This window comes from Mytilus trossulus, chromosome 8, assembly GCF_036588685.1.
Source record: "Mytilus trossulus isolate FHL-02 chromosome 8, PNRI_Mtr1.1.1.hap1, whole genome shotgun sequence".
In the NCBI taxonomy this organism is placed as follows: Eukaryota; Metazoa; Mollusca; class Bivalvia; order Mytilida; family Mytilidae; genus Mytilus; species Mytilus trossulus.
The window spans coordinates 15,359,624-15,487,446 of NC_086380.1; the positions used below are offsets into that span (position 1 = coordinate 15,359,624).

The window sequence follows — 127,823 nt, forward strand, 5'->3', positions numbered from 1 at the left end:
ACAAATGCCAACTTTGTACATCAATGTTCTAAAACGCACAAAGAATAAAAACCAAGATACCCAATGATCCAAAACGAACACATTTTTCAATATAAAATACACTTCATTTAGCTACTACCACTTGTAAAAGTCTTCATTTGATAAGTTCTGTGTTTACTCAACCTTTGGCTCTGATCTAGTGAAATAGAAGAAATCCCCCTCAAGTTTAAAGTTATACACCGGATAGGCTGATATTTCAGGAATATTCAAATTATGTTGTTTATAAGGGTTATTTCCTATGAATTATACATAAAACTAGAGGCTCCGAAGAGGCTGTGTCGCTCACCTCGGTCTATGTGCATATTAAACAAAGGACACAGATGGATTCATGACAAAATTGTGTTTTGGTGATGGTGATGTGTTTGTATATTGAAGCATATAAGTTCAAAGGGGTGTAACTCCTAGAAAAATAATTGAATCATAATATCCTGTTGATACACACATCTGCATAGTATGGCCTTATTATCTAAAGAGGTTTCATGAAATTCTGTTGTGTGGTGTTAAAAGAGTTGTAATGAAAAGATCAGGACTGCCAGACAGACGGATCAAAAACATTATACCCTCTGCAACTTCATTGATAAAAATTCAAACCTGATCTGTTTTTTGTGAAAATAAGCATTGTGTATGAGTTTCATAACATTTGGTTGAGGCAAACTATAGTAAGAGAACGGAAAAGAAAATTCCATAAATTTTTCTATTTGTAAAGAGGAATAACTCAAGAACGATAAAAGTGACACTGCCAAATTTCAAACTCTACCTGTATTGCGTGGTAATAAATACTGTGTATAAGTTTCATAACATTTGGTAGAGGCAAACTAAAGTTAGAGAACAGAAACAAAAAAATCAGCATTTTTTTTCATTTGTAAAGGACCATAAATCTAAAACTTCAAGTGATGCCACCAAAATTTAAAACAAATTGTGTTTTGTTGTAATAAGCATTGTGTACCAGATTCATAATATTTGGTTGAGGCAAACTAAAGTTTGAGAACAGAAACAAAATTCTGCATTTTTTTTCACTTTATAAGGGCATAACTCTAGAACAGTAAAAGTGACACCACCAAAGTTCAAATTTGTTCTGTGTTGGGTGGTAATAAGCATTGTGTATAAGTTTCATACATTTGGTTGAGGCACAGAAACCTAATTTGAGACATACAGATGTATGTACAGGGGGACAAGGGTAAAACTTAATGCCGCCTTTGCTACGACTAAGATATAAAATCTTAAACTTCTGATATTGTGCAAACATTTGGTTTCTGGAATAATCTCAACCATGTTATGTATGCTTGAATTTCAACTTTTGCTCATTTGTTAAACTGTATACTTGCTTAAATGTTTTGTCATTTGATCTCTTGAGGAGAGATGCCTCTTGGGCATTCAAAACTCTTGTTGTGGGAGTTGCCTTCAGAGTTGCATAAAAACAAAGAAAAATAAATCTTTAAATAGTATATTTATCTCTCTGTAAAAACATATTTCTTATAGATAAATAAGCTACAAATAAATATTGTTGTCTTTTATGCGAATCAGACATAAGAATATTCAAATAAGTTACATTTAAATATGACTTGTGTATGAATTGGATTATGGTACCATTTTGAGCAAAATGAAATTTAAAAGGCTCAGAATAAATGATAACTTATAATTTCTATGAAAAAACAAAGTACAATGTATAATCTTTTAAAATAGGTTAAACTAGTTGAAAAGTATTGGTCACACAAGATTAAGCTACTTGTTCAGCAATTGGTTTAAGTCTGTATTCCTTAAATCAAATTCTATTCAGTGCTGCACTTTCAATTTTAAAACAATTTTCAAAATAGTGAATATAATTCTTGTTGATGACTATTCTAATTGATTTTGAGTCCTCAGTCCATTGACAAAGCCTTGCCCTTTTCTAAGCATATTTAAAATACCAATTATAATAGTACAGAATTAAATAACAAAACAAACAAATAATCAGCTGTAACTGAAAGAAATAAGCTATAAATAATTGGTATAAAAGTAAAAGATATCACAGAAAATTAAAGACAAAAAGCCTTACGTCAAACCAAACAAAATATATATATTTTTTAAACTTGTTTGTTACATATTTATTTATAACTCAGCAGTTGAATTAAGACCCTTTCCAATCACTAGTCCAAACAAGGGTTTTTATAAAGAAATAGATTAACTGAAATTAAATAGCCGTTTACCCTATTTAGGGAGCTAGTAACCTTCCATAAGGATATTATCATAGGGAACATTTTCCCCCTGCAAGGTATATTTTATTTTATACGAACATACTACTTAAATTATTTTTCCTCAGAAACAAATCAATTCTTTTTAAAGTTAAAAATATAGGTAAAGACGGAACATGATTGTTATTATTAAAGCAAGATGCTTGCTATAGGTTTTTACATTGAGGTATTATACAATATATATATATAATATTTGATTGGGACTAATAGTTACAAGTAGCAGATATATCAATCCTTTTGAAGATTTTAAAAGAATTATAAGCTGCTAAAAATAAAATTATATTATTCGCATTGATTTCAATCAATGTTCATTTTTTCTATTTTTTTTCATTGTAATCAAACTAAGTTTTGTTGTATGCAAGAGGTATGAAGATAATATTCTTTATTCTGATATTATCTTTATTTGGTAAATTTTGATACACCACATGTTCAATTATTATTACACTTTAGCGCAGTGCAAGCTTTGAAAAAAAGCTTGGTATATCTGTAAAAATTTAGCTGCTTCATAATAAAATATAAATAAATAACACATAACAAAATCAATATTTTCATTACAAGGGAAGCCCAAATTATAACTTTCATACTAGAATTCCTAGTGATTTGACTGTATTTATACATCAATACTATCTGTTTTTCTCTGTTATCGTAGATACAGAATGTTCTCTGCGTGTAAAATGAACAATGCTTCTACTCTATCCCTGAATCAAAAATTTTAAATGCAATGAGGTGATTTTTATTGTTTTCATGTGTGATATGAACATATATAAAATTAACATTAACAAAAACACTGGCCAAATGGAAAAAAAGAAACAACGAACTTTAAGCAAAATTGCATAGAACAAAAATAACAAGAAAGCTTTAACAATCAATTAAAATAAACAATGTAAACATTTAGAGTACAAAATTTTTGGTTTATTATTTCACATGCTGTGTAGTGGCTCTTTTCACAAATAATCTTACTGAACTAGTATATAATTGTTTAGGGGCCAGCTGAAGGACGCCTCCGGGTGCGGGAATTTCTCGCTACATTGAAGACCTGTTGGTGACCTTCTGCTGTTGTGTTTTTTATTTTGGTCGGGTTGTTGTCTCTTTGACACATTCCCCATTTCCATTCTCAATTTTATTACAACTAAAATTGAAAGTATAGTCGCCGTCAGTTAAAATTCGTAGCGGTTATCGGTTAAAATAATCTAAACTATCAATCGCGTTCACTCGAAATATAGGTTTTATCATTCCATTCATAAATCGCAAAAAGAAAAACCACTACTGTCCTACCTTTTAAGTGATCACACTGTAATAATCCTGACCTTCACATTTTCCAGAATGTTTTACATTGTAATTCCGCCATCTTCGTTTCTATGAGGATCATTTGTTTACATGTGAAATTCGTCACTTGCGCAGTTTCCTGAAATGTTCTTTTCATTGATGTGATGCAAATGTTATGAAATTGAACTCCACGGAAACACTTCCGGAAAAAACAATGGCGGATTACACCATTCAAAATAGTCTTGGAAAATGTGAAGGTCAGGATTAACACAGTGCAATCACTTAAAAGGTAGGTTAGTAGTTGGTTTTTTTTTCGCGATTTATGAATGGAATGAGAAAAACTATATCTCGAGTGAACGTGGTTGATAGTTTAGATTATTTTTACCGATAACCGCTACGAATTTCAGCTGACGGCGACTATAAGTTATACAGAATTGTTCATGATTTACAACTACAAGTAATTTCTATGGTAAGATTTTTTGTGAAATTAGTCGCTGGTACATTACACTTCACATAATACTTAATGAATTGATTAATATTGGTCAATTATTTCCATGATTCAAAAAAGATGAAAAAAGTCTTTATTTTATAATTCTGTTTTGATGAATACTGCCATCAGATTAACAAAATAACCCCTAGAAATCAAAATGAGTGTTTGGTGTACATGTCATTAGTTGTTAAAATCTATTGCAGAAGGTGCTTATCACATCACAATTTAAAATCATTTTTCATTTTCATATACGTTTAGGACCTACATCCCTAAATTCAGTTAATTTTGTAATTTATAAGGTTTTATTTACATTTTTTTTTAATCAAACAAACATGATCACTTAATGTATAACATTTGCTAAAATTTTCTAAGATATAATAATTTGCACTATTCATGAGTAACCAATCATATAAACACATGTAATTTCTTTGAGAATAAAGCTAAGGTATGCATAATACACAGTGTCTATACAAAACAGGTGAAAAATGATGATGGAAGTTTTAAACGACCTTGACTGGTTAAACAGCCCTTGCAAGGTCGGTATGAAAAATTTAATCCCATTGGTATGAATCCATAATCTAAAAATAGATACATCTACAATCGATGTCGTATCCCCAACTACATATACATGCATATGGAAAGATCCCTAATAACAATAATGTGTCTGTATGTCCATTTTAACCTCTTGACCTCTACCTCCGTAATCACATATGTCTTGGTCTATCTAAATTTATTTTAATAACAATGTTAAGAGGAGCACCATTTGTGGCAGGAGAATTCCAAGTAAGACGGACAAAAAATTCCCTTCAATCATCTAGACACGGTCATCTTCTTTGTTCTGTCAGCTAGGCCGGTCCACTTGGATATACTTTATTTTGCACATTGCCCATTGTTTTGATTAATAACGAAAGTCCATTTGTGTCAAGCAAAACCTGAAAAAAAAAAAAAAAAACTTTTAAAATTCTGCTTTATTTTTCAAATTATACATGTATTACTAAATACCAAAACATTTCGTATTGTAGTAACTTATGTATCTTGTCATGGTAGGTTTATTTATTGTAACTTTTTCATGAGTGGGGAGTTCTTTTTATGCCTGTGTGACTACAGCCTCAGACATATACTAAGAGGGATGAGGCTATCTGTATCAAACATTCCGTACATTCAGATGAAGATCATTGACTAAATGTGTAGGAAAAATTGACTGTCTTTATAATATTTGTAAATTCATAATTTTCTGTAATGTCTTTATTATTGTGAAACTTTAACATATCTGTTTTGATAGCATTAGGCAGCATAATAATAATAATCAGGAAAAATACAATAGGTCTTTCCACAGAAGAGGGAAGAGACCTAATAAAACTATGATTTTGATTTTAAAAGAAATAAAATGTACAGCTGCTCAGATTACGTATAGAAAAATCAAAAAAAACAAAAGAAAAAGTTGTATCTAAATTTCTAATTTAGAAGTGGTTTAAAGCATTCACTACCATGTACTGAAGAAAGACTTGCACCAATTTACATTACCTCAAATAAACAAGCAATTGACAGTGGTAAAATGTTAGTGTAACTTGAAAAGCAGCAATTAGTTATGGAAATCAAGATTAGTCATGAATAAAAACTTATTATGATCTCAATAGTTCTATATTTTACATAAGTCTCAGATTTATAAGATTTTCAGACCTGGAATTGCAAAATACTTTTCCAACATTTTCTAGGTTTACGGTAGTAAGTCGTTGTTGTTAAAGATGCATATGATGAATATATTTTAATGAAGAAAAAAAAAACCTAGTATATCACTGAGAGGTTAAGACAACCCTAAGACTCCAGCAAATTCTAAGGAAACAAAATTAAGGTTATTAAAAGTGATGAGGACAAGTAAAATTGTCAATTATGTTTTGAGATGTAGAATTGCAACAACATTTTCTCATTAAAAATTAACCAATAGCTGAAAAAAAACACCATAAAAAACCTACAATTAGTGCATCAACATTACTAAAAAATTTAAACCAAACCAGGATAAAAACAATAATATATATATTTAAAATGCATAACAACCCCAGTATATAATGTGCATGCATCAATGTTCTAACCATAAATATCAACTAAAGGAAACCTATACAATTTGCCCATAAAAAATACCTGGAATTTATCAAACATATATCCCAAATACTGAAATATTACAAGATAGTATATTATCAATCAAGTACCCAAACACTGAAATATCATCATAAGAGTAAGAAAATCAAAATTTAAATATTTGTCTGTATTCATGTCAAAATGCAGCATTTAAAATATGAATGTTTTAATGCAAACTAAACCAGACTATGCAATTTTAGCATTTTATGCATTTAAATAATTCTAAGCATTGTTATGCAAATAAATAATACTATGCATTTTTATGCAAATATAATAATTCTATGATTTTATATGCAAATAACATAGTTCTAAGCATTTGTATGCAAATAAAAATATGGCTATGCATTTTTATGCAAAAAACATAATTCAAGCACTCAATGCAATCAAAATTTCTAAGCATTTTTATATAAATAAAATCATAACTATGACAAGGCTATAAGCATTCAAAATAAAAATTCTAAGGCAAGAATATTATACAAGTTTTGTTCCTTGTTAATGCTATGTTGGTTCTATAAAACTAAAATCAGGATTCAAACAAAAACAGAAATCACACAGAGGTTAGATGAATTGCTAACTGTTGTAAATAGAAAGCTTTAGATATCATTGTAAAACTTACTTAACATCACTCAACTGTGATAACAAAAATACAAATTATACGGATGTAAAAGTAATTAAATTCTACATGATTAAATTGGAAATCACCTAATGTCTAACTCCCCATGCAAAGTTAGCCTAAGAATGATCTGGCATTTCTTAAAATTAACTATGCAAAAAACGTTCAAATAAAAAAGAAAAGCACAACATTTAAAATTCAAAAATTGAATAAATTTGTGTTCACTAATAAAATAATCTGAAATAAAAATTTTATTCAAATTTTAAAAGAATTTGGTTTCAAGCCTAGAGAAAGTAGCTTATATATAAGTTATTCATGTTCTATGGTTCAGTGGTAAAATAAACCTTTATCAATTTTTTTAATATAATATCATCCTGAAACAAATTCTAGTCAACTCTAAAACTGTATACTATAGTAAACAATCAAATTTATAGAAATTACTTAATGAGTGGTACTTTGTTTATGAATGACATACTATAACTATGTTTTTGTCATGTGACTTACTAGATTCTTCTAAATTAGATAAGCGAGGACTAGTGACTTCATGTGAACTTGTGGACGATAATGACGTTGTTCGTGGTGATTGATAGGATTTCTGTGGAGTTAAGTGGAGATCGGTCAAATCTAATCCATCATCTGAGTCAGCATCACTGAAAATTAACAGTACATTTTAACTTATAAAATAAATTGACTATTGTGGAGTAAGTCTTAACTACACTTACTGCTTTTTACTACAGTGAAACCTGACTAAACCTTATCCTGTATAAATCGAAAACCTGTGTAATCCAACAATGTTCGTAAGCACCATCATATCAAATTAAACCTGATAAAATCGAACATTGGCCAAAACCAAACAGGAGTCCCGAAGAGGTTTCGGTTTAAACAGGTTTCACTGTATAAGAATTTGTACCACTGAAACTGAGCTACTGTGGATTTATTCATTTTCCTGGATATCAATTTGCATGATTTGTAATTTCGAGAATATTTTATCTCCATATTGTCAAATTTAAAATAGAAGATCTGGTATGATAGCCAATAAGACATCCCTCAACCAGAGACCAAATGACACAGTAAGGAACAGCTATAGGTGACCACTCCACCTTCAACTATGAGCCCATACCTCATAGTCAGTTTTAAAGGCTTCAAAATCACAACTGTAAAACAATTCAAACTAGAAGTCTGCGTACAAATGGAAAATTTGCACTTTGTTGAATAATAAAACTTGTTACTAGTATTTCTTTTGACCAAAAAATCCACAAAAATTGGTATCACAAGAAATTCAATGAATCCATAGAATATCTAAAGTCAAACCTGCCTATACCACCACTTTCTTATTTTTATCAATCCCCTTTAAATCTAATATGCTGTGTTAAGAGGGTGAAAAGGTCTGCATGATTGCATCAACTTTTTGTAGGGTCTGAAAATTCCTCAAGATTAAATTTCTGTTCTTGTTTTGTTCGATACATCTTGTCCTGAACTATGAAATATTTAATACTGGATGTTAAGCAAACAACAAGCAATTAATTTTTTTCCATCACAATAACTTGCGAAAAAGAATCTTCAATTAGACTAACTCTGCATTCTAATTCTTAAGTAAGGTCAAGTTCTGAATAATAAAGATTAATTGAAAGTTGGTCTTTCATGTCACTTTCTATAGCTATGAAATGGAGACCAATTTTAATTGGTTGAGAATGTTGAAGTACCATGTGAGAACCATGATCTTCCTCTAGATAAAAAAGCTTAATGATAAACTGAATCAGTTTTCCTTTTGTACAACTACACCAGAAAGGTTGGACATTAGTCAAACAGATATACATCATACTTTCAAAACAGAATCAGACAAATATCATGCAGCCAGAAACAATTCCACATTCAGAACACAAAATGCACAGTCACATAAAATACATCCACAATGTGTAATATTTGCATTATCAAACATACTTTGTGAGGAATTCATAATGCTAGGACAAGTGGGTGAAATGGGATTAGGAAAAAACACAACTCCATTCCACAATGGCCAATAGAATTTCAACAGGGAAAATTCAACAATCATAATGCAGATTTTAAAATTCTGAGCTCAATTTTTGAGTCTATATGTGCAATAACTATTTAAGGAAAGACTGTAATATACTTTCTATCTATGATGAAATAACATAAAGAATTTGGTGCACACTGAATAACCCGCTACTTTAAAATGTGCACCACATTTTTAATGTTTTTTCGAATAGACAGAAAAAATATTACAGTCATTTCTTATAATTTAATTCTTAATATTATTTAAAACCGGAGTAAATCATGAAAAAAAGTTAATGATGTCACAGTCACATGACAAAATTTTGTCTATGAGCTGATAAACAAAACAACGTCAGCTGTTAAATTCAAAATTAAATTATTCATCAATAAATTAATATAGCAAGATTTTAAATCTTTTTATCTGCTTTTGGAATATTTGGGGCAAGATGTATTTTTTGCCATGTTGCCTTGTTTTATATGACAATTAGGGAAGGTAATCCACATCCTACATACCTGTCAGATAATAGACTATCGTCACTATCTATATCTTCTTGTAATGCTGCCTGGAGATCAGAAATACGTTTAAACGCTAACTTGAGGTCTGAATGATTTTGTTGGTAATCTGTTTCTAATTCTACTATTTTATTTTCCTGAAATGGCAAAAATATAACAGATGATTATACTTAATAAGTTCATTCTGATAATTGTTAGTCATCTTAGTGAAAATAAATGCAGAATTTGCCCATGGGACACAGAAGAGGCCCCCACTTGCATATAGCATTATAAAGGGACATAACTCAAGGAAGGTAAAAGTGCTGCTACCCAAATTCTAACTTACTTAGTTTTGTGGAAATAAGCATTGTGCTTCAGTTTCATAGTACTTTGTCTAGACAAAGGCAATGTAAGACAAAAATTAAGCAACTTTTTTCATTTGTAAAGGGCCATAACTCTCGGTAAAAGTAACACACCAAACTTTACATTTGATCTGTGTTTTGTGGTAATAAGCAATGTGTATAAGATTCCTAACATTGGTTCAAGCAATCTAAAGTTTGAGATTGGAAGCTATCTTAGATTCTTACTGACATACATATGTACCTTTGAAGGACAGACAATGGTAAAACTTAATGCTCCTTTGATTTGGCAGGAGCTTAAAAAGATTGTTATTTTTGTTTTTAAAAAAAGATAAATATTGATCAAGCTCATATTTCAAGCCATTGTACAACAAATCCTTTCAACTAACTGCACAAGAGATCAAAAGGAAATCAATTTGTTTGGCAGGTCATCATTTGTGGGAGAATGCACTATTTTGTACATTGACTGCATTTCTTTTGATTTTTGTAATCAGAATTTTTATGACTAAGTACTATACTAATTCAGTATTTGTATGACTATATTTTTAACTGTAATTGATTAATTTCTTACTAATTCTGTATTTTTATGACTAAGTACTTACTTATTCTGTATTTTCATGACGAAGTACTTACTAATTCTGTATTGCTATGACTAAGTACTTACTAATTCTGTATTTTTATGACTAAATACTTACAAATTCTGTATTTTTATGACTAAGTACTTACTAATTCTGTATTTTTATGACTAAATACTTACTAATTCTGTATTTTTATGACTAAGGACTTACTGATTCTGTATTTTTATGACTAAATACTTACTAATTCTGTATTTTTATGACTAAGTACTTACTAATTCTGTATTTTTATGACTACATTCTAATTCTTTCTTTTGTACATCTGAGAATTCCTCTCTCAGTTCACGTAACTGTCTCTGTGAACGTTTAAGATTTTCTTCAGCTTGAGTTTTAGAAAATTTCATAGAATCCCTTTCTTCACTTAATTTGTCTACTTGTTCTTTTATTCTGTTAAGGGTTACCTGCAATAATCAATGTAAACATTCAAATCTAATTTCTAACTTAATAAAGCTATTTTAAAACAAAATCAAATGTTTGCATTTTAGAAATAAATTCCAGAAAATTCCTTATATGGGAGACTTGTATGTATTAAGATCTAAATAAAACTTATTGTTTTGGGGAAGGTTAACTTTCTGGTAGTAAGACCTGTCACGGCCAGGCTGGGAAACTGGATAGGAAATGCTCACATTAAATCTGTACCGAAACAGTGTGTTAAAAGTCTTCCTTTTTACACCATAACCCATGGTGGAGCTCCTACTAAAGGAGGGAGATACAGAACATACATACATACAGCCAACTCTACCTGACAAGATTTTTCTAAAAATAACATACAGAGATAATGATGAGAGTCTTATCTTTTTTTGGAGAGGTTGTTGATTATATAAAAATTCATCAAAACAAATACGATAATTGGAAGTTCTTGTTACTTTATATTTTTTTGCCATTTCAGAGGGGATATCTTCAGCTCTCTTATAGATATCAAGCTTTTCACCTTCAATATGAAACTTTTATCATAAAATAAAATATTCTTGAGACAAAAACTTTTGAACTGATCCAAACTGAAACGACAGTAGATACACAAAATTACTTATGCATTATTTGTATTATCTGTCCAAAAGAACATTGCACCAAATTCTATCTGAAATGAGTAACTAATGTAAGAAAGGGACCTCAAACCCACTCAGCAATAGATAAAGAATGGCTACTAAGTTCATACAACTTACCTCTATACGATGTTTAGAGGTTGTTTCTAATTCAAGTTTATTTTCTAACTCCCTAATTCTACCCTCTAATCGTAATTTCACTGTCTTTTCAATATAATTTTCTTCTAAGTCTTTTAATCTGGTTTGTAAAAGATCAACCTGCAATGATATATACATAATTATAGTCACAGAAAAACATGTAAAATTATAAGCTGAGATGGATAAAAAATTCTATAATATACGGATAAAAGTATATCTCACCAACAAGGAACAGTTAAAATTTAATTGGAATGAACCTTCTTTTTTGTTTATTTTGTAGGCTTTTTCTTTCAAAATAAAAGTGATTGTGAACTTCAAATTCAAAATTGCATTGTATAAATCAAACTAGATGCCCCAAGGAGCAGTAATCACTCACCTTGTAATGAAGATATTGAAAATATCTGATGAGTTTGTTTTCAATTGATTCATTATTTCTTAGGAGAAAATCATTGAAAATCTTAGTTTATTAGACCAATTTCAGTAATTATACCTGCCGAACTTTATTAGATACATTTCTGTATAATTCGTTTTTGTTTCAATTATCCTTTCTTAAAAAGAAAAGCAACATGAAACATCCCATTCTTAAACTGCACTATTACCAAAGTAGCTACGCTTGTAAAGTATCTTCACAAGAACATATCTGCCAAGGATGGTTTTGATTGGTTCTGTCATTCTTTAGAAATAAAGGCCATGTATTTTGATATAATTGCACCAAATTGACGAAATTTATAAGATCATGCATAGAACATCTATACCAAGGTAGGTTTCACTCTGTTCATCAGTTTTTAAAAAGGTGATCACAATATGGAAAATTAACAGATGGATGATTGATTTCAAAAAGAGCTTACATGGACTCTGGAGATAAAAAGGATATATGCAAGCAATATTTGAACTGGTTTATCTCCCTTTGTCTAAAATGTTTAATAAAATGGCCATCCTTATATCAGGGGCGGATCCAGCCATTTTAAAAAGGGTGGGGTGTGTGTTCCCAACCCAGGATAAAGGGGGGGGTTCCAACTATATGTCCCCATTCAAAGGCATTGATCGTCCAAAAAAAAAAAGGGGGTTCCAACCACCGGAACCCCCCCCTCTGGATCCGCCACTGCCTTTATATATAATCTACCTCTGATCTGTATTTATCTTTCTCATTTGTAAGTTCCTCTATCTGTTTAAGATTATCTGCCATGGTAATCTGGTCTACAGATTGCTGAAAATATACATCAATACAATGTGAAGTGTGTTATCTAGTTTTGTAATCTTTTCTTCCCTCTATAGAGATATCATATTTTGTCAGTTAAAGCATCATACAAGTGACAAAGGTTAACACATAAAAAAAAGTGACGTTCATTGATTACAAGATTGACAAGACCAATATCAACAGGTCTTAACCTGCATCGCTGAGTACAATTTTTTGAAATTTCAAAATTTTGATAAAAACAAGAAGTTGAGCAGTTACTAGACCTTCCCCTGCAGTTGGCAAAGTAGATGAATCATCTTGTTTAAAGATAGAATTCTGTAAACAGATACTTTGTTTCATCTTTTTTGCAATTTTGCATTGATTTAATTTCACAATTTTCAAGTTTGTTTGATGTAGTTAAACATAGAAAGATCCAAGTTTTACATATTTGTGACCAGTTATATTCACTTTATTTATCTACTTGCAAAAGTATTTAAAATAAACCCCTCACAAAAATAGGTCTGTTTACAGAAGCAAAGAAAGATAACAGATTAAGTGTGACTTGCTTAAAATGTCTAGTAGCAAACAAAGATGGAATGGTAATTAATATTACAGCCGATTTCATTGAGTGTGTAGCCAAAGGTAATTTCTTTGGTTAGCTTGCTTATTAGCTGAACCGTGTAGTCATCATTAGCTCTGGTATACTACCCTCCTTACGAAATAGCCTAGTCCAACAAATAGATTAATAGGTTATCTGTCTGACTAGTCTACTTTTAAAGTAAGATAGTTTACCTAACCTAACAATGACTTTACGTTTCAGCTAACAAGCAAGCTAACCAAAGATATTACCTTTGGCTACACACTCAATGAAATCGGCTGTAAAATGACTGATACATACCTGTTGTACTACAGCTTTATATTTCCTCATCACATCATTTAAGTCTTCTTCGTTCTCCTCTACTAGACTCTGTAGTTCTGCCTTCTCTCTCATTAATCCTAAACTCTTACTCTCAGCCTGAAAATAAATAAAAATAAAATATTTTAATTGAAAGTTTTCTATGCAAAATTGAGAAAAGAAATGGGGAATGTGTCAAAGTGACAACAACCCGACCTTAGAGCAGACAACAGCCGAAGGCCACCAATGGATCTTCAATGTAGTGAGAAACACCCGTGACTATTTATAACTTTCCCAAATTACCTTGAGAATTAAAAGTTATTCCTTTATAGTCTGCCTAGGACACGGGCATGATGTCTAACTTACACATATTCCTGTATATTTATATTTACAATTTAGTATCCTTTGTAATAAGAAATACAACAAGAGTGCACACGCTGAAATGTCTCGCCTTCTATACTAATCATTGATATTATGTTGATAGTCCTAAGTATTTAAAAGCTCTATTACAACTGTCACATAAACTTAACATTAATCAAGATAACTAAACAAAGACCAATGAACCTTGAAAATGAGGTCAAGGTCAGATGAACCATGCCAGGCAGACATGTACAGCTAACAATGCTTCTATACAACATATATAGTTGACCTATCACTTATAGTTGAAGAAAAACAAACCAAAACACAATTCTTAACACTGTGCAATGAACCGTGAAAATGAGGTCACGGTCAAATAAAACCTGCGCGACTGACATAAAGATCATAAAATATTTCCATACACCAAATATAGTTGACCTATGGCATATAGTAATAGATAAAAAGACCAAAACTCAAAAACTTAACTTTGACCACTGAACCATGAAAATGAGGTCAAGGTCACATGACATCTGCCCGCTAGACATGTACACCTTACAATCATTCCATACAACAAATATAGTAGACCTGTTGCATTTAGTATGAGAAAAACACACCAAAACACAAAAACTTAACTATAACCACTGAACCATGAAAATGAGGTCAAGGTCAGATGACACCTGCCAGTTGGACATGTACACCTTACTGTCCTTCCATACACCGAATATACAAGCCCTATTGCTTATAGTATCTGAGATATGGACTTGACCACCAAAACTTAACCTTGTTCACTGATCCATGAAATGAGGTCGAGGTCAAGTGAAAACTGTCTGACAGACATGAGGACCTTGCAAGGTACGCACATATCAAATATAGTTATCCAATTACTTATAATAAGAGAGAATTCAACATTACAAAAAATCTGAACTTTTTTTTCAAGTGGTCACTGAACCATGAAAATGAGGTCAAGGACATTGGACATGTGACTGATGGAAACTTGGTAACATGAAGCATCTATATACAAAGTATGAAGCATCCAAGTCTTCCACCTTCTAAAATATAAAGCTTTTAAGAAGTGAGCTAACGCAGCCGCCGCCGCTGGATCACTATCCCTATGTCGAGCTTTCTGCAACAAAAGTTACAGGCTCGACAAAAAAATGAAACAAAATGGGAAATTAAGGGTAGCAAATCCACAGCTCTTTCACAATATGAAGTATTCACATCTAGAAATAACTAAAACAACAAGAGTGTTGAGTTATTAGAACCCGTTCTCATTTAAAATCAGAAGCAAAACCTATAATTTTTTATAAGCATAAATCCTTTTCCTTTGGTGACCTTGTATCTAAATATTTCACCATTATACCTATAAATCAGCCTTCCTCCCCTTTGAAAAAAGAAAAGAAAAGAAGAGTCTATATTATAATATAACAATATAGAGCAGTTGTGAGTAAATTACCTCTGTTTTAGCTTTAGAGATGTCGTCCAGTTGTTGTTGAAGGTCTTCTATCTCTAGTTCCATTGATTTCTTGGCTTTAACAGCAGCAGAACAAGCAAATTCTTTGTCATCTAACTGTAAAACAATTAATAATATGTACACAGTTTCAGATACTGGTTAGTATTACCTTGATGGGTTTGACTACTCATACATCCAGCTAAAGCAAGAAAAATAGTATTTTGAAGCTAAAATTATTATACTATTTTACATCACAATGACTTAAAAATTTATATATCATTTCAATTCATAAATAGTTAGACATTCTATTAAATTTCCTGTAAATTTCACTTTCTTATTCAAATTTGATGGCATAGGGATTATATTAAGACTTAAAAGCTTCTCTTTCTAAATCACTACTAGATTCAAAGAAATAAATGTTAAAAACGTACAGTATTTCTAAGTTGTCGTATTGTAGCTTTCATTCCTTCTGCTCCTGTTTGTTTCTGTATCACTATCTCAGCATCCTTTAGTAAAGCTTTGGTTTTCCTTAGATCTCTTCTTATTCTCTTTTCACTTTCTGTATCAAATATATAATACAAATACTTATTGTAGTGACCAATAGTGACTTGTTTAAGCAATACAAGTTTCATTTGATAAAGATCTACATGATAAAACTGAACTTTCAAATTTCACAAGTTCTCAAATCTAAAGTTGAATTCATTTTAGATAGATGATGATGAGGATGGATGGTTGTTTAATGTTCAGTGGAAAATAAAATATTCCATTTCTTAAAAGCGTTATTTGAAAGAGTTTCTTTCTGATTAAATGAATCATATCTTTTTTAAAAATTCAAGTCATCAATAAATTTCAAATGTTACAATGGTTCTTATTTTCTACATCTTGGCAATCGTGTGATCCATCTAAATTATGTTACAGAATTACATCCCTTTACCTGTATGTTAGAGTTACATCCCCTTACCTCTATCTCTATTGTTGGTTACTGCTCCTAGCTCCTGGATTTGTCTCTCTAGTTCTTTCTTCTCTTGCATTAATTTCTTCTTTTCATCATATTCCTCTTCCAATTGACTTTCGTAATGTTTTACCTACAATTAAATACAGTTAATCATAAATTTGACCTCTTAGAGATGTAAAAAACATCAAATTTTCCATTTGTAAGATGTGCTTATCTGAGAAATTTGACATGGAAAACAAGTAAACTTTAGATTTGAGTTCAAAATTCAAACAGTTGACTAACAACACATATAAAGTGACTTTAAAATTGTTTACCAAAGAAAAGTTCTGTAAAGAACATTACTTTCCTGGATTACTTAAAAGTGGAAATGTTGAATGGTATAATTACCTTTTTCTGAGTAGAATATCTCATTTCTTCCATCTCTTCCTCTTTCTCCTCTAATTCCTTCTGATGTTGTTGTCTTGTTCTTTCGTAATTCATTTCTAGTCGAATCTTAGTCTAGATATAAAATAAAATGCATCCATTAAATTGAGAATGAAAATGGAGATTGTGTCAAAGAGACAACAACCTGACCATAGAGCAGACAACAGCTGATGACCACCAATGGTCTTCAATGCAGCAAGAACTTGTGCACACAGCTGATTAATGTGGATTCATTATTATTCATGGGATATCAATTTTCGTGGATTGTATGAATATATATTTTGAACCAAAATTCTGTTTCACAAATTAAAAGTTTCTATAACCTTACATGCAGAATTTGACAAAACCTCAAAATCAAACATCAAAGAAAATGCAAGTTTTACTGATTCCTCAAAAATCGGTATCCATGAAAAATAAATGAATCCACAGTATACCCAACAGACTAATTAGAAACCTATTTGTTCAGCTTTGTATTTAGTCTTCCTATATGCGGGAACCTATAAATAAAGTTACATATGACCACTGTTTAGCCAACTGGTTATAGTCTAATGCAACAATTAAATACAGAAGCTGATGTCTGCTGTTAAGTTGTTTCTCTGTTATTATAATGACCTTATATGGTTTCTTTTTTTTTATGACCTAATATGGTAACTTGAATTTTCCTTGAATGTATAAATATAACAAGTTGTTAATAGCAGAAGCATATGATGGGACGAAAACAATGTAAACTGTCTACCAATCGAATGCTATTTCCTGTGATAAAGTTGTATATGGCCAACTTTCACGAACCACTTCAGCTCATGATTCACTGAAATCTCATAAAATGCAGCAACATGTGTCCACACTTGGCACACAGCCAAATCAATGTGACTTTAAATTCAGCAAATACCAAGTTTATCAACAAAATATAATTAACCATAGCCTATGATATTGGTAGACGTAATAATATTCTTTGGTTAATAAATCTGTATCCATCTCGACTATTTTTTAAAGTATTATAGTAAAATTTTGTATAATGCAACTTATTGCTTATTTTTGCCGGAATTTTAATTTAACCTTCCTGTATACTTTTTCATTTCACACTACTCAACATGAGTCTTTCTTCGCCGAGTAAAAGATGAGAGTATAACTTCATAAGCCAGCATCATTAAAGATACATAGGTGATAAACAGTTTATCTGTGTTTTTTTCAAACTCAAGAATATTTCTCAGCATCATCATGTCATTTTTATGTCACCCATAATTAAAAGTGTAACCAAGAATCACCATCTTGTTTTAAAACCATAGATAATCTATAAATTTATTACTGTCGATTCATTTATTTTCATGGGTACCAATTTTCTCGGATTACAGAAAACTTACATGTTTGCTGATATTTTATTTCATGGTTTTGCTGAAGTCTGAATAAAAGACCATAGAAAATTTGTTATTCGGTGATCGTTTACTGTCGTGATTCACCTGTACCCACAAAATCGAAGAAAATTGGAAGTTTAAATAAGCAGAAATGACGGTTTCAAAGAAAGTATGTGAAATCTGTCCATACTCTGAAAACTCCTTTCGCCAGCTAACTTAATTTTGTGTCGTGTATAAATTGTAGAATGCTAAATAAAGGAGTAGGTTCCGGTAAGGACTAATTTTTGCCTCAAATTTCAGTTTCATTTGACGAAATATTTTGACCACTTTTTAAACACTCAAGTGTCTATTTCACTTGATTCAATTAGTTTTTGTGAAAGATTTTAACTGATTTAGTCATTAAAACAATCTGATTCAAGCTGAAATATGAAAAATTTCTCAAATATGCCAAAAAACGTCACTTTTCAGATGGTTTTTGTCAAAAATGAAAGTGGCCGCATCCATGTTCATCCACAATCTTGATATATGTTATGTATTATCATAAAATACAAGTTACATTTCAATATTAAGGATGAACACGAATGCGGCCACTTTCGTTTGACACGGAAACCGTCTAAAATTTAACTAAAATGATAGAATTTTGATGATTTCAGTAAATTAGCATGACTTAATGGTGCTACAACCCGATATATGTGCATTGTATTGTCAAAAACAGCCCATATATATGTAGCAGAAGTACTCAACTGTCCAATAAATAATTAAAAGTTTACATTTTAACAATTTTGTAAAACTGTTATATTCTGGGGCAAAAAATGGGTCTTACCGGACCTACTCCTTTCTGGCCTTGCTGACATAAAATCTGGAGTATGATTGTCAAACTCAGACTCAATTATCAACCAAGCAATACAGTGGATTTGTCGTTTCAAGCACATGTATCTAGTTAATTTTTATGACCAATGACCCTAGTCAGCGTTCTACTAATTTGTATTATCTAGAAATATCCACCTGTTCTAACTGTTGTATCTGTCCTGCTTGTTCATCCAATTCTTCTTCCTGGTCTTTGCACTTGGCATCCAAATCGTTCTTGGCTTTCTTAAGGGACATAACTTCATTACCACCTGACATAGAGCCTGCTAGTGTGACGTCAATCATCTCTCTATCTAATCGGTCAGCCTTTTCTGTTATAGATTCTAAATCTCCTTTCAATCTCTGTAAACAAATATTAAATTAAGAGTTGTAAATAGCAAGATTTTAAAAAGGCTTGTAGTTTTAACATTAGATGTACAAAATGCAAATAATGAAAGTCCATATCCCTAATCCTATGACTGTTCAACATCAAGACAAAAATGGCTGTATTATCCCTTTCCTCCATGGACATTTTTTTTTTACACACTTGATTTGCAAAGGATTTTTTAATTAAAAAAAAATCATCAGGTTAAAAGTATCAATGCATTGGAAAAACGAATATTTCATCAATAAAATTCCAGTCAAGATATTCTCATGAATATCCTTTTCATATTGGATTCAAATTTTGTTAAGTCTGATGCAGACATTTTGAGGTCATAGCGTTTCAACTGAGGTACTACACAGGCGTCATTATGGAGTAAAGGGGGTGGCGTCAAAAGGCATCATTATGGAGGAAAGGGTTAAGATGACCATATTTGGTGGTTCAAGAAATAGCCAGTCATCTTCCCTTTCAACACAATAGACCTTGTATATTAAAAACAAATAGCCCTCATGAAAATTGAGCCTATGAATCTAAACATCTTACAACTAAAACTTGTTACAAGATACTGTTTGAATAGCTTTCACATTTTTAAAAGGCATATCCATTCTTGTTATTGATATGCACATTACAATAGCTGAATTTCATAACTACTAAACATACTGTGAGCTCTTGATCTAATGTAAAGTTCTTTGACATGAATTCATCTTTCTCCCTTTGTAATCTTTCTCTCATACTTTTTTCACTCTTCACTTCCTCCTGAATCTTGGACAATTCAGAGTCAAACCTAAAATACAAAACCAGTATTAAAATTTAACAGGAAACATGCATGTAAGTTTATTTCTATTCATTATCAAATAGACAGTTTTTATATATGTTTGCGATTGTTTTTGTTGTAGTTCAGTGTTTTTTGTTGTTCTGTTGTTTTCCTCTAACAGCTGATGTGTTTACTTTGGTTTTGGTTTGTGACCAGGATTTGTTTCAGTTACATCATCCATTTATGACCATTGAACAGTGGTATACTACTATCACCTTTATTTATCTCATCACAACTGATTTTACATATACTGCACATATAAAGTTTTTTTAATGTTTAAATCAAATCTTCCCTTTTATAAATATATCAACAAATTGAGAAAACAGTACAAATAATTCACAGAAAAGGTCATGGCTACAGAGGACAATAGGTTACACAATTATCTGTGAAAATAAAGTTTGTTACAGTACTATTGTTTAATGACTTGCTATTTTCAGACTTATTTTTTCAACCTTTTTTATAGCAAGATTTAATCCTTCAAGGTTCAGGCATACCATTTTCTACTGTGTGAATCAAACCACAAAATCTTCACTTTCCCCCTTTTATCCCACAGATCAATCTTGAGTTTGTTTTTTTTATGAATGAGTTGCACAGGCTGACCTGTAGTTTGTAGTCAATCAGTTTAAATAACATCATTGAACATTGTATTTTTACTGTAATGTTTTAACATAAGCATTCAATAGTGACATAGGAATTGTGCAGAAAAATGCATATGAAAATCATTTATATATTTCCTGTTTGAATGGATTTACACACTATAGTCCTTTTTGTTGCCCTTTATAGCTTGTTCAATATGTGCCATTGGCTCTGTGTTGAAGACTGTACTTTGACCTATATTTGTTTACTTTAATTTAATTGTGACTTAAGAGGCTTGGGTATATAAAAATTTCAGAAAAAAAATAAACATTTGTTTTTCATTTCAAATTTTATTTGTTACATTTTGTAGTTGTTAGTTTATTATATGGTAGACACAAACTATTCAAAACAATCAATTTGTGTTGGCCCCAGATGAGTTTTAAAATGTTAACATCATTGAAAAAGTTCCAAATTGAAATATCTTTTTTAACTCATCGGTGAGCTATATTTTTTAATATAATTTCCATATAAGCTGTACTTAAACTAAGTTATTGTAAAATTTAATGGATTTCTGTAATAAATTTCTTTTTTTATTTTGATATTTCCTTTATTTCGCCTATTACTTCAACAGAAAAAAAACACATTTACAAAAATGTTTGCTTCTTTCGCAGCCAGATAGTGAGCGCAAATGAACGGTGACCCCTCTTTAATATTTTATTTTTCTATTAACTATAAGGTTAAGTTCATTTATAGAAAAATATAGAGAAATCCTATATAAATGATTTAGAACCGCGAACCCCCTTAAATGAAGAGTTGTCTCATTGGCACTCCTACTACATCTTCTTATATCTATAAACAACCCTAATATCTGACCTCCTCTGTTTCCTCTCCAGTTCATTGTTCCTTGTCATCTGTTCCTCAAGATGTAGTTTTGTATCCTGCATCTCTGCTGCCAGTCGTGAGGCCTTCTTTTTAGAGGCAGCCAACAATCTCCTCTGATCTTCTCCATCTTCAATAGCATCATGGAGCTGTTAAAAAATAATTTTAGAGACTGAGTATAAAGTGATATAAATAACATATTGTCTACCATATAACTTAAACATACTAAACATGATGAGCAGTCACTTTTTTCTCTTCATACTACCCAACAAAATCACATTTAACAGCTTGTTTTAAAAAAACAAACTTTATTTTTCAGTTGTAATAAAACTTTAAAACATATTCTTTAATTCGCTATTTATAAAAAAAACTGTTCTCAACAGTTAAATAAAATTTGGTAAACAACATATTGTTAAATATGTCTTATATAATATCCCTTCAATGAATATTGTATCAGCATTTTGCATTTAATCACTCTAAGAGAGATTCACATTTCTCTGTAATTTTCATCTCTTCATATTCTATACGAAGTTTAATAAAATTTGATGAAGATTACAGTACAGCAAGAGAAAAGTGGATTCAAGGTATCCATAAATATATCAGAGTTACAGACAGTAATAAAACTAATTGCTTCAAAACTAAATGCATGTCATACTATTAGAGAAAATATATTTAAGAACTTCATAAATTCTTCTTACTTGACTTAAAAGTTTAGGTCTTGACATCTCATTTACATCCAACATTTCATCTAAATGCTTCAAAAAACACTTATAAAAAACTTTCTGATATTTCAAAACCATCAGTATCCAAAAATTTCCATGTTTAATTAAAAAGGGCACCTAGTCACCTTGAACTCATTTATTCACAGTAATATAAACAAAGTTTTTACCATCTTCAAATCATCTCCTCATATTTAACATTGCTGTATACAACTCCACATCTGACACAAACCAAATGGTCAGAAGATGAACTGAACAGGCTAATCAAATGCACCTTTCTAATTTAGAAGCTAAACAATTTATTGCTTCTTAATGATACATTTTATGCACTTGCTTTACAGAAATCTTATACCAAGATAATAAATGCAAAAATTCAAAAGTTTCGAGAATTTATAACAGATATAAATCCTTTAGCTGTTTGGAAATCTATATATCAATATTTAAATTCAGTTTTTGCCATTCTCTTTCAAAATTAGCTTTTTCTCTTACCACAATCTAGTGCTTTTAAAATTTCTTTAATAACTCTTACTCTTTTTAAAGTAAGGAGGGGCACTGTATGGGGTAATAGTATGCAGTACTACTCCCTCCAATATTTTTAAATACAGTAAATTGAGAAATTATCATTTTTATTTGATAATGCTATTGATCAGTTGAACTATATGGACACACATGCCAGATTAATTATTGCTATTTCATGATCAACCACTTCTGCATACAAATAATAACATCAAAATTTGAAATTCAAAATTTGCACAATTATAAAACGATTGCAAACATTAATATAAATATATACAAATGTAGTAGAACCAGTAAGTTTGAAATTATAAAGGAGTAGATTCAGTAAGACCCTTTTTGGCCCCAAAATTTAGCAGTTTTACAAAATTGTTAAAATGTAAACTTTTAGTTATTTATTGAAAAGTAGAATGCCTCTGCTACATAAATATGGGCTGTTTTTGACAACACGATGCACATATATCGGGTACTAGCATCATTAAGTCGTGCTAAATTACTGAAATCTCAACAATTCTATCATTTTAGTTAAATTTTAGACGGTTTTCGTTTAATACGAAAGTGGCCGCATTCGTGTTCATCCTTAATATTGAAATGTAAGTTGTATTTAATGATAATACATAACATATATAAAGGTTTAGGATGAACACGGATGCGGCCATTTTCATTTTTGACAAAAAACGTCTGAAAAGTGACAATTTTCGGCATATTTGGTAGATTTTTCATACTTGAGCTTGAATCGGATCGTTTTTAATGACTAAATCAGTTAAAATCTTTGTCAAAAACTACTTGATTTAAATAAAATAGACACTTAAGTGTTTAAAAAGTGGTCAAAATCTATCGTCAGATGAACCTGAAATATGAGGCCAAAATCAGTCCTTACCGGACCTACTCCTTAAACTGACTATGCAGTATTTTTCTCAATATTGAAGTCAGTACTGTGACGCAATTATCACTTTTATGTGTCATTTGAAATCTGGGGGCAAGTTGTCTCCTTGGCAATCAGACCACATCTCCTGATTTTCATGCTTACCATTATCTGAGATTCTGACCACAGATTTTGCAACACTTCATCCATTGACATTATACAACAATCCTTTCTAGTATCAGACATATCCTTATGTATATTCAACCTTTAAATTTTCTCCCTCTCTATATTTTTTCTCCATTTAATTGGATACACCCCTTTTAAACCTTTTATCGTACTGATGTCAGAGATGATCTCATTATTTCGTCAAACAATTAATTACAAAGCTGTGTTTTTCCTGCCAGAGGTAGATTAACACTTTGCTAATTATTTTTGATGATTTTTACATACTTCTAATGTATTTGAACTCAACTTACGTGCCAAAAACATTTCAAATTTTTAACATGAGGTTTTAACTAAAAAATATGAATGAGGTCAAATGATCTTTCTACAGTAAATTAATTACATTTTCCTTTTGTAAAGTCATGAAACTTATTCATGCTGTTAAAATTCTATTTATATTGCAATTAACACATATATCCAGAATCCCTAAAAGCTTATAACCATTTACTCAGTGAAATATTATATATTGATGTCAATAAAGATTGCTCCTTACTTAAAAAATTTAAAACAATAACTTACAAATAATGCCTTCCGTCCCCCTAACTATTTACATTTCATGGAAAATTGTCCATGAAAAAAGGGGGGTCTTAGCGGAGATAAGAGGAAGGGAGAAGTTTTATTGTTTTTATTATAAATAGTTCTTTTCTTATAGAACATCATAATAAATAGGGGTCACTCTGGTTTCTAGAAGGCACAGGAAAGTACTCACAAAACTTTTTTCCCCCCATGTTTTGTTTTATCTTTTTTCTCTCTGCCACTACTGCCAATGATATTGTATATACAATAATAAGTTTCTCTGTTTCTACTCAAGATAAATCAATTCATTAAAGGTGAATATTGAAAGAATTGTATTATGTATATTCATTATAAACATAATAAACGGAGGGCCAGGTGCTCTGACATCGTTTGATCACTTTTATTTACGGGAGCCAGAACTGTCCTTGAGATTACGCAATCATTTTTTTCTTCTTCAATTTTTGTATTATCTTAAATTATCTGGATAACTTTCGTTTAACAGCAGCTGACATGCAGCAAATAAATAAAATGGATATCCTAAGAGCTTAAATAATAAGTTATACTTCTAAACACTGATGAAACCTTCCAATTATCTTTCTGTATTGAAATATTTTTGAACATATTTTTGTACTTTCATTTTGTACTTTCATTTTTCACTCAATGTCATTCATGTCTAAGATTAGATTATGATCCCTTTCGTAAATGTCCTCTATATACAAGTATGCAGAAAAATAGTTGACAAAAAATTATCTGAATTAACTGGACGTTATCTTTTCTTCTGAGATTCAAAATTTAAAATACAAATCCAATAATTTAACATCAATGATAAATCCAACCTAATGTTTAATTGATCAGGAGTAGAATTCACAAAAAAACTTATGACTAAGATTAGTCTTAAGTCATAAATCTTAGTCGTAAGTTTTTTTTGTGAAATCAACTCCAGATGTTTCGGAATCAAGGCTAATATTTCTACATCAATAATCAATTGAAACAGAAGACAATAATATCATACTATCATTCTTAAATTTTAACAATGCTGTTATTTAAAATAAATCAGTTTGTATATTGAGCATAGATGTTTCTGAATTAGATATCAAATGTAAATGTGAGGACCAGGGTCAAACCTTATGGAGCTATATATATATAGTCAATAGACATTTTAAAAGTCATACTCCTAAGCTTACCTTGTAGGCAGGCCTCCCCTCCCCCTTTTTTTATTTCTGGATCTACAATTTGCACTTACACCGTTTGTACATATCAGGAGAAATGTCTTTTCATAAATTTTATATTAAGTCAAAATAATTTAAATAAAGATCTCTTAGTTTTCAACAGCACAGATCAGGCATGGTTGCCTTTTTTCAGGACGTCACAATAGGAAAATTCAGAAGAAAACAAACCCTTTAGACGTCACAATCAAATTTCAACTAATCATTTGCCGGGAACAGATTTTTCTCACACCGGTCAGGAAATGTGAAAATAGCACAAAAAATTAGAGAAATAAAGATATATTAGTTTTCAACAGCCCAGGTGAAGGGATTGTTGAATCAGTTCCTATGAGATATTAGCCTAAATGCATCATTTTTATAACAAACACAGATTTAACCCTCAAGCCAAAGATTTTTTTTATGATAGATAGGTATAAACATTCACCAAACATCTGCCCTTCATGTTAACACAGACTTTAACATGTGTTTTAATTATCTCCTAATCACTATAACATACGTCCATCAAACTCACTTTTAAAAATCTCTTGTGAAAATAATATTTCCTCTATTATGAAACATCAGATATGCATCACAAATTAAGTCAACAATGTTCCTCTTTCACAATTCCTTGGTCCTTAAAAATTGGATTTTTCTTTGAACTATTTGATAAACTTTTTTGTAAAATGTATAATGAGAAATGGACCACCAAGTATTATCAATGTTTTTTTTCTCTCCCTCAATATAATGCAATAATAACATGTTTAATTAATTAAATATATATTAAACAAACAGAATATCATTATCACTTTGGAAATTCATGAGTATTTACAATAATTCTATTTCTATTTAAAAATATTTCTTTTAATCACATGCAATTGTTGAAATTTACAATAACAAAAAAAAAAGAGTAAGCAAAATTATTTAACCTCAAGATTTGCAATTAATATTTCACAGAAATAAGTGCTACAAAATGTATAAGCATGATTAGAATCTTATTATAAACTTTCTAGCTTCTAAGTAAATGCATCAGCCCTTTTCATCCTGATCAAAAGTGAAATAATCATATGATTTCCAGCACTTTCTAATTTAACAATTAGAAAAAAAACCAAACAAGTATCTACACGAAATTTAAATATTTTTTACCTTAGATGGTTTGATTATAATTTGTTCCGTCTTCATTTTAAGGTCAGTTAAAGTATAATCACAAGAATCCAACATCATCTTAGGTGTGTAATTAACCTATACTGAGGCCCTCGAAAGGGGAGTAGTGTAACTGAAGGATGTATTCATTACATCACAGGAGAAAAACACACAGAAAACATGCAGAGAAGCTAACCATTTTTAAGTCATATACTTCACTCTGAAAGTTAAACTATTTTTAGATTTTCAAAAAGTTTTCTTTATCTTGACTTATTGACCAAACACCTTATTTCTTGTAACAAATCGTTACATAACATATAATTAAGCTGTCCAATGGTATAAATAATTACCTAGTATCATCACCCCTGGCTAATTAATTACCTATCATACAGGTATATTACAGGTATGATACACGAATTATCACTGTTTTATGTAATATTACAAACAGCAGAAAATTTTATGTCAAGAAAAACAGCTGATCATGGTTAACTACATAATTTTAGTCTTATCTTATACTCAAACAGATATAATAGAAAAAGGTTAACAAATATTTGCTTTCGGTTTTTAAATAGCTTATAATCAATATTGCATTCAAATTCAATAAAAAGATCTGTAAAAATCATTTTTCAAAAGTTGTTCGCATTATACAAAACTGAAAATAAAAATGATTTAAACACCCTCTAATTATATTACACAATTTCTTCTAGCCAGCCAATATCTACTGCAAGTAAACTGGAAATTCCCATAAAATACAGTTTTTCAAGGTTTACAATGCTTTACAAAATAAATTGATTTTAAAACTTATCCAATATATTCATGGATATAAATTTCAAATTATTTCTTAATTATTTACATTTCCAAGGGACACAACTCCCCCATACTATTTCAACCATCATTACTTTCCAACTCACTGAGATAACTCTTATGCATGTCTTTTACATATCAAATGATTATAATATCTAATTTCTTTATCATTTACATGGAAGAGGGAATAATTCAAATTATCAGCAAATAAAATTGAGAATGGAAATGGGGAATTTGTCAAAGAGACAACAACTTGACCATAGAGCAGACATAAAATTTACTGATAACATAGAGATGTATCTAACCTCTTTTAATTATACTTTAAACACATGTAAACTATTATGCAAAACTATTTAGTCCAGTACCATATGATCAACAAGGATATGGAATGTGTTAAGGTTGCTGGTGGGTACAAAAATTTTAGCAAAAAATTAAACCTTTATTTTTTCATTACAAATTTAATTTATTACACTATTAGTTGTTACTTTATGATATGGTACAAAAAACAACCCAGAAAATTGATTTGGTTTGGCCCCAGATGACTTTAAAAATTGAAAAAGCTCCAAATTGTCTCCCTTTGGTGCAAAAATGCCATTTTTTGGCCTTAAATTTAAAATATCTTTTAAAACTCATCAGTGACCTATATTTTTTATTATTGTTTTCAAATAAGCTGTACATAAACTAAATAGTTGTAAAATTTAAGCGATTTCTTATATTAGGTTATTTTTTTATTTCAATATTTCCTCTTTTTCTCCTATAAGTTTCCTCAACAGAAAAAAAGGACATTAACAAAAATGTATGCTTCTTCCAGTGGCAGATTTTAGCTTAAATGAACGGTGACCCCATTTTTTTATTTCATTTTTCATTTAAGTATATGATTTAGTTCATTTATGAAAAAATATAGCGAAATCCTATATTAGGAAAAAAAAATCATTTATACCCAGGAGCCCCCTTAATGCTGATATGACAACAGACCAATTATTAATGACTGACCATAAGTAGTTCAAAACCTGTAGACCATATATAACATAAAGGGTGGATTTTGTCTAGGCAAAACAAAAATGGAACAAATCAAAATTAAAGAACACAGCATTGACTTAATTGTAAAAATCCAAATTAGTCAGTATAAATCTGCTTTACAATATGTTATAGAACAAGACTGACTTAAACAACACCATATCAACTAAAGGCTTTCTGGTGTAATGATTTGTTTAAAATTGCAATTCAGTTGCCTTTTTGCGATTCTTATTTGGAACTACATATGAGAAGAAATGATCAACAGTCATGCCACTTTAAATGAAGTGCATATGTACAGACTGATTAATTGATTGTTGGTTGATTAATGTCCAGTTACAAATATTTCATGCATGTTCAGGAACAACAAACAAAGATTAGATAATTATTCTAAAATTTACAGACTATCACTATTTGTGGGGCTGCTTGTTTCAATTGTCTGCTCATCAAGATGTTCATTGAAGTTAACAACTTGTAAGAAGGTCAGGAGGTCAAACCAATGAACATGACACGGGAAATAATATACATTTATTTATGAGTTGCACAAGTACACATACATGTAGATGTGTGATTTATGATCTATAACACACGTTCCTAGTCATATAACTATGTCAATCTTTTACATCTGTTACAAGAGAAGACTAAAATTGGAAACTAAAACATGTATTGTAAATGTTGCATGTGGTCTTCACATAAAAACTTACGACTAAGATTCATCATAAGTATACTGAATTGTTCATGACTTTTTTTTTGTGAAACCAGATTGGAAGACTTTGTAACAATTGTTGAAATTTAGATTACCATATAGAGATGCTTCCAAATCTTTTATAAAAGTAATTGAGATAATAAACTTTCTAAACAAAGCTGGTTTTACCCTTTTAAAGGAATTGAATTACTCTTAATGTTCATTCTAATGCAACAAGGTTTGTAACGTTCATTTTGATTGGATAACGTCACTTTCTTACATGGCATCAATTGACAATTGATGCCATGTAAGATTTGATGGTCGCAAATACCTGTTTACTGTCTCCGCTAATGCGTCAACAGTAAACATAATTTGCAACCATCAAATCCCCAATTGATGCCGTCAGAGCTTAAAATACAATACAGTTATCTCCTAAATTGTAAGCAAAAGTTTCAAGGCTTTATTTTAACTTTTTCTGTTTATGGAACTTATTAAGTGGTAACAGCTTTTGAAAAGTTTTATGGTCATTAGAAGTCATTCAAAGTTGGACTCCAACATTAACTGACTAGGATTAGCAGTTTTCCCACTGTTGGTTGTGTTTCTCAAAGAATATTCCTGCTTCCTCAATAAAACTTGCCGTAATGAAAGAACCAAAATTGCTGAAAGTGGTGTTACAATCAATCAATCAATCTAACATAAACAATGAGATGTGACAATGGTAATACATCTGCATACCAATTATCATTGACGTACCACAAGTGGATCTCCATTAACTGACCTTATCACAAACTAATACATGTAAAGTAAGCAAACCATTCATAGTCAATAGACCATGACTGAGGGGGCGGAGCCAAATAATCTCCATGGCAATGAGATGTGGCAATGGTAATACATCTGCATACCAATTATCATTGACATACCACCAGTGGTTCCCCATTAAACTGAGCTAATCACAAACTAATACATTGTTGACGCCGTTGCCGACGCCGGAAACAGCATACCTATGTCTCGCTTTTTGACTTCGTCAAGGCGAGACAAAAATCTACTCATAAGCATCCTGACATTGCATTGGGCATACCTTTATAAAATGTTCTACAAAGATACCAGCTAATTTTCCAATTCAGATATGCTGCGATTCTAGCAAGCAACTGTTTTTTTTAACAATATTTGGCTTGATAAATTGCACTATTTTGCTACATCTACAATATGGTATCCTCTATGTAGACACATTACACTGAGGTTTGAGAATACTCCAAAGTATTGGTAAACCGGAAGTGGCTACAAAGCCTATACAAAATTTGCTTACTCTGCACAACTCAATATTATCAACCTACAGACCAAATATCAAATCATTCCCTTTGAAACAAGCCAAGAAAACTTCAGAGAAAATTTCCCAATATAACAAGTGTTGTAAAATGACAAACTATCAACTAAAAAGAAGTGGCTACACATCAGGTGTTAAAATTGCTTACTCGCCACAACTCAACATTATCAAGCTGTACACTAAAGATAGAAGCATTACTTTTAATAAAACAAGTAGAGCAGCTACTAGACCTGCTTGTGCCTTTGGCACTGCATGTAAACATTGGAACCCCATTTGTTCTATGTTCATATTCAAATACCTAATTAAACCACTTTTGTCATTTGCTTTGTAGCCAGTTTATTTTACATTTCTTTTCAAATTTTACAGTAAAACTCATCTTCAAACAATAACTTCTCTGTATAAAATATGACATAACTGATAGAAACATAACCTACCCTTTTCTCTACAGCTTTTTTAGAGTGTTGTTCTGTTTCTAACTCCTCCTCATGTTGTTTCTGGAGACGTTTCTTGGTTATATCAAGTTCTCTTACAACTCTCTCATATCTTTCCTTGTATACAGAATCATTTCCTAAAAATGAACAACAGTCAATTTAATCTATTTTATATATATATATATCTTTTACTTTCATGTTTTCTTTCTAAAAACAGTTCTCAGTCCCAATTCCATTAATGATGACAGTTATACTGCACCAGATGCAAATTTCAACAAGAATTGTCTCTTCAATCATATTTAAGGAATGACTGTAATATTTTTTCTGTCTATGAAGAAATAACATAAAAAATTTGGTGCACACTGAATAACGCATGTAGGGGGTTATTTAACAGTGTGCACCACATTTTTTATGTTATTTCGAATAGACAGAAAAAATATTACAGTCATTTCTTATAATTTAATTCTAAATTCCATTTTAAACTGTAGAAAACCATGAAAAAACGTTGATGATGTCACGATCACATGACTGAATTATGTCTATGGGCTTATAACAAAATAACGTCAGCCAATCTTGAGACGTGTTACATCCAAAATTAAATTATATTTGAATGAATAACAGCTAAAATTGAAGAGAGTTTTACCATTTACAATGCTAACAAAGAACAAGCAAGAATTTAAATGTGTTGCAAAAGTCAAATTCACACAGATTTTTATTCTATTCTCATTACTTTCATGAATTTAGCTTCTTAACATCACTCAAATTTCAAAATCATATCACCCAAAAAGGCATCAAGAGTAAAGAAATAAGACAAGCAGTTAAACCATTGCCAATATTGGCTGTGTATGCAGATGTTTAAATTTTAAACCACTTCTTATCAGACTGAGGATGTTAAATATAATGTCTCATGTTGAGAGAGAACCAGGCTTTATGCATGTTGAAATACCTTGCTAAAACTTTAAGTGGTCCCTTGGCCACTGAATGTTAAGCAATTCAAGTAACAATCAATCAAAAGAATGAGAAGCCAAATTTGTCTACATAGGCAATGACCTATGACTGACAGTAGGCTTACATTCTGCATACCAAAGATTCAATATGTTTAAAATGGCACCAAGCATTTAGGGTTCATGTGTAAAATGCCTACAAATTTTAATTTAAAATGTATCAACCTACCATCTGCATCCTCATCATTAAAATCTAAAGCTTCAGCCTGCCACAGATGTACCTGTGTTAACTCCATCTCAATCTTCTCAGCTTGTCTCTTCAACGCATTATATTTTCCCTTAAATTTATAAAAATATTTATATATGCTAAGGGCTATTCCAGAAAAAAATGTATGGGGGGGTTGGAAGGCACATTATATTAATAATACATGGGTGATGGGATCAGAGCAACTTTTCACACCATAATGCACTATAATTCTCAATTACAATTGTCTGGGTGGCGGGTGCTGACAAAAACTGCCTTCCAACCCCCCCATACATTTTTTTCTGGAATAGCCCTAAGCAAAATCAACATTATCATTTCTATCTTCTAAGCTTGTCTCTTCAATGCATTATATTTTCCTTAAAATTTATGAAATATTCATGGGTCAAAATAAGATATAAGCAAAAGTCTACTGTTTATTAATAAACAAAATATATAACATTATTATGGGAAAATAAAAATCCACTCATTAATTGTTAAATTGTAAACTGAATGTAGCTTACGCTTTACTGACAGAACTAGAATAGTGACAGTTTGTACTGATAAAGGTAGAAGATTAATATGACAATAACTCTGAAAATCTAACACAAACAAAGACATTTTTTTTTTATTATAAAAATTTGTAAATTGGTTGATTTTAAATATCCACAACTGTAATATCCAATATTATCTCATCTCTCTCTTCTACTGTGCCAACTTTTATTGTCGATGTTATCATCAATATTGTAGAGCTGTACTGATATTCAAAATGTTTTTTTTATTTCTATAAAAAGTTTTAATTTAAATAAGATTAAAATAAAATAAACTATGTCAGAGAACATTTGATTTATTGTTAAAAGCCTAGCCTATCAATAAAACGTTGTGATTGGTTTAAAACATGATAAACAATAGAAATTCAACCAAAGACGTAAAGTTATTTTCATTTTGGTGTAAGAACAATGAGATTACCCATAGTCCTTTAGATTCTGAAAAGGCGAATTACTACGATGGATACAACAGTAAAGCATTGTCAGAAGTCTTGGATTGTTTTTTACTTGTGATAACCCAAAGAACATACTAAATAAGATATCTCTTTAAAGAGTAATTTGACATTAGTACCCGTATAGCGGGTTATTTTCGCAGGGTGTAAACTTGCGCTTATTTTAGCAGAAAGAACAAAATCGCCAAAATAAATTCCTCCGATTAAAAAAACACTCATGCAAAGGTATAAGTAAGAGTTATGAATGCGCCAAAATAATTACCACCAAAATATTTCGTATACCTTATTTCATTGAAAATCGCCAAATTTTACATCCGCGAAAATAACCTGTTATACAGTACTTTACCTGTAAATCTTTGTGTTCTTTACTAAGCTGCATTCTCTCAGCTGTTTCTGATTCCAACATTTCTGAAGCATGTGTAGCTGTTGAATGCTCTTCTATCAGGTCAGCCTGGACTTCTGACATCTATATAATAATAATAATTACCACATTTATTTCATAATAAACATTCATGTAAAATATTTAACACAGAGCTATTCTTAAATTTCCTTTACAAAAAAGACCCAAATAATTCAAGATTGGCAAACTGATAGAATTATTTCAGATAACTTAGATTTTTGATAAGTTTATTTTTTTAACCATAATTCAAGATTTGTCTTTAAAACTTTCACATCGGAAAAATTGTCAGTACCAAATGCTAACATGCAGATGTAATTTATTTTTGTTGTTCAGTTGCTGTTACATTAAAGTTTTATCTACATCTCCTTTTACAATGAAATGATTAACAGTGAAAATGTATATGCATACTGAAATTCTCCTATCAATTTAAAAACATGTTTCTGATCGTTTTCAAATCATTATGGGAATTTTCAATTTGACTTATTAAAATTTTATGTCTTTTATAATATGCATATTTACTTACTCTGCTATCTGTCTTTTCATACAGTTGTTTGTATTCATTTCTTTCTCTTTCAATCTTTTCTAATTTGCTCTTCAAATGTTCTACTTCAATCTGTAATCAACATTGTGAAAGTATGCAAAATAAATGAAGTAATTCTGTTACCTTTTAAAGACATAAGTTAAACAAATTAACTGCAACCAAATTATATATATTAAATGCTTAATATGGACCAATATAAAATAGTAATTCGCTTTATCTCTCTTTTCTCAAGTTATTTCCAGTTTTCCAAAATCACTGGGTCTCAAATTAAACAAAAAAGTGATGTTCTTCAAATTATCGAAAATTACCCTTGTGTCCAGTAACAGGGGTATAAGCTTCATTTTCAAATTTTTATAAAAGCTGGAATATTGAAATAAATTTTAGCTATAAAAAGTAAATTATGTTTAATTTTGTAAGTACTGCTGCTTGTTTTTTTGGCTGTAAAGTCAACTGTTTGAGAATTATAGTCTTTTTGGCATCCAGTCAGATATACAGACGTTTTCTTACTTGACTATTGTTTTCCATAAAACTTTGGTATTCCTTAATTATGTTTAAGTATATATTAAATTTTGAAAATTTGAAATATGATTACTTAGTTATCTCCCCTTTATTTTCTATTAACCTTATCTCCCCTTTATTTTCTATTAACCTTATCTCCCCTTTATTTTCTATCAACCTTACCTCCCCTTTATTTTCTATAAACCTTACCTCCCAGTCCAATACAAATATGAACATAAAACTTTCTTTGATTCAGTTCACATAAAATAATATAAACATAAGCAAATCCAAAAGCAAATCCAAAAGCTACCGCCTTCTCCTATGAATAAATTTTAAAAGAATGGCTTACCTCCCTTTCTTGGAGTTGTTCCTCTGTTCTATGAACATTTAACATTGGTTGTACTTATGGCTTACCTCCCTTTCTTGAAGTTGTTCCTCTGTTCTATGAACATTTAACATTGGTTGTACTTATGGCTTACCTCCCTTTCTTGGAGTTTTTCCTCTGTTCTATGAACATTTAACATTGGTTGTACTTATGGCTTACCTCCCTTTCTTGGAGTTGTTCCTCTGTTCTATGAACATTTAACATTGGTTGTACTTTGGTAAATAATCTCCACCATGACCAATCTCTTATCAACATAAATTTCTTTACATTCTTCTGTATACAGCTGATCGCTATATGTTTAACCTTTAATATAATTTAGAATATCAATAAAATAATATCACAATATCTGAGAAAAAATGTCTCCCTTGATAATAGGAGTTTTTAACAACCTTGACTGGCTATATAGCCCTTGCATGATCTCCCTAAAAGAGTTTTCTTAGCTATTATCTGAAGAAACAGATCATCAATCAATTTTTAAAACATGTTTATCAAACATTATGATTGGTAAAAAGTTGATAACTAGTGGACTGAAGTTCTTTTTATATCAATGAAGGAGCGGTGAAACAGCCAATTGTACTTTAGATTTAGAAAAAAGAATATAGGTAAGACATTTGAAAGTATAGCTCCTTACAACTTTACAATGTAGAACTAATGTAGCATGATTATTATAATTTAAAAGTCATATTATAATTTTATATTGTCATATATTCGAAAACATGTCTTCATTGTAATTCAGTCATGAAAATTCTTCTTTTTAAACTAACAATTACACATCTGAAACCCCCATTTTTAAAACCCAACAATGTTGAAACCTACCCGTAATTCTTTTAGCTTCTTCCTGCCTAAGGTTCCTCGACAACAAGCTTGGAATGCTACAATTGTTCCCGTAATTTTTTCATCTCTAGCTGCTTCTAACTGGCTCAGAGCACCAGCTCGGAAAAATACCTAAAATCGAAAACTTCTGTCATGAAAATACATCTGTTCAACTTGTATCATAAAATTATAATTTTTTTATAATCTTGTCCAAACCATATTCCTAGCAGTGGTACTATATATCAATCGGTAAGAGTACTAAGCGTTCACTGTGGGGACATCTTTTCCAAAAATAATTTCAATATCCAATTTTATACATGTATTGCAGGATAAATAAATTAAATTTACTCTACTGCATATCAGTACAAATATACTTTTAACAGTGCATACAATAACTAAATGATTACTTAATACCACATTTTTACTTCTTACATATTTACTTTCTGCTTATTATCAATGAAAGATAAAGGAAACACTTTAACTGTAAACTAGTTTTTCCCTACCTGTCTGACAAGATATAAAATCAATACAAATCTTATATGTCTGTTATGTTTTACTGTATATTAATAATTAATCTTGATAACAGGAAAAGGCTGCAAATTTTTATTGTACATGTACATTATTAACCACTAATCTAATTAAATTGCCCAGAAGTAAATTTATTGGATGTGGTAAAAATATATTGACTCCGGTCCAAAACCTGATTTATATTTATTTTTAATTTTTTTCTAGTTTTTTTTTCATTCACCTAAAAATTCAAAAGTGCAACAAAGAAATGGTTCATTAATTAATTAGGTACAAAATTTGAAAGAAACTTTACAGAATACAAAATGGAATTTATCAGAAATAATTTCAAATTTTTTAAAACTTTTTTAACAATTTGTAAGAAAAGCTTAATAAGAAATGTATACAAAGTAAAACAGATTTTTGATCCACGGAGTCAAAACAAGTGAAACTGTGAGTTATTTCTCACTGATGACCCCCCCCCCACCAAAAAAAAAAATGTTTCGTTAAACAGGAAGCACTTTTAAACGTGATAAGTCTTAAAGCACATCAAGTGGTATAACTGACTCATATAAACTCGAAAACCAAATTTCAGAAATCCTTGTATTGTAGTTCCTAAAAATATTTGTGATGAAACTTTTTAACTTGGCTATCATGTGTAAAATGATGTAAGTACTTGGTAAAAAGGTATTTGTTGAGTGATGAATCTGAAATCACATTACAAGGTATAGCTGACTTATATAAACCCTGAAACCAAATTTCAGAACTCCTTGTACTGTAAATACGGAGAAAAATATGATGAAAATTTCAACATAGCTATCATGTGTAAAATGATACACATGATTGGGTTAACAGGAAGTTGTCGAGTGATGAATGTGAAAACACATCACATGGTAAAACTGACTTATATAAATCCTGAAACCAAATTTCAGAAATCCTTGTAATGTGGTTCCTGAGAAAAATGCGACGCAAATATTCATGGAACATACAGAATGACGGATTGATGGACTGACAGAGAGAGGTAAAACAGTATACCCCCACTTTTATAAAAGGAGGTAAAATTATGTGGTGTCTATCATGTATAGTTACTGAGAAACAACTCTAATCAAATGGAGTATAGATTTAACAAGATATTAAGCTGTTTTTTAAAGTCATATGAAACGTGTGACTGGTGAAAATTAATGTCTATCCAATTTTTGAACCATTGCATGTATACATCACAAACGTAGTCTTCTGTGCACGATTTTTTCATTTTTTACGCAAACATATCTTATTATCGTCAATTTTTTGTTCTCTGTCTGTTATGAGGTGAAAATATGGCAGCTACTTAATCGTTGTATTTTGAAGCTGTAGTTTACAGATTGTCACCTTATAGTAAATAATCAACAAAGGAGCATGGGTAATGAGCACATATTTTACATGTACAATCAGTAAAAAGTTTATTTTAATGACAGATCCATGTGTATTGCAATCACAGGATTTTTATGAGAAAGGTCACCCTAAGGTAACTTTGTATACGGAATATGTCGGTGAATTGCTTCCTGGAATTTTCTTCAAAAAAAGTATGCATACATAAGTTTTATTATAAAAACTATCCATTTACTTATAAAAAACACATGCATAATTTATTTTAGATTTGAGGTTTCATATGACTTTAACGGACCAATTCCCAGTTTCTGAGTGACCAAAATGTGACACTTTCTCACCTACAATTCTGTTTACCTTTAAAAAGGTATAACATATTTTCTCATGAATATTAAAAACAAGTTTTTAGTTTAAGCCTAATCTAGTTCCTGGTCATCTTGTATACATAATAGATCAATTATCTCACTAGGCTAAGTCAAACATTTGAGATGCCTTGGATAGGAATCGACCTTGTGCAAGTGTTCATAAATATATACCTATATAAGACTTTGTTTAATTTTGGAACATTCATATACCAAATACAATGAAATAAAAGATGATGTTTGTTCCTGTTTGAAGCATTCAATTAATAATTCAACTTGCAAACAGTCCCAGACTTTCCCTTGACATTTTTTTTTCAAAACCTAAATAGGTTATCAGGTTGATTTCTATCTGACGAAACACATCTTAAATCTACTTACAAATTATTCAATTACTGTAAACTAACTTAATTTCACAAGCAATTTATTTTTCGCAATTTTTGCAAGTATAAAATTATGTGAATATTAATCATCGCGAAAATGTAAAACTTAGATCTTTTCTTAATAAACTACATCATATAATTTTGAAAATCACAAAACTAAGTAGCTGTGATGTGGATTAAACAGGATAAAATGTGAAATAAAGTATCCGCCAAAATAAGTTGGTTTACGGTATATTGTCTAACCAGTTACCATGGTTACTAACCTGACTTAGTCCCACTCTGTAATTAAGTTTATCTAGATCCAGATTATCCAGTATATGTAATATTGCTTGTTTTTCTGGTAAATCTTTGGCTGGTTTATTATTTGGTGAAAGTAATCCTTCAAATCTCTGTCGAAACTCTCCAAAACCCATATTATCAGGAAAGCCTAAGAAATAAAAGAACCAAGCTTTCATATCCATTGTCAAAAAATAAATTATGATTTATGATTTATGACAGTACATTTAAAACTGTGTTTTGCCCATTACTATTTTAGTAAATGTGACCTTAGACAACAGAAATATTCCTCTTCAATAAAATCATACATGTACTCTTAATATACATGACGACATGGCTAAGTAAAATTGCTAATTTCCTGCATTATTGATCATCCTGAAACCACTTTTCAAATTTTCATTTTTTTTTCTCTGAAAACATGATCTTGACCTAAGACACAATGACCTAAAATTCAAATGATCATATTCTCTCATAACATGGTATGATGTATCTATGTATAGATGCGATCCAATTTGTAGTTCTTGGTTTGCATCATTAACTTTTTTTTCTCAAAAATTCTGTCTATATATAGAAACTTTGAATATAACCATAAAAAAAGTTCCCTCAATACCAATAAAATTATATTATTATCTTAAGGTTCCACTTAAAAATTAAAAAAAATATCTATATAGCATTCAGAAAATTAGTTAATACAAAATAACAAACAAACCTGGCACAAAATTCTTCAAACAATTTATCAAAGAAGATTTATTTAATAATGTTCCAATTACAAATATTGTTTCATTCTTAAAAGAAGTTGGAATATATTATAAAATATAAAATGTTATTATATTTAAAATGATTTTAATTTCAATCACGTTATCTTACTGTTCATTTTTATTTGTAAATAATAAATTTGCTATAATCTAGAATTTTAGTTTATTAAAGGACCTTTTGTCTGATTTTAAGAATATGCTTTAAATTGTAAAAAAATATTTGAATTAGCTCTCACAGCAATATAGCCATGTTGTGCTAATGCAGCGTAAAGCAACCAACAATCAATCAAACCAAAGAATGTCTTTTAGGAAATAAGTTATCTCCCTTTGTACAGAAATATGGTTTAACATAGTACTAAAACATAATGGATGAAACACATCTTCTGATTGGCTGACTTTATTTTGTTATCACCATATAGACAATTTAGTCATGTGATTGTGACGTCATCAACGTTTTTTCATGGTTTCCTACAGTTTAAAATGGAATTTAGAATTAAATTATAGGAAATGACTGTAATATTTTTTCTGTCTATTCGAAATAACATAAAAAATGTGGTGCACACTGTTAAATAACCCACTACGTGCGTTATTCAGTGTGCACCAATTTTTTTATGATATTTCTTAGTAGACAGAAAAAATATTACAGTCATTCCTTAAATAGATGGATTTTTTTATAGACCATAACTCTGGACTAAATCATCAGATCAAAACAAAATTTAAACTTGATCTATAACTTGTCATTATAAAACTATATACCAGATATTAAATCAATATCTTTTAGAATGAAGTAAAAAAGTGTGGAAAACTGATTTTCCAGATTGGCAGATGGACAGACAGATGGATGGAGTACAAACCTAAAGTCCCCTTCAACTTCGTCAGTGGGGGACTAATAACCTCTTACTAAATGTGACCTACTACATGTATATCAACTGTCTTATTGATGAATATTTGGATAAACATCTTCATAGTTAAAAACCTTTCTATCATCATGGTTTCAAGTATCAAATATTTGATTCAAAGTGTTACTTACCTTGTCGAAATATCCTGACTGAGTCTAAGAGTTCACTGCCCCTAATTTGAGATCTGACAAGTGTCACATTCATAAGTACTTCTTCTGTTGCTCCAGGTTTATCCTGAGGTACAGACGGGGTTTTCAATTCCCAGAGTCCTGCATTATGCTGAGGAAGTATACAATGTACAAAATGACATTTAGTTTTCCGCACAGTCTCAATTATTGAGTCTACTTGGAATTTAACTTGTAAACACATGGAACGTTTTTTAAGTCCTGCCGTTCCTGACATAAATGTGCGTCTCATACTACCAACTCGTCGTAATGAAGCTGATCCTTCCATTCCTACTATAGATCCACTCACCATCCCAGCCACTGGAGCTTTTACACTGTTAAATAACTCATTTATATTTTGCCTGAAATAGATCATAACAATATTAAAAAGATAACACAATTACTCAATTAACTATAGATAACCATCGAGATACTAACAGATGTCACACCTGTTTTTATAACATGCTTATTTTTTGTACATAAATTAGGAGGTTACTTTTGCATTAGAATTGTTTTACATTTGTCATTTCTGGGCCTTTTATAGTTTACAATGCGGTATGGGCTTTTCTCATTGTTGAGGGCGATAGGGTGACCTATAGTTGTTAATTTCTGTGTCATTTGGTCTCTTGTGGAGAGTTGTGTCATTGGAAATAGTTCCACATCTTCTTATCTATATCCATGTATCTATTTTTTTCTTGTCTTCTTCTTCAAAGTTGTTTTGTTTATAAAGCAGCTCGGTTTCTTTATTCTTAGGGAGTCTTTCGGCTATTACTTTAAAGTGTAAGAGTTTTCTCAATGTTCAGTATCTTTCAGAGGTGTTTAAGAAGTCAAGCCAATTTTTTTTCCTATTTTCATTACAAAACTGATTAAAAAAGGCCTTTGATTTATACTGACCGTTTAGAGTCCTGTAGGACTTGAGTGGCTACTTTCATATTTGGGTTATCTCTACAGCCCCTCAGCCAACCACTGGCATTATACTGTACAGGGTTGGTTCCTTGGAAATGGTTCAGAATAAAGGTGTTCCCTAATGTTGATGCTTTCCTCAGTAAACTGTCTCCTATAATGGTAAAATTGTAAATATTGATATAGGTAATAATTATATTATGATGCTAGCAAGAGTTACCTCTCTTTAAAAAATAATTTGGATCAAACACAAAAAGAATTTAAACATTTCCCTTGTACGGTAGTTTAAATTACTAGATTTCATTAAGTTCTTCCGTTTTCAACATTCATTCTAATGATAGTACATGTATCTTTAACCTGAGGTACTTAAATACATATTAAATGTAAAATGCATGCTTTATCAGACTTGTGGAAAACATATTATTTACTTCAAAATTAGACCATTGGTTTTCCCGTTTGAATGGTTTTACACAAGTAATTTTGGGGCCCTTTACAGCTTGTTGTTTGGTGTGAGCCAAGGCTCCGTGTTGAAGGCTGTACATTGACCTATAATGGTTTACTTTTATAAATTGTTATTTAGATGGAGAGTTGTCTCATTGGCACTCACACCTCCTTCCTATATCTATAAAATCCTCTATCTTTATCAAGTAATATCAACAAGAGTACAATAGAAAATCATATTCCCCCGTTATTCTTACTTCTAACTTTCTGTTCTCCATGATGTGTAAAGAATCTGTCCATAAATGAGTCCTCTGTTGCCCCTGGAAACATACTCTCTTCGTCAAGTATCCATAGCAACCCTTTTCTCTCACTGTCCTTCATCTCTTGTGATGTGTTCTTTATCTATTGAATAATAAATCAATAAAACTTTTATTTGGTCTCAAATTCAATTATGATCTATAATACGGGCTTTTTCATTAGAACATATACAAAAAACAAAAAACTAAAGCAACATGAAAATGCATGCAGAATTAATTTCAGCAGCATATTTTTTAAACCTGGCTGATAGTTATAAATACAAAGAAAAACAAAAACAGTTTATTCTACAAATTCATGTAGTTCTGGTGGCTATGTAGAAAAGAGCAAAAAAGACAAAATGGAAGCCATAGTTTAAATTTTTAAGTGTATCTATAGTTTAATTGATTGATTGATTGATTTATTGATTGATTGATTGTTGATTGATTGATTATTGATTGATTATTGATTGATTGATTGGTAGATATCATGGTGATGGTGTAATGAAATTGTTAACAAAATAATCATAAATTAATAAAAGACACTTGATAAACCATTATACAAAATCCAACACCATTAATTTACAACAATTTCACTTTACAAAGATATAATGTTGATATTAAAAAAAAATATATGCTTTCAATATATTCTGTTGTAAATAAAAACTTCTATTAAGTTATGTCTTGCTGACATTTTGAACTTTGATCTTTGACCCAAGACAAGTATCAATTCATGATTTTACATTATATATAAAATAAGATGTGGTGTGATTGCCAATGAGACAACTCTCCAACAGAGACCTAAATGACATAGAATTAAACAACTATAGGTCACAGTACGTCCTTCAACAATGAGCAAAACCAATACCAAAAATTGCATATCTGATTACAATATTCTATAACAAGCAACAAGAGGGAATATGACGGTGCATTGGACTTCAGACCCCCTGAGCTGTTTAATAGTAAGAATAATCAGGAAATAACTTGCATTGTAATAATATGTCGTAAATCATGTCAGATTTTATAAAATGGCATTTATAATTGATGACAATTTTTATCATTCTTCAAAAAGATGGATATGATATGCATGTTACATATATCAATTTCATTTATCTTGTTTTAAATAATTTCCAACATTCTACTAAGTGCATAACAAAGATTTTAACAATTCCCAAATCATTGTATTTTTTTTTACCACAGACTTCCAGCAATATGTGTTTGTGGTAAAATGACCTCTGAGCAAAACAAATCTGTACAAGCAACTTTTATGATGGAGGCCCAGCAAACCAAAGGAAACACACAAGGAAACACACTATTCAGTATTGCAATAAAAAAAATCAAAATTTCCAATGAATTTTAATGATTTATGTCAAACAAAAAGTTACCATAGCCCTTAATACCAAATACCCACCATTATGACAATATTTACCTTATCAATATCAGTTTCCAGCTAAGCATGTAGGTTATAGTGAAAAGATAGGATTGCTATTTCTGAGTTCTTGTCACTAATTCTACTATTCTTCCACCCTAAGATATTTTATTCCAATTGTAACAAATTTTAATGTGCATGTTTGCAGCAAAAGCATACACTATAATGATGAATGTGAAATTTATGGAGCTTCATTTGGGATTTGGAACTACTAATAGGGTTGCTTTTGATGAGGGCTGATGTATCATGAATCACATACCTTTGTTGATTTCAAGTTGCAAATATCCTCATTTTCAAAGTAAAATTTCAGATTTTAGCTTTGATTGTAAACTTTTAGAAACACCATACTTGTAAGCCACCAACAGATCAAACGTTTTACATGTTAAGTCAGCCTTTCTCAAAAATTTTGTCCACTGTTATTTTTTTCTAACATGGTTTTTTAACACAACATTTAAATAATTAATATTACCATATATTGTATTAAGGTATCACACAATTTAACTTTTTAGTTATCTAACTCAACACAAATTCCATACATTGATTACAAATTTAATTAAAACACAATGTATTATGACATGAAGCAGTGAAAAGCAAGCTCTGGTTTAGATAGCACACCACAGATTTGTGTTTTGTGATACAAGCCGGTACCTGATGGTGATCTGTCCCTGGGTGTTTAGTCAAACCTTGTTTTGTGTTATTCTTAAGGAAAGAAATATTCAAATAAGGACTTTATAACAAGAATGTTAGCCCAAGCTTTCTGTATTTATCCTGATACATTAAAAGTTGGCAACAATATAATACAGGTGAATCACATATAACTTTCACATGCTTTTGAAATAACTTAATGGTCAACAAATTTGAATAAATTATACTTTTAATTTGAACAGTTTTATAATGTTCACCTCTCTTTACATTAGAATTTTCAAAGTTTCCAATGAAAAATACTAAATTAATAAATATCAAAAATAAAATATTACATTCAACATGCTTTCATATTCTAACTTTTGCCATATATGATATACATCATAACTGGCAAGTGAGTAGATTTTGTGTGCCTATTAGTATATCTTAAATAAATTAGTGTTTTCACTAGAAATGTTTGGCAAGCTGGGTTTTTACCCTGTATTAAGAGTTTAACTATCCCTTCCTATGATTTGCGACATTCTAGTGGAATGCACAAAGAACATGTGCTTAATAGATTCTAGGTAAAAACTACCCTCTCGACAGTATACATATCTTTTTTATAATTCACAGCATAAAGCAAGTATTTTTTTAGCCTATTATACATACATACATGTGTATATGTCTGAAGTATATGTTTAGAGATGATATAAAGAATGCATAGAAAGTTATACATATAAAAGGAACAGTGAAATATATATATTTTATAATCATTTTAATGAAAAATTTCAGATCAAGCGCTTGCTTTTTACATAAAGCTAATATATGTAAAGCTGACAGAAAATATTTTACTGAAAGTTGTTGGAACTAATTATAATTTCCATACATAGAAATGCAGATTTTATAACAAGAGATTTGATTGGACAGAATGTGTGCTAGAACAAGACATATACAGGGTGGGATCAGGTGAATCAATTCTACAAGACAACCATACTAAGAACAAATCAAGTGCTTCAATTATCCCAATTAATTTGTGTTTTGAGACATTTACATTTCTACAGGAAGTATACAAGGGGAAACAATCTGGAAATGTCAAACAGACTTGTGATGTGATAAATCAGAAATACCTCTTCGCCATCATGATGATGATTATTGACATGAGTGTGTCTTGTCAATCCTGGCTGTCGTACCGTTGTCTTAAGATAGAAATATCATTTTTAAAGTAAAGATCTAATCCAGGCTATGACACTGTTCTCTTATGATAGGACTATTTTTTTAAGAAATACATAGCATGTTAAGTTCTGTCTTATTAATAAATATCCTTTTGTATCTACATGCATACTTTTAACTTTCCATTTTTTTTTACATATATTGACCGCATTGATTAGATGAGGCAAGCAAGCTTAACATCTAAATTACTGAATTATCAAGTGATAAAATGAAGATTCTAAATTAGATTCACAGATAAATAAAAACCCAATGTTACAATCCAACTATTCATCTATATCATTTAATATTAGGGCCCTTCTAAATCAACCAAGAACCCTATGAGAATCAGAAGATCAGATATGTAGCTCTATAAATCGTAGTTATAAAATAGACATATATTGATAGGTTTATACATTGAGTTCTATTCTGATATCTTACCAAGTTTTGCTGTGCTGGTTTATCTATCAATGACACCATGGAAGCTGGACTACTTGTTACAAATTCAAAATCACATGTTATGCCTTCCTGTTAAAAAATAATATAGAGTTTGCAACAAAAAAAACTTGAAATCATAGATTCTTTTATTTTTATGATACTTGCTATCTAATTTGTGGTTGAACTATTTCTATGCCTATATGACATATATTATATATTGAAAACTTGAATTTATGCTTTAAAGATAAGCTAAAAATCCTAGAAAATTGGTACTTTATGAACAATAATGTATGCATAGTAAAGATAAAATACGATAATATCCATCCACAAAATATTAGAAGTAAAATCGAATTTTGAATATGTCAGTTTTAAAAAATCTTGTTTGGAATCGGAGTGTATTTTGGTACAAATTATAATTTTTCAAGTGGTTCTCTTTGAAACTTATTGACATCTTCTCTTATATATCATATTTAGTCTATAGTACCTGACTGTATTTGTCTTGTTGCATAGTAAATGTGATATCATGGAATAACAATTGTAATCTCTCTTGTGAATAATTGTGACACAAATCTTCAAACGTCGCTCCTGTTTGACGGCCACACGTTGAGGGATTCTGGAAGCCTGGAGTATCTAGGATCGAAATGGATGTTGATGTACGATAATTGGAGGATAATGATCTGGAATATAATAATGTAATTGAAATTAAATCCTACATCAACAAATATCATTGCCTTTTGGTGAAAAACTGGACATAGTTTCTCAACCACTAAATACAACTTAGTTTGAACTGTTAACTTAGAGTTTTGTATGATTTTTAATTTTAGTTTCTTTTATATACTTGGGAGTTTAGCATGAGTAACATTATTGCTGAACTAGAACAAATATTTGTTTACGGACCAGCTGAAGCACGCCTACAGATGTGGGTTTTTCTCACTGTATTAAAGACCCATTGGTGGCCATCAGCTGTTTTCTGCTCTTTTGTAGGGTTGGTGTCCCTTATACACATTCCAAATTTCCAATCCCAACTTTTCATTAAAAGATTAGTGCAAGCTCTTTTGTGCATCACTTGTCTGTTCATATACACATTATCATCTCAAAGTTGACAATTGACAATTAAGAAGTAGCTGATTTCAAAAGATATAAAACAATCTATAAATATATTATAACCTATTTCAAACCCTTCTGACGAATTAGCTTTTTAAAATGAAGACTTAATGCTGTTGTTTTTTCTATGGTCGGGTTGTTGTCTCTTTGACACATTCCCCATTTCCATACTCAATTTTATAAAGAATTTAAGATATAGGAATATAGACTTTGAAGAAATCTGTCTTCCAATTTACCAGTTGTGAAGGGAGATAATTGTATCATATACCCAAGAAAATAGACCTGTATTCAATCCTTATTATATTTTACCTGTTAATAAGTGAGACAACAGCATTAAAGACATCAGAGTATAGCCCTATAACAAATCCTTCTAGAGCCTCTATTGCGTTCGTAAGTCCTTCTTCTTGTTTGTGGGCAGGACTTCCCCTAGAATGTAAAAGAAATTAACTGAATAAGAAATAACATTAAAACTATGCATTCATCAGTTATTTTGTCATAAAACTTAACAACTACATAACACTAAGTTATACTGTTTTGATTTCCTTTTTTCTTTTCAGTGAATTATGAAATTTGGGACACAATTACAATTTTGCATTATATTTCAAAAGTTTACCTCTGAGTTTCCAGTTGATGTGACTAAAGCTTAATGGAAATCTTTCAACTTGAGAATGTTATAATGTCATGCTACCATGCTTTTATTTTGGGAACAACTGATCTACATATAATTTTAAAATATATGTTAAAAGTGGCAATTCTACAGTATCTTCTTATTCTACTTTATTCAAGAGATAACATGTTTTTATTTTAATATCTTAATATCTTTTTTTTGGTTTTTTGTTTATTTTCTGAGGAGGGTTTGGGTAAAATGTCTGCTACATTGGAAGTAAACAGCCTCTACTACAAACTGCATTAACAATGAACAACAGATGGCAGATGAATAAATGCTGATACTTTTATTAAAAGCTTCCAGTCTGACAAGAAATAGAGTTAGACACCTTTTTAAAGACTGCTTTTTTTTTTTTTTTTTTTTAACTTATAATACACGGTTTGATAAAAACTTTGTAATTTCAGGAATATGAGCACTTACCTGGTTGAGGCCCCTCGTGTCAATGTAGATGATCCAGAAGAAGAGAATATTTGCCGTAGTAATTCTTCTGCTGATAAACCAAGTAATGAAGCTGCTTTCTGTGCAGAACCAGGCTTAGCAAACTGGGGCTTGTTGTTTTGACCTGATAAATAAAGCAATACAAGTTTTATTCTACAGCTTTGCTTCCAAATCAACATACTGTTTATTCTTCAAAATCATTTAGTTCTAAAGTCCATCTGATTCATAATTGAAAGCTCAGATATTATTGTTTTTTTTTATATGAAATGTCTAAATAGTGTGATTAGTTATTGTAGTTTCAGGAATATATGCCTACAGATATATGAATCAGATATCAGAATGTGAGTTATAATTATTGTAATACTCAACCTATTGCAATAATTTCTGAATTTATACAATTTGATGATTATAAATTTAGCTATAAGTATTTCAAGTAACGTACTGGAAACATTGCAAAGAACTGCAAACAGCTTTTTTCCCCATTTCAAGTCCTTAATATTATAAATATTTGCTTAGTTTTGATATTGTAATTGCCAGACTCATCTTCTTTTATATGACAAAAATTCTTCCACTTTTTTTATACTCTTAGAGAAAATGAGTCCTTCTGCAAAAGTGTAACAAATACCATGTGCACATTGTTAAGAATTTGTGAAGGAAATCATATCCTTAGGCCCCACTTTAAAATATTTTTGTTTGCCCAAACCCTACCCAAAGGTAGCGGCAATGGGTAGGTAGGTAGACATTTTATTTTTATTTTTTCAACACAGATAGATGATTTTTAGTCTGGGTGAGTGATGCTGATCTGATTAAAATCAAGGCAATAAAAGATTTTGAGTAGGCAGCTATTTTCTGGGTAGGTAGGTAGGTAGGATTAGGGCCAACATACATGTTCTTTTTTTATGGCCTTATTCAACCTGATTCAGAACTGTGCTAACATTCCTGTCAGGACTGGATATAAGGCTTTCTAAAAATCATATGTCCTACCTTTGATAGCTCCAGCCACACCAAGGTGATAAATAGCTGCTAGAACATGACATATAGATTTCTTTTCATCTTCAGTCATGCCAACTTGATCCATGGAAGTACAGATTTTACCCCATTGCATCATAGCTTTCTGTTTATCTTCTGTCTGTAAATATAGATTTTGATATTAATTCTCTATTCCCACTATCTGTCAACATATATTTTAATATTAGATACAAACGATTGCAAATATAATAAATCTAGGAGAACTTTCTTCTTTTTTTTATAAACTTTTAATACATTTATTCAGTATTATAGAACAACCATACATTGGCTCAAAATTTACATTTTATTTGTATAAGGCCTAGAAACAGGTAGAAAGCCAGCAATTCTACATGTTTTAGCAGAGTGCAAACTAAATTTTGTATTTTGAGCCTATGTATGGTTATTCCTTTAATACTGCAACTTTTGTAACTGTTCTAAATGAAGTATTTAGGTTAAAAATCATCCTTTTTTAATTTTGAGCTGACAACGTAAAATTCTTGGGAGCCTGTATGTTTTAATGAAGTCATAAATATAAAAATCTCATCGTCAACTTCATAATCATGGCTTATCACATATGAATATACAGTCATGCAATGCAATTTGACTGCACAAATAACACACCTGCAGCATATAAATTATTTATAGGTTGCATTTTCCCCATGTCTATTGGAAAATGTGTATGGGGTTTTGAATAATAAGTTCAATCTTTTCATTGACCAATCTGTTTGGTATATTTAACTCATTGGTATGCATGTGTGTTTTTAAAAACTATTAACCCATACGGACAACATAGAAGAAAAAAAGATCATGAAAACAATCTTTTTTATTAAAAAGCAAATTTTGTAAATCTCAAAATATTGCAAATTGCTGTTCACAAAACAGTGAAGCCCTAGCACCTACCTGCCCAAAATACTACTTTTAATTTTCTTGCTGCCCAAAATACTACTTTTAATTTTCTTGCCTGCCCAAAATACTACTTTTAATTTTCTTGCCTGCCCAAAATACTACTTTTAATTTACTTGCCAGCCCAAAATACTACTTTTAATTTTCTTGCCTGCCCAAAATACTACTTTTAATTTTCTTGGCTGCCCAAAATACTACTTTTAATTTTTTAAAGTTCAATTTCAAATACTGAAACAAACAATTCTCACTTAGAATGTCATAATGCTTTCAATTAGAAAACAACATCATAAGAAAATATAATGTGTTTAAAAATTTATAATGCAATTACAATATTGTCATTTACTGTTTAATATAAGCACAAAAGTTGGACACATTTAACAAAGAACTTTAAAATTGATTTGCAAAATAAATCAAAAGAAAACTGCAATAAAACCAAGAAAAGCAAGAAACTGAAAAAGCTATTCAAATCTCACCATATCCATATTGTGGATTCGTTTGTATTTGTTAGGTACCATTTTTCATAAATTAAAGGTGAACCACAAATTTAATCTTAAATTTATGCAAACTTAGCAAATTCAAGATATCAAATGTGCACACACAGGGTTTCCGCTGGCGGTCGCCATTTTCGCAATTTGTGAAAAAATAATAATTGTGGCGATTAAAATTCGTCATTGGCGAAAGAATTTGGCGAAAGAAATATATATGGATAACGATTTATTTTCAGCCATCTAGTTTATTTACTTTATTCGGGTTTCTCTGTCTTTACCGATTAGACAACACTCGGAATTCACCTAGAACGTTAAGATTTTGACAGAAAATCAATAATCAGCTGATTACATTCATAGCTAACGACATCAAAGGACTAATTATAAAGGTGTTGATTGTATGATATGACAAAATGATATGGTTAAAAGGCTTCTGTCACATGTCACAAAAGGGATTTATGAACCACTTTGCAATGCACGTGTTTGAAGTAAAAAATTTACGCTTCCTCTCCTTTTTTTAATGATAGTCCAGAAAGAAAATTGTTGTTATGACGAAAAATGTTCAAAAGCAAGAAAGGTCTCTGATTTAAAACTTTATCATTTAACTTTCATATAGATCATTGATTTTAGTGGGTACTTATTTACGATGGTCTAGAAAAGAAAACTGTCGTTATGAAGAAATCTATTCAAAAGGTTGGCATGAGAGTAACCCTTCAATGTAATGACTACACCTTACACGAGGGATCAATTCCAAGTGATAAGATGCTTCGTTTTGTTGTTAAAATCACTTCTTTTTTAGGGGGAGGGCTGGAAAAAAAGGAAAATTTTAAAGAAAATATATTTGGGTTACTTGGCGAAAAAAATAATAAAGTGGCGAAAAATATATTGTTTTGGCGAAAGAGTCGGCGATAAAAATAATTGACCCAGGGGAAACCCTGTGCACACATACACTATTTCCCCTATATTCCGGAAAATTGGTACCAACAAAAATAAATGAATCCCAGTAAAACAAACAAAATGAATAATAGATGTAGGTACTTACAAAGGAAGGAATAAAACCATGCTAAAACAGCAAGCTATGTGGAATTAAAAATAATCCTTTTCCTTGCAAATAACAGTTATTTTCTTTTAAGACTTGGTCATGCAGGGCTTCCAATTTTTTTTTAGGCAGATGGACATTTTTTTGTCTTATCCCGATATTAATCCTCCATCCCTTAATAACTTTTAAATAGTAACAAATGGCATCCATGATAATTAGTAAGGCATCATATAACTTAAGATTGACACCAAAATTATTTTTAACTGGATTTTTGTATATAAACTTCATGTTATGTTGTTAACTGTTAAATTGACTGCACAATTTGAAGTATGCAAACTGTCAATAACTTCACTTTCGTTTTTAAAGAGTACATGTCTTATTGGGACCTTTTATAACTGACTATGCTGTATGGGCTTTGCTCATTGTTGAAGGCTGTACTGTGACCTTTAGTTGTTAATGTCTGTGTCATTTTGGTCTTTTGTGGATAGTTGTCTCATTGGCAATCATACCACATCTTCTTTTTTATATGTTTCTAATAACAGAAGTCAGAATAAAGTAGAACACTGACACTAGACAGATACATACCACGTAATTATTTCTCCAGGAAAATACTTGCAATGAACCTTAGATAAAGGTATCAACGATATGTTTAGCATTTTTGAAAATTGGATGAAACCGTTTTGGAAGCCCTGATCTTGCTATGCAATTTCATAAAGTAATAAAATAACGATATATCATCTTTTATTCTCAATTTTTAATAAATGCTGGTACTATTAAATAAATCAATCTTTAAAATGATATTGATACATTTTTTTTTTATCAATGGCAAATGTCCTAGTAACTAATATGAGATATATATACATACCCTCTGTAATGGAGTCATAAACATGTTAGGTTCATTTAGAGTATTTAACTGTAATTCAGTCCTGGAAAATAAAGAAGACATAACACATTGTAACGTTTATTCAATATACATTGATGGTTAGAAAATGAACAAGAATGTGTCCCCAGTACATGAATGCCCCACTTGCACTATCATTTTTTATGTTCAGTGGACTGTGACATTGGTGTAAAAACTCTAATTTGGCATTAAGATTAGAAAGTTTATTTCATAAGGAACACGTGTACTAAGTTTCAAGATGATTGGACTTCAACTTCATCAAAATCTACCTTGACCAAAAACTTTAACCTGAAGGGGGACAGACATAGAACGAATGGACAAACAAATGGACGAACGGACACACAGACCAGAAACCATAATGCCCCTCTACTATCATAGGTGGGGCATAAAAATCTATGTGTTTTAGGACGCAGAAATAACAAATTAAACTATGAGTGATGATACCCCTGCCCAAATATTTTGGTAAACGGGAAATTGTTGAGTGATGAATCTGAAAATTCAAGATTCAAAGATTCAAAATTCAAGATTCAGTTTTATTTACCGGTAAAATCGATATTGAACAAAATACATAAACACAAGCTCTAGGGAGCTTTTGAAAACGCATCACACAGCATAACTGACTTATATAAACCCTGAAACCAAATTTCAGTTATCCTTGTAATGTAGTTTTAAAGCAGGGGTATAAAAATAGTCTTAATTAAAGTATGTGCTGCTTTTATCCCATAATTTAAAAGTCCTGAATTAGACTACCAGCTGGTTTTTTTTTAAATGAAATCATTATTGTTTTGTCTTTGATCAACAACAAAAATAAAGAACAATTGATAATTTATTTACTGACTTTACCTTGTCACTTTCTACATTCTTGACTACATACTGGCAGCTAACTGTAAAAGGTGAAGGAAGTCAGACAAAAAAAAAGAAATCTATAGAGTTACTACTGAGGGGGTCTCATTGGCGGATTCTGATCACGGATCACGCTTACTGTTTTGTCAGGTTCCCATATCCCGCTTACACTATATATACGTAAGCAATAATATTTTTTTTGTAATTTTCTGTGTCCTGCTAGAATTCATTTCCCGTTTTCACAGCACAATAATTTGACTTTCATGTGTCACGCTTACAAAAAATCAGTAATCCAGCGTCACACTTAGACCCCAATGGAACCCATTACTGATCATGTAAATTTATACCTCAATGCAGAATCTAGACCTGCCAACATTTGGTAGAAAACATGGAAGCTAGGTTCTCCTTCAGGTCTTCTCACTACTCGGGATTTCTCAAACATGAAAACCTACAATTTAATTTATAATTTTTCATTACTACTGTAAACAAATTTAGCTAAACACTTCTATTTTTTATATCTAAAGTATAGGTTTTTTTCCTTGATTTTCATATTATGCTATCACATATAAATAATATTCATTCATCAATTCTTCTTAAAATCATATCTTTGGAGGTTTTTCTCATTTCCATGCCACTTGTTTTTTTTCAATTTTTAGTTAAGGAATTTTTTCTGTCTATGAAGAAATAACATAAAAAAATGTGGTGCACACTGAATAACGTGTGTAGCGGCATATCTAGCAGTGTGCACCACATTTTTTATGTTATTTCGAATAGACAAAAAAAATATTACAGTCATTTCTTAAAACTGTAGAAAACCATGAAAAAACGTTGATGACGTCACGGTCACATGACTAAATTATATCTATAGGCTGATAACAAAATAACGTCAGCCAATCAGAAGACACATTACATCCAAGATTGAATTATTAAGCATTGTGTATGAGTTTCATTACATTTGGTTAAGACAAATTTAGTTAAGAGTGCAGAAACCAATTTCATGACAAATGTCAAGACAGACAATGGTAAGTTCAGAAATGTTTTCCATTTATATGGTGAAAGTGACAGCACTAAAATTCAGTCTATGTTTGGTGGTAATAAGCATTGTGGAGGGGGAGTAAGAGGGGTCCTGATACCGAAATCCCCAATTTAAAAATATTAAATCCTGACATCCTGAAATTCGAAAAAAAAAAGAATTCCCAGATCCCGTAACGGTCAATCTCGAAATCCTGAGCTTAAAAACACCCGATTCCGGAGTCCCGATAAAGGTCCTATCCCCCCTCATTGTGTATAAGTTATAACATTAGGTTAAGGCAAACTAAAGTAAGAAAACTGAAACCACTTTTGGAACTTTGGTTCACACCGACAAGGGTAAACGTACATGCCTATTAGCAGGGATATAAAAACCCTACCTGTACTGAAGCAGAAGATATCTGTCCTGAGTGGTCAAAATCTAAAGTGGTCAGTTGTGCATACCGACTAGCATTAGTATTCAGTATAGTTCTACTGTTACCAAAGGCCTCCATCAATGTGCTTACTGCTGTCAATTTCTCAACTGAAAAAGATATCAATCATATAAAAAGCTTCTTATACTGTGAAAATAAAAGAATATGATACCACATTAGTCAATTATGTCTCCAATTCTGTTACTTTTAAGGCAGGAGAAAAAAAAAAATCCTTTTACAACTCAGTATTTAATTTCTTTGTACATGTAATTGTAATACAAGTTAAACATGGAAGTAGTTGTGAAATAACTATAAATACAATTTCTCTATATTTGTTGGTATGTTGGTTTTGGTTGTGGCTAAGGTTGTCCTAAAGCTTTTAGGGGAAAAAAATAAATCACAAAATCATTGCATCTTCAATAGGTTCTCACTAAGGCGACTATAATGTACTAAATGTTCTCTTATAAATAGATTCATTTTTGATAAGCATTTCAAGGCTTGGAAAGAATTCAAATTATAAACATAATTATGGCCTTTTGTATAAGTTATGATTAAAGTTGAAATACAAGGTCATATTTTATTGAAAGTTGACCTTGTCATTACAGAAGGTCACACTTTATGCAAACCACAAAGGTAAGTGCATACATTTACATTTCATAATCATTACATTTTTTGGGGTGGTAAAAATAAAAGGAGGTCATGGTTTATCTGAGTGATTACTTTATAATTTACATATAACATGCAACTAACTGCACTGCTATCAGCAGAAGGAAAAAAACATGATTGGAGTCAATTACTACTTCCCTTAATGATTTAATTATCTGATAATAAAACGAGGTATTACTACATCTACTGAACATAAGAGTGATTATTTTAAGTTTCAACTGTTTTTTTCTTGATATTATAAAAGTTAATTATTTTGAGTCTTTTTTTTTCTCTAGATTTATCAACTTTTTTTAATACGTGTAGAATTATATACATAATTCATATATTTAATTTTCTACACCTATGCTTTGGTTTCTATGTTGAGAAAAAACGTGTTGATCTTAATACATAGAAACACCAGTATATTCATTTGAACATCTAAATCTTCAAGCCTTTTTTTTATTTAATATTCATATTACTTTAGGATGGATTTTTTTAAATGTCAAAACGTGCCTTTATATGACAGTGAAAGCATGGATAAATTGTTTTAAAGATCTCTATCAAGTTTTAGGAAACCTATGATTTTTTGTCAGTCATTATAGTTTTCTATGTTGTGTTCGGAATATACTGTTGCTCATCTACTGGTCTTTTTCCCTGTTGTTGCCATAGTTTTGTCAATTTGTTATCTATTGATCAGTTTGGCCGTCTCTTCAGTATTTTACGCCTCTTGCTACTCTTGAATTTGGTTTCAATTCAAATTTAGCTTTATATGAGAAGTCAGTACCAAAATGAAAATTAATTCTAATAGAAACTGTTAGTCTTCTAGGTTTTGGCTTAGAGATGTTGTAATGAAATAAACAAACCTGTAAATATATTTCCTACACTTCCAGCAGCTGTGATCAAATACTGCATAACATGTCTGGCATTGGATGTTTTCCCACTACCACTCCTACCCATGAAAACAACAGACTGATCTGAGCGGGACTGTAACATTTCTCTGTACGTCATCTGTCCCATAGCGTAGATGTGGGGTGGCATATCTTCCTGTTTACATCCCTTGAAAATCTGCATCACTTTCTCCGAGTAAATTGATATCGGATGCATGGGGTTGATAACAGACAAGGACGGCCCACAGTATGTATGGACAAGGTTGGCGCCATATCTCTGACGTAAGATGTGTAAGGCACTGGACTCATTGAGGAAACGTAGGGCAGCAATATCCTCTGCTCTATCATACTGAGGAGGGTTAGCCTAAAATAGAAGTAATAAGAAATACAAAAATAAAGCAGTAAAAAAATATTTTATTTAAAAAAATACAGAAGTGTGGTGCTGTAAAATCAAGTGCAGATCTAATGTACACAATCAGTATAGATGTTTCAACTAACAGGTGATTAAGTATCACATGATCATGAAATATAATGATTATAATGTCTTCTTTCAGATCTATATGACTGAAATGTGTTCATTGGAATATGATAATTAGAGAATATAAGTGTACATGAATATAATATAATGTGGGACAAACTAGCGGTTTATTATCTCTCTGGGATTATTTCACATTTTGACATGGCTTATTGTATAGTATGGGTGTTGCTCATTGTTGACAGCCATACAATGTGCTATGTTTATTTTACATCCCCTTCTATCTGATTGTTAGGAAAATTGTGTAATTGGCAATCAAAATACATTTCCTTATTGTGCATCTATCCTTATATATAAACTGCAATAACCCAAATGTTGATGATAAAAAGAAATGGTGAAAAACAACTATAATGCTCTTCTTTATTAAATCCAATCAATTATAAGTTTCTTTAAATTTATCTCCCATTAAATCCAACCAGATGCTCCGCAGGGCGTAGCTTTATACGACCGCAGAGGTTGAACCCTGAACGGTTGGGGCAAGTATGGACACAACATTCAAGCTGGATTCCGCTCTAAATTTGGATTGTGATTAAATAGTTGACACAGCATAGGTTTCTGACACAGAATGAATGTATTCAAATGAACTTAAAATTTTTGTTTTCTCTTAGAGCAATTCACTATGCTGTTGAATATTAATCCTCTCAAAAAATGTTTGAAGAAATTTTCTTTTTATTTATGAAATTTAAAATGAGAAAAATTTAACCCAATTTTTTATTCACATCCCCCTTTCCCTTATTCCAAAACTAATTTCAATTAAAATATTCTAATGGAGTTTGCAACAATTACTACTCATTTAAATACATGATGTAAAAAAACTGCTTGTTATCACTGAATGTTAAAGATTATTTAAATTTATCAGTTGGTAGTAAAAAGTGAATATACATTGTATATTGTATATAACAAAGATTTAAGTTGATTCTGGACAAAGAAAGATAACTCCAATTAAAAAAAAATCTTGCAGATATTTCTTGCTTACTATACTGGACAAAGAAAGATAACTCTTAATTAAAAAAAAATTTGCTATTTCACAATATTGTGAAATTAGATATTTCTTGCCATTGCACAATACTGTGCAATTGAAAAGACTTGCTATTGCACAATACTTAATATAATAATTTTAGATCCTGATTTGGACCAACTTGAAAACTGGGCCCATAATCAAAAATCTAAGTACATGTTTAGATTCAGCATATCAAAGAGGCCCAAGAATTTATTTTTTGTTAAAATCAAACTTAGTTTAATTTTGGACCCTTTGCACTTTAATTTAGACCAATTTTAAAACTGGACCAAAAATTAAGAATCTACATACACAGTTAGATTTGGCATTATTCAATTTTTGATGAAATCAAACAATGTTTAATTTTGGACCCCGATTTGGGCCAACTTGAAAACTGGGCCAATAATCAAAAATCTAAGTACATTTTTAGATTCAGCATATCAAAGAACCCCAAGGTTTCAATTTTTGTTAAAATCAAACTATGTTTAATTTTGGACCCTTTGGACCTTAATGTAGACCAATTTGAACCAGATGCTCCGCAGGGCGTAGCTTTATACGACCGCAGAGGTTGAACCCTGAACGGTTGGGGCAAGTATGGACACAACATTCAAGCTGGATTCCGCTCTAAATTTGGATTGTGATTAAATAGTTGACACAGCATAGGTTTCTGACACAGAATGAATGTATTCAAATGAACTTAAAATTTTTGTTTTCTCTTAGAGCAATTCACTGCTGTTGAATATTAATCCTCTCAAAAAAATGTTTGAAGAAATTTTCTTTTTATTTATGAAATTTCAAATGAGAAAAATTGTTCCAAAACTAATTTCAATTAGAATATTCTAATGAAGTTTGCAACAATAACTACTCATTTAAATACATCATAAAATATTAAGATGTAAAAAAACTGCTTGTTATCACTGAATGGTAAAGATTATTTAAATTTATCAGTTGGTAGAAAAAGTGAATATACATTGTATATTGTATATAACAAAGATTTAAGTTGATTCTGGACAAAGAAAGATAACTCTAATTAAAAAAAATTCTTGCAGATATTTCTTGCTTACTATACTGGACAAAGAAAGATAACTCTTAATTAAAAAAAAATTTGCTATTTCACAATATTGTGAAATTAGATATTTCTTGCCATTGCACAATACTGTGCAATTGAAAAGACTTGCTATTGCACAATACTTAATATAATAATTTTAGATCCTGATTTGGACCAACTTGAAAACTGGGCCCATAATCAAAAATCTAAGTACATGTTTAGATTCAGCATATCAAAGAGGCCCAAGAATTTAATTTTTGTTAAAATCAAACTTAGTTTAATTTTGGACCCTTTGCACTTTAATTTAGACCAATTTTAAAACTGGACCAAAAATTAAGAATCTACATACACAGTTAGATTTGGCATATCAAAGAACCCCAATTATTCAATTTTTGATGAAATCAAACAATGTTTAATTTTGGACCTCGATTTGGGCCAACTTGAAAACTGGGCCAATAATCAAGAATCTAAGTACATTTTTAGATTCAGCATATCAAAGAACCCCAAGGTTTCAATTTTTGTTAAAATCAAACTAAGTTTAATTTTGGACCCTTTGGACCTAAATGTAGACCAATTTGAAAACGGGACCAAAAATTAAGAATCTACATACACAGTTAGATTCGGCATATTAAAGAACCCCAATTATTCAATTTTGATGAAATCAAACAAAGTTTAATTTTGGCCCCTTTGGGCCCCTTTTTCCTTAACTGTTGGGACCAAAACTCCCAAAATCAATACCAACCTTCCTTTTATAGTCATAAACCTTGTGTTTAAATTTCATTGATTTCTATTTACTTTAACTAAAGTTATTTTGCGAAAAACCATGAATAATGCTTATTTGGGCCCTTTTTTGGCCCCTAATTCCTAAACTGTTGAAACCAAAACTCCCAAAATCAATCCCTACCTGTCTTTTGTGGTCATAAACCTTGTGTCAAAATTTCATAGATTTCTATTAACTTAAACTAAAGTTATAGTGCGAAAACCAAGAAAATGCTTATTTGGACCTTTTTTGGCCCCTAATTCCTAAAATGTTGGGACCAAAACTCCCAAAATCAATACCAGCCTTTATTTTATGGTCATAAACCTTGTGTTAAAATTTCATAGATTTCTATTCACTTTTACTAAAGTTAGAGTGCGAAAACTAAAAGTATTCGGACGACGACGACGACGATGACGACGACGACGACGACGACGCCAACGTGATAGCAATATACGACGAAATTTTTTTCAAAATTTGCGGTCGTATAAAAAGGGACCAAAAATTAAGAATCTACATACACAGTTAGATTCGGCATATTAAAGAACCCCAATTATTCAATTTTGATGAAATCAAACAAAGTTTAATTTTGGACCCTTTGGGCCCCTTTTTCCTTAACTGTTGGGACCAAAACATCCAAAATCAATACCAACCTTCCTTTTATAGTCATAAACCTTGTGTTTAAATTTCATAAATTTCTATTCACTTATACTAACGCTATGGTGCGAAAACCAAGAAAAATGCTTATTTGGGTCCCTTTTTGGCCCCTAATTCCTAAACTGTTGGGACCGAAACTCCCAAAATCAATACCAACCTTCCTTTTGTGGTCATAAACATTGTGTTTAAATTTCATTGATTTCTATTTACTTTTAACTAAAGTTATTGTGCGAAAACCCAGAATAATGCTTATGTGGGCCCTTTTTTGGCCCCTAATTCCTAAACTGTTGAAAATATAACTCCCAAAATCAATCCCAACCTTTATTTTGTGGTTATAAACCTTGTGTCAAAATTTCATAGATTTCTATTAACTTAAACTAAAGTTATAGTGCGAAAACCAAGAAAATGCTTATTTGGGCCCTTTTTGGCCCCCTAATTCCTAAAATGTTGGGACCAAAACTCCCAAAATCAATACCAGCCTTCCTTTTATGGTCATAAACCTTGTGTTAAAATTTCATAGATTTCTATTCACTTTTGCTAAAGTAAGAGTGCGAAAACTAAAAGTATTCGGACGACGACGACTACGCCAATGTGATAGCAATATACGACGAAAATTTTTTCAAAATTTGCGGTCGTATAAAAACTAATCATAAACCAGAAACTGTCAAAAAGGCAAAGATTCAATGAAGTTAAATTTAAAATTGTTTGCATGTATTGTTGATAGCTGTATCTGATAAAGATCTAGTCCTTTAATAAGTTGTCAAACTTTTCAGTTATTTATTTAGAATTTGCATGTAATTTTCTACTTTCAAGTGTCTGATAATACATATACTGTTATGTAAATAAAGTTGGTAAAATTCCAAAGAAATCATAAGTTTTAAATGAACAGAATAAATTGAGCTTCAGCTAATTTATCAAAATAAATAGTCTAGGTACAAATAGCCATCTAACAATAACTTGTGGTAATGTCACGCCTGACTGATTACAATGAATTATAATACAGTGTATATGAACCATCAAGGTCCTCCTTGAGACATTAATTATCTATCTTATCTATTCTATCTATTGTACAATTCACACCTGAGGGATCACACGTTTATGTAATTAAACAGGTAAAAATACAGGTACAACAAACATATACCATCTTAAGACAGGTGATGCAGGATTGGAATACTAAAGTCAAATAAAAGTAATAGAAATAGAAAATGTTTACAAAGTGATGATATGAAACCAATAAATTAGTCGTTTATGACTCTAAAAACCAGGGTTGTCCCCCTTGATTGACAGGACCCTCTATACGTTAAACCTTAATAACTACTATAAAGTATAAATTTAAAGTCGCTGAGGATCACTGGAATGAGGTCAGATTTGTTTCGAGGCCCAATTTTATCGTTGGTGAATTTATATTTTCTTTGTGACTAATATTTGTTTGTTCTGGTATTAAGTATAGCTTATAGGAATCTTTGGTTAAATATGGTTTGATAGTTGAAGTATTCTTGAAATTTAATGTATGTATAGAAAAGAAGAATTTACTGCTATATGGTACGGCTAATAATGGGTTTGGTCTTCATAGAGTTTTAAACAAAAGCCAGGTGGCTGTACAGTAAAGTATCTAGAGTAGGTATCATAACACACCTACATAAGTCCTTCAACACTGATAAAGTCTATCACTCAGTCAGTCCTCAGAACAAGGAATTGGTCATTGTCGTAGATATAACAATGTCTTAAATTATTCACTAATATTCTTAGTTCTTAATTAAGAATATTAGTGAATATGAATGAAAGGAGGTGTGGGATAAATGTCAATGAGACAGTAATCTCACAACACAACAAATGAAAATATACTTTGAGGTCAAATTACAGCCTTCACCTTAATATAGGGCACTAGCAAAATTTCACAACTTATCAAGAGCCAAGATTTAAAAGAAGTTCTAATCAAATTCAAATGAAACAACTTTATATCAAATTCAGACATTTTGTTGTTTCACTGGTATTCCCAGATTATTTTTTTGCATTCCCTTTACTTTAAATACGTCCTTGTGAATGTTTGAATTAAAACCACCAAGTTAAATAGAAGTTAAGAAGATGAGGTATAAGTGCCAATGAGACAACTCTCTATCCAAGTTAGACAACTCTCTATCCAAGTCACGATGTGTAAAAGTAAACAATTATAGGTCAAAATTTGGCCTTCAACTAGGAGCCCTGGCTCACAATGAACACATGGAACAGCAAGATATAAAGTACATTTTTGTAGGTCCCCTTAAAGGCACCACCAAATTACCTTTTCTACGTCATCCTCATCCACATCTAAAGTATCTCCTGCATGATCTAATTTGATTCTGAGACGGCCCTCTGGTAAAACAGACATTCCATTGGCCTTGAGGACACAGGCCGAGGCAAAACCACCTTTGTGGACAAGCCATACTTTCTCTGATTCCATCCATTCTTTTTCGGTCTGGACCTCAGTTTCTGAACGAGCCTAAAATTAAAATAAAGGATTTTAAATAAAGGTGAAGAATAAAATCAGGATAAATTTTAGAAAAAAACAAAAGTACTTTAGGCAATAATATTCTGTAGTCCTTTAGTGCATTAGCCATTACATGAACATGTAATTATGTAAAGCTCAATCTATCAATTCCAGAAAAATCAACATAATATTGCTTTTTATACAACAGGATACAAATTTCTAACTTTTTTCATTATATCAAAAGCTCATCATATCAATAATAAAAAGCTATCTATCATGCCTGTCATCTAAAGGAGTAGGTCCGGTAAGACCCCTTTTTGGCCCCAAAATATGGCAGTTTTACAAAATTGTTAAAATGTAAACTTTTAGTTATTTATTGGACAGTTGAATGCTTCTGCTACATAAATATGAGCTGTTTTTGACAATACAATGCACATATATCGGGTTGTAGCATCATTAAGTCATGCTAAATTATTGAAATCTTCAAAATTCTATCATTTTAGTTAAATTTTAGACGGTTTCCGTGTAAAACGAAAGTGGCCGCATTCGTGTTCATCCTTAATATTGAAATGTTAGTTGTATTTTATAATAATACATAACATATATAAAGGTTGTGGATGAACACGGATGCGGCCACTTTCATTTTTGCCAAAAACCATCTGAAAAGTGACGTGTTATGGCATATTTGAGAGATTTTTCATATTTGAGCTTGAATCGGATCGTTTTGAATGACTTAATTAGTTAAAATCTTTCACAAAAACTAATTGAATCAAGTGAAATAGACACTTAAGTGTTTAAAAAATGGTCAAAATCTTTCATCAGATGAAACTGAAATTTGAGGCCAAAAGGAGTCCTTACCGGACCTACTCCTTTAAGGTTTTATATTTTTCATTTCTTGATAAATTCTCAAAAACTCATTTATCATAAACCATTGTAAACTGCTCACCTGACATCATAATTTACTACTTCACACAGTTATATCATGTTATACATATTTCTGTTACTAATGTGTTTTTTATTTTAATACTTTTAAAACAAACTTGTGTTAAATAATCTTTATCATATTCAAGTTACTTTAGCCAGAAACATGGAAACCTTGCAACAAGTAGACAAGTATCCAAGGGCAGATACAGCCATTTTTAAAAGATGGGTTCTCAAACCAGGATAAGGAGAGAGGGCCGGGTTCCAACTATATGTCCCCATTCAAATGCATTGATCGTCCAAAAAAATGAGTGTTTCACCCCTCCCCCTTTTTTATCTGCCACTGAGTATCTATATCCATAAAGAAGAAGCTCCTTTCAATAATTTGATTGACCAAAATGTTTTGGCTGGAATATTCAATTTTTTAAAAGAAGCATTTATTTTTAAGCATGAATTTGTGCAAGCTAAGATTTGACTTCATGTTTCTTTGTGCGACTCATTTGGTTTAGGGTATATTTCCTGAGTAATACTGTGTCATTTCAAAAGTTGTTTGTCAAATTTAGTGCAAAAGAGTAAAAAAATGCATGTCAAATTTGATGCGAAAGAGTAAAATTGCAATGTTCATGCCAAAAAAATGATCATCTTTTTTCTCATGAAAATTCCTCTCTCATTGTGAGAATCGTTTTCAACTTTGTACATATAATTCAGGCTCAATTCTACATATTGGTACCCTCACTTTTAAACAGTACAAAAAGGGCCTTAATACAAAACGTGGAGGGAAACCACAGAATACATTTTCTTCTATTTCCAATGTTTATATATTATAATCCATTATATGTATGCATTAATCATGCATCATATATATTAAGTCAATTCAATATTTATAAAATAGTGTCAAATATATATTATACAAAGAGCACTTGTTAACTTGATGATCTTAATCTTTTAATGGTCCACTTAATCCTGACTTATAAAACATTATCCTCATTTGTAATAATAACTATTTAATATGTGGGCTGGATAAATCCTTGCATTTTTTATACAGTCTATTTTAAGAAACAAAGCTTTCATTCAATTCTAGGTTTGAATGAACTAATTTCTCAACATAAACAACAGCATGAGTCAATTCTTTTAAAATCATATGCTTGATTGAAGAATTGAGTATTGTAAACTGGTGAAATAAAAAAATAAAATGGATACGCCCAGGGTTTCCCCTGGGTCAATTATTTTTTTCGCCACCTCTTTCGCCAAAACAATATATTTTTCGCCACTCTATTATTTTTTTCGCCAAGTAACACAAATATATTTTTTTTTTAAATTTTACTTTTTTTCAAGTCCCCCCTCCTTAAAAAAGAAGTGATTTTTACAACAAAACAAAACACCTTATCACTTGAAGTTGACCCCCTTGCAAGGTGTAGTCATTACATTGAAGGGTTACTCTCATGCCGACCTTTTGAATAGATTATTTCATAACGACAGTTTTCTTTTCTACTTCTAGACTATCGTAAAAAAGTCAAACTATATGCTTGAAACACGTGTGTTACTGAAACAACTTCAAAGTACCCACTCAAATCAAAGATCTATATGAAAGTTAAATGATAAAGTTTTAAATCAGAGACCTTCCTTGCTTTTGAGCATTTTTCGTCATAACAAGTTTTCTTTTCTGGACTATCATTAAAAGAAGGAGAGGAAGCGTAAAAATTTTGATTCTAACACGTGCTTCGCAACGCGGTTATAAATCCCTTTTGTGACATGTGACAGAAGCCATTGAACCATATCATACAATCAACACCTTTATTAATTAGTCCTTTGATGTCAGTAGCTGACCATAGCTATAAATGCAATCAGCTGATTATTGATTTTCTGTCAAAATCTTAACGAGTTCAAGGTGAATTCCGAGTATTGTCTGATCGGTAAAGTCAGAGAAACTCAAAAAAAGTAAATAAACAAGATGGCTGAAAATAAATCGTTATGTGTATTTCTTTCGCCAAATTCTTTCGCAAATGACGAATTTTAATCGCCACAATTATTATTTTTTCGCAAATTGCGAAAATGGCGACCGCCAGCGGAAACCCTGGATACGCCAAAAAATAATAAACAGATTTCATATTGTCTAAGTTTTCAACTAGGTTCTAGCAGTTGGGGATCAATGCATTTGAATGGGGACATATAGTTGGTATCCCCCCCCTTTATCCTCGGTTGGGGACACCCCCTTTTTAAAATGGCTGGATTTGCCCCTGAGTAGGCAACTCTTCACCCTAAGCAACATGAAGTAAAAGTGAACAACTTTAATTCAACAAAAAAATTATAATCCTGTGAAAGGCTCAAAAATGAAAAAAAAATGAAACACTGGCTGTATTGAAATGGGGAAGGGGTGGTGTAAAGTACTATTGAACAGGTCTTGTAAATTAAGTATTACTTTTATACATAAACAACTGGCCTTTTAATTTCTCTACCTTCAAGGCACAACAGATGATATAGTTTATGATATAATATTAATTTACCCTAGTATATTATGTCAGAAATATTTAATTTGTAAACCTATCAATTGTAGATTATTTGGAATGTAAACAAGTAAGTAAACACTGATCAAGTTCTGTTATTGATAAGGTTTAAAATCTAATATAGTTGCTAGCAATTGATGTAGTAGATTTATATTGGGGGCTGAGGGGAAGCAGAAAAGTTCAATTGGTTTATTTCTTTTTTAGCAAAGGGGGGGGGGGATGTAAAGCAGTGAAGGTCAAATGTACTTATCTAATGGTTTGAGAATGTCAGATGTTGTCTTCAAAAATAGCAAACAGGTCAAGCAGACCGAGACCCGAAATAGTTTTGCTTTTACAGTAAACTTTTGGAAAATGGGTCCTATTAATTAAAGCACAATAAAATTACTGACCCTTACATTGCGAAAGCTCTTGAAATAAGTCTCTGTATGCAATTAGACTGCTCATAGGGCAGTGGTGGATCCATGGGGAAGGTTCCAGGGGGTTGAACCCCCCCCCCCCCCTTTTTTTTGGACGATCAATGCATTTGAATGGAGACATATAGCTGAAACCCCCTCTCCAGAGTTCGCAAAAATCTTTTTCCCCCTGGTGGTCCTTGAAGAAAATCTGCTGGTCCTCACTATTAATCTATTGAAAAATACTAAAATTGTGTCAGTCCTATGCAAAATTTTGGTGAAATCCTTAGGACTGACACTTTTCAAGAACTCTGCCTCTCCCCCTTTTCTCCAAAGTTGATGGCTTGATAAACCCCTGTAGGGGCAGATATTTGAATTTACAAAACATTTCAACATTTGTAACATACAGGAAGCTGTAACAGATGCAGAATACAATTTTGGGACAGTTTTGTAAATGACATTGTCCAATTAGCAGAACAGTAATACAAAATTCAAAAGCAGTGGCCGACCCACTCTGAGGGGGGGGGGGGGGGGGGAGGGGGGTTGGAATTCAATGCATTTGAATGCAGACACATAGTTGGAACCCCCCTTTATCCTGGGTTGGGACCCCCTCCCCCCCTTTTTAAAATGACTGGATCCACCCCTGCAATAGTGATTTTTTTAAAGTTAATATACAACTTCTACGTCATCAGATCCCTGGTGGAGAGATTTTTGTTGTCAATCATACCATTCTTATTTTTAAATAGAATGACCTCTCTTCGACAATCCACACAAGAAAAGTTTAAAAGGTCAAGTACAATTTCCAAAGACATTCTTTCCCCTACATACAATCTATTTACCCTGACCCAAAACCTTTAAGTTAGGATACCTATATTACATTACATAAAAGATATTGATACAGGTAATTAAATAGGTGTAAATTAGCTTACCTTGAAAGAACCTTGTTTTAATGACTTATTTCTAATTCCATAAGACATGATACCAGGCACAGGTCAATTAGCCAGATTTTAAAAGTTAGTCCAAGTCATAACAGGTTCAATAATTTATCCAAATTCCGTCAACTTGCAAAAAAGTTTACAACAAACAAGTCCTAATCTGATGTGTATATATTTGTTTTAAAGATCAAATTGTTGGAATAAAAGATCCCATTCAGATATCTATGTTAATTATAGGTGTTAATTACAGGTGTGACGAGAAATAAACACCTCCTCCCAGTTACATGGTCTGTCCCGTAATAATTGATTTCTGTCCTACAAGTAGGGACTGCTTACTTCCTCCAAACAAGAAGAAATCATGTTTATACATATATAATCTACATTGAACATTATTGAATAGAACTGTTCCTAATGTTCTCACACTTCAATGTGAAGAATTGATGTGAATTCATTTTCCCTGACGACTTATCTAACGTGGTGACAAAGAAGAGTTTACTTTTTCAAAAGCCGTTGAATTATCAATTGACATTCACTTTAATAAATAGTCAGCTAAAAGGAAGCGAAAGCTGGAACTAATCCTCAGAAAAATACGGGTATATATACTATTTCATTCAACAATAATCTCATATCTTCAAGATATTTTGGAATAACTTTTACTGTGTATCAGTATGAATGTGTTACATCTCAGGAAAGAACGCTATTTCTACTTCCTACGTAAAGATATGGTACAGGAAAACCATACTGGACAGGTTTGCAGGGATAACAGTGAGATCAAAGTCACAACACATGGTCATCACACTTTCAAGAATATCTTAGGAAGCAAATGTCCAGTACTTAGTTTTATATTCTAAATATCCAGCATGAATTCACCTTATAACCAGTGAGTAAGCTTCATTTCTAAACTTATTCCTTTATCCATGCAGTTACAAAATCTAACCTCTCACAAACAATGCAATTATTTTTTTCCAATTCAAAGATATTTTTCAGCAAACAGTTACAGATCAACTTTATCAATGTTCAAACACAGAGAAAGAGTAATCATTATATTTGTATAAAGTTCACATCTACACCTTTCAAACACTGAATAATTCACAAGTTGACCATTGATAAAATATGAATTCAGCAAAATCAGTTTTATTAATTTACATGTAGATCCATCTACTCAGTGCATCTAGAACTTGAACCAATCAATTAGAAAAACTCCATCTTCAAAAGGAGGCACTTAAAGTACTCTTAGTCGTAACATGGTGTCAAATCCCAGGATGTAATTATTCTGCCGGGAAACACTTGTACAAGTCGACAGAGAAAGTTTTTCAACGAGCAGAAGTTTTCACCAGAGATAGTTAAACAAAGTTTTAATCAAAGTTTTAATTAGGGAATCGTAAAGGTTATCTATTTGTATGTAAATGTGTGAGCAGACGTTCAGTGGTAAATAGCTAGAGATATAACAGTTAATTATACAACTCTTACAACATAGACTTGTGGAATGTAGAGTGTCTTGTAAAAATCATTAAGTAAACAGTGCATTGTTTTTGTGAATTTTGAAATCAACATTCTTCCAGAACAGAGAATATTTACTATCACGAAAAAAACAATATCGGGGAAAAAATAGTTCATGTGATGCCAAAATAGAAAGTTAGACGATGTATGGTGTATATCAAATGGATAATCCGTTGCATTAAGTGAAACACAAATAAGTTTTGTTCCACAGCTATTAAATTAAAGGATCCTCATCAGCTGGGTAACTGCCTGAAGCACTTGTCAATGAGGAATATTTTAGAGATATCACTTTGAATCCATCAAAGGCAAAAAATCAACGATTTTTTCAATTTACTCTTTCACTTCAAATTCCAGTGAATCCATCAAGGAAAAAATCAGGCAAAAAACAACAATTTTTGCTATTTACTCTTTTTTCCCAAACAACCAGTGAAAATGAGAACCAGTTTTAGTGAGAGGAACAACTACTTGGACCTTGAGAATGACAGATATCTGGATGTTGACAAGATAAAAGTTGACAGATACATTTGTCTACGTCACGGCTGTATGAAAACACAATTAATTTCAATGTTTTGTGGAAGTTTTTGCACCACATAAAAGTCTATTACTTTAACACAGGTAAGTGCTTTCAACAAAATTACAATATGTAAATGATATATATATATTTTCATACTTAGTATGGATGAATATTATATCATTGTATTAATGTATATTATATCTAAGTATCATGGATGAAAAGTACTCATGTTGTATGTTACACAATATGGTAACTTCTCAAATCCTGTATGCATTTAAACCTGTTCTGTCCAATTTGATAAATATTGATCATATTGATATAGACCACACAATTAAATTTGTCAAGTGTAAATTCACCAAATAGGGGCTATCTCCAGCCATTTTAAAAGGGGGTTCCAAACCCAGGATAAATAGGGGGGTCCAACTTTAGGTCCCCATTCAAATACATTGATCGTCATAAAAAGGGGTGTTCCAACTCCCAGACCCTCCCTGAGTCCATCCCTGGAGAATAAATGTTACTGATAATCATATCTAGACTATATTTAGAAAGTTGCAGTCAGTGTTTTCCCATTTATTATAAGAGAATCCGATTCTACCATCCTATTGACAACAATATTTATCCACTAATTGATAGTTAAGTTTTCAAATTTTCAAGTACACAGTAAACCTTTCATTCTTAAGTGCAAAACTTTAACTACCATGCAGTATCTCTACAGGATCAAAGGAGGGTTCAGTAGAATTTATATATGTTAAAATATATATTCATTATGAAAATATATCAATAATGTGAAGTATACTTCATAGTAGTCTTTTTCAGGAAAGAGTGTCATAATCCCTCAATATTTAAAGACTGAACAAAATATAGTCCCCTATGCATCTTTGAACAAAATGATCAGTCGGATATGAAAAGTTGGTTAAAATAATGTACCTTTGAGGAATTTGTCAAGTACAATCTCTGAAAGCAACTCTAAACCCTCTATTCTACCACAAACAAAAAAAGAGAACTTTTTGAATTCAAAACTATGATACACAGGTCATAGTGACCTTTATTTCAAATTACATGTATTTGCTTTTTATCTGCATTCAAGGACAGTTTTTTACAATAAAATAAAATATAAAATTAGGGGAAATTTGTGTTTAGAAGTACAAAAATCCACCCATAAAATGGTAAAATTAATACTTTACCTCTGGAATAACTTTTGCATTTAAAATGAATTTCTCTAAATCAAATGCACTACTGTTTCTTCTTGGAATTGAATTATCTGCCCCTGAAGAATGTTTCCTTCGACGACCACCTACTTCCCGATTTATATTATTTTTATCACTAATTTCAACATTGACACTTCCCCTCCTTTTATGTATTGCCTTAACATTTCCTGAAACAGCCTCACTTTCACTTCCACGTCTCCTCTTGTTTAACTTTATAACATTTGGATTTGGCGTTGAGCTCTGTCTAAAGAACTTTGATTCCATGTTAATTCCAAGTGTCCATTATAAATATCCAACTAAAAATTTTCTGCAACGTTTGCTTAACAGTTAGCTTAATTACTTTTTAATGTATTATTTAAACTACTGTATTAAATTGCAACAATATGGAATTTCATTGTCACAGGTGAAGTGTCTCCCTGAAAAAGGCATTTGCTGACGGTATAAATTAAAGGATTAAAATGATTTGTTCCTTTTTAAAAAGTTAACAGATTAGTACTGCTCGGACATAAATCTGGATTAACTTTAATTTCAGTCAGTTCGTTCTAACAAATCATTTAATAAATCACTTCGAACTACTATGACATACTATTTCAGTGATAACGGAATGATTATTTCTACGATCAGAAATCAATTCGATCCTTTAACAACTTTTTACGTTTAGTTCAAACAATTTTGGCATACAAGAAGACTATATTTTCTTTAGCAAAGTTTAAAAGTCTGAGTCAATATAAGGTTTACAAAACAAGCCATTGTATGCTGCGGACTTTCAATTATTTGCTATTAATACCAATACAATGTCTAACATTGTTAGCTTTCCTTGTTCCTTATCTTAAACTCTAAGTCATTGTTAAAAAATGTTTATGAACTTTTCACTTTTCAGATCGACTAAATAAAGAATACATTTTTTGTACTATCCAGTTATGAGGGCCATACAATGCCAGTACTAGCTAATGCTTAAATCCAGCATCTTGTGAATCAGTTTCTACAGCTTAAACAATTATTCAGGTATGTATTAATTACATGATGAGAATATCGAATCCTATTAAATTTAAACATGAAACCACACTTTTTGTCTTAAATTACTTTACAACATAGATTTTCCATCATTCATTACAACAAACTGAAAGCGAACATTTTAAACTTTCACAAGATTTGATATAGGATAAATCTTTCTTTTTTGTCTTGGCTAAATCACTATCAAAAATGTATTGCTTCCTGAGCACGTATATCATGTACACTGTATATACTATGTGATAATGCTGTAGTTGCAAACTGCAAACATTTACTTTCACTAGATTTGATTCAGGATGGCAACTTTTTTCCATCAACTAAATCACAATTGAAATCAACTTTCTATATCCAAGCACAAAATAAGAGTTCTTATTGCTGTAAACACTCAGATCATTTACTTCACAAGATGTGATGCTGGATAAAATTTCAATTTTTGAACACAATCACTATTAAAATTCCTTGTCTATCCAAACACATACTAAGTAAAAATGTTGCCCATTAAAATTTTAAACAAGATGTAATTTTTTACACAAAATATGATAATGATAAAACAATTAGGAATGCATGTCAACGTAAAAAAATAATTCATATTATTCAACAGTCAGCTGGTGTCCCTACAGGTATATATGTTCATTAATATTACGGGAAGTCTTCTCACATTAAGATGTGCCCTTCCTCAAGATGAAATTAATGGTTTGTGGATTCACTTCAGCAAGCAGGTTTTTCACTACTCTATTTAAGGAATGACTGTAATACTTTTCTGTCTATTCGAAATAACATAAAAAATGTGGTGCACACTGTTAAATAACCCTTGTAAGCTCAAAGATTAAGAAAAGTTTTCACAATGGAAAAATGTTTTTTTTACTCAAGATTCAGATACAATGTATTCCATTCTATTCCAACCCTTAAATGTTACTATTCCTCAGCCGATTCCATAATGTGTGTAATAATAATAATTTCCAACACAAATTTAAACAACTTTAATTCCAGAACTATCAACCTTAAGAAAGCCAAATCAAGTTTATATAAACAAAGTTCTTTTTATGTCAACCTAAAAGTGAAAAAACTATAAAAGAAAATTTAACACATGACAAAATGTCAAATTAACCCCGACCATAAAAAGGCCGTTAAATGATCAATAACATTACTATCTCTTCTTCAATTCAACTGCCGCAAGGAGAATAGTCACACTCTTTAAACTTCAATGCTACTTTATTTTCAAACAAAAATTCGTCTTTTTGTTCACATATCTATTATATCAACCATACATTGCACTTTCCCCAACCATAATGTCAATTATTTATCTTACAGGTAGCAAACAGTCTTCAGCTGATAGTATGATATAGGTAAGCATAATGCTCTTTTTCACCTATCTTTACTGTAAGACAAAACATTTCTGCAAAGTCTTGAAGACAGATAATGGTTTGTTCAATCTGAGAGCTTTTAATTTTTCAAAGGGCTTTTAGCATGTTTAGATTATTGTATATATAAAAAAAGTTTCAATTTTAACTTTGACAGTTTGATCCATCAAATTCAGTCAGCTTTGATAAAGTAAAATGTCAAAACTTGATATAACTTTGATTTACATTGCTGATATATAGAACATCAATTATACTTTTTCACTTGCTTAACTCTTGCATTTGTCATGTTTGTACAATTATCACATGTGAGCCATTCTTAATAGTGTAAATCATGGCTTAGACACATTGTATTTCCTATTTTGATAACGTGTTTAAAATCAAAGATGCATCTTAATAAGACATGTCACAAGTCACTACATGGGGAGCAGAATCTGCTTAAGCAGCTTTCCTTTTCATATAGACCCGAGACCATCCCTAGCTTTTGTTGGGATTTGTGTTGCTCAGACTTCAGTTGTCTATGTAGTGTTTCTGTAAATATTTACAGAAACACTACAGTATGTTGTTTGTCTTTAAAGTAATAATTGTTTTGTCAAGGTTTTTGTGGTCTCTTTGGTATCCCCCCTTTTTTTAAACAGTAAAATGTAAAGTGGACAACTATTTAACCAAGTTAAAAATGTAAAAATTCAGAATAAGTGAAAAACATTTATGCATTTAACAACTTCTTGCTGTCTGACAATGAATTTCAAATTGCTGGCCTTCCATTATGAGGTGAATTTTGAATTAATAACAATCTACACAACAGCCGTGTGAATTTTGCTTTTTCCACCAGCCCACCGTAGGCAGTCCACCCGTGCCCACTCTGGCTATAATCTCTTTTTTGTAAAAATATTGATTACAAATGCTTATATGCTTTTTTCAAGTGATTGTACTTGAAAGTCTTTAGATGAAACTAAAGAAATTGAATGCCCACTCCTACAGGTGGGAAGAGTGGACAAGGTAGAAATTATGCCCACCCGGTGGCCACTCCCATGGTGGGCCGGTGGACAAAGCAAAATTCACCCAAGCTGTATATCTATAATACTAAAATTACGAGGTCCAATTTGTCAGCCGTCATCACGTAAAAACGACGAATCAAAGAATTCAACTTTATATATAACTAATATAGTACAAAGGTGTAGATTAAAAATTACACCACTCCAGGCCCCTTTGTTTTCCACGTTATTAATATTGCCAATAATTAAGAAGTTCCGGGTCGAGTCCGATATCGATACCAATAGTATATTTATCTGTTACCTATTACCTTATCTGTATGTTCCGCATTTGGCAGGCGCACCACCAAACGGTGTATTCAGGTAATGCTATATACACGGGTCATAATCACAGGGTTGACACTACTAAATTGTCAAATTGTTACCTATTGTAGTATTTTAATCAGTAAGACTTTATATTAAGATAACAATACGAATACTAAAAATAAAGCGTATAGGTACAGTTTTTAATTTGTTAGCGGGCATGACGTCATGAAAACAGCGAATCAAAGAATTCAACTTTATTTATAACTAATATAGGACAATGCTGTTGATTAAAATTACTCCATCCCAGGACCTTTTGTTTCCCAAATAATTAATATTACCAATAATTGATAAGTTCCAGTTAGACGGGTTCAAACAGAAAGATTTGAAAGCAGAGAAAACTGTGATAACTATCTTATAATCGGCGGCATGACTTTATCAGATGACAATACTAATACAAAAATAAGTCTTGCGCATAGTTATATACTTTAATTCAGTCACGGACCCGCGATATCACGGGTGTGTTCTAGTATATATATATATGTACCTTATCTTCATGCCTTAAATATCATGTACTGTAGTACGCCGCTAGATTAAAACTGACGTGGAAAGGTAACATACGGCCAGCGAAAGCTCTATTTTTTGTAGAGCCCAGGTGGGCGTGTGGTCTAGCGGGACGGCTGCAGTGCAGGCGATTTGGTGTCATGATATCACAGTAGAAAGGTTCGAATCCCGGCGAGGGAAGAACCAAAAATTTGCGAAAGCAAATTTACAGATCTAACATTGTTGGGTTGATGTTTAGACGAGTTGTATATATACATTATGTACACAGCCATGTATCACCATCATTGATGGTGATCCGATGGATACATCTGTTGTAGAGTTGTCACTGACTCAGACGTACTTATATATATGTACCTTATATATTTTGCAACCTATATGTTGACAGACTAGTGATACAGTAGTTGGACTACTAAAACCACTTGGCCACTGTGGTGATTTTCATCATAATATTTCTGGCATAACCCCTAAACAGATATTTCTTTTACTTAGCCTTTTTATTTATAAATGCTTAACGATCTTTCATTATATGTTTTGAAAGATTCTTTAATAAAAAATGTATAGGGTATCATTTTGTTTAATATGAAATGACATACCCTTTAAAATTGTAAAAAGAAAACCCTGCACCTTTACACCTTATTTGAATTATCAATAAATACTTTATCAATTAAAATATTTAATCAGTAAATGATCTACAATTTTTTCATAAAAAAGACAACAACATGCCTATGCCTAGCATGCCAACGGCTAATCGACCTATTGTTGCCCTATTTATACATAGATGACAATCGTTATTTAAAACACAAATAATTTATTCAACTGAAATATCATTACATCTATATCCAGGGGACACAATCACTACAAAAATCTTAATCTTATTGAACGGAATAAATACGGAGGGTCTTGATCTCTGAGAATTTATGATGTGATAAAATAATAAATCATTTTACTTTAACCTCATTTGCATAAAATGTGTCAAGTAAAGACTTACCCTTCGTAACTTTTTGACATTGTTAACATGTGTTGATTTCTGCCGAGGACTTGGTTTTCGGACTATCTTTGTTGACATTTTTTTTCTATTCTACACTTTTAAAAAATTCTTACATCCATGGAATGGTGATGAATTATTAGACATGTTCCTTGTAAAATCAGAGTGAATAAACATGAGGTTTCACTCACATATAAATACTATGCTTAATCCATCATCACTAAGTACACATTTCTAAACTTCAAAAGATATATAGCCTCAATTTTCAATGTTTTCACTTTTTTAAGTTGAGAATTGTTTCAACAATTTTTTCACACTATTTCTTCACCCAGCTGTAAGAGATTATAACTTTTTAGTGTGTTAAATAACTAATTTAAAATTCCCAATTAACGAAATCACTTATTTCCACAAAAATATTTGATAAAAATGATTTTTTTACACACTATAAAATATTATCCCATTTTTGTAAGCGTTGAATATACAAGCACTAAATCAGTCTAATGTAATCCCATCAGGTATATTTGTTTACAAACATTTAATATATTCCTTAATTAATTCCAGTCACTATACCATTACAATATAATTTTACCCTTGAGTAACACAACTAATTATTTCTTTTAATCGGAATGTATCCAAATAAGCTATAACTCTGAACCACAGATATCGTCTAGTGACATTTTATCCCATCTTATTCAAATATCTGATATCCCCATATTAAACTAGGTTCCTGTGTATATTTACATAACTGTCCTTGTGTGGTATTAACAACCAATTAGTGGAGCACCTGTTGACGAACTATCTATGTTCAAGTCATAATCATGTCTACCTGTGCTCATTATCAAAATATATCAGACTGACCACAGATATGTGTCCATTCACAAGAATGTCAATAATATCCCATCATTATAACTATCCCTTCACTGATTAGCATAAGATGTAAAGAATACCTGGATTCATTTCACCTAGATTTCATTATTATCTTGTCCCACTTTTTTTTTCATTTTCTTCAATGAAATGACAATAAGACTCCCTGAGAACTTTAACCATAGGTCAGTGATCACTAATTCAAGTTTTTGTTCTTTATAAAAGGTGTGAACGAAATTTGATACTTTGGTCTTTTCTCTAGCTAGTTTTCTTAAAACTCTCAATCACCAAAAATGTACTTTACCGATAAACAGACGATTTACGTTTTATCTTATAAACTGCACATGCAAGGAAATATTTATCCATAGATAACACTTAGCTATATTAAAAGTCCATAGTGATCATGGTGATTTAGAATTGTATGAAATACTATTTTAACAAAATTTTATAAATGTAAGCCATTAAGTAACAAAATGCATTGCTTTCATTCACTTGATACCCTCGGTTTTTATACACCTGGTTGGGTGTGTATTGTGAAATGACATTAATATACCTGTAAATTAACTACCTAGGTGTTACTATATACCTGCTGTGAAACAAACTTATCATTTTTCATCATTTTCAAAAAGTTTTTGATTTCAATTTTTTGTCATAGGATTGCAATTTTGAGAAATACCCCATTTTATAAATTTTGTGTACTAGCTCATTTTTAAAACACTCACAACTCTACTGTAATATAATTCAATGACATTCATTTCGATTTCATGAAATTAGCTAATAATTGATCATAATAATTGAATAGAATTAAAGGTTCACCTATGCCATTTTCCATTGCCTTTACATATTTTAGAATCTTCAAAGTTTAAAGTTGGCTATTTATTTTTGTTGGTTTTAGACACCACAAACTCCCACCAACTTGAATCTCATAATTTTTTTTGAAACTGCTATTTAGAAATCAACAAAAAAATAAAAAGGCTACACCCAAAGTATCAATTAAAGCTAACATTTTTTATACTTCATAATGCTTATCAAAGAAGCAAAACTGGGAAAGGTATCACACCATAAGCCAGGGTATGGGGTTTTTGAATACCCCACTCTGCCTGAAAACTAATACATCTAAAACTTTTTGGGAATATTAAAGTCAAAATTCAGAATGAAGTCTGACTATCAAACTCAGAGCTAATAACAACAAAATCAGTGGTGGATCCAGAATTTTTCATAAGTGGGGGCCCACTCCAGTCACGCTTCAGTGATTCCATATATAAGCAACCAATTTTTTCCAAAAAAAGGCCCATCCCCCTTTAATCTGCCTCTGAAAATAACGAACTCAAGAGACATCCTGACTACAGGGCCTTGGATTACATAAAATACAGTACAAAACATGTTGAGAGATTGACTAGTTCAACAATACACAAGATAATTCTAAATTTTTCACATAGGCCCTAAAGTAAAATATTGCAACAATTATAATGGCTATATTTGTTATGACTCACTATCTTTCATTATACATGTTTTACAAAGAACCTGAAACTAGAAGTAAGTCCAAGGTAGTATTAAAAACGAGTTATCAATTTCATGATCAAGATAAATACTGTCTCTTAAAATATATTTACCTAAGGTTTGGGTTGGTTTAGAAGTTTTTAAGGAAGTATTCTTTTTATGTTTACAATAGGGATAATTGTAATGTTTAGTCCCCTGCAAGAGGCAAAATAAGGTCAACTAGTATTAGCAAAACCTACCTAAGTCAGTTCCTCATACAAAACCCTACAGTCCTATTTGGTATCATAGGCACAACGCGTACTTAACAATATGGTTATACCAGTAAGAAAATATTGGTAATGGTGATTTGCAAATTAATACCAAGGCAACTGCACTCAGAATTTGCTCGCTCTGGTATTATGGATGAAAATTGTGGTAATTCAAACAAGACTGTGATTGGTCATTGTAAATGCTGTAAATCAGAAATTATTGCAAAGTTTTTATTAATACAATGTACACACAATAATTTCTCAAATTTCCAGGACCTGTATTCATTTCTAACAGTGACTTATTCTATTAATCTATCAAAATATCTTAGCAAATCATTTATTCAATGTTAAATATAAACTGCTAGTGTTGTTTTTTTTTAACTACCCAGTGGCGGATCCAGGGGGAGTGTTCCGGGGGTTGGACCCCCCCCTTTTTTTGGACGATCAATACATTTGAATGGGGACATATAGTTGGAACCCCTCCTTTGTCCTTGGTTGGGAACCCCCCCTTTTTTAAATGGTTGGATCCGCCCCTGCTACCAGTGGTCTACATGTATATATGGTCATATAACTTGAATGAAGTTTAATTTACATGTATAAGTAAATATGAGAGGTGTAAGATCAACAACTTTACTGTCACTTGAAAGGAAATTTGATGGGTTTGGGTCATAAATGTGGTGTTAAACAAGAATATGTGTCCACAAGGCACCATGCCATACTCTCACTATCCTTGCTTAGTGATTTGAACATCCCAGGCAAACACCTTATTTGGTATGAATATTCAAAAGTTAATAAACTTAGTACTTAGTTAAGAAGTTTAAGTTGATGTGACTCAGACTACAAATTACCTTGGATCCAAACTTGATCATACCATATCCAAAACTTTAACTTGAATTAGGGAGGAAGGTGGTACAGACCAGGAAAACATTAGGCCTCCTACAGGCTTTTTTATGTTTTTAAAGTAGTCATGTGCTGGTGTTTGATGGTTTATTTTAACTGTACAACACTTTAGTGATTCTTTTTTTTTTATCTTTTTTTATGTATCATATGATTTTCTACTGACTTATGTAACTTTCTACTGACTTATGTAACATCAACTTCGAAATTGAAACTTTTCCCCATTTTCTTCAAACACAATCTGTATACTAAGCAATGAAAGCATCAATACAATTGTGACTAGTTTGTGCTTCTTTATAGTTATTTAATTTTTCTAAACATATAAACAGTTCAGCTGCATACATATTGTTAACTTTTCTGTAAATTCACTTCCCGAGTTAACTAGAACAGAAAGGATTCAAGTATAAGTGCATTTACCATACAATTATTATTAACTTTTTCATGAAATTTTAATATTAATATTTAACCAGATGCTCCGCAGGGCGTAGCTTTATACGACCGCAGAGGTTGAACCCTGAACAGTTGGGGCAAGTATGGACACAACATTCAAGCTGGATTTTGCTCTAAATTTGGATTGTGATTAAATAGTTGACACAGCATTGGTTTCTGACACAGAATGAATGTATTCAAATGAACTTAAAATTTTTGTTTTCTCTTAGAGCAATTCACTGTGCTGTTGAATATTAATCCTCTCAAAAAAATGTTTAAAGAAATTTTCTTTTTATTTATGAAATTTCAAATTAGAAAAATTGAACCCAATTTTTTAATCACATCCCCCTTTCCCTTATTCCAAAACTAATTTCAATTAAAATATTCTAATGGAGTTTGCAACAATTACTACTCATTTAAATACATCATAAAATATTAAGATGTAAAAAAACTGCTTGTTATCACTGAATGGTAAAGATTATTTAAATTTATCAGTTGGTAGTAAAAAGTGAATATACATTGTATATTGTATATAACAAAGATTTAAGTTGATTCTGGACAAAGAAAGATAACTCCAATTCAAAAAAATTCTTGCAGATATTTCTTGCTTACTTTACTGGACAAAGAAAGATAACTCTTAATTAAAAAAAAAATTTGCTATTTCACAATATTGTGAAATTAGATATTTCTTGCCATTGCACAATACTATGCAATTGAAAAGACTTGCTATTGCACAATACTTAATATAATAATTTTAGATCCTGATTTGGACCAACTTGAAAACTGGGCCCATAATCAAAAATCTAAGTACATGTTTAGATTCAGCATATCAAAGAGGCCCAAGAATTTGATTTTTGTTAAAATCAAACTAAGTTTAATTTTGGACCCTTTGGACCTTAATGTAGACCAATTTGAAAACAGGACCAAAAATTAAGAATCTACATACACAGTTAGATTCGGCATATTAAAGAACCCCAATTATTCAATTTTGATGAAATCAAACAAAGTTTAATTTTGGACCCTTTGGGCCCCTTTTTCCTTAACTGTTGGGACCAAAACTCCCAAAATCAATACCAACCTTCCTTTTATAATCATAAACCTTGTGTTTAAATTTCATAGATTTCTATTTACTTATACTAACGCTATGGTGCGAAAAACCAAGAAAAATGCTTATTTGGGTCCCTTTTTGGCCCCTAATTCCTAAACTGTTGGGACCGAAACTCCCAAAATCAATACCAAGCTTCCTTTTGTGGTCATAAACAATGTGTTTAAATTTCATTGATTTCTATTTACTTTAACTAAAGTTATTGTGCGAAAACCAAGAATAATGCTTATTTGGGCTCTTTTTTGGCCCCTAATTCCTAAACTGTTGAAACCAAAACTCCCAAAATCAATCCCAACCTTTCTTTTGTGGTCATAAACCTTGTGTCAAAATTTCATAGATTTCTATTTACTTAAACTAAAGTTATAGTGCGAAAACCAAGAAAATGCTTATTTGGGCCCTTTTTGGCCCCTAATTCCTAAAATATTGGGACCAAAACTCCCAAAATCAATACCAGCCTTCCTTTTATGGTCATAAACCTTGTGTGAAAATTTCATAGATTTCTTTTCACTTTTACTAAAGTTAGAGTGCGAAAACTAAAAGTATTCGGACGACGACGACGACGACGACGACGACGACGCAGGACGACGACGACGACGACGACGACGACGACGACGCCAACGTGATAGCAATATACGACGAAAATTTTTTCAAAATTTGCGGTCGTATAAAAACTATTTTTCTGTAGTCATTTTATATCTTTTTAAATAATTGGTATCAAGTCTGTTAAAAAAAAGCCAACTTTCAAGAGATAAGCTATTGGGAAAAGGGAGATAACTCTATCTAAATTCTGTTACAAATATTGAATGTTCTTGTATGCTCCATTATTAAAATAACAATACAAATAGCTAGTGTGTTTTCAATGATATAAAAGCTGCAAAGTATGAAGAACTTTATTGAATTTCTTAAAAATGCATTGAACATTATTTCAATCATTGTGACATAAATAATTAAAAAAAAAAGAAATATTTTCTTGCAATATCATTATTAGTCTGTTATCTTTTTCAAAGTAGTTTGAATTTTCATTTAGTTTTATATTCATTCAAATATGTTTACTCATACATGGGTTACCAGGGACACTTCAGAAATTGCTACATGTATACAAACAGTTTGTTTAATAAATATAAATCCTTATTTGAACTAGACCAAAAAAAAACTGAGCATGATTTTTAGAATTGTAAGTTCACAGTGTAGCATTCCACAGAAGGACATTGAACCCTAACTGGACACCCTATTTCATCTCCAAGCTAACCAGGTTTTGTTTCCAAATCTCATCCTTTTCATTTTATAAAGGAAAATTTCTGAGATTTGATTAGAATGCTTGTTTACAAGTGATTTTATTGTATAAAACCAATTGATACTGTTTAAATAAAGTTTGGAAGGAACAACGAAAGAGCGGGCAAGAATTAAGAGTCATTCTCTGTAAGCATCAAAGGATTTCAAAGAAAATGAAAAATGCATACTCATGGATATCCTTTATTTTCATATCATGGGTTAGCAATGGTGCACTGACAACAAAAATAATAATCATATGAAAATTTGAAGTGTAGGTTGCCATGGAAACAAGTTGCTCTGATTTTGGTTGAAAAACTCCAAAAATGCTCGATGAAAACTTCATTTTTACCCTTTTTTACCGCTTTTTTTCCAATAGACTGGACACATCTATCCCCACTTTTCTTTTGCTCTACAACTATTATCTATTAGTGTTTCAAAATACATTTGAAAGTTTCGAAAGTTTTTTCATCTCAAGTAAAAAAATTGAAATTTAAAATTTGATGTTTTTCAAAAAATCAAGATTTGCAAAAAATCACAAAATACCCCAATATTATGGCTCCAAAATTTTTTTTTCCAGATTTTTTGGCATAAATGAAGATGATCATTATGAAATATTGCATCTGATGCATTCTTGACAAAAATATCTCAGAGGGTATATTTTTTAATTTTTGTTAAATTTTGTTTGAAAAAAGGTCGCTATTGAATTTTTTGATTTTTTTTTTTTTAATTTTAGGGAAAAAAATCCAGGCATAAATGTTATTATTGCAATTCTAATCATATCAGATGATTAGTTATGATCAAATAATAACATGAAAATAAACTACACACCTTCTGATACCTTACATACATGTAGTCAATGAAAACAAATAAAATGAAATATAAATATCATGTTTTTTTATACGAAAAATGACCAAAAAAATCCTTCGAATGATCTTGTCTGTTGACTTTTTTCATAAATTCCCTGACTAGACAACTGAAATCTACATTTTGCATGCAAGTTGTTGGAAACTGGTAACTTTATAATGAACGACTGAATTGCAAGCTTTCAATTATCTGCCTTTTCTTTTTACATTGTATGTGTCGCAATTGTTTTCATAACCATACTAAACTATTGCTATTAAAACTTATGTTTCGATAACTTGACGTAATGGAATTAACTTGCATTATTTGTTTATCTCTGTCAAATAATGCATACATTTGATGATCCAAATACTATAATAGGTTTAAATCCAACATAGTAAGATTAAGATATTGCAGTTTTTATTCAGAGAAATATTTTTAATTTCTACAAAGTTGGTACAGCAATGATTATAGTAAGATAAAAATTAAATGAAGCAAAGAATGAATAATGAGTAAGCTAAGTTGATATAACGAGTGAAATTAGCTAAGTTGTTATAACAAGTCAGCTAAGTTTTTTAAACAAGTAAGCTAAGTAGTTAAAACAAGTAACCTAAGTTGTTATAACAAGATAAATATGCCGAGTCGTTGTAACAAATACCCAAGGGTGACTGGGGTATAGAAATATGGTCACTTGGTCTTCTCCAGACTGGCAGTAAAACGCTTGCCGAAGCGGCGCGTCCGTTTGACTGTGCGGGATGTATCAAGTTCGCAGTCACGTCCAGTCAGAAGGGGGATGTTAAATCCGATGCCTCGTGTAAAGAGAGTTCCACGCTCTTTGCACGTTAAGAACCATTGCAACAACTCTCTTAGGGGTCCGTAGATGGCCTATTGCAAGGCAAAATTTCTGTCCCTATCCAATATACCCTCCTTTTCCGGTGGCAGTCAAAATTTCTCCTACCATCATCTCTATTGTATCAACCTACCTATAGTATTTATTGTGAACTTATTCTCGTCCTGAATATGCATGCAATATTTGCTACTGGACGTTGAGCAACCAACAATCAATCAATCAATCGTTGTAACAACTTAGCTTAGTTGTTTAAACAAGTAAGCTAAGTCGTAAAAACAAGTTAGCTAAGTTGTTATAACAAGATAAATATGCTAACTCATTATAACAACTTAGCTAAGTTGTTAAAACAAATAAGCTAAGTCGTTAAAACAAGTTAGCTAAGTTGTTATAACAAGATAAATATGCTAAGTCATTTAACTACTTAGCTTACTTGTTTAAACGACTCAGCTAAGTCGTTATAACGACTTAGCATATTTATCTTGTTCTAACAAGTAAGCTAAGTCGTTCCAACAAGTTAGCGAAGTTGTTTAAACAAGTTAGCTAAGTTGTTATAACAAGATAAATATGCTAAGTCGTTATAACAACTTAGCTAAGTCGTTTTAACAAGTTAATTTAGTCGTTATAACGACTTTAAAATAAAATTCTACCCTGACACTAACCGGCTTCCGTAGATTTGATTACCCTAAAACAGACACATTTTCCATCGGACACTGACTTCGGGGGAAACATGGTGAACAAATTAAGATATCTCCGTTGGGCCAGGAAACCAATTGTAATTTGTATAATATTCAATGTCGATTCTGGTTGTTTGAAAACTGATATTCAAGACATCTTATTGCATCCAAAACGTTTAGAAATATCACAATATAGCTGAAAGCGGCATACAAACCATCAATCATTGTTTACCTAGTTAATTTTATAATGCTTTAAATGATAAATTGATCTTTCAACCTTTTCAAAAAATAACAGTGGTTAAATTATACATTTAATCTTCAGTAAAATTATAAATTAAATCTACAGATATGAATATAGCTTAAAATTCATCACCGGTCTTCGTTCAAATATGGCAATTTTTAGGAAATGTTTACCGCAAAGTGTAACATGAAAGCAGTGTTTTTTCCCCCGTTATTTAAATAAATTCCATTGGACACATATAATGACCTCGCTTGCATAAAGTTATAATAAGACATAATTGAGGGATGTGGAAAGTGATGCAATGTGTACTTGGTCTGATTTTGTGGCATTAAGTATTGAGTATACAATTCATAACATTTTGTTTAGGTAAACTTACATATAAGTTGGAGAACTGAATTGAAAAATTTAGAAATTCTTCTATATGTAAAAGGACATATAACTCGCAGTCTCTGCACTAAACTACAAGTAAAATTCTTCTATTCCAACCAAACTTTTTAAATAATTAATCTTCCGGCTTGTGGTCTCAGTTTAGCATACTGGCAAAACTCTTGAATAGTTCAAGTGACATCACAAAAATTCAAACTTGTTCTGTATTTAGTAGTAATTATTATTGTGTAAAAGTTTTATTACATTTGGTTGAGGCTAACTTTAGAGAATGGAAATACATGTCCTGACCACATGATACGCTCGTCACGTTTTCAAAGCATAAAGATCAATAACAGCTGTTTAGTCAACAACAGAATTGTGCTACTTTTTATACGCCTGTTTACAGGATGTATTTCGGTATACTGCATTGTACTTTGGGTTATGAGAATAAAGATATATATTGACGACCCATTTCTGGCCATCAGCTTTTGTCTACTCTATGGTTGGGTTGTTGTCTCTTTGACACATTTTCAGTCTCAATTTCATTGTCCGTCCGTCATCAACATTTGGGACATTTAACTCAAAAACGCTTTTATCAATTTGCATAAAACTTTGGTGAATTGTATGTATTTATTGACCTGAGCTCCCTTTCGTTTTATAAATTTTTTAGAATTTACCTTTATAAGTTTTTAGGGTTTTATTCATAAAAAAGGGGAATTTTCCAGTTTTCGGACAAAAATTAAAAATGCTTTTACCAACTTATAATTCACATATAATTTTAGTTTTTAATTCTAGATTTTACATTTCCAGTATTATACCTGCCAACTTTTCAAAATGCCCATGGCAGTTTAGCGTGCAATATTGCTTTTACAGTCTTACAAAACCGTCAAGGGGTCCTTAATATATATTTTAATGTTGTTTTTAGGCTTCTTCATTCTATTACAAGCCTATAGCCCTTGTAAAATCAAATGTTTTGTTTAAAATTGTGAACAAAATTGCTCTTTCAAAATTTCCATTTAGGAGCCTTCATGGGGGAAATCCCCCGCAAATAGTGACAGTTGGCAGGTATGCAGTATACAGGATTAAAACTAGAGGCTCTAAAGAGCATGTGTCGCTCACCTTGGTATATGTGCATGTTAAACAAAGGACACAGATGAATTCATGACAAACTAGTGTTTTGTTGATGGTAACGTGTTTGTAGATCTTGAACATTATTGCTGCTTACAATTATCTCTATCTATAATGAACTTGGCCCAGTAGTTACAGTGGGAAATATTTTGTAAATATTTTAAAAAAATGTATACAATTCATGAAATTTGTTTAAAAGTGAATATAAAGGGCAATAAACCTTAAGGGGTCAATTGACCATCTTGGGTAATTTGACTTATTTTTAGGTCTTACTTTGCTGTTCATTATTGCTGATTACAGTTTATCTCTTTCTATAATAATATTCAAGATAAAATTGCGTGGCACCTTTTGGTCACAACTTGGGGACAACTGTGGTTCCATTAGGAACCTAAAAAATCCAGACTAATAAAGAGACTACATTTTATTGATGTTCACCATTCAAGTCAAATATTATAACTGAACTGCATTATACATGGCAACACGTGCAAGCTTACAACTATGGGAAAATCCTGACATATTCATATTGCACATGGTTAAAAAAAACAAGATACCGGATGCATAAATACTTGCGGTCAAGCCGCTGACTAGCTTTAACTATAGTTCCAAATTTATGAATTAGTAAACGTATTCTTTATCTTTAATCTATCAACATGTGATATTTATTTTACATGAAATAGATGGTCGTAACAATAATAACAAAAAGCGGCAAAATTTTCTTAAAATTACCAATTAAGGGGCTGCAACCCAACAACGGGTTGTCCAATTCATCTGAAAATTTCAGTGTAGATAGAACTTGACCTGATTAACCATTTCCTCCCCATCCCCTCCCGGTCGATTTCCTCTAAATGCTTTGGTTTCAGAGATATAAGCAAAAATCTACATTTTACCCCTATGATGTATTTTTAGTCATGGTGGCCATCATGGTTGGTGGGCCGGGTCACCGGACACATTTTTTAAACTAGATACCCCAATGATGATTGTGGACAAGTTTGGTAAAATTTGGCTCATTAGTTCAGAGGAGAAGATTTTTTTAAAAGTTAACTACGGCAGGCGACGGACGCCGGACGCAAAGTGGTGAGAAATGCTCACTTGGCCCTTCGGGTCAGGTGAGTTAAAAAGGGGTATTTTCCAATTTTCAGACAATATCTCAAAAATGCTTTCAGCAATTCTTATGAAACTTTGATGAATTGTTTATATCTATTGATGTAAGCTTCCTTTATAATTTTACAAATTTTACAATTTAATTTCCAAGTCATAAGGTTTAATTCATAAGAGAGGGGGATTTATAAGGTGTTTTTTTTTATAATAACTCAAAAATGCTTTCGGCAATATCATGAAACTTTGGTGAATTGTTTATATCTATTGATGCAAGCTAACTTTTGATTTTCATACATTAAAAATTGAACTTTATTCTTTGAAAATATGACGGACGTATCATGCACTCATGGCGCAGCTGTTTGATAGACAGGTAGAGAATGCTATAAATGGTGATTTTGGCTTGAAGTCCCGTTCCTTGTCCCAACCCCCACATCAATAATTTCATACAGTTAAAGATTTGATATTGTTTTCGTGTCACAAGTATGTCTCTTTCTGGCAGAATATTTCCTCTTGTCATCAGGTTCACAGCAAGTACTGCTCGACCCAATCTCTTCTTTTAATTGTCTACACGTGTGGTGTGTTCCAATTTCACTCAACACCAGGCACAGAGTGTTCATTTTCCTTTCTCCATTAAGTGGCATTTTGCATGAGCAATTGTTGGGAATGTGTTAAACATTACAAAAAAATCATTTGTAAAATTTCAACTAAAATAATTTAGCACAATAACCAATTGATGGAATGATTTCATTCTCACAAGTTCAGAAGAGCACCGGGAATGTTTTCAACAGTCTTATTTGTGATTAAACCGTGAGCGGTAAACAAAACACATTCTATTGTGTTTGTAGTACTTTAAATACATTTGTCACGGTCCTACAATTGAAATTGTTTTCTGTAGACAAACAAAAACGTTTGTGTCTTCTTGTCTGAAGAGTAATTCAGGGGAAGCTACTCCTGCTACACAGGGGTAACTAAAAGGGGCTTTAAATTGAGATTTTAGAGTTCAGCAGTTGTTATATTTAATTTTGATAACATGTATTTTTTTCTGAGATCAAGATTAAGTTTTTGCAGACATTTAAAGCATTTTTGTCAATTTCATTATTATTTTTGCATATATCAAAAACAGTAATTTCGAAAAACCATGTTTTCAAAAAATTGAATTTATCAAAATTTTCAAATATACCCCTCCCAATTTTTTGTATTTTGATTAAGCAATGGTTAAACTATTTAAAAATTATTTTAACCATATTGGGAAAATCTGGGTTGAAAATTTTCGAAGCTTTCAAAACAGGGTAAAATTGGATTTTCAATACACGTGGAATTTGACCCTTTTTGGAGCTAGGTTCTTGACATACATGCTATTAAATATATTTTTTAAAATGCAATTTTTAAATATGTCGTTACCATACTTATTCATAATAGCAAACACAATTTTCTTTTTTATTCTCTTGAAGGCCGTATTCATCTAACTAAAATTGCACATTTTTAGCCTTTTTTCCTTGCCAAAATTGACCAAAAAGTGTTCAAGCCGTTACCATAGCAACCACAAAATTTTACACAAAACTGGTTGTATTTTTCAGTATATCTCAACTGTTAGATCATTCTTACAAATTTTGAACTAATTCTGTGACATGTCATTTCCACATGATTTTGATGCTTACAGAGAATGACTCTTAAATACTCCAACAACAAAAGCTGATTTATAATGCATTACATTATGTAACTTTTAATCAGAAATTTGCAAGACAATGTTAATCTGTAGATGTCTTATATTCTTGATTATATTAGGGAGTGTATTGAAAATATACAGCATAAAATCCCTCAAAATCTTGGGTTAATATTAAAATCTCATAAATGAAAACTATAGATAATAAATTTTTCCAGTTCATTGATAAAATTCCCTTAAAAAGTAAGCAAACATTCAGGTATGATTTTCATTTTTTAAAGTGTTCTGGATCATTTCTTGTTCCCTCTTGCAAGTCGTACACGGAACAATAATTACTAGAGTTGGATTTGTTTAGCTCTCCCTTGTTAAGATTTATTATGAATGTAGTTCTAAACCAGAGAACAATGTTATCAAAAAATAAAGCTTGAATGAAGTTTTATCTGATTCAATACACCACTCTAGTTTTAAAGTAGTAAACTACCTGTATTGAACCAACAGGTGGAAAGATAAACTTCTTAAAACTGATCTAGTTTCATTTTTTTAATCTTTTTATGTTATAAAGTTTATAGGGGGACATCTCAAAATTGATTAAAATACAACATTAAAAGTCAGTGTTGAACCTTTCTACAACATTGTATAAGCTGTTAAGTTTTTTTTTTATCACATTTCATTTCGGCATTTTTGATAAGCTAGTTTATTATGTATGGTATTTAAATAATTCATTTAGATGAAATCAAGTCACAAGTGTCATCTTCCACACCTGTGAATGTCACCTTTATGATACATTACTCAACAATAATAAGTACAGGGAAAGTTTCACAACATAAATATAGTCATCCGCTTCATTTTGTCCACAAGCAGACCTATGTTTTTCACTAGTAATTTTGGGGCCCTTTATAGCGCATTTAATGTCTGTGTGAACGAGGCACTACTTTCATGGAACTCTATCAATATATTTTTTTACCATGTAACTTTATAGGATATAATATAAGTATATTCAATTTATACTGAGTTTGTGTACCACCCTTAATATGTTAAAAAAATAATTGTGTGGTTCCAAAATGAAGATAAATAATTTCTAGATTAATACCCTATTCAGGCAGATATCAAGTTATAAAATAGTTATCTTTTTTTAGCTGAACCACAATACTCCAAATGCAAAATCGTAAAAATGAAAAGAATTTGGTATTAGTTTGAATGTCAGTGAGACAACTACATCATGCATGTTCCAATATGACCTAAGAACCAAGATGAGAACAGTTAATTGTATTAATACATCCTTCAACAATGTGCAAAACCCATAATGTAAAGTAAGAGATGAAAACATGTGAATGTAATCAAATGTGGAACATTATAATTACATGTAGGAATATAATGAGTTCCATCATGCCAGTTGAGACATAATCAACTAAAAATGCTGGCTGATCACTAATAAATGAATAATTAGTAAATGTACCAGTGTTCTCCACAGGGCCTTTTACCATCATGGTAACTTGATGCTATATTGCTTCATTGTGGTAGTATTTGAGATAATTATTATTATAGATTTGATGCTTTCTAGAAACCACATATTTCAAAATTACCTGTTTACCAGGATGCTATATGAAAATTGTCAGGAGGACGTATAGCACTGTTTACAGTGTATAACATTTATAACATTTTGGTTCTTAAATCTCAAATTTCTTTCAATAAATATAAACTGATTGTATATATCCATGATAGATATATGAGCTTTTACTATTGTAAATCCCTTCTTCAGTTACAATTATTAGATATAAGATTTTGTATATAGATATATGATATGTAATTCAAATCTGGAATTTTAAAGAAATTTTTCCCTTTTAAATAATTTGCCAATTTCAATTTAGGTATCTAATACAAATAAAATCCTAGAGTTTTGTATAATATTTAAATATGTTATCTGTAATACATTTTATATATGATGGTCAAGACCTGGTTATCTATTCTGACCCTTTGATGTTAGTACTACCTAGTAATTTGTAGTGGTCATAAAACTTCCATTAAACTTTTATTGATTAAACATTCAACATTTGAATATACATGTAAATGTAATCATATAAAGTACAATAAGAATGTGGATAGACATAATTATTAAGCCTGATACATTGACCTGCCAAGTCACAATGTTTACAAACAAAATTTAATGCAAGTCTTTTTTGTTTTTTACCCCTCATAAAGCCATTTAAGGCAAGCATCACTAACAGAACTCCCTTTTGTAGATTTTTCAATCCTCCGATTATCTCCCTTCCTAGGCTATGCATGTTTGAAATCAAACCTTTTTCATGAAATTACTGCACAAGTGGAAAACAGCAAAGAATGAGAATTTAATTGGTTACTACAGTCATTAATATAATTGTATATTCTGATATATGATCCTTTACTATTGTAAATTTGATATCTAATTTGGGTGTCGTTGTATCATATTGAAGTTGAAACAACTTGGATTTCCCAAAAAAATTGGAATAACAATAAATATTAACTTCCCAGACAGTTAAGTTCAATTGTGAACTTCCTTAAATATATTGCAGGTGGTGAAGATTTTCAAAATACATTTTATTCAAACTCATAAATTTAAAAAAAAAATGTTGATGATTCAAGACAACACTCTATATTACAAATCTGTGCTTAAACTACAAAGTCTATATATCCTAGCCTACAGATTTACAGAATAGCATTAATTCTCTTTATTTTCTTCAAAAGTTTTGGTACAATTGTATATCTGATACCCAGAAATTAAATAGCCATTCCATTCTCAATTTTATGTACTGGCATAATGGAGATTGACAAATTTCACATTTTTTAACCAATAAGAAGTCATTTATATTTGGAGATATCATAAATTAAGGAATAAAAAGAGGGGTACAATATGTCCCTTACCCAAGTAAAAACATAGATATCTATCTGGTATAAACATGTGTATTCCATAAGATCAGTTTCTTGACCATATGTCAAGGTCAAAATCACCTTCAGTTCACACAAGTTGTGAATTATCTAAATAATAAAGGTATTGAAAACTGTTCTTGACACACTCATCCTTCCTCACTTCTATTTACCATTATCATGATCATGATAAAAGTATTTTAGGTGAAATAAATATCAAATAATTAAAATTCCTACACTCTTTCCTACCTGCTTTGAGGAATACATGTAAACCAGAAATAAACATGTTTTTTTTTCTACCACTGTTTTATGACTTTAGGTCCATGTACATGTATGACAAATGACAATACATGTAGATACAAAAATTAATTATCTGTGCCATAATGTCCATTATAGGTTTGATGACAAATGACGTCCAGTAAGCAAGATATGTTGTCTCTACATACATTGTAGTTCATTGTAAGAAATTCAGTTTTGTTTAGACCTCAGTCTGCACCGTTAGCCACTAGTCCGATGGCCCAGACTAGTAAATATTGATTCAAACTAGTGAAAAATTTCAAAATTTTATATACATTTTTTGTAGTTATACAGGGGCAAATTGAGGTCTTTAGTTTCTGGACTAGTAGATGGAAAAGATTTTGGTGCAGACTAAGACCTTCCAAACAATACACTGTAGCTTGACATTTTGAATAGATATATATGATAGACAATTGCAAATAATTTCACAAAACAATAACTGTTTGACATGAACATTTCAGTATAAAATTTGATCCCATTTGGTCATAAGACGTCTTTGGTTATCATGGTTATGTTTGTCAATATATTTTATTAATTGGATAAATAAAATATATTGACATTTTGTCAGCAACCTAACAACACATTGATATAACCAAATTATCTTATTATAACTCAAGGACATCATTAATACAATGCTGAATCTTAAAATTCTATTTGCAATGAACAATGATGAAAGGAACTAAAGTTAAATTGAAGTCTATCTAGGGATTTTGCTTATTGTGGCATTGCTGTGACCTATAATTTCTATTTTCTCCATCATCGGTCTCTGTTGGTGGGTTTTCTCATTAGTGATGAAATCACATATTCTTATTCATTGTTATTTTAAGATATTAATTTTTTTATATAAATAAGGCCGTTTGTTTTCTCATTTGAATTGTTTTACATTGCCTTTTATAGCTGACTATTTGGTATGGGCTTTGCTCATTGTTGAAGGCTGTACGGTGACCTATAGTTGTTAATGTCTGTGTCATTTTGGTATCTTGCGGACAGTTGTCTCATTGCCATTGGCAATCATTACACATCTTCTTTTTTATATGTATATGTTTCATATATACAACTCGTCTAAACATCAACCCAACAATGTTAGATCTGTAAATTTGCTTTCGCAAATTTTTGGTTCTTCCCTCGCCGGGATTCGAACCCATGCTACTGTAATATCGTGACACCAAATCGCCTGCACTGCAGCCGTCCCGCTAGACCACACGACCACCTGGGCTCTCAATAAAAGAGCTTTCGGTGGCCATATGTTACCTTTCCATGTCAGTTTTAATCTAGCGGCGTACTACAGTACATGATATATAAGGCATGAAGATGTTATTGTTACAGATCAGCTAAATTATCTATAGTAAAGGATCCTACAAATTAATGTAAGATACAGTCACAGAAAATAATTATATTCATAAGTACGTCTGAGTCAGTGACAACCCTACAACAGATGTATCCGTTACATATATATATATAGATGTATATTGTATAAATCGGAAAAGAGTACAACATTTCTGGCTGATGACATGATTTAAATCTGAACGTTATATATATATAAATCTTTTTTCTCTCCCTTAAACATATTAAATACACAAAATATTTAATTGTAAATCCACATTTTATATCTGTTTCCCACATTTCTGGTTGTATCAATGACAATATTACTTCAGTTCAAACTGATAAGTCGTTCTGATTTTAATGAGATAAAATATGAATTTATGATTTTATCATCATTACACTTGTGTAACCAACATTCCTGATTACATAATTATGATGTGATTTTAACTCGAAATCACATATATCTTTTTCATTAATTAAGATCAAAAATTTTTTTTTTTTATTTCTCAAGGATATATATTTTTGTGACTTGCTTATAAAGTTCATGTATTTTGTACTAAACAGGAAAATTAAAGATTTCCTGATTATTAAACAGTATGTCGGTTTCAATATCCTGTTTTAAGAATAAACTATGATTGTTTCTGAAACCTATTGGGATCATTAGTATTTGAGATCATTAGTCTCTTTCAAATGTAGCTACATTTGGTTGTACATGTACATGTACTTTATATGTTTTATCTTCAGGGTTAGGGCTATTCAGTTCGACCTAAATGTATATCATGTATATGTACATTGTATGTCTGAAAGTTGAAAAAGTAAGTTTGTGCTACTTAAATCAGCACACTGTGTCCTTCTCTTTTCATTATGTTTGTCATTTGAATATATATACGTCAGATTATATAAAACATCCAGTTGTACAAGCGAAAAGACCAGGGGAAAAAAAGCACCTACATGTGTGTGTACTACATTTTGTACATGTACTTTTACAGACAGAATTGAGTTGCAACATTTAATTTTATCACTGTCAATTAAAGAAAAGAAATAAATGTACACATTGACCCAAGAAAAGTATAAAAAAGAAGATGTGGTATGATCTCTGTATTAATCATGTTTTTTTGGGTGTTTTTTTTAAAATGTAACAATGCATTGGCAGATCCAGGGGTTGGAACCCCCCCTTTTTTTTGGCCGATCAATGCATTTGAATGGGGACATATAACTGGGACCCCTCCCCTTTATCATGGGTTGGGAAACCCCTGCAATGTATAACTAACAATGTTCAAACTGAGAGCTTTAGCAATGTATTTTTGAAATCACATAGTACACAATGTACATGCATGTAAACTTGTTCCCAGTTACTATAAATTGATAGATAAATGTTACATTGTATGATGATTTAATTTGTATGAAATTGTATCTCTGACATGTTTTCCATTTCTATTCTCAATCTTATAGACTTATATGAGTTCAACCTCCTTTAAAATAAAACATACATGTACACTGTACCTGACTCAACTCCAAAACAGACAATTTGGCTACACTTGCATGTCTTTTTATATGTACATGTATGAAACTGCATCTTGATGGTGACATGCATTTTGATTTTTTTTTGTATATACAAATGTATGTGTTTATATTTTGACAATATTTAAATTATACAAACCCCTTTCTGATATCGTAGACTAACACTTCTCTTGAGGGTTCCACCTTTAACAACGTCATCTTGGATCTCTATTTTACCGCCATCTGATGCTGGCCTCACACTCAGTTCTATCAGTTCTGGTATGGGTTGTACACTGATACACAAAATATCACCTGACTTCTGTATGATTTCCACAACTTCTTCCCTTGTCATGGTCTGAACATTAACCCCATTCACTTCTACTAAGCGATCACCAGGAATGAGTCCAGTTTGTGGAGCCTTTGGACCACTACCTGGTTCAGCAAATATTACAAAGTGTTTGGTCTCCTCACTATAACCACCACCCTTTTCTGTTATTATCCCTTTCCTCAGACTAAATCCAAACCCACCTGTTGGCTGTCTCTGTAACATAAGTTCACGGATACGTGGTGGCTTTGGAGGAATAATATCGGGCAGCTTCAATTTGGCATTGAAAGACTTCTCATGGGAAGTTTCTGGCGGAGATTTAGGTGGTGATGTTGGAAGCTGTGGTGAAGATTCACCAGTGCCGTTAATTACAGAATGCTTAACTTCACCATTTTGTTCCCCAACAATATGAGCATTCAGACAATTGCTGAGTGTATTCTCCTGTAATTTCTGGGGGTCAGCAGTGATAGATTGTGGATTGCTTGTTTTGGCTTTCAAAATACTTTTTGGTTTAGGTGCTGTTGTTGGTGGAAACTTTCTAGGCTCAGGAACTGGTCTAACCGATTGTGGTTTTGGTAAATCTTCCACACTTGGACTTTTAGGACCTCCAGAACTTATACTGCTATCACTACTGTCTCTTGGTACACCTTCCTCTTGGGGTGAGCTCTTGCGAATAGATCTTTTCTTATCACGATCACTTACACGTCTGAATATACCCTTCTTAACTTCATCAAGTCGGGACATTTCTTCCTGGGTCATTGGTTCTCTTTGCTTATCCTTTTTGTCTTTCTCCTTCTTCTCTTTTTTCTCCTTTTTCTTTTCATCTTTTTCCTTCTTGTCCTTTTGATCCTTATCTTTACTTTTGTGACCAAACCGGCTGAACATCTTGACAATAACAATCTATCAGTGTAATCAACAAATAAATATCGTATTGTATACGATATGAATATAACAGTAAACTCAGGGAAATGTCAGGCTATGTATAGGACTGTGATGTTCCGGTGGCAGAGTACGAGTTTTCTGCCCTTGAAACTAACAATTCACTGGATATTTGATTTGCGCATGGTGTGCATACGTCTGCTAACTTTTGTTCAACGGTTAAACACCTGTCATTTGATTATAAGTGGGAAAATAACATATTCTCGTCTGTTTAAAGTGTCACTTGTCTAGCGAAATACGGCAAAATGGCCACTCATTGAAATAAATAACTTCCGGTATCCCAAAGGGACCATTTCAAAGTACGATTCAGCTGATATATCTGAATACCTTTTTGTAATTTAGAGTTATCTCTCTTTTTCCAACAAACTTAGATATCTCTTCCACACCACTGCTGATATCATATGTTGAAGTTTTATTGTGCTGTACCTAATTAACATAATCAGAGTGAGCAAATATATAAGATGAAATAATAACTGAACGTGATGAATTTGCAATGCTCAAAAGAGCCGCGTGAATATGAAAATTAAGGATCTATTTTTTTATGTCTCTTACAGGGACTTTCTATAAGCTGGACAAACAGCCCTTATAGGCTGCATTAATAAACTTTTTAATTTAATATTTGCTCATAGTACATATCCAAAGCTATGGTGTGAAGGATACTGTATACCTATACATAAATCAGGAGATATAAATAACCCTGAAAATTACAGAGGTATAGCTATAAATTCTTGTATTGGAAAGTTATTTAATGTTGTGTTAAATACAAGACTTTCTAAACATTTAGATGAGAGAAATATTTTGACTGATTGCCAAGCTGGCTTCAGAAATAAATCAAGGACAACAGATCACATGTTTATCCTCAAATGCTTAATTGATAAATATACTAACTGTAAGGGAAGTAAATTTTATGCTTGTTTTATTGACTTTAAAAGAGCTTTTGATACTGTGATACACCCAGGTATTCTTATCAAAATGCTCAAGTCAGACATTGGGGGAAAATTTTACCAGTTAATTAAACACATGTATACACTTAATAATTTAAGAGTAAAAGTTGATAACAAACTAGGTCCATGTTTTAACTCTTATATTGGGGTTAGACAAGGGGATGTTTTAAGCCCTGCCCTTTTTAATCTATTCATAAATGATCTACCTAACTGTTTACTAAATTGTCCTGATAGTGTAAAACTCAGCACTAGTCGCATAGACTGTCTTATGTATGCAGATGATGTCATTGTATTTTCTGATTCTTCAGATGGACTTCAAAAGCGCTTGAAGGCATTGGAATCATACTGTGATACCTGGTGCCTTAATGTAAACTTAAAAAAAACTAAAGTCTTAATCTTTAATAAAAGTGGACGCCACATAAAAGAACCATTTTATTTTAAAAATGAATTAATTGAAACTGTTTTCAAATATAAATACCTTGGAGTTATATTCCAGTCAAGTGGCCTATTTAATTATGCAAAAGAAGACTTATTTAATAAATCTTTAAAAGCTTCATATAAACTTAATAGATGTTTATCTGGCTCAGATGCTAGTATTAAAACAAATTTACATCTGTTTGACCATACCATTAAACCTATTATTTTGTATGGCTCAGAGATATGGGGAATGTTTAAAACCAACTCTGCTTCCTGTAAAAAAGATGCTACAAATGTGATTGAAAAAATATACCAGAATAATGTTGCTGATAAAATGAACTTAAAGTTCTGTAAGCATATTCTAGGCTTAAATAATAAAAGTACAAATGTTGCTGTACAATCAGAATAAGGTAGATTTCCTATATATTTTAATATTGTTATATCTATGATAAGCTATCTGCATAGATTGCATCATTGTAACTCAAACTTATTGAAAGAAGCATTTTTATGTAACAAAGATATGCATGAAAATAACACTATGACATGGTATTCCTCTGTTAAATTTATTTTACAAAAGCTTGAATTGAAAGAAACATATTGTATTGATTATTCAATTAATAGATTAAAACAACTTATTATGAAAAAGTTAAAGACATTATTTTTAAAAGCATGGTTCAATGATAAAGATAATTGTTAATGGAAAGCTAGATACATATTTTTCTCATAAAAGTAATTTCCAAATGGAAAAATATCTTGATATTCAAAGTTTTCAATCAAGACAAATTTTATGTAAATTTCGCATAAGTGCTCACCAATTAAGAGTAGAAAAAGAGCGACATAAGAACAAACCTATAGAAAGGTCACAGAGGACTTGTAATTTTTGTTCTCATAATGATATTGAAGATGAGTTTCATTTTTTAATTAACTGTCCATTGTATAATCAATGTAGAGAATCACTGTTTGCACAAGCTCATGAACACTGTCAAAATTTCAATAACTTGGACTGCAAATCAAAATTTTTATGGTTAATGACCACTGAAGATCAACATATACTGAAAAAGTTATGCATTTTTCTTATCCAGAGTTTTCAATTGAGATCCACAAATTCTGTTAATGGCTAAATCTCTTTTAGTTTATCTATATATATATATTTTAAATTCAAAAATTTAATTTAAGTGCACATTTCTTTATGTGTATGCATATTTCTTCTATTAATATGTAAATGCTTATAAACAAACTGCAGTAAAACTCTAAGGTGCTTATCATATTCCTGCAATTGTCAAAAAATATAATTATATACATAAATATCTAGTAATAGGTTGCTGTGTGTACATGGGAGAAAAATACCCTTGTATCTAATCAGTTGGGGTTGCATATCATTTGTATGCAACTCAAAACACCATATCTGTTTAAAGGGAAATAATCCTTACAGAAATTGATTGATTGTCTCCCATATTACTTTCTATTCCATGTGCATGCAATAACTGTTCAGAGTTCTATTGTCATGTATTTCATTTTATTATTTCATTGTTATAACAAATCATTGTAATCATTGTATGAAATTTAAAACCCGCAAGGGTCCATAATTGGATTAATAAAGTATTCTTATTCTTATTCTATTCTTATAGTAAAGTCACTATAGTATAGAAAGTCCCTGGTCCCTTATTATACTAATATCGATGACCATAGTGTTCCACAATTAAAAGAAAATATGCTTAAGTCGTTGTAAATATTCATGGATTGGTAACTTGGAAAATGTACACAAAAGAACTTCCAAATCAACTCTTTAAAACAAATTGTATCCTTTTGCCATGACGATTATAAAAAATTGAATGTTAAATTTTAGACATCTAGCTTTGTCACAACAGTCTCAGCCGGACTATTAATGATTTCTGAAGACTGAATATCTCACCAGTTTGTTTTAAATATTGCCCTATGGTATTTTTATCTCAGTGCGTCTACACGGCCGCATCAATTTTTACGGATGACAAAATGAAAATGATAATGTGTAGTGAACATCATTTATATAAAATCTAGACACAGAATAATCGATGATTTGATTGAAATCTGTGTTTTAAGTTTATTCAAATAATGACAGCAAACTTTGCTTGGCAGTGGAAAACTGAAACTAAACTCTGTTCTTGTATTTGCCATGCTTTGTTTATATAGATTAGACCGTTGGTTTTCCCGTTTGAATGGTTTTACACTAGTAATTTTGGGGCCCTTTATAGCTTGTTGTTCGGTGTGAGCCAAGGCTCCGTGTTGAAGGCCGTACTTTAACCTATAATGGTTTAATTTTTAAATTGTTATTTGGATGGAGAGTTGTCTCATTGGCACTCACACCACATCTTCCTATATCTATTATGGGTTTGGATCGTGCTCAGTATAAGATAGATAAGATAAGATAAGATAAGATAAGATAAATTTTATTTTCCAAATTAGGTCCCCAGGGGGGCATATACACATAACATATATGATTGATACAACATACAGTATTTTACATAACATTGTAAAATAAACTATTGAAATAGTCATACAGGTATTATTTGTTAAATAAAAAAGTATTTGAGAGTTGCTACTCCAGAGATGTGGCAAACCCCACTTTTTTTTTTTTTTTTTTTATATGTTTTAACTCTGGCACATTCAGCTATATCATGCATATGTGCCTGCCGTAAGTCTGTCGTTTGTTGATGTGTTACTGACATATATATGCGTTAATTTTTTTGTACATACATTATTTTTCTCGTTTAAATTGTTTTACATTTGTCATTTCGGTGTCTTTTATAGCTGACTATGCTATATGGGCTTTGCTCATTATTGGCGGCCGTACGGTGACCTATAGTTGTTAATATCTGTCTCATTTGGTCTCTTGTGAGAAGCTGTCTCATTGGCAATACCCAAATTTGTTTTATAATATGAAACAATTTGCATGACACGTTGGTAAATTTTGCATATCTATTGACGTGCTCAGCTACTTTTTTATTTTTTATTGGAAGATTTTAGATTTTAAATTACCGAGTTTTGGGTTTTATTCAATACTAGAAGGGGGGATTTCCAGTTTTCGGACAATATTTTAACTTAAAAACACTTTATGTATATATACATTTATTATTGATTCAGTGCTGATGGTAAATAGACACTGACGAAGTCTTAGAATATATTATTGTTTTGAATGTTTCTTTACCAGTTAACTAAGATTAGGTGGAGGTATGTTCTTATTTCCAACAGAGGGGCACTCAACCTCTATCAATTTGTGCATGAAGCAATTTGTGCTTTCTAGATACCGAATGATTATACCAAAAATTTGTGAAAATGTTAATCAGTGTATATACTGACAATAAGATAAAAAAAAAACATGTTTTTTTTCAGGACTTCTGATCCAACCATGTGGCATGGCAAGTTAATGGGATATGGTTATGGCAGATGGATGTTTGTGAAGGACCTAGCTGTAGTACAAAGTATTTCACTGGATTAAGCTCTTTGTCTAAGTGTACTATTAAAGTGCTTTGCTTTGAGCTCAGTTCATTGTTATGCAATTCATTCTTTGTGAAATAAAGATCTGATAGACAACTCTCATCTGCACAGTGAATTGTCAAAGTTGTATTTATTCTATGTACAATGTAAGTTGTAGTGGGGAGATTAAAGCATTTTATTTAGATTTGAACCAAACATTTTTTTTGTCTAGAGGCTAAATTAAAAAAGGCACGTTTACCAAACAATGCTTCTCGTGCTACTAGCGACATGATGCTCGTAGGTGTTTTTTAACACTTTTTTATACATCTGTACTGCCTACTGACGACTTAGTCATGTGTGTAAGTGGTCATTTAGTACGTTAACAAAATGAAAGAAAAACAAAAAGATCTTGCCTTATTAATTTCTAAAATTATATTTCATTGTTCAATATTTATCATTCATTCGTTTATTTTTTAATTTGTGTGAATAACAGAACATGCTTTACTGTTCTTTTTAAATACTATATTTTTTTAGATATTAAGACATATCAAGTAGATGTTCATATCCACAAGAATTTTTATCAGATGACTTCTGTAGTAGTTGTGAGTCTTTGAAGCATGCCCACACATGTTCTTTTGGTGATATCATTTTCATACTGGTCTAAACATTTTTTTTTTGCTTTCTCCATGCTTTGGAGAAGATATTTTCGACGAATTAATAAAAATAACACAGAAGTTTACTTTTTTCCTTATGAAACTGGGAAGATGCACCACAAATTAAGTAACATAAAAAGAACCATACAAATAGTGAAAATAGTACGCAAATACATGTTCTCAGATACCATCTCCTATATAAAAAAAATCACATCAACAGTTGAATCTAATATGTGTTCCTCTCCTAGCTACAAATGTATCCAAAATCAAAGATGTGTAATATATACTGTCATAGTCATTTAGTATAACCAATGCAATTAGTGCCTCTTTCATGAAGTTTTGAACATAAAAAAACTGAATATTAAATAAACAACACTCTCAATGCCCAGGTTGGTCGTCATTGTGCAACACAGCTAATAATATAGAACCCTATGGGAAAAACCAGAGAACTCTTTTTGTTAGAAAACACTGCCAAACACCCAAACATAGTATCCACAATTGTTATATTATCAAAATATAAATTATTTAGAATTAAACAAAATATTGAGGAAAAAAATTTAAAAGTTTTTCCAATAACATCTGGTATTAGCAGTAGATTGGCTCTTCACAAATGTCTCATAACACAGAATTGAAGTAAAAATAATTCTAGATTGCTATCTCCCTTAAATGTACATTGATATTTTATTGGTTATTCAGGTCAAACAATGGAACAACCAGCATGCAGTTACAGCATAATGCACCAGTAAACTGCTTACTTGTATGGAACGCCATAGCTGTCTTCCGTTGTTCATATTTAGCATATGCTGTGCTCATTTTATTATTTTCAGCGGGTTTTCTCGATTATGAGTGCCCTTTTCATTATGTTCAGTAGTATAACAATTGTGTTGAGCAGTAACATCATAATGATCAGTAGAATAATCATTATATTGTGCAGATCTGGTATTATATTCAGCACTTTAATCAATATACTTAGCAGTTTTGGCTTTATGTTCAGTAGGTAATTATTCTATTGAGTAGATTTGTCTATATATTTAGTACTTTTGAAAATATCTTCTGTCAACATATTTGTATATTATGTAGATGTATCATTATGTTGACTACAGAAACCGAAATATTCAGTGGTCAAAAACACACTTTATAATCAGTAGTGTTATCATTATGTTGAGTGAAATAAATATTATGTTCTGTAGATTGATCATTATGTTCTGTAAAATATATATTATGTTCAGTACAAACAACTTTATAATCAGTGGTCAAAATGTTTTATGTTCGGTTCAAAAAATATTATACTAGGTGGTTAATCAATTATATTCAGTGCTTTTTTCATTATGTGGTGGTGGTAGACTTCCGGAAATAACCGAAAACATACGAAGCCGGACAATTTTTTCGGGTTTATTTTCATGCTGTGTGCTATACAACGTGCTCTTGCAGAACTTAATCTGCGAACCTTTCGAAAGTTTAAAGATGAGAGGATAGAGGATGACACTTTTCAGCACCTTGCTGATTAATACTTGATCAGACTAGGTGTTAAAACTATTGGTGATAGAATAAGATTGAGGGAAGCGATGAGGAAGTCTCTGTGACTAAATGACACAGAAATTAACAACTATCGGAGGCGGATTTAGGGGGGGGGGGGGGGCAGGGGACCCGCCCCCCCTTTTTGGGAAAAAATTTGGTTGCTTATATAGGGAATCACTGAAGCATGACTGGCGCGGGCCCCCTCTTAGGTCAGTCAGTGGAGTTAAATATCCTATGATAATTTTTTTTTAATAGAAAACCGTATACATGTACTTCCGTCCCATCTTTCCTTCCTACATTACTTGCGACAGTATTTTTAACTAGATTTCCACAACTCGACGTAATTTTTGATAAAATGACATCACAAAACGAACAGAACCAAAATCAACCAACAATATAAAAAAACGAATAAAACTTGCAAAAAATAATCGAAGTCAAACACCCTCTTCGACGCCGCATTTTAAGTGTAACGCCGAATCTGATGTCAGAAGATGTAACCAAAGAAAATAAACAAAATAACAATTATACATAAATAACAACAGACTACTAGCAGTTAACTGACATGCCAGCTCCAGACTTCAATTAAACTGATTGAAAGATTATGATTTCATCATATGAATATCAGGCACAATCCTCCCCGTTAGGGTTTTAGTATCATAACATATATGAGAAGAACATAAGCCGTGTCATGCCAACAACTGGTTTATGAATAAATATGTTTAGTTCCGATGCAAAGACCCTGCAAGTGTATCAATATTAACGCCAAAATATGCAATCTTTAATGATCTGACAACAGTATCGTTACTATATTCCTTCTTATTAAGTCTATTTAAAAGTTTTGTTAGTTTCTACGGTGAATACTGACATTTTTGTGCTATATACAGAATATTTCCATAAACAATTGGATGTGAAATACGTAAACGTAAAAGAAGTCTGCATGTTGAGCTATATTTACGACTCGTACAAGTTGAGATATATAAACACCGTAAGATGGTGATAAGAATTGTCTTTTGTTTTTTGACTGTGCGGTATGGGCTTTGCTTATTGTTGAAGGCCGTACGATGAACTATAGTTGTAAATTTCTGTGTCATTTTGGTCTTTTGTGGATAGTTGTCTCATTGGCAATCATACCACATCTTCTTTGTAATATTGGCTTGCAGTGTCAGTCCACATTTAATTCTTCCATCATCTAGAGTTTATATCTATTTTGTCTATCTTCCACCTAACTTTCCACGGCCGGTATATAAATAAACTGAGATGAGACGTATATAATAAACCATATATAACTTTCTCACTGAAGGTATCCAAAGAAGGTAAGCAAAGATTTTTCGACGATGCAAATATTAAATTTTACAATATAAATAAATATCTTTAACCAATGAATTCAAATATCAAAAACTATGCAATTAACAAATATTTACTTATTAAGCTTCATATAAATTGTTTAACAAGGAAATACATTTAATCTGAAATTTGGAGTTTTACCAAGGGAGCTAATAATTAATTAATAACACTGTCTGCCACACAGCATTTCGGGGACTCTCCCTCTGGTATCTTTCCTCCATCTTTTATAGCTGACTACGAGGGGGATTTTCTAATTATTGGGGGCATTATAATGACCTATAGTTGTTAATTTCTGTGTCATTTAGTCACAGAGACTTCCTCATCGCTTCCCTCAATCTTATTCTATCACCAATAGTTTTAACACCTAGTCTGATCAAGTATTAATCAGCAAGGTGCTGAAAAGTGTCATCCTCTATCCTCTAATCTTTAAACTTTCGAAAGGTTTGCAGATTAGGTCCTGCAAGAGCACGTTGTATAGCACACAGCATGAAAATAAACCCGAAAAAATTGTCCGGCTTCGTATGTTTTCGGTTATTTCCGGAAGTCTACCACCACCACATAATGAAAAAAGCACTGAATATAATTGATTAACCACCTAGTATAATATTTTTTGAACCGAACATAAAACATTTTGACCACTGATTATAAAGTTGTTTGTACTGAACATAATATATATTTTACAGAACATAATGATCAATCTACAGAACATAATATTTATTTCACTCAACATAATGATAACACTACTGATTATAAAGTGTGTTTGACCACTGAATATTTCGGTTTCTGTAGTCAACATAATGATACATCTACATAATATACAAATATGTTGACAGAAGATATTTTCAAAAGTACTAAATATATAGACAAATCTACTCAATAGAATAATTACCTACTGAACATAAAGCCAAAACTGCTAAGTATATTGATTAAAGTGCTGAATATAATACCAGATCTGCACAATATAATGATTATTCTACTGATCATTATGATGTTACTGCTCAACACAATTGTTATACTACTGAACATAATGAAAAGGGCACTCATAATCGAGAAAAACCGCTGAAAATAATTAAATGAGCACAGCATATACTAAACATGAACAACGGAAGACAGCTATGGCGTTCCATATACTTGACTTCTACGTATTCAGTACGTAGGAGAAACTGGACGATATTTATCTAAACGCACGCAAGAACATCTGTATCGTTTTAAAAGACCAAATAAATTCAAAAGTATCATTTACCAACACCTTAAGAAGCACAACCATCCTTTTAAATATTTAGTAGTTCAACCTTAAGAAGTAGTAAATAAGCAGCCTGGTGAATCGCATTCAAAGTTTGTACGATCACGGAAAATAATTGAATTAAATTGGATTAAAAAGTTACAGACAGTTTACCCTCATGTATGTGAAGTTAGCAGCCGGTTCGTTATTCGATATTCGATATTCAATATCCAACCGGCTGCTAGCAGTCGGTTGGATATTCAAAAATTTGTTGAAAATCTTGAAAAAAAAAAGAAATACTTGATAACATTAAAAACATGATTTTCATAGTTATAATGACTGATAAGATACGTAGGAAATCGTAAAATGACCTCTCCAAGCTGTTGTAAGTTCTCGTTGTCCTCGAATATAAACCCTTTTCTATGTTGCATATTTGTCTTTATATAATATAGATTGTTGTCAATAAAACAACTTCAAAGATTTACTTTTATACATGATATTTCTTTAAACAAAAAGAAAAACCACTAACTCTAGAAAACATTATGAATTATAAATAGAAATATTTATGGAATGCCCAAAAAAGAAATATATAGACAAGTGAAAACCTATCTGAGACCGCATAAATGAGTGTGAAACCCCCTGGTAATTCAATGTTCATAAAATTTAATTAAATTATAGACTCTGTATATATAAAGGTTGTATTAGAAGGATTTCCCAGAATATTGTTACGTTCGATATCTATGGAGGGCTTATATTGTCACTTTTCAGTTAAAAATTATCAAAATTTTAGGACAAAGGGCACAGGGCAATGGTGATAGCCTCCTGATCTTTCAATCTGACTAATATTAAGCAGACATCTAGTCAATAGGTAGATACAAACGTGACTAAAAGGAATTTGGGTACACTTCCTGTCTTTCATGTTTACGGAGTGCCCAAAGTGCCAGTTGGATATTCAAAATATACAGTGAAAACCTACCTGAGACCGCTTAAATGAGTGTGAGACCCCCCTGGTCATTCAATGTCAATAAAATTTAATTAAATTATAGACTCTGTATATATAAAGGTTGTATAAGAAGGATTTCCCAGAATATTGTTATATTCGATATCTATGGAGGGCTTATATTGTCACTTTTCAGTTAAAAATTATAAACATTTTAGGACAAAGGGCACAGGGCAATGGTGATAGCCCCCTGATCTTTCAATCTGCCTAATATTAAGCAGACATCTAGTCAATAGGTAGATACAAACGTGACTAAAAGGAATTTGGGTACAATTCCTGTCTTTCATGTTTACGGAGCGCCCAAAGTGCCAGTTGGATATTCAAAATATACCGTGAAAACCTACCTGAGACCGCTTAAATGAGTGTGAGACCCCCCTGGTCATTCAATGTCCATAAACTTTAATTAAATTATAAACTCTGTATATATAAAGGTTGTATTAGAAGGATTTCCCAGAATATTGTTATATTCGATATCTAAGGAGGGCTTATATTGTCACTTTTCAGTTACAAATTATAAACATTTTAGGACAAAGGGCACAGGGCGGTGGTGATAGCCCCCTGATCTTTCAATCTGCCTTATATTAAGCAGACAACTAGTCAATAGGTAGATACACACGTGACAAAAAAGAATTTGGGTACACTTCCTGTCTTTCATGTTTACGGAGCGCCCAAAGTGCCAGTTGGATATTCAAAATATACAATGAAAACCTACCCGAGACCACTGAAATGAGGGTGAGACCCCCTGGTCATTCAATGTCCATAAAATTTAATTAAATTATAAACTCTGTATATATAAAGGTTGTATTAGAAGTATTTCCCAAAATATTGTTATATTCGATATCTAAGGAGGACTTATATTGTCACTTTTCAGTTAAAAATTATCAAAATTTTAGAACAAAGGGCACAGGGCAATGGTGATAGCCCCCTGATCTTTCAATCTGCCTAATATTAAGCAGACATCTAGTCAATAGGTAGATACACACGTGACGAAAAGGAATTTGGGTACACTTCATGTCTTTTATGTTTACTGAGCGCCCAAAGTGCCAGTTGGATATTCAAAATATACAGTAAAAACCTACATGAGACCGCTTAAATGAGTGTGAGACCCCCCTGGTCTTTCAATGTCCATAAAATTTATCTAAATTATAGACTCTGTATATATAAAGGTTGTATTAGAAGGATTTTCCAGAATATTGTTATATTCGATATTTATGGAGGGCTTATATTGTCACTTTTCAGTTACAAAATATAAAAATTTTAGGACTAAGGGCACAGGGCAATGGTAATAGCCCCCTGATCATTCAATCTGCCTAATATTAAGCAGACATCTAGTCAATAGGTAGATACACACGTGACGAAAAGGAATTTGGGTACACTTCATGTCTTTCATGTTTACTGAGCGTCCAGAGTGCCAGTTGGATATTCAAAATATACAGTGAAAACCTACCTGAGACCGCTTAAATGAGTGTGAGACCCCCTGGTCTTTCAATGTCCATAACATTTAATTAAATTATAGACTCTGTATATATAAAGGTTGTATTAGAAGGATATCCCAGAATATTGTTATATTCGATATTTATGGAGGGCTTATATTGTCACTTTTCAGATAAAAAATATCAAAATTTTAGGACTAAGGGCAAAGGGCAATGGTGAGAGCCCCCTGATATCTTTCAATTTGCCTAATATTAGGCAGACATCTAGTCAATAGGTAGACACAAACGTGACTAAAAGGAATTTGGGTACAATTCCTGTCTTTCATGTTTACGGAGCGCCCAAATTGCCAGTTGGATATTCAAAATATACAGTGAAAACCTACCTGAGACCGCTTAAATGAGGGTGAGACCCCCCTGGTCATTCAATGTCCATAAAATTTAATTAAATTATAAACTCTGTATATATAAAGGTTGTATTAGAAGGATTTCCCAGAATATTGTTATATTCGATATCTATGGAGGGCTTATATTGTTACTGTTCAGTTAAAAATTATAAATTTTTTAGGACAAAGGGCACAGGGCAATGCTGATAGCCCCCTGATCTTTCAATCTGCCTAATATTAAGCAGACATCTAGTCAATAGGTAGATACACACGTGACAAAAAGGAATTTGGGTACACTTCCTGTCTTTCATGTTTACGGAGCGCCCAAAGTGCCAGTTGGATATTCAAAATATACAGTGAAAACCTACCTGAGACCGCTTAAATGAAGGTGTGACCCCCTGTTCATTCAATGTCCATAAAATTTAATTAAATTATAAACTCTGTATATATAAAGGTTGTATTAGAAGGATTTCCCAGAATATTGTTATATTCGATATCTATGGAGGGCTTATATTGTCACTTTTCAGTTAAAAAATATCAAAATTTTAAGACAAAGGGCACAGGGCAATGGTGATAGCCCCCTGATCTTTCAATCTGCCTAATATTAAGCAGACATCTAGTCAATAGGTAGATACAAACGTGACTAAAAGGAATTTGGGTACACTTCCTGTCTTTCATGTTTACGGAGCGCCCAAATTGCCAGTTGGATATTCAAAATATACAGTGAAAACCTACCTGAGACCGCTTAAATGAGTGTGAGACCCCCTGGTTATTCAATGTCCATAAAATTTAATTAAATTATAGACTCTGTATATATAAAGGTTGTATTAGAAGGATTTCCCAGAATATTGTTATATTCGATATCTATGGAGGGCTTATATTGTCACTTTTCAGTTATAAATTATAAATTTTTTAGGACAAAGGGCAAAGGGCAATGGTGATAGCCCCCTGATCTTTCAATCTGCCTAATATTAAGCAGACATCTAGTCAATAGGTCGATACACACGTGACGAAAAGGAATGTGGGTACACTTCATGTCTTTCATGTTTACTGAGCGCCCAAAGTGCCAGTTGGATATTCAAAATATACAGTAAAAACCTACCTGAGACCGCTTAAATGAGTGTGAGACCCCCCTGGTCTTTCAATGTCCATAAAATTTGATTAAATTATTGACTCTGTATATATAAAGGTTGTATTAGAAGGATTTTCCAGAATATTGTTATATTCGATATTTATGGAGGGCTTATATTGTCACTTTTCAATTAAAAAATATCAAAATTTTTGGACTAAGGGCACAGGGCAATGGTGATAGCCCCCTGATCTTTCAATCTGCCTAATATTAAGCAGACATCTAGTCAATAGGTGGATACAAATGTGACTAAAAGGAATTTGGGTACACTTCCTGTCTTTTATGTTTACGGAGCGCCCAAAGTGCCAGTTGGATATTCAAAATATATAGTGAAAACCAACCATAGACCGCTTAAATGCGGATGAGACCCCCCTGGTCTTTCAATGTCCATAAAATTGAATAAAATCATAGATTTTGTATATATAAAGATTGTATTAGAAGGATTTCCCAGAATTTTGTCATATTCGATATCTATGGAGGGCTTATATTGTCACTTTTCAGCTAAAAATTATCAAAATTCTAGGACAAAGGGCACAGGGCTATGGCAATAAATCCCTGATCTCCCAATCTGCCTAATATTAAGCAGACATTTAGACAACAGGTAGATACAACGTGACTAAAAGGAATTTGGGTATACTTCCTGTCTTTCATGTTTGCGGAGCGCCCAAAGTGCCAGTTTCATATTCAAAATATATAGTGAAAACCGACCATAGACCGCACAAATGCGGATGAGACCCCCCTGGTCTTTCAATGTCCATAAAATTGACTAAAACCATAGAATCTGTTTATATAAAAATGTATTAGAAGGATTTCCCAGAATACTGTCATATTTGATATCTATGGAGGGCTTTTATTGTCACTTTTCAGCTAAAATTATCAAAATTTTAGGACAAAGGGCACAGGGCTATGACGATAGCCCCCTGATCTTTCAATCTGCCTAATATTAAGCAGACATTTAGTCAACAGGTAGATACAAACGTGACTAAAAGGAATTTGGGTACACTTCCTGTCTTTCATGTTTACGGAGCGCCCAAAATGCCAGTTGGATATTCATAATATATAGTGAAAACCTACCCAAGACCGTTTAAAGGAGGGAGAGACTCCCCTGGTCTTTCAATGTCCATAAAATTATCCCCAATTGGGATTGTGAGAGATTAAATAAGCAGCTGACCACCGTCTTGGCAAAGAGAGAGACCAATTGAGCTCAGCAAATTGTGAGCTTTGAGATGAAAAAAACCAGGCGCACCGGCTATGATTACCACGAATTTTATACTTTTTGAAAACCCATTGAATTGGGGATACTAGTAGTTGTTTTGTGTGACCTAAAATGATTTTATTTTGGATTGTTAGGATAAAGACATGGGTATAATAGCTTAAAATAGCTGGAATTAGTTGTTGAAAACGTTAATGCCCTGAGAGGTGTTGCCAAAATGAACCACCTCCGATGGTACTCCCGGATGAGGAAGGATCAGTTGATTCAGTTGATCGAAACGAAGATCAACATTATTTGAGCTTTGTCCCAACCCTATACGAGGAAGGATATTATCACCCAGGCCAAAAAGGATGAGTTGATAGGGGTTAGCAGGATGTCGAAAGATCAACTACTGGAGAAGTTACAGGAAAATTCAGAGAAGATAGGAAAGCCATTGGGGATAAAATTGAGGTACATCCACCATTTGTCCACTGAAGAAGGTATTTTTAAAACTACTTGAAAAATGACCCCATTATTGACATGGATGTGACGACCTACCTTGAGGTCTCTCGGCTGTCAAGGGTGGAACTTATAGACGATTGTGCATTGAAAGGATAAAAAGGATCAAATAGTCACAGTGAAAATTAACCAAACAGGTAAGATGGATGATGAGAACGAGGGATACTTTCACTAGGGAAACCAGATTTTCACTTTAACCACGGACTTGCTTGAAATCTAGGCCTTGAGGAGATGGATGAAAAGATCGGAGAAAAGATTGCACAGTACTAGTGGACCTCTGAAAAAAGGGCTGGCCATCGAAGATAATTGTAAAACTTCAAGTCAATATTAACAAACACCGACCGCTGGGTGAGTCCTAGTACATTGATTAGCCGGTGTGGATCAAAGCCAGGAAGACTGTAATCAATGTGAAAAATAGGCAGAAAAAAAAGGTAGACCCAAAACAAACGGACAAGGTTACACAGAGCTCAATCTTGTTAGCCTTAAGGATATTAATGAATTTGAGAAGGCCAATTCCACCCTGGCGGTTACTGTATCTAGAATAGATGATAGTGAAGTATACCCGCTGCATATTTCAAACGTTGGTAAACAGCGGGAGACAGAACTCAACTTATTGCTGATCGAAGGCTACAGGTGCTCGAAACACTTTTATAGCAAGAAAGTCCTAGAGACCAACAAAGAGTGATGCGTCAACCGTAAGGCAGTCAAGATCGAGCTGCCTAAAAAGGGAAATACCAGCTGACCTTTGTAAACACCACCCATTCGATGAGAGTCTCTTTCGTGGTTTACGCGGACTTTGAGTGCTTTAATTTACCAATAAGGTTGAAACCAAAAACGATAAGGTAGCAATACACAGTTAGAAGTTTAATTACGCATTATGGACATGGTGAATTTTTTTAATATGAAAGTTTTTGTAGAATAAAATAGATTTTAGATAATTGAAGAATAATAGAGCCTTCATAGTGGGGTTCTATGAACATTAAGATTGTTTTTAACATGTTTTATATGGCATTTACCTGTTTGACAGTCTGTATTTTCCTATTCCTACCACCCATAGGTCCATAAATTATTGTAGTGTTTATCAACAAAGATTTATCGCTCGATCTTTTCAATTCAATTATATGGAAAAACGAGCAGAAATGCATGTATTTTTTAATTTTTTTTCCCTTTCGATAGATTGTTGGTTTTAGGGAAGGTATCACTGTTCAAACCAACGCTTAGGGACGTTAAAACAAACGCTTAGAGGTGTTCAAATTATCGCCTAGGGGATTTCACGTCAACGCTGTAAATAAATAACGTTTATAAAGATTACAGACCCTAAACAGTGTGAGGCGCTCGCCAGGGAGTTGCAAGGGATCAAGCGAAAGATTTAAGCCAGTAACATGCAGCATCGCCTCGAGAAGATTGAACTCAACCGGGACCTTTCCAAGGTGTTAAGCATGTGGTTGAGGCTCTGCGAGAAGCAGCTTCACCGATCACCAAAACGATCGTATACCTTCCTGCAGCAGTGACAGCCATCCCTCCTACACCGCCCAAGTTTGACTACCCACTACCCATAGCACCACCTACAGACATCATCATCGGACCTCGAGCACAGCAGTATTTGCAGATCAGTAACAATCCTTCCGCCGACCACACCTGAAACCGATGGTATCTTCATCTGAAGCTAACCAGCATGCAGTTACTTCTGACGGCGATGATATTTTCGTGGATGGTGTAAGGTACAAAGGAACCCTTGACCTCTGGGAACTCATGGTGAAAAAGAAACCAGAATCGTTCGAGCCCGAAGTTTTTAAGACCTTGTCGACTATGCAGAGATCCTGAACAGTTCCGGTGCCATGTATCAAGGCAGTTAAACCTCTCGAGAACCCAAAGGCAATAAAGAAGATTGTGTCGCACATCTAAAGCAAGATGAGCAATGTAGCGGACTTCAAACCTTATTTCTACCCTCCGACTTTGACCAGCTCTTCTATCGCTTGTATCTGTGCAACGCTGCCTACAGTGCTGGAAACAATGGTGTGCGCAACGCAATTGTAGCGATCCTCGATGCCATGAAGAAAGGTGAACACATCAGTATCAAGGAATATAAGCAACTCCATCGTAATATCATGAGTTAAGAAAGGTTTTGCTCGAAAGTATGCATACGGTGGTAGAATTTTGTTTGACACTATCTGCGTTATCTGCTGGTCGCATGTTCACCTCCTTTGATGCCAAGACCTTGGAAAGTAAGGCTATGAGCGCTACCACCAATCCAGCAATGATAGAATTTAAAAAGGTGGTAGCCAAAGTCGTCGACCATGTCGTTGACAAAGTGACCCGCCCTCGAAAACCCAGTGTCCAACGCAGCAAACCCAATCAACAGCTAATTGTTAAACGCAGTAAGCCCCACAACCATACCCAGTAAAGCAATCTCATCTCTGATCGTGGCATCGCTATCATCCACAACTTCCTCCAATGCTATAAATAAATACTAGTACATAATGTCTTACATCCTTATAATCACAGAAGTGTTGACCTTCGATGAAAGTCTTCAAAAATATAAATACCAAGTTCACGTATTCGAACCTTGAGCCGGCGCCGAACTAACCAACTCTGGAGCGGAGACGCGAATCAACATCGAAACGCAGGACCTGTTCCTCCACCAAACCGAGCGTTATCTCTTGGTAGGAGGGCGACTTCAAAAACACGACGGCACTCCATATGCAGACGTTGATCTCATTCACAATGGTATCTTGTATCTCTTCAAAACTATCTGTTATCGACTCTCCGGCCAGCAAATTGAACACATTAACGACCCCGGCATCGCCACCACTATGCTGGGAATGTTAACCTACCCCGACGACTTCTCAAAATCGCAGGGTCTCAACTGTGGCATAAGGATTCTTCCACCGATGCCGAGGCTGAGAACACTGGATTTGCACACTGCCATGGATTCATTATCACCAAGACCACCAACAAAGGATCGTTTGCCATCCCCCTGAAACATATTTTGGGATGATTACAACAAAATATTGTACAGGCACAAACTCCCACTCGTTCGCAATTCAGATGCAAATGTCATTCTTAGGGCAGCCGCCGTCAATAACGTGGAAAAAATAATCCTGATTTAAATCTCTTGGTTCCTCCCTCACGTCACTCCTGCAGACGAAAACAAGATGCAACTGTACAAAACCATCCAGGATAAATTCAAGATCCACTGTGGATTTTGCATGAGACATTGCGATTTCATAGCCGTTCCCCAAGCCTCACAGTTTAAGTGCTGCCTAGCTGCCAATAGTGGTCGCGAAAAGCCGAGATATATCACCATTGCCTTCCAAACCGACAGAGATAATGACAAAATCCATAATGCTTCCGTGTTTGATCACTGCTCAGTCGTCCACTTAAATGCCGGTTTCTCACAAAACAAGGTTGCCATAGTGTTCAAGAAGGCTGTAGACTTCAGAAAGAAATTCTACAACATTGACACCCTCCTCAGTAACGGTGGCGTCAACCCCTCTGGTTTCATTGACTTATAGCCGCTGTTTGTCATCGATGTAAGTCATCAGTCCGAGTGGACATCCAGATTCGAGCGGAATTCGAGCGTTATGTTCCCGCCAACACGGAAGAATTTGCACTTGCAATGTCCTTCAGTTCGAATCGAACGGTCAGAAGTTGAACGTCGTGTTTTAATAAATAAATGGACACCATACTGTTGCAACAAATCGTCAACAACACAGACCCAAAACAAGGGTTTTCCATTCTTGTCTCTGGAAACGATAGTCGCATTCTTACTTGGTTTGACCCCCTTACCTAACTACAATTAAAGGAATCGAACACCATATTGGGATTTAAGCGACATCTCTACACATTTGATCGGGTAACAAACGGTTACAAAGAGGGTGAATACATTGTTAGCATCAGAAGCATCAACAGCATCCTGGTGAACAGTAGCATCATCAATGGAAGCTACGTACACGTCACCCAACAGTCCACTATCTACAGCTTTTCCCCCGCAATCGATCCCGGGATAAAGATCATGCAAAAGCCAAAAAGCATGGTGTACTTACCCGTGACCTTGAGAACCATCAATCGCATGCAGACATACATCACCGATCAAAACGGCGATCCTATCAATCTCCGCAGTGAACATCTCACCATCCGCTTCCGTTTTCGCCAGGTATGCATAAATAGTCTATCAAAATACGGTTTGAACTTGATAAAAGGTCAAGCTAATAAATTACAGAAAGCAGCCAAAAAAGGTTACCCGGACACCATTCGTTATCCCACACAAACCTGCAAGGTGCACACAAAATGTTGCTTACCCTGCAACAGATTGCAAAAGCTCGTAGAAAAGGTTCTAGTGGTATGACTCTGAAAATAAGCACTACCCAATTGAAGAAAAACATTCAAAAAGAAAGAGGATTCCTACCCAAGTTAGCAGGAATGGCTATGCGAGCCCTACCAATGTTGGCGAACACAATTCTGCCAGCATGAAGTGTTGGAGCCCTTATAAGTTGCCGTCAATAACGCATTTGGACCTGGATTTTACATCAAACGGGGTGGTTGTGTAAGCTGTGTGAAGGTGCGTGGTATAGGTCTGTATATCTTCCCCCGCCAAGCTAACTTCAACCTATGGTGACGGTTTGTACTTGAAACAACTCAATTCTACTAGGGTTCTGGTTTGCTCTGATCTGGATCAAACAGTCCGTTCAAGAACATCCCCCTTTTAATACAATCTTTATATATATAGAATCTATAATTTGCTTGAATTTTATGGACATTGAAAGACCCGGGGGGGGTCTCAACCTCATTTAAGCGGTCTCGGGTAGGTTTTCGCTATATATTTTTTTGAATATCCAACTGGCACTTTGGGCGCTCCGTAAACATAGAAGACAGGAAGTGTACCCAAATTCCTTTTAGTCACGTTTGTATCTACCTATTGACTAAATGTCTGTCAAATATTAGAAAGATTGAGAGATCAGGGGGCTCTCACCATTACCCTGTGCCCTTTGTCCTAAAATTTTTACATTTTTCGACTGAAAAGTGACAATCTTAGCCCTCCGTAGATATGAAAGATGACGTTATTCTGGTAAATCCATCTAATACAACCTTTATATATACAGAGTCAATGATTTGCTTGAATTTTATGGACATTGAAAGACCCGGGGGGTCTCAACCTCATTTAAGCGGTCTCGGGTAGGTTTTCGCTATATATTTTGAATATCCAACTGGCACTTTGGGCGCTCCGTAAACATAGAAGACAGGAAGTGTACCCAAATTCCTTTTAGTCACGTTTGTATCTACCTATTGACTAAATGTCTGTCAAATATTAGAAAGATTGAGAGATCAGGGGGCTCTCACCATTACCCTGTGCCCTTTGTCCTAAAATTTTTACATTTTTCGACTGAAAAGTGACAATCTTAGCCCTCCGTAGATATGAAAGATGACGTTATTCTGGTAAATCCATCTAATACAACCTTTATATATACAGAGTCAATGATTTGCTTGAATTTTATGGACATTGAAAGACCCGGGGGGTCTCAACCTCATTTAAGCGGTCTCGGGTAGGTTTTCGCTATATATTTTGAATATCCAACTGGCACTTTGGGCGCTCCGTAAACATAGAAGACAGGAAGTGTACCCAAATTCCTTTTAGTCACGTTTGTATCTACCTATTGACTAAATGTCTGTCAAATATTAGAAAGATTGAGAGATCAGGGGGCTCTCACCATTACCCTGTGCCCTTTGTCCTAAAATTTTTACATTTTTCGACTGAAAAGTGACAATCTTAGCCCTCCGTAGATATGAAAGATGACGTTATTCTGGTAAATCCATCTAATACAACCTTTATATATACAGAGTCAATGATTTGCTTGAATTTTATGGACATTGAAAGACCCGGGGGGTCTCAACCTCATTTAAGCGGTCTCGGGTAGGTTTTCGCTATATATTTTGAATATCCAACTGGCACTTTGGGCGCTCCGTAAACATAGAAGACAGGAAGTGTACCCAAATTCCTTTTAGTCACGTTTGTATCTACCTATTGACTAAATGTCTGTCAAATATTAGAAAGATTGAGAGATCAGGGGGCTCTCACCATTACCCTGTGCCCTTTGTCCTAAAATTTTTACATTTTTCGACTGAAAAGTGACAATCTTAGCCCTCCGTAGATATGAAAGATGACGTTATTCTGGTAAATCCATCTAATACAACCTTTATATATACAGAGTCAATGATTTGCTTGAATTTTATGGACATTGAAAGACCCGGGGGGTCTCAACCTCATTTAAGCGGTCTCGGGTAGGTTTTCGCTATATATTTTGAATATCCAACTGGCACTTTGGGCGCTCCGTAAACATAGAAGACAGGAAGTGTACCCAAATTCCTTTTAGTCACGTTTGTATCTACCTATTGACTAAATGTCTGTCAAATATTAGAAAGATTGAGAGATCAGGGGGCTCTCACCATTACCCTGTGCCCTTTGTCCTAAAATTTTTACATTTTTCGACTGAAAAGTGACAATCTTAGCCCTCCGTAGATATGAAAGATGACGTTATTCTGGTAAATCCATCTAATACAACCTTTATATATACAGAGTCAATGATTTGCTTGAATTTTATGGACATTGAAAGACCCGGGGGGTCTCAACCTCATTTAAGCGGTCTCGGGTAGGTTTTCGCTATATATTTTGAATATCCAACTGGCACTTTGGGCGCTCCGTAAACATAGAAGACAGGAAGTGTACCCAAATTCCTTTTAGTCACGTTTGTATCTACCTATTGACTAAATGTCTGTCAAATATTAGAAAGATTGAGAGATCAGGGGGCTCTCACCATTACCCTGTGCCCTTTGTCCTAAAATTTTGACATTTTTCGACTGAAAAGTGACAATCTTAGCCCTCCGTAGATATGAAAGATGACGTTATTCTGGTAAATCCATCTAATACAACCTTTATATATACAGAGTCAATGATTTGCTTGAATTTTATGGACATTGAAAGACCCGGGGGGTCTCAACCTCATTTAAGCGGTCTCGGGTAGGTTTTCGCTATATATTTTGAATATCCAACTGGCACTTTGGGCGCTCCGTAAACATAGAAGACAGGAAGTGTACCCAAATTCCTTTTAGTCACGTTTGTATCTACCTATTGACTAAATGTCTGTCAAATATTAGAAAGATTGAGAGATCAGGGGGCTCTCACCATTACCCTGTGCCCTTTGTCCTAAAATTTTTACATTTTTCGACTGAAAAGTGACAATCTTAGCCCTCCGTAGATATGAAAGATGACGTTATTCTGGTAAATCCATCTAATACAACCTTTATATATACAGAGTCAATGATTTGCTTGAATTTTATGGACATTGAAAGACCCGGGGGGTCTCAACCTCATTTAAGCGGTCTCGGGTAGGTTTTCGCTATATATTTTGAATATCCAACTGGCACTTTGGGCGCTCCGTAAACATAGAAGACAGGAAGTGTACCCAAATTCCTTTTAGTCACGTTTGTATCTACCTATTGACTAAATGTCTGTCAAATATTAGAAAGATTGAGAGATCAGGGGGCTCTCACCATTACCCTGTGCCCTTTGTCCTAAAATTTTGACATTTTTCGACTGAAAAGTGACAATCTTAGCCCTCCGTAGATATGAAAGATGACGTTATTCTGGTAAATCCATCTAATACAACCTTTATATATACAGAGTCAATGATTTGCTTGAATTTTATGGACATTGAAAGACCCGGGGGGTCTCAACCTCATTTAAGCGGTCTCGGGTAGGTTTTCGCTATATATTTTGAATATCCAACTGGCACTTTGGGCGCTCCGTAAACATAGAAGACAGGAAGTGTACCCAAATTCCTTTTAGTCACGTTTGTATCTACCTATTGACTAAATGTCTGTCAAATATTAGAAAGATTGAGAGATCAGGGGGCTCTCACCATTACCCTGTGCCCTTTGTCCTAAAATTTTTACATTTTTCGACTGAAAAGTGACAATCTTAGCCCTCCGTAGATATGAAAGATGACGTTATTCTGGTAAATCCATCTAATACAACCTTTATATATACAGAGTCAATGATTTGCTTGAATTTTATGGACATTGAAAGACCCGGGGGGTCTCAACCTCATTTAAGCGGTCTCGGGTAGGTTTTCGCTATATATTTTGAATATCCAACTGGCACTTTGGGCGCTCCGTAAACATAGAAGACAGGAAGTGTACCCAAATTCCTTTTAGTCACGTTTGTATCTACCTATTGACTAAATGTCTGTCAAATATTAGAAAGATTGAGAGATCAGGGGGCTCTCACCATTACCCTGTGCCCTTTGTCCTAAAATTTTTACATTTTTCGACTGAAAAGTGACAATCTTAGCCCTCCGTAGATATGAAAGATGACGTTATTCTGGTAAATCCATCTAATACAACCTTTATATATACAGAGTCAATGATTTGCTTGAATTTTATGGACATTGAAAGACCCGGGGGGTCTCAACCTCATTTAAGCGGTCTCGGGTAGGTTTTCGCTATATATTTTGAATATCCAACTGGCACTTTGGGCGCTCCGTAAACATAGAAGACAGGAAGTGTACCCAAATTCCTTTTAGTCACGTTTGTATCTACCTATTGACTAAATGTCTGTCAAATATTAGAAAGATTGAGAGATCAGGGGGCTCTCACCATTACCCTGTGCCCTTTGTCCTAAAATTTTTACATTTTTCGACTGAAAAGTGACAATCTTAGCCCTCCGTAGATATGAAAGATGACGTTATTCTGGTAAATCCATCTAATACAACCTTTATATATACAGAGTCAATGATTTGCTTGAATTTTATGGACATTGAAAGACCCGGGGGGTCTCAACCTCATTTAAGCGGTCTCGGGTAGGTTTTCGCTATATATTTTGAATATCCAACTGGCACTTTGGGCGCTCCGTAAACATAGAAGACAGGAAGTGTACCCAAATTCCTTTTAGTCACGTTTGTATCTACCTATTGACTAAATGTCTGTCAAATATTAGAAAGATTGAGAGATCAGGGGGCTCTCACCATTACCCTGTGCCCTTTGTCCTAAAATTTTTACATTTTTCGACTGAAAAGTGACAATCTTAGCCCTCCGTAGATATGAAAGATGACGTTATTCTGGTAAATCCATCTAATACAACCTTTATATATACAGAGTCAATGATTTGCTTGAATTTTATGGACATTGAAAGACCCGGGGGGTCTCAACCTCATTTAAGCGGTCTCGGGTAGGTTTTCGCTATATATTTTGAATATCCAACTGGCACTTTGGGCGCTCCGTAAACATAGAAGACAGGAAGTGTACCCAAATTCCTTTTAGTCACGTTTGTATCTACCTATTGACTAAATGTCTGTCAAATATTAGAAAGATTGAGAGATCAGGGGGCTCTCACCATTACCCTGTGCCCTTTGTCCTAAAATTTTTACATTTTTCGACTGAAAAGTGACAATCTTAGCCCTCCGTAGATATGAAAGATGACGTTATTCTGGTAAATCCATCTAATACAACCTTTATATATACAGAGTCAATGATTTGCTTGAATTTTATGGACATTGAAAGACCCGGGGGGTCTCAACCTCATTTAAGCGGTCTCGGGTAGGTTTTCGCTATATATTTTGAATATCCAACTGGCACTTTGGGCGCTCCGTAAACATAGAAGACAGGAAGTGTACCCAAATTCCTTTTAGTCACGTTTGTATCTACCTATTGACTAAATGTCTGTCAAATATTAGAAAGATTGAGAGATCAGGGGGCTCTCACCATTACCCTGTGCCCTTTGTCCTAAAATTTTGACATTTTTCGACTGAAAAGTGACAATCTTAGCCCTCCGTAGATATGAAAGATGACGTTATTCTGGTAAATCCATCTAATACAACCTTTATATATACAGAGTCAATGATTTGCTTGAATTTTATGGACATTGAAAGACCCGGGGGGTCTCAACCTCATTTAAGCGGTCTCGGGTAGGTTTTCGCTATATATTTTGAATATCCAACTGGCACTTTGGGCGCTCCGTAAACATAGAAGACAGGAAGTGTACCCAAATTCCTTTTAGTCACGTTTGTATCTACCTATTGACTAAATGTCTGTCAAATATTAGAAAGATTGAGAGATCAGGGGGCTCTCACCATTACCCTGTGCCCTTTGTCCTAAAATTTTTACATTTTTCGACTGAAAAGTGACAATCTTAGCCCTCCGTAGATATGAAAGATGACGTTATTCTGGTAAATCCATCTAATACAACCTTTATATATACAGAGTCAATGATTTGCTTGAATTTTATGGACATTGAAAGACCCGGGGGGTCTCAACCTCATTTAAGCGGTCTCGGGTAGGTTTTCGCTATATATTTTGAATATCCAACTGGCACTTTGGGCGCTCCGTAAACATAGAAGACAGGAAGTGTACCCAAATTCCTTTTAGTCACGTTTGTATCTACCTATTGACTAAATGTCTGTCAAATATTAGAAAGATTGAGAGATCAGGGGGCTCTCACCATTACCCTGTGCCCTTTGTCCTAAAATTTTGACATTTTTCGACTGAAAAGTGACAATCTTAGCCCTCCGTAGATATGAAAGATGACGTTATTCTGGTAAATCCATCTAATACAACCTTTATATATACAGAGTCAATGATTTGCTTGAATTTTATGGACATTGAAAGACCCGGGGGGTCTCAACCTCATTTAAGCGGTCTCGGGTAGGTTTTCGCTATATATTTTGAATATCCAACTGGCACTTTGGGCGCTCCGTAAACATAGAAGACAGGAAGTGTACCCAAATTCCTTTTAGTCACGTTTGTATCTACCTATTGACTAAATGTCTGTCAAATATTAGAAAGATTGAGAGATCAGGGGGCTCTCACCATTACCCTGTGCCCTTTGTCCTAAAATTTTTACATTTTTCGACTGAAAAGTGACAATCTTAGCCCTCCGTAGATATGAAAGATGACGTTATTCTGGTAAATCCATCTAATACAACCTTTATATATACAGAGTCAATGATTTGCTTGAATTTTATGGACATTGAAAGACCCGGGGGGTCTCAACCTCATTTAAGCGGTCTCGGGTAGGTTTTCGCTATATATTTTGAATATCCAACTGGCACTTTGGGCGCTCCGTAAACATAGAAGACAGGAAGTGTACCCAAATTCCTTTTAGTCACGTTTGTATCTACCTATTGACTAAATGTCTGTCAAATATTAGAAAGATTGAGAGATCAGGGGGCTCTCACCATTACCCTGTGCCCTTTGTCCTAAAATTTTTACATTTTTCGACTGAAAAGTGACAATCTTAGCCCTCCGTAGATATGAAAGATGACGTTATTCTGGTAAATCCATCTAATACAACCTTTATATATACAGAGTCAATGATTTGCTTGAATTTTATGGACATTGAAAGACCCGGGGGGTCTCAACCTCATTTAAGCGGTCTCGGGTAGGTTTTCGCTATATATTTTGAATATCCAACTGGCACTTTGGGCGCTCCGTAAACATAGAAGACAGGAAGTGTACCCAAATTCCTTTTAGTCACGTTTGTATCTACCTATTGACTAAATGTCTGTCAAATATTAGAAAGATTGAGAGATCAGGGGGCTCTCACCATTACCCTGTGCCCTTTGTCCTAAAATTTTTACATTTTTCGACTGAAAAGTGACAATCTTAGCCCTCCGTAGATATGAAAGATGACGTTATTCTGGTAAATCCATCTAATACAACCTTTATATATACAGAGTCAATGATTTGCTTGAATTTTATGGACATTGAAAGACCCGGGGGGTCTCAACCTCATTTAAGCGGTCTCGGGTAGGTTTTCGCTATATATTTTGAATATCCAACTGGCACTTTGGGCGCTCCGTAAACATAGAAGACAGGAAGTGTACCCAAATTCCTTTTAGTCACGTTTGTATCTACCTATTGACTAAATGTCTGTCAAATATTAGAAAGATTGAGAGATCAGGGGGCTCTCACCATTACCCTGTGCCCTTTGTCCTAAAATTTTTACATTTTTCGACTGAAAAGTGACAATCTTAGCCCTCCGTAGATATGAAAGATGACGTTATTCTGGTAAATCCATCTAATACAACCTTTATATATACAGAGTCAATGATTTGCTTGAATTTTATGGACATTGAAAGACCCGGGGGGTCTCAACCTCATTTAAGCGGTCTCGGGTAGGTTTTCGCTATATATTTTGAATATCCAACTGGCACTTTGGGCGCTCCGTAAACATAGAAGACAGGAAGTGTACCCAAATTCCTTTTAGTCACGTTTGTATCTACCTATTGACTAAATGTCTGTCAAATATTAGAAAGATTGAGAGATCAGGGGGCTCTCACCATTACCCTGTGCCCTTTGTCCTAAAATTTTTACATTTTTCGACTGAAAAGTGACAATCTTAGCCCTCCGTAGATATGAAAGATGACGTTATTCTGGTAAATCCATCTAATACAACCTTTATATATACAGAGTCAATGATTTGCTTGAATTTTATGGACATTGAAAGACCCGGGGGGTCTCAACCTCATTTAAGCGGTCTCGGGTAGGTTTTCGCTATATATTTTGAATATCCAACTGGCACTTTGGGCGCTCCGTAAACATAGAAGACAGGAAGTGTACCCAAATTCCTTTTAGTCACGTTTGTATCTACCTATTGACTAAATGTCTGTCAAATATTAGAAAGATTGAGAGATCAGGGGGCTCTCACCATTACCCTGTGCCCTTTGTCCTAAAATTTTTACATTTTTCGACTGAAAAGTGACAATCTTAGCCCTCCGTAGATATGAAAGATGACGTTATTCTGGTAAATCCATCTAATACAACCTTTATATATACAGAGTCAATGATTTGCTTGAATTTTATGGACATTGAAAGACCCGGGGGGTCTCAACCTCATTTAAGCGGTCTCGGGTAGGTTTTCGCTATATATTTTGAATATCCAACTGGCACTTTGGGCGCTCCGTAAACATAGAAGACAGGAAGTGTACCCAAATTCCTTTTAGTCACGTTTGTATCTACCTATTGACTAAATGTCTGTCAAATATTAGAAAGATTGAGAGATCAGGGGGCTCTCACCATTACCCTGTGCCCTTTGTCCTAAAATTTTTACATTTTTCGACTGAAAAGTGACAATCTTAGCCCTCCGTAGATATGAAAGATGACGTTATTCTGGTAAATCCATCTAATACAACCTTTATATATACAGAGTCAATGATTTGCTTGAATTTTATGGACATTGAAAGACCCGGGGGGTCTCAACCTCATTTAAGCGGTCTCGGGTAGGTTTTCGCTATATATTTTGAATATCCAACTGGCACTTTGGGCGCTCCGTAAACATAGAAGACAGGAAGTGTACCCAAATTCCTTTTAGTCACGTTTGTATCTACCTATTGACTAAATGTCTGTCAAATATTAGAAAGATTGAGAGATCAGGGGGCTCTCACCATTACCCTGTGCCCTTTGTCCTAAAATTTTGACATTTTTCGACTGAAAAGTGACAATCTTAGCCCTCCGTAGATATGAAAGATGACGTTATTCTGGTAAATCCATCTAATACAACCTTTATATATACAGAGTCAATGATTTGCTTGAATTTTATGGACATTGAAAGACCCGGGGGGTCTCAACCTCATTTAAGCGGTCTCGGGTAGGTTTTCGCTATATATTTTGAATATCCAACTGGCACTTTGGGCGCTCCGTAAACATAGAAGACAGGAAGTGTACCCAAATTCCTTTTAGTCACGTTTGTATCTACCTATTGACTAAATGTCTGTCAAATATTAGAAAGATTGAGAGATCAGGGGGCTCTCACCATTACCCTGTGCCCTTTGTCCTAAAATTTTTACATTTTTCGACTGAAAAGTGACAATCTTAGCCCTCCGTAGATATGAAAGATGACGTTATTCTGGTAAATCCATCTAATACAACCTTTATATATACAGAGTCAATGATTTGCTTGAATTTTATGGACATTGAAAGACCCGGGGGGTCTCAACCTCATTTAAGCGGTCTCGGGTAGGTTTTCGCTATATATTTTGAATATCCAACTGGCACTTTGGGCGCTCCGTAAACATAGAAGACAGGAAGTGTACCCAAATTCCTTTTAGTCACGTTTGTATCTACCTATTGACTAAATGTCTGTCAAATATTAGAAAGATTGAGAGATCAGGGGGCTCTCACCATTACCCTGTGCCCTTTGTCCTAAAATTTTTACATTTTTCGACTGAAAAGTGACAATCTTAGCCCTCCGTAGATATGAAAGATGACGTTATTCTGGTAAATCCATCTAATACAACCTTTATATATACAGAGTCAATGATTTGCTTGAATTTTATGGACATTGAAAGACCCGGGGGGTCTCAACCTCATTTAAGCGGTCTCGGGTAGGTTTTCGCTATATATTTTGAATATCCAACTGGCACTTTGGGCGCTCCGTAAACATAGAAGACAGGAAGTGTACCCAAATTCCTTTTAGTCACGTTTGTATCTACCTATTGACTAAATGTCTGTCAAATATTAGAAAGATTGAGAGATCAGGGGGCTCTCACCATTACCCTGTGCCCTTTGTCCTAAAATTTTGACATTTTTCGACTGAAAAGTGACAATCTTAGCCCTCCGTAGATATGAAAGATGACGTTATTCTGGTAAATCCATCTAATACAACCTTTATATATACAGAGTCAATGATTTGCTTGAATTTTATGGACATTGAAAGACCCGGGGGGTCTCAACCTCATTTAAGCGGTCTCGGGTAGGTTTTCGCTATATATTTTGAATATCCAACTGGCACTTTGGGCGCTCCGTAAACATAGAAGACAGGAAGTGTACCCAAATTCCTTTTAGTCACGTTTGTATCTACCTATTGACTAAATGTCTGTCAAATATTAGAAAGATTGAGAGATCAGGGGGCTCTCACCATTACCCTGTGCCCTTTGTCCTAAAATTTTGACATTTTTCGACTGAAAAGTGACAATCTTAGCCCTCCGTAGATATGAAAGATGACGTTATTCTGGTAAATCCATCTAATACAACCTTTATATATACAGAGTCAATGATTTGCTTGAATTTTATGGACATTGAAAGACCCGGGGGGTCTCAACCTCATTTAAGCGGTCTCGGGTAGGTTTTCGCTATATATTTTGAATATCCAACTGGCACTTTGGGCGCTCCGTAAACATAGAAGACAGGAAGTGTACCCAAATTCCTTTTAGTCACGTTTGTATCTACCTATTGACTAAATGTCTGTCAAATATTAGAAAGATTGAGAGATCAGGGGGCTCTCACCATTACCCTGTGCCCTTTGTCCTAAAATTTTTACATTTTTCGACTGAAAAGTGACAATCTTAGCCCTCCGTAGATATGAAAGATGACGTTATTCTGGTAAATCCATCTAATACAACCTTTATATATACAGAGTCAATGATTTGCTTGAATTTTATGGACATTGAAAGACCCGGGGGGTCTCAACCTCATTTAAGCGGTCTCGGGTAGGTTTTCGCTATATATTTTGAATATCCAACTGGCACTTTGGGCGCTCCGTAAACATAGAAGACAGGAAGTGTACCCAAATTCCTTTTAGTCACGTTTGTATCTACCTATTGACTAAATGTCTGTCAAATATTAGAAAGATTGAGAGATCAGGGGGCTCTCACCATTACCCTGTGCCCTTTGTCCTAAAATTTTTACATTTTTCGACTGAAAAGTGACAATCTTAGCCCTCCGTAGATATGAAAGATGACGTTATTCTGGTAAATCCATCTAATACAACCTTTATATATACAGAGTCAATGATTTGCTTGAATTTTATGGACATTGAAAGACCCGGGGGGTCTCAACCTCATTTAAGCGGTCTCGGGTAGGTTTTCGCTATATATTTTGAATATCCAACTGGCACTTTGGGCGCTCCGTAAACATAGAAGACAGGAAGTGTACCCAAATTCCTTTTAGTCACGTTTGTATCTACCTATTGACTAAATGTCTGTCAAATATTAGAAAGATTGAGAGATCAGGGGGCTCTCACCATTACCCTGTGCCCTTTGTCCTAAAATTTTTACATTTTTCGACTGAAAAGTGACAATCTTAGCCCTCCGTAGATATGAAAGATGACGTTATTCTGGTAAATCCATCTAATACAACCTTTATATATACAGAGTCAATGATTTGCTTGAATTTTATGGACATTGAAAGACCCGGGGGGTCTCAACCTCATTTAAGCGGTCTCGGGTAGGTTTTCGCTATATATTTTGAATATCCAACTGGCACTTTGGGCGCTCCGTAAACATAGAAGACAGGAAGTG

At 32.6% G+C, this 127,823-nt stretch overlaps 1 protein-coding gene across 6 annotated transcripts; it reads right to left on the minus strand.

Annotated features, from left to right (window-relative positions):
* Positions 1-3,924: 3,924 nt before the first annotated feature.
* Positions 3,925-96,597, minus strand: LOC134728352 (unconventional myosin-XVIIIa-like). 6 transcript variants are annotated; one of them, XM_063592943.1, is made up of 37 exons: positions 95,224-96,597; positions 62,495-62,692; positions 56,196-56,583; positions 54,655-54,797; positions 53,593-53,693; positions 52,367-52,427; positions 49,051-49,195; positions 48,049-48,190; positions 47,271-47,387; positions 46,342-46,534; positions 45,861-45,947; positions 45,341-45,409; positions 42,128-42,272; positions 41,421-41,583; positions 40,494-40,888; positions 38,696-38,859; positions 35,825-35,953; positions 35,168-35,311; positions 34,108-34,197; positions 33,531-33,650; positions 32,173-32,281; positions 31,003-31,136; positions 21,556-21,710; positions 19,953-20,076; positions 19,070-19,273; positions 16,677-16,787; positions 16,296-16,419; positions 15,766-15,893; positions 15,338-15,451; positions 13,531-13,647; positions 12,579-12,662; positions 11,438-11,575; positions 10,490-10,675; positions 9,302-9,438; positions 7,280-7,425; positions 6,166-6,195; positions 3,925-4,958 (listed from the first exon to the last, which is right to left on the minus strand). In XM_063592943.1, exons 1-36 carry the CDS (start codon positions 96,271-96,273, stop codon positions 6,176-6,178), a joined length of 6,075 nt encoding a protein of 2,024 aa, XP_063449013.1. In that variant the 5' UTR covers positions 96,274-96,597; the 3' UTR covers positions 3,925-4,958; positions 6,166-6,175. The 6 variants fall into 6 exon arrangements, with proteins under 6 accessions (XP_063449013.1, XP_063449015.1, XP_063449016.1 ...); XM_063592945.1 differs by lacking the exon at positions 6,166-6,195 and adding an exon at positions 6,779-6,792 and having other exon boundaries at positions 3,926-4,958; XM_063592947.1 differs by lacking the exon at positions 95,224-96,597 and adding an exon at positions 75,871-75,963 and having other exon boundaries at positions 3,930-4,958.
* Positions 96,598-127,823: the final 31,226 nt, after the last annotated feature.

Coding starts and splice junctions, on each gene's coding strand:
- LOC134728352 (XM_063592943.1), bottom strand. CDS start 96,273: ATGTTCAGCCGGTTTGGTCACAAAAGTAAAGATAAGGATCAAAAGGAC. Junction 15,894..16,295: donor AACCAACAATAGAGATAGAG/GTAAGGGGATGT, acceptor TATTTGATACAG/AAAGTGAAAAGAGAATAAGA. Junction 15,452..15,765: donor TACGACAACTTAGAAATACT/GTACGTTTTTAA, acceptor ATTGTTTTACAG/TTAGATGACAAAGAATTTGC.